General features: G+C 45.5%; 5 protein-coding genes and 1 long non-coding RNA gene across 8 annotated transcripts in view; 3 read left to right on the forward strand and 3 right to left on the reverse strand.

Moving 5' to 3' along the window:
- Positions 1 to 23985: 23985 nt before the first annotated feature.
- LOC120809292 (uncharacterized) lies at positions 23986 to 25023 on the forward strand. The gene is made up of 2 exons (XR_005710077.2): positions 23986 to 24223; positions 24372 to 25023. It is a non-coding gene; the product is annotated as an uncharacterized LOC120809292 (long non-coding RNA).
- An 8933-nt stretch (positions 25024 to 33956) lies between these two features.
- LOC144390816 (NEDD4-binding protein 1-like) lies at positions 33957 to 46172 on the forward strand. Its single transcript, XM_078097288.1, has 12 exons — positions 33957 to 35055; positions 37546 to 37773; positions 37919 to 38092; positions 38323 to 38822; positions 39307 to 39697; positions 39893 to 40246; positions 40685 to 40920; positions 42460 to 42590; positions 42759 to 42855; positions 43282 to 43389; positions 44196 to 44348; positions 44465 to 46172. Exons 1-12 carry the CDS (start codon positions 34711 to 34713, stop codon positions 44832 to 44834), a joined length of 3087 nt encoding a protein of 1028 aa, XP_077953414.1. The 5' UTR covers positions 33957 to 34710; the 3' UTR covers positions 44835 to 46172.
- A 4698-nt stretch (positions 46173 to 50870) lies between these two features.
- On the forward strand, positions 50871 to 63914 carry LOC144382955 (E3 ubiquitin-protein ligase Siah1). 2 transcript variants are annotated; one of them, XM_078097289.1, is made up of 5 exons: positions 50871 to 51086; positions 58116 to 58173; positions 61193 to 61374; positions 61599 to 61895; positions 61990 to 63914. In XM_078097289.1, the coding sequence occupies exons 2-5, from the start codon at positions 58164 to 58166 to the stop codon at positions 62359 to 62361; spliced, it is 861 nt and encodes a 286-aa protein (XP_077953415.1). In that variant the 5' UTR covers positions 50871 to 51086; positions 58116 to 58163; the 3' UTR covers positions 62362 to 63914. The 2 variants fall into 2 exon arrangements, with proteins under 2 accessions (XP_077953415.1, XP_077953416.1); XM_078097290.1 differs by lacking the exon at positions 50871 to 51086 and adding an exon at positions 56267 to 56917.
- Positions 63915 to 68275: 4361 nt separating this feature from the next.
- On the reverse strand, positions 68276 to 87630 carry LOC120809315 (lon protease homolog 2, peroxisomal). 2 transcript variants are annotated; one of them, XM_040163024.2, is made up of 17 exons: positions 87119 to 87630; positions 85126 to 85261; positions 84283 to 84396; positions 82350 to 82481; positions 81890 to 82018; positions 81636 to 81790; positions 80565 to 80659; positions 79493 to 79611; positions 79241 to 79380; positions 76942 to 77083; positions 76702 to 76852; positions 76039 to 76165; positions 74825 to 74964; positions 73959 to 74047; positions 73506 to 73713; positions 69047 to 69237; positions 68276 to 68950 (listed from the first exon to the last, which is right to left on the reverse strand). In XM_040163024.2, the coding sequence occupies exons 1-17, from the start codon at positions 87349 to 87351 to the stop codon at positions 68714 to 68716; spliced, it is 2538 nt and encodes an 845-aa protein (XP_040018958.2). In that variant the 5' UTR covers positions 87352 to 87630; the 3' UTR covers positions 68276 to 68713. The 2 variants fall into 2 exon arrangements, with proteins under 2 accessions (XP_040018958.2, XP_040018959.2); XM_040163025.2 differs by lacking the exons at positions 84283 to 84396; positions 85126 to 85261 and having other exon boundaries at positions 87119 to 87362.
- Positions 87631 to 88067: 437 nt separating this feature from the next.
- On the reverse strand, positions 88068 to 109331 carry LOC120809668 (interleukin-34). Its single transcript, XM_040163656.2, has 8 exons — positions 109142 to 109331; positions 104119 to 104312; positions 98613 to 98716; positions 98058 to 98135; positions 97888 to 97965; positions 96813 to 96920; positions 91701 to 91884; positions 88068 to 90773 (listed from the first exon to the last, which is right to left on the reverse strand). The coding sequence occupies exons 2-8, from the start codon at positions 104162 to 104164 to the stop codon at positions 90742 to 90744; spliced, it is 630 nt and encodes a 209-aa protein (XP_040019590.2). The 5' UTR covers positions 104165 to 104312; positions 109142 to 109331; the 3' UTR covers positions 88068 to 90741.
- Positions 109332 to 130012: 20681 nt separating this feature from the next.
- Positions 130013 to 142960, reverse strand: part of LOC120809178 (splicing factor 3B subunit 3) — an 18955-nt gene continuing 6007 nt past the window's right edge. Inside the window, exons 15-27 of the mRNA XM_040162817.2 lie at positions 142772 to 142927; positions 140536 to 140679; positions 139760 to 139882; positions 139503 to 139657; positions 138921 to 139095; positions 137095 to 137300; positions 136722 to 136878; positions 134379 to 134504; positions 133541 to 133753; positions 133277 to 133375; positions 131358 to 131501; positions 131140 to 131244; positions 130013 to 131006 (exon numbers count right to left, since the gene is read on the reverse strand). Coding sequence (XP_040018751.1) covers positions 130866 to 131006; positions 131140 to 131244; positions 131358 to 131501; positions 133277 to 133375; positions 133541 to 133753; positions 134379 to 134504; positions 136722 to 136878; positions 137095 to 137300; positions 138921 to 139095; positions 139503 to 139657; positions 139760 to 139882; positions 140536 to 140679; positions 142772 to 142927 — 1944 coding nt within the window. The 3' untranslated portion in view covers positions 130013 to 130865. The remainder of the gene's footprint in view (positions 131007 to 131139; positions 131245 to 131357; positions 131502 to 133276; positions 133376 to 133540; positions 133754 to 134378; positions 134505 to 136721; positions 136879 to 137094; positions 137301 to 138920; positions 139096 to 139502; positions 139658 to 139759; positions 139883 to 140535; positions 140680 to 142771; positions 142928 to 142960) is intronic.

Below are 142960 nucleotides of genomic sequence, written 5' to 3' on the forward strand. Positions count from 1 at the left end.
CCTGTGATTTCATGTTCTAGACATGGTTTTCACTCGCTGTGTCTACTGAGGTCTTCATCAGTGTTTAAATGTAGCATTCAAAATCCTTTTCGTTGTCCACCATTACATCTACGGACGTGCTTCTGACTCTCAATCTAACAGTACGGTAGGTGTAAGTAAATACATTTTTCTCAAGGTGCCTCTAGTCTAAAAATGCAGCCATCTACGATTTTCCCTTCCTGCCGGCTGCTGGCCAGTTCCAAGCCACCGGGAGCCACCCCTTCCCCTTCTGTTTCCTGACATGGCATGAAAAGTTTGGACTGTAAATGTGCCCGTTCATTCAACTGCAGTATCTCACCATGGATGGCACTTTCTCCACACAATCATATAAACCAACTGAAGTACCCCAGACGATATGTGTGTTTTCTTTAGGCCATGGTAAAGTCAGGGTATCTCCAAAGTCAACATAGTTCTTCTTCTGGTCCCCTGTATGTGTTATTGAAATAGTTTGGTGCCAAATTGATGGACCGACATACAGACTTGCTGCTAACAATCACAACATCAAGTAGATGAACTTTTTTTTTACAACCAACAACTCTCAACCGGTGTGGTACGGCAACACTAGTGATACCTTAAAATTGACTTTTGATTCTTCGACCGATGCAATGTCAAAGTTGGAATAAAGAGTCCTGAGCAACAACTCATTCGTTTTTTTGTCCGAGCTGACAAGAAAGGAAAAAGAGAAAGAAAAGTGTTGATGTTTATTGCTGCCACATAATTACGAGTAACTCATAATTCGAAGTTGGACCAAATTAAATGTCGGTATTCCAAATTGTTATTGTTTGCTATATTTTTGATATTTTTCACCATAGATATTTTTTATAATCATGTATGGACACACATGAACTTTGCAGGGTCTCTCTTGAGACATTTGAAAGTTTTAAATATCTCAAAACTATATCAAAATTTAGAAACTGTTTTTGCAAAAAGAAAATCAGCAGTTTATGGTAGGATTCTTTTATGTTGCAAGTTTAAAAAAAAAGTCTAAAGTCTAAAACATTTTGCACTTGTGGAATCTAAGAGCTTTGGACAGTTCAAGGTTTTATTGAGCTCTGGAATGCTTAACAACCTCTCCTGATAAATGCTTTCTTGTATGTCACTGCAGGCTGACAAAGTCATTGTGCATCTTGAAAAGGTCATTTTTGCCGGACTGAAATGTAATCTGAGTACAGCATTTAGTCTGTTAGGAATTTGATATTTTCGCTGTGTTCCATTCGTTCGTTCCATCAATGCGCCCCAATAGTTTCTTTGGAATTATTTGACTCTTTCACTTCCGGGTTTTAAAGTCTGTCTGCTTTGTCAAGATGCTTGTGTTTATACAACATCTTCCAGAATCAAATTATTTTCTAACATAAGGAAACAGGAAAACATTTAAGATCCATTTAACTGAATGTGGTTATATTCTTGGCAAGATGCAGGGTGGGAGACTCCTTAAGGGCTTCACCTAAAATCATGACAGAAAACAAGACATTGAGTTGAAATGTCTTAGCTTGTTATTGGGGAAATACAGGTTGCTTAAAAGCAATAAAGGAAATCAAACCTTTGCAGTATCTATCATCCGCCCTTCTGCGGACGTCAACATCTTTCATTGACTACAGCTGCTTGAAGGGTAACACAAGGGTAACCCTAACCCTAACCCTAACCCCTAACCCACAATGAATTTGGATGTTGTTGAGTTTAAATTCAGCTTCCTCACTTGTAAACTATAGCCTCCCACATTTGCACAACACATTGTTTCAGCCCTGAGTTATTTTAGTCTTATTGTAAAGCATTATTCATGCTTTCTGCACCAGCTTCCTTCTGTAGTAATTACACGCTCACACATCGGATCCCTTACTTTTGCTTACTGATGCACGCTCTACAAAGTATGACCACAACGTTGGATGATTAACTTGCAGGGATACAGAGAGGAACATAGGGTTAAGCAGTGTTAATGTTTATAAAATTTTCTCGGCGCTCTTGAAAACAGCACTGCAAGCAGAGACTAGTTTACTCACAGTTCCGTTCAGTTCAGTTTATTTCTCATTAGAATGATTATTTTACACGTTTTCCTTGTAAAGAAGTTGTGCATGGTACTCAATCACCAAGAAGGCTCAGCAGACGATGTACTTCCTGACGAAATTCAACCTGCCAAAGACAATGATGGTGCACTTCTACCAGGCCATCATGGAGTCCATCCTCTGCTCCTCCATCACCGTCTGGTACTCTGCAGCCACAGCCAAGGACAAGGGCAAGCTGCAGCGTGTCCGTCATCCGCTCTGCAGAGAGGGTGATCGGCTGCATTCTGCCGTCCCTGCAGGACTCGTTCGCTTCGAGGGACCTGAAGCGAGCTAGAAAGATTGAGGGCGACCCCTCTCACCCCGGACAAAACCTGTTTGTGCTCCTTTCATCTGGCAGGAGGCTGAGGTCCCTCAGGACTAAGACCTCCCGCCACACAAACAGTTTCCTCCCGTCAGCAGTCAGCCTCCATAATTGAGCCCGGCTGCCCCACTGACTCACTCTGACGTCCCTTTTTCCACTGGTCACTCTCCCTTCACACTCCATATGTACATCCACTTGTCACTTTTACATACACTTTCCTTTTCTTCTTTCTTTTTTCTTTTTTACCCTATATTCCTCTAGTTTATACTGTAGATGTAAATTGCAAATATGTAAATTGAATGAATGTATGAATGACTTTTTGCTACACTGGGTTATTTGTCTTGTTGTCCAATGTCTCATTGTCTTTCTCTTTAATATTATGCAACAACCGCCAGGTCAAATTCCTTTTATGTCCAACATACTTAATAAAAGCTCCTGGATTGAACCATCACATTTGCGGGACCACTTCAATTGAGGTTCCAAAGGAGGTGAGCCGATACTAGAAAGACCGATTATTTCTTTCTTCTTCTATCTTGCAAAAACCCGCCGTTTTTTAAAAAGCCACAAGTGAACTGAACTGAACTGAATCTTTTCTTGACCAGAATTTAAAAGAAAAGTCAGCCCACAAAACTATGCCCAAAATATAATGTTGGCGAAATAGAGACGCTCCTCTGTTCAATGGGTGGTGGTGAAGTGAGTCAGAGAAAAGGACCTTGTATCTGAAGTGAGTCGAGTCAGAGACGCGTTATGCAGTGGGAACAAGGACGTCCGTGAGGCAGTTCTTTGTTCTATGGATGTATAGATTGTATAGATCTATAGAATGAACGACCTCTCTGAATTAGCAAGCTCTTGACCAGTTGAACTATTGAAATTGGTCATCTATGTAATCTATGTGCAACGTCTGCTGCTTTACACAATTTAAGAGTGGTGAATTACTGTGAGGATTTATCAACCACACAAAAGTATACATTTGGAGGTTGCCAGTGTCGGATTGGTGTCAACAGCTTGCTTTAAACTTTTCAAAATGATATGCCAAATGTTCATGTCAACAGGTGTTGCCTCCTGTCAAATACAATACATGACGTTAAACATTATTTTAAAAGTTTAAGCGTAAATATTTGGGCCTTTTCTTGTTTGTGTTTTCGTTATATTTGGAGTGTATTGGTTGAAGCCTCATCTCAACAAAACAACTTAAAAAGAGACAGTATTACGTTGAAATTCGTTTTATGGAAACCGAGTTCTGTCACAACCTTGTCCTGGTTCGGTTTATCAAATGTTTGTCTTTTTGCTCGCACGGCCCACATGATGCGTCCTGGCTCCAGGAACGGTTGCACATCTGACATTGTTAAATGAAATCGATAAATGTAACTGACACCTCCAGATCGCAAAGACGGATGGAAATGCACAAACAAACGCTCACGTGACCGCAGTGATATGCTGTCACTCACTGGGGTGCAATTCTTTAAAGTTAAAGGCCCTTGAAGTCAAACAAAATGAAAACAGATGTACTGTTTTGTGAAAAAAAAAGTTATTTATGCCACCTCAATTACAAAAGTAGCGGAGCAATAAAAGCTTTGTGAAGGGAGTGTATGCATCGGATTGTCACCGGGGGGAGCGCTGTCTGAAATCACAAACAATTTATGGGAATCGGTTCGGTTGCAGTCACGGTTGTATCATCTGGACCACACTGTCTCTTTCGTTCCCAATCTGTCCGTCCTCATGTCACAACCTCACACAGTTGGCAGTAAGTGAAAACAAAGACACTCGTGTCATGAACTGAGAGCTTAAATAAAACCTGACAATCCAATGTTTTGGTCCACTTGTTGCACCTTGAAGAGGCCTCGCAAATAAAGTAGTGGATGCTTTTAAAGAGGCATGCATGCATTTGTGTGCTGAGGTCGCAAGTGCAAAAAAAAAAAGAAGGAAAAGCAGATATTGTGTTGTATGCTTTATCGATCCATAGATTACATTACAGGTCATTTAGCAGACGCTTTTATCCAAAGCGACTTACATTACACTTTAAACCCATGGCTTTTTCACATTTTTGCCCAGGGAGCAATTAGCGTGTCTAGCTCAGGGACACTTCAACAAGGAACATGGGGCAGCCTGGAATCAAACCAACAACCTTGTGCTTCCCAGCAGACCTTCTCTAACCCCTGCGCCACGAATCCCCAAACCTTTTCTGCTCACCATTCGGTGCGAGGTGTCACACGGTGCCCAGACGGTGAAGCCTAGCGTCTGGTGATTTTCATGAATCTATATCGTTCGGGACATGGGCTGTTCGGGAACTTGTTGCTTGGGGGGTGGGGGGGCCCAACAGAGGGGCCCGACCGAACCGCTCATAGCCCTTTGACTCCGGGGAAGGGAAGTTATCGGTGTGTTCACACCAAATGTGACGCAGATCCTTCACCATTCATGTGAATTGACCACAAATGGTCCCCCGCCAGTGCAGCGTGTTTGGGGACCCCCAATGACCCCCAATGAAAACCCCCAATGAACATGCAGATAAATAACTTCGGAATATCGGAACCGAAGCGCATCGGGTTCATGCCGCGCACGTGTGTTCGTGCGACCGGATGGAAGGAACTGGCGTGTGTGTGGAAGAGTGTGTGTGTGCGCTTGAATGAGCGTGGGTGTGTACGTGTCCTCCAAAACACCAATGAAAAGAGTTTTGTCCTTCACGCCAGGCGGCAAGACGCAAAAATGAATCTCTCCCTTTTTGTTGGCGTGGAATGTTTGAAGAGTACCACGCTTTGCACTTTCTTTCTCTCTCCTCCACAGCGCGCCAAACAAAGGCCGGCTTTCAGCCTTTAATTGAAATGCTGGGTCGCGTAAAAAGGTGACACACACACACACACACACACTCACACAAATGTGTTCGAACACACAAACAGCATGCAACAGACACTGCGTGCACACGCATTCGAGACATATTGAATTCTGCATCATGCAGACACACAAACAAATGAGGTCACCAAGATACCTTCCTGAAATGACTCACGCGCATCTTTGCGTCCGCTCTTCTTGACCTGTAAAAAGCACACTTTTCTAGCATTTCCCATACAACGTGCCTCCTGATTTAGATGATTTTTCCTCTTTCTCCTTTCGTTCTTTCCCAGTTCCTCCCTGGTGAAAAACCCTCCCCCCACCTCCCTTCCTCTCCCCCTCATTATCCTCCTCTCGGACACCGAGCAGCAGCGGCGGTGCAGAAACGGAGAGTGGACACATTCACTGACGCTCCTCTCCTCTTCATCCGTCTCTACATACTCCCGTCCCACGTTTGTTCTACCTCCTTCCGGCTGTCTTCTTCTTTTGAGGGGTGGAGGGGCGTTTAAAGGGATCGCTTACAGTGCCCCTTTTGTTGAATGTGGCATTCTACTGCTGCTAACAAGCCATTTTTTGTGGGGGAGGAGAGTGAAATTATTTTCCCTCGGTCTATATGACAAGTGCCTGGTGAAGAAAAATAACCAGACAAATTTCAAAATGCCAAGGTGTAGCCTTAAGACGACAAGGCTAAATTGGCTATTATTTTTCTTTCCTGTCTGCGCTGTCCTGTCCTGTCTGTCCCCCGTCTGTACCCCCCTGTCTTACTCCTGGTCGTTTTCTTTATTAATGAAGGCAGGCAGCCGCACAGACCTCCGGGTACGTGTGTTCACTCAAACAGCTTAATCAGTTTAGAGGCATTAATGCAGGTGAGAGCTGACCTTTAAAACGGTGAAAGGTGGAGTCAAAATAAAGGTAAAATGGGAAAAGGGTCCATTTCTTTTCATCGCACACGATCTTAAAACATTTGGGCAACTGAATCCTAATGTGTTTGAGTGCTGTGTTCCCACGTGTTGGTGCTTCTGACTCAGCTTTTGTTCTAATAGATTAAAGCATCTCGCTGCTGCATGCCGGCCCTGATTGGCCCGAGGATGTTGGTGCAAGCACAAGTGGAACAGGGTAAAATATTTGTTAGTAACTGGCCCGGGAGGAGGAGGAGGGGGGGGGGATTATTTGTTTGCGTAGGCTGATATTTTACGGCAGATTGGTGCTTAATTTTCTCTTTGTCTCCTTCTAGGCTCAGTTGAATGCGGTTGAATAGCTGTAGAAACATGCGGGAAAATGATACAGATTCTGAATGAGAATAAGAGGTTCAAAAGATTACGGATTTCAAACATCACTTTATTTTGTGTGATATTGCTGAATTATAAATTATGGAAAAATCAGAGGGGGAAGGGTCTGAAAAAAACCTGCAGAAAAAGAAATTAAAATAAGTGCATTAGTATAAAGCAAGATGCAACACAGTACAACATCTTAGTAAGTCGTGACATACATGGAACATGCTTCGGCTCGTTCGCAGTAGCAGACAAAAAACGCCCGGGCAGTGTGGCGCGATGACGACACAGTAACATTTCTCTAATGAATAACAACAGCTTCCCAGAGAACGTCGTCCGATGGGTCCTGTTTTTACCAAAGACCAATAATACTGTGTACATTTCATCGGGACGTGTGTTTAAACGCGGCAACTAACGCGGACACTGCACGGAGCCACGGAAATGGTTTAGGACCTGGATTATAAACTGTCTCTCTCTGGACTCTGTTGGGCAGGATGAGCTCGATTCTCCCGAATGAGATTCCCTCATTTTGGCGTTTCGATGACGGTGGAGGGTTGCTATCCAACAACGTTTCCCCAAAACCTTCCATCGGTGCTCAACTAGGCTATAGGATCCGGTGGGAAGCCGAGGCGCGTGACTCGTTTTCCCACTCATCAAACCATTCACGCTTCCTGCATGGAAAAAATATGCGTTCCTGATCATTCCTTTGAGAGTCCATTGACAAGACGTTGAAAAGTGCTGCTATGAGAGAGGAGGAGAAATAAGGAGAGAAGCGACATTTTCAAAGGGACTAGATGGTTAAAATAAAGGGGCTCCATTCGTATCTATACCGGCCAGTTTAAAACCAGCGTTTATTCAACAATATCATTAAAAACACCTATATGTTAACTATCTTACATCCCAATTATCATTACTTCTGAGTTAAAGTATGAGGTGAGTTTCCAGGGAGGAGGAAAGGCTCGGTTCCAACGTCACATATGTGATTCGTTTATCCTGTGGCTTCATAACAGTGAGAAAATGTTGAAATGAGGCGCTTCACCACTTTCCTCCGCACGTGGCGACGGGTGCGAACACTCATTTTTCCCGCCGTGCATTTGCATAAATTCTCTTTTTCAGGTTGCCGCCGACAAAAGTGATAAAGTGCACGCAGCGGCGAGGAGGAGAATCGGGGGAGAGGTGGGAGGGGGGGGGCTCTATTGTAGGTAGCGAGCGGGAAAAGTTGAGAAAGATCTGCGTGGAGCGTCTGCAAAAGGGAACTACAAACGGGAGAGGCGGAGGAAGTGGCTCGAGCAGAGATGGGGAAAGAACATCAGGTCTGATTTTACCGGCGTAATGAAGAGCGAGCGGAGAGTGGAAGGGAGAGAGGCAGAGAGATAATGCGAGTGGGACGGATAACAAACAGAGAATGCTGCGGGCAGGAGGCTGTAATGGACTTTTGAGTGGTGAGAAGGAGAGATAGATTTAGGAGGAGGCCGCGATGAGTGCGAGGAAATGCGGAGACAGGCTGATAGAGCGCTAAGTGGAAGGGGTAAATTGTGGCACTGGTTCTGTTTTTACATGTGGGGCTGGCTGCAGCACACACACACACACACACACACTGAAAAGCTTAAATATACGTTGACTTATGTTGACATGGAACGATATTGACGGTTAATCCCGTCATTCTGTGCATTAAAAGAAAAAAGGCTTTGTTGCTAACATTAGACGTGAATCAGCTCAGTTGTTTTACGTAACAGATGCTTTGCAGCGTGAACGGCAATATGTGACTTAAAATGAAAAAAATAACAGAAGCAAGACACATATTTCAGGTTTAGTCACACTCGCCATCAACGCTGGCCGGCAGCAGAAAGACAAGAGAACCCATCTTTGATGTGAGAATTACAACAACGAAAAAAAGACTATAAATAAACATCTATGTTTCATAAATCAGGTGTCTGCGGCTTTGGTGGAGTCTTAGAAGTACTCAGCGTGAAGGGCGGGCATTTGAAGCTGTGATTCTGAGGGTTAAACAACGTCTCACGCGAACGGACGAAAAAAGAAAAACACACACAAACACCCTCGAGATGAGGAAAATCTCATGATTTATCTGGTAACCCCCCCCAAAAAAAACGCCCAGAGGCAGAAAACACAGCCGTCCCATCCATTCTCATAAAAGTTTGCATGTAGAATGCACGCACGCGCGCTAATAGCGCTTGGCACGCGGGACCGAGAGCTTGGCCTTGTCTGTAGCGGCATGGCTGGCCCGCCGACTAACGGAGATGTATGAGAGAGGCAAGCTGTGTGGAGAACAACATTTGTCTAAAACCCCCTTCCCCTCGTCGCAAGGACACCCACCGACAGAGCCAGTCGTATCTGTCTTCTTTGGTGTGCGCTCGTTCCGATGCGTATTAATATCAGGGAAGCAGCTAATTGGAGCGTGTTGAGATTTTCTTTGATGGGTTTTGTGTGTTGGCAGGGGAAAGTATGTGTAGCGCTTGCAAAGTAAGACGTCGATTGGCTCCTATCGGTGTTGGCCTGCTGGGACCTTTTGTTAAGTATTATGTCCTTAAAACAAACACGGAGAGTACAGCCATGCTAGAGGCGCTGGGAAGCGTTGCTTAGGCCCGGCGGTGCTTGCAGCTGATTGCCAGAATCCCAGCATGCTAACGTGCTATGGCTGTAGCAACGGATAGCGATTCAAGGTAACATGTTAACGTGTCCCACGTGATCACGTAAAGTGTAATTGAGTGTTAATTTTTTGGTCTTATTTTCAGCTCATCACATGCATACAGGGCGAAAATACAGGAAATAATTTTTAAAAATCTACAGATTCTCCGCTGACTTTTGTCAAGCAGCTGGGAAGCAGAGTTTGTGAATGTGCAATTAAACAAATACGTTTACCGCCTCTACACAACTTCCCTGCTAACGGCCCCTGTGCTCCGATCGACGACCGGAGGAGATTCCAGGCAGATCTTGAACTATTTTTTTGGTGTGTCAGTGGTCAACGAAAAAAGAACGTGTGAATCAAGTAGAGATCCTTGATTATTCCTTAACACGCAAAACAAATGCGTCGATTTTACTAGATAAATTGTGCGCACAGAATAAGTATTCAATCATTTTCACGGATGGCGTCGAAGCATTTCAGCTGGATGGGGCCTTTAGTCCTGCAGCGTGTTATTTTGCAGCACCCTGTACGACGGGCTGACATAGAACCATCTCAATGATCAACGCGGTCCGATTGCACTCCGCCATCTGAACCATCGCATCTCAGAGAACACACAATTCACGCAGCGTGATGCCGGCCCTGCTTTTCAAACCGTTATACAACACCTCCTTTGTGTGTGTGTGTGTGTAGGCATGCATTTGAGGGTTTAACAAAAAAAAACACTTCAACTCCCTCACTCGAGTTCCCTACTGTTCCACTGTCACTCACACGCACACACAGACACACACAATCATACGCACACAGAGGTGGGCTCTCAGTGCGCTAGTGACCTAGACATTTGGCACCTTTCGCATCAGGGTGCCATCTCTTTCTTTCCTCTCATCCTCCTCATTAAACCGAGAGGAGAGAAAGACGGAGGGAGGAGAGAAGCGGGAGGCAGAAGGTCAGCGTAATGATGATGATCCCCCACCCAAAAAAAATAAAAAATAACAAAGACAGAGGACAAGCGGTGAGGGTAGCGGAGGAGCAACGATGGGGGAAATGTGGAAGAAGGTGAAGAAAGAGTTGAGGAAAGAGTCAAAGCAGAAGGTAAAGAGGTAGCTGAGGCGTCCTTCACGTCCGTCGGGTCTGGTCAACATTCAGAACTCTACACAGGAGCTTCCTCGTTTCTCATTTTGCATTACTGATAACGGCCATCGCGGAGGACTTTGTGAATAAATATGATCCGGTTGTGGGTTCGTCCTCCTTTATTTTGTAGTTTCCGGCCTCTTGTGTCCCTGGGTTCAACTTCACGTCCTGCCCTGGTGTATTGTCTCCTCTGGGTGATTGGTAGTCTGCGTTACAGTTGCTCCTGAATACAGTATTTTTGTTGGTGAAGTCGAGTGCGATCGGGTCCTGCATCTGCATGCATTCAAGAAACTGTTCAAGGTATTTCTTATACATAAAAGGCAAACAATGCGCACAAGCAACGACATCTGTTGCTGATTTTCTTCTGTTTCTGCAGTCGTATATACGTATGTACGTAAATACAGAAACACTATTCAGAGAATAATCTCATTGAGCTTTTGGGAGCTTGGGGTTAATCCGTAGAAAAGACCTACATTTCTAGGGAAATGTGCTTTTTGTTGAGAAGATTGACACAACTCCCGTATCTGTTAACATGTTTAACTGTTTAGCTTAGCATAAATAAGCCACAGAGTTAGCTCAGCTATATATAACGTGTTAATCAGGACCTCCAGGGGTGCTGATAGGGTGACTTTAAACAAAGCTGGTTCCAATTGATCATTAGTTGATATTATTAGATTGGGAGTTTGGCATTAATGTCATTCTTCTCTATCGGTCCGTGCTAGAGACCCCAAACAGAAGTTTATCCCTTCAAAATATATATATATTTTTTGTTAAATAGTAGTAGATACCGTCTCAGCTCAGAATGTGGGCTGAATGCTTCTGAAGCGCGTTTTATTGCTTTTCAAAGAGAAGAGAGAAGTGAAACTTTTAACGAGAAAACCCGGATTTCCTTCAGAAGCTGGTAAAAAGAGCTGAGGCTTCACACACACACACACACACACACACACGTGAGGAATCGTGATTCAAGAGAAAATGTATTTGTGTGAAAATGTGGACGTTCATTAGAGACGCTTCAAAGACGCTGCAGTCCTCTTTTTTTTTTTTAGAATCCATTACTCTCTCTCCTACATCATAATGGGAGTAAAGCTCCTCGGCCAAGTAAACGGCCAAGTGACCCCCGAAGCCCCCGAGGAGACGAAGAGGCACGAATGACGTGCGCGTGAGGAGACGTCCACGGCCAAGGAGACGGGAGAACTTTGAGCCTCTGCGGTTTGACCGACTCCTCATCTAACGGTTCACCTGTCAACAGCTGTATGAGCAGACAGATGGGTGGATGGCGGACGGACGGACGGACGGACGGGCAGACGGACGGACGGGCAGACCAACAAAACAACACAAACAATGGGGGGGAGGGAGGGGGGAGTCGGAGGTGACGTGCTGACTGGACTGCTCCCTGCTGTTTTCCAGCTACAGATTGTCTGGCTCAGGACATAATCTCTCACACACACACACACACACAGCTGTTTCCTGCCAACTGCTGGCTCCCTTAGGCACACGCACACGCACGCACACACACACACACACACACACACACACACACACACACACAAGAGCACGCACATGCACAGCTTCAGGTGACAGGGATTAATAGCCTTACTGACTGACAGAGCAACTTCCACTTCCTTTGTGTCACTGTCGGCCCCCCCGGCTGCATGCACGTCCCAGTGTGTGTGTCTGTGTGTGTGTGTGTGTGGGTGTGTGTTAGTGCGAAGACATTATTAGAAGTATAATTGTAGGGACATTTAAAGTGTTTCCCCTCAAGGGCTCCGCCGGGTTCCAATAAAGTTTTCTAATCGCAGGAGGGACAGGGAGTGACAGAGAGGACAGAGGGTGGGAGGAGGGAGGAAAGGGGAGGCGCAGGTGAGTGCCGACAAGGAGAGCCAGGCGTGTGTTGTCTCGTGAGTGTTCTCGTTACATGCACAGCGATCAAATATGGAAAAAAAATAATAATAATAATAGAAATAATAGGGTTTTTTGTATATATATATATAATGTAATTAATTCAAACAAAGAAGGAACGACCCTATTTTTTGTAGGTTTTTTTGTAGGAGATATATATTTTTTGTAGGAGATATATATATACATATATGTATGTATATATATATATATATATATGTATATATATATCTCCTACAAAAAAACCTACAAAAAATAGGGTCGTTCCTTCTTTGTTTGATATATATATATATATATCCTACAAAAAAACTACAAAAAATAGGGTCGTTCCTTCTTTGTTTGAATTAATTACATTACAATATATTTATGAAATTTTTACACTTAACATAACTTCTCCTCAACAGTTTTATTAGATTTTTTTATGTGCATATTTCAAGTAAATTTACCTTGAAATTGAAGTTGGGAACAGAAACATTTCCACATTTAACAGGAAGTTTTTCAAACCATTTTTTCGGTGAAGTGGGAGTACGAGAGAGGGGCTATTGGATGGAGGGAGAACCTGTTTACAACCCAAATCGATTAAAAGCGTTGGCAAAAGCGGCTGAGGTGACGTGCACGGCGCGCATGCGTTGCGCATCGTGAGCTCGACCAACTGCAATCGGATCCAATGTCTTCGACGTAAGAAGATGTGACCCCTGCTGCCTTACGTGCAAGACCTTTGAGGTCAGAGGCGATAGGTTGTGCAGATATTTCAAACTCTCACAACAGCATGGGTACTTGTTTTATTCATCAGGTGTCAGTCGAGGGTATTAGAGACGTTATTACAGAGTTGAGAAAGAAGCGTAAGTCAGTGACAGCTTTGTTGATATGCCCTTAAATGTATCTTCAAGCCAACAATCTCCTCGTAAACCGTTCGAATAACCGCAAATTTGATGTGCATACATTATGCGAGCCGTCCCCCGCTGTGCGTCTTCACTGCTCGGAGAACATCGAGGGATGGAGAGACGAGAGTGAAGCGAGGGGCGGTGATTACTGGTGCAGCAAATCTCTGAGGATGAAGGTTTTTTTTATTAAAAACAGATGAGAAGAGTGCATGACAACTACTTTCCCTCTCACTGCGCTTCATACCCGCCTCTCAGTCTGCACCCACCTGGGATTTCCTTGTCATATTGCAACTGGATAGACTGTACCCAGGTCCTACATTGTGGCAAATGTCATGTTAAAGTCTCGTTTTTGGATGTATTACCATTTCCAAAACAAGAATACCAGAGCAAACAGACTGTGAATGGATTAAACAAAGGCTTAAATAAAACCCCAAAACACTTAAATATGTCCCCCCACGTTTACAAGACCTGCAATGCTACATTCATGTATTTAATATTGTAAGTATTACATAGAGAAAAAACAGGTACGTGGGTTATCAACTATTAATGTCTGAGGGTTTATGGTGTATGAATAAAAGTCACCTAATCTATCGTTGATGTGAATCACGTGCACATTTTAATTCTACTTCCCCGCCCAAAAAAAAGATGTTGAAATAAAGTCGGACAACAGCAGAAAAAAGGATGATAACCTGGTCAGTAACTGGACGTCCGAGCCCTTCCCTCCGTACTCACATTAGCTGTCTGTCAGCAGCAGTTTGAGGATCTTCTGCTCCGTGTTTGGACTCCTCTTCGTTCCTTTACCTTGAATTTAGAATTCCGGTCTTACCGTTGCAGCATCTAGTGTTCCCTTTGCTTTAATCATTAAAAGTACTTGAGCTCGGTAGCTACGCAAAGCAAAGTCGTTGAAACGTTGAGAGGTGGGGTCGGAGGTCAACCGACCCATGGAGATAACCGCGGCCCAATTAGCCAGCCAGCCAGCCGGCCGGCCTGCTGGCAAAATCCACCAACAACAGGTGTCGTTGCAGCCGCCAAAATTGTCCGGCGCCCGCTGGAGGCGAGAATCCTGCTTCTGTCCGTCCGACGTCGACAGTTGTACTTTTAAAAACGCTCGGCGAGCGTGAGCGGTCGATCCGGGAGCGCCAACCGAAGTCCGTTGAAGTCTGTTGTTGGGTCTCTTGTGTGATCGCTTCTGGAGTATCGCGTACAAGCGTAAATCTCCTTCTCTCCCTGGTTACCTGGTTACCTGGTAACACATCGGTTGACACCAGACGTTTAGGTTCGACGGTGGAAACATCACAACCAAATAACACGCTGACCTTCAGTGAGTCCCTCCATTGCCCGCCGGACGACGTCCTCAGCTGTTCTCCACTTACAGAGGACAACACACTGAATAGGGGGAAATAAGGACAACGGGAAAGGAGGTAAGAAAGATCTAGAAGAGATTAAAAAGGGGAAAACAGTTACAAAGAGAACAGAATCAGACTTTGGAAAGAACAGGTGCGTGGTTATTGTAATTCCCTCCCTCGCACTCTCTCAGGACTCCACGGCATCATTAAAAGCTAATTTGTTCTTTACCCAAACTCCTCCCTTTTCTGCATTGATTAGACGTCTCATTGATGCTGCGGTGATTAAGACAGTGACTTGTCATTTGTTGGAACGTTGAAACAACAAACTCACTTATCATGATTTTTCTAAGTGTTTGTCTTGTGTCACCGCAAAACCGAGCAACGCTTTTCATCTTTTCTTTACCTAATTCCCGCGGAGTCGGTTCGGTCCGCTGAGGCGGAGAAAAGGCAATTAGTTTTTTTTTCCGGCCACAGGTTTCAGTTGCTTCCTGTGTTCTTTTTATCCATCAACAGAAAGGGAAGCTGACACTACATAATGACTTGTTTTATTCACTACTCTCAAAAAGTGCTCCTTAAGTATCGCAAGCGAGGAAACAGGTTCAACAGATCATTGAAAAATGACGTTTATTAGACCACCACTACTATATTGTACAAGGGTCTCCATGGTAAACGTTGAGGGATTGAAGCTAATTGCTCTGATTTTGGGACAACGCATCCAACACGCCTATTCCCCGTAAATCCCTCCCCAACCAACTCCTCCATCCCGTTGACGCGTTCCAAAACCCCCCACCCGCCCAACCCCGTTTTCACAGGGTGCTGGAGGGGTTCGTGGTGTCCGGGCTCCACAACTCATCCGACTGACTAGACGGAATCCACGGCAAGTGGTCCAACTAATAAACATCGGTGACAACTGTGACATGAAGGTGTCGCTCGCAGCTCTTCTTGATAGTTAGTTTTCACTATCTGGTTGTCTGTGCTCTCTGTCACACCCCTTTGTCTCTCGTTTCAGACGCCTCCCTCTTCCTGTGTGATGGCAAGATCCTCACTGCCTCTTTTTTTTTGCCTGCCGATTTGGATACTGTTGCCTTTGTGGCTGACCACCCGTGTGACAAAGGCAACCGTAAAAATGTGTACGAAAATCTTGAACGTACAAATTTCGTGGTGATACATAGAAGTGAGCCCCTCGAGTGAACAACATGGCGGACCATGTCGGATTCTTGAGGGAACGTCTCTCCGCCATGTTGGATTTTTTGAGGGGGTTAGGGTTAGTATTGTATTCTTACAAGTTAACATTGATTTCTCGTTAAAAATGCAATCATAACACGTTTATTTTACATCGTTAGACTTCACGAAGTGTGTTTACGGGGCGCAGGTCCCCGTTCACTTTGAATAGGGTGACGATGATGTTCAAGATTTTCGTTTACATTTAACAGGTTTTGGAGATCAGGCACGACGAAGGCCATATTTTCCCCTCCGTTTGACGGAGTCTGCTTTTGAGTCCTGCCGCCTGTGGGTCCTAGAAACATGTTTATTTTATCAGGGAGCAGCAAAACAGTCTCTGTTCAGTAGTTGTGAACTGCTTTTAATAAATGTATGTTAGTATATGCTTATTAAGGGATTTATGTGAGGGGAACAACTTGGGGGGAAAATATATTTTTTTGCATTTTAAAAAATGTGATAATGTAATATGAAATAATCGGCTTTAATTAAATAATGTGTTGACACAATAGTATAATATTACTTTTTTTATTTTATTTTTTTTATTTTTATTTATTTATTTATTTTTTTTGTTACTGTGCACGGGAATTAACGGCAATTAACGGGAATATAAGGGAATGAAAGGGAAATTTGGGGGGTAATTTGACTATATTCACCTTGTCACAAGCAGACATTCATGCAAACATTTCTAACGCGACTTTTAAAAATTACATTTTTTATTGTTTTGACATTTCGTGTTTAACGAAAAACAGACGCGATCCGCTAACGCCGTCATTGTAACCAGCAATAACGGGTGATGTGATTTACGAGGCGTCAGTCAGCCAACTTTCTAACATTTAGCACGTTAGCTCACGCTAGTAATCAAGATCACAACAGAACGTTTTACGTTTACATTTCTGGCAGACAATGTTCCCAGCCAGCCGCTGAGTTAGGCGTGTTTGCACATTTGTGTACGTACGCAGTGCAACCGCAGTCAAATTCCATGTATGCGTATGCACACTCATTAAGTGTTTGTTTGTGCTTTATGATTTAAAATCACCATTTCCGAATGTGAGCTTGCACCTTTTTTTAAACCTGTACTTCTCAAAAGGAGTTACTGTTTCTTAATGTGTGCTGATCAAATCATTGCGGGTGCTTTTTCAATACCAAATGATCCCTTCACCCGTGTAAAAAAACGTCAGGTGACATTTCAGATGACTATTTTTCTAGAGGGATTTCACTGTGTGGCATTCGTACAAATCTCTGATAGGAGGATGGGAGGGTGTGGTGATGTAACCGATTGCAATAGGGATTTCATTGAATGGTGCTGAGGAATACATTGTCTCTAGTTGCCACGCGGAACAGGTTTTCTTTTGCACCGCGTTGCTGTATTTGATGTTGTGATTCCTTGACAGTCGGATTGAAACACGACGACAGCTCCGAGCCTGCGATGCTCTGTGTGTGTCTTCTGTAATTGGTAACGCTTCATTTTCCCGCTGAGAGGCAGCACGCTCTCTGTGAACAAGGTAAACAGTCAAACCAAGCTTTATTTTATTTTATTTTTTTTTACATTGCCACTGATAGATCAAACCCAAAATCGATGGAGGCAGCGCCGAGACAGGAAGTCGCTCGCCTCTATTGCTCCCTTTGCACAGACGCTACGAGAACATGGCCTAATTAAAGAAATGGAGAATCAGACAGGCGGGCGTGCCGATGGGACGAAGTAGACCTTAGACTTCATAAGGGAAGCTTGAGCAAATTGACCCCCTGAATGAGGGAAGCGTTTCATTACATGTCCCGTGGGTGTGCAGGGTAATAAGGTTAAAGCCAGGGGGCCGCGCGCTGCAGGATTAGAAGACACGCAGGCGGGATTGGAGTGAAGGTGCAGACGAAGTCATTGCAGGGCTGCAATGAGTGTGTTGTTTAAAATGAATCGCTCACCGCTTCTGGTAAGAAATCAGCTCGCAAAGAGGAGCTGAAATTAAACAAATAGCGGATTTGTCTGATATTGATTTTTTTTTTTTTTAATACAATTCAAATGTTTTTTCGGAGGTGGTGGTTGCTGGGAGCCGCCTTTAGCTTTTAACAATATTTAAATGAAGATTTAGTGTCCTTTCTATTCATTTCTAGCTGCACCAATCCCTGATTGTAGACATGTTTTTTGATGTTTTATTTTGAAATGTTGATAGGTATGTAGTAGCACGGTGGTGTCCCAACTCTTAACCCTGAAAGAAATGTCTCACAGGACATATGACAATGCAGACATAGTAAAAATAAATAACACCATAGTGATCAGAAGACTATGGTGTGAATCTTTTTCACTGTTAAAAAGAAATTCATAAAATGGTGATTAGTATACTATTTTAAAATAATACTTATTATGTTAAAAACACATATTTAATCTTATCTGAATGTCAAAGTTCACTTAAATGACTGGCAATGGAAAGCAAACAGTCCGGTGTGTGGCTCCGGTGTTTTGACCTCCAAAATGACAAGTTGGGTAACTTTTTATTTTGTTTTGATTTGTGAGGCTTCACTTTTATATCAGACCAAAAATGCGCACACACACACACACACACACACACACACACACACACACACGTGTCCCCAGAGATTTTGGGGCTGCACTGGTGGTTCTTCTCCGTACGGACTGCCGCTCTGAAAGATCATTTTTGAAGGGCTTCCTTTGTCAAAGCAAAGGTTAAATGAAAAAATAAATAAATAACTACACAAAGTCAAAGACAAAGTAAGAGCTCCTTAGTTGGCCCGAGGTCATCAGTCAGCCGTGAATCTCTCATGGCGCAGATGAATAACCTATTGCTCTCTCACCTCCATCCTCTCACACACACACACACACACACTTCCGGAAACACACACACACACACACACCTGGCCACACCTACACCGACTGGAGATGGGCCTTCACCTACACAATACGCCTACGCTGCTGTTGCACACACTCGCATGCAGTCCTGGGTTGGCAGTGTGAGTTCATCTCACACACACACACACACACACTCACAGCAGAGTGCCGGTCTGAAGGGCAGAGGTCGTAGGGTCGAGAGGTGACCAGGGTCCAGGTGTGCCTCTCCAATTATCAGCCGCCGCCGGCTCTCAAAAGTATCGGAAGACACACACACACACACACACACCTACACACAAACACACACAAATACAGATGCAAGCTCCCATCTCCAATTCCCCTCTCATCTCTCCCCGCCACACAATTAAAGCACCTCGCCGCTTCGGCACCTGGTCTCCCGCTGTAGGGAGGCAAGTACAGGAGGGGAGAGATCAATTTGATATCCTGTTTGCATTGCCCCCCCCCCCCCCCCCCCCCTCTCTCTCTCTCTCTCTCTGTCTCTCTCTGTCTCTGTCTCTTTGAGATGGCAACCTGTGAGAGGCGACCCGCGTGGTCCTATTCGGCATGCCGGCGACCGCTATTTGACTTTCAAAATATGACACAGGCCGGGAAACCGGGGCGTGGACACGCTGATGGGGTTCGGAGGAAGATGGACGGAAAGAGACGCGGTGGAGGCCCGGAGGGAGAAAGAGAGAGAACGAGACCCGGGGGGGGGGGGGGTGCGAAGTTCGACAGTTCAACAAATAGAGAAAGTAATGACGGGAGGTTGAGAGTGAGAACGCGGTGGGGGATGAAAGGAAGCGTAGGAATGGCAGCAGATGAAAGTGTGGAAGGGCGAGGGCGGGGAGACGAGGAGACGAAGCGGAGAAAAGACGACGGAAAACAAACTGGGCGAGGCAGCGTCAGGGGGGAGAGGACACTTTTCCATCCACTGGGTCAGAGGTTAAGATCGCACACACACACACACACACACCCTGAGGGTTTGGGGTTTGCAAGGTTTCCTTCCGGTTTGACCCTGACGGAGGTTCTCTTGTTATCGAGGTGACTCGTGCTGCTCCGTAGACAACAGGTCAGCTGCAGTAGTCGTATAGTGCTCTTCCGGATCATTATGCGTTTTATTTATGATGAGATATTTATAATTGAGGGCCGGTTGGAGTAAAAGTACACAGTGATGAACAAGTCTCTTTGAGTCATCCATGTTTGGGCTTGACAACTTTGACAACTTTTTTCATTGAATGAAGCTTTTTTTTGACAAATTTGACAAATGCACATTTTAAAAAAAATGTTCTTATTTTACCTAAATGCAGGTTATGATGTAGTTACAGTATTTAATGTGTGCAATCGGACTCTCCTGCATTTAGCTACAGAGCGGAGCAGCTAATAATCACATGTAACAAGACAATCTGCAGCGGCCGGTGGAAATTCCTACTCCTATGGATTGCCATTAATTATGGTCTCGCCCTCCATTTAATAGTAGGGGAGGAAAAAAAATGAACTGAGGCCTTGCAGGTCCCTGCATTACGTGGTTAACGAACATATGTGCCAACGTGTTAACATATAAATGGTGTTGCTGTACACACTTCATATGGACACGCCAATGTCTGCAACTGCCAGATGTCGTGATGCCGTTGAATGTGTGAATATCGTGTAAATAAGGTCTGTTATTGTCAATAACAGACCTTATTCTCGGCGACACTAGTGTGTGCGTACATTTGTCTTTGTTTGTCTGCCAGCTGCGGTGTTGGTGAGCATGTGTCGTGTATCTGTGTGTGTGTGTGTGTGTGTGTGTGTGTGTATAACATCATTATGGATGGAACCATCCTGTCAGGTAAGGGAAGCGGTCCATCTCTGTCAGCTTAGCTTCTTACGTAGACACTGCCCCACCCCAAGCTGCTAGATGCACCACCAACACCACCACCCCCCCACCCCCTCTACCCCCCCCACACACACACACACACACACACAAGCAGATGAACAAACAAGCAGTACAGCAAAGACCCGCTCACACATAAACACTGAGACGCTCGCATGAGAAGGCGGGATTAATCAAATGAGACTATATGATTGGACAGATGCTGCACTGCCTGCATCTCCATTGCCATCGCTCATTTTGGCTGCAGACCTCTAGCTGCTCTTCAGTTGCAGATAGCACGTTGCACACAGGGTTACATTTTGAAACCTCCGCTGAGGTGCACTGTTCATGTGTTTTGATCATAGTTGTGGTGTTTAAAAATAGAGATATTTTAAAATGCTTACGTTGTCTTCTAATTATATCGTCCCGCTCGGTGGTCAGGTTGCAGGACCCAAAACGTCCCTTTTCCCGGGCCAATTCCACCCGCGTTGCCTGGGGGATCCCAAAGTGTCCCCAGGCCAGCGTGGAGATGTAATCTCTCCTGCCCGGTCTGGGGTCGGTTCCCACCCTGGATACGAATATCAGTTACAAAAGTCATAAACCTTCTGGTCACCAAACATTTCATGCATTATTCATGTAATGGTCTAATACACATTTTTTTAAGTACAAAAAGTACCTCGGTGTTCATATGAACTTTCTGGAAGTAGTGCACCCTTTGTAAAGAAAGGTGGGCCTTCAGGGTGTGGAAGTCTGACTGCATTTGCCCTTTTTATTAAACATGAACAGGAACTATAAAACCCACTTGACCACTGATGCCACGTGATGCACCAAATCGAAGAGGCAACTACTGAATGAAGGTTCCATTGTTGATGAAACGATAACCTCCGGAGCCCTTGATAGTGTTATTTAGAGATTTTCGGTTTTCACAGACGGGCGGCACAATGCTGTCGCCTCACAGCAGGAAGGTCCTGGGTTCCATTTCACCCGGTGGTCCCTTCTGTGTGGAGTCAAAGACATGCGCTGGGATCAGGTTGATTGGTGACTCTAAGTTGCCCGTAGTTGAAGATATCCTCTCTATGGAAGATAATCGGGCTTTTGACGACGACTGACTGACTCACAGAACATCTCAGACAATAATCTTTCGGATTAAACCACTCGATTTCTCTTCTTCTTTAACTGTGACAGTTAAACTCCTCCAGAACAGACCTTTTTAGGACCCGGAGGTCTACGTTTTGCGATGTCATACAACCCATCGTTGCATCTGGTTAACTACAATTCCCACAGAGATCAAGGCAGCCGTGGTCAAAGCTGCTGCACAGCTGGACGGGAGGGGCCTGATCGCCCTGATGGAGCCGGTGTGGGAGACCGAGGAGACGAAGCCGGGGACCCGAACAAGAGATTTATGTGACGTTAAAGACAATGTGTGTCAGTAGTGGTGTGAAGATACTTATTTTGTGTTGCGGTTTCCATCCGGATTTAAGTTGACCTGTTGCTGAAAGAGGTTGAACACCGTGTTTCGGGTTATGGTCGTCCTGATTTGTCCCGGCCAGGTCAGAGAGACACGTCATGCAGGATGCCGTTTTCATTTTGAAACGTCTTTCAGATGTTATGTGGTTCAATGTATTCATCCATGGATCTAACACAGGACGTTATATGTGCATTTACATGGAAATCTTCCTGGAATATTCTCACTAGAAAGGATTTTTTAAGTAAAAGTTGAGCAAGGCCGAGACACGTCGCATCCCTAAACCGTTATATTGAACAGGTGTGAAACAGATGTTTTGTAACTAAATGAAGTCTTCCATCTAAGAAACTTAAATACATATTTTTATACATCAATCATCATTTCCTTGTAACATAGTTCGCCTGATATCATCCTGAACATCCTGCAGCAAACACACAATATGAGCCGTTTTTTGTCAGAAATTCTTAATGCGGAAAGAGAAACCAGACAGTCAGACACACACACACACACACACACACACACAACACAGAGGTCTGTAGGTCTTTACTTAATGAGCTTCATGCAGCTCTCTCCTACTGCGCTGAGTAGCGAGAGAAAGATGGACGCATTAGAAGAGAGGAGGGAGGAGGAGAGCAAAGGAGGGAGAGAGGGAGGGAGACGGGGGAGAAGGTGTGGATGAGGAGAGTTGACGGAGAGGAGAGAGGAGGTGTTTTGATGAGTTATCACCACATATTTGTGTTTGCTGCTCTTTATGTTGGGTTCTTCTGAGTGGTTGAAATGTGTTTCTCCTCTGTGGAATTTGAAGTCTTCTACTCGAGTTGCTTTCATTTCTGAAACAAAAGAAAAAAAGGCAATTTACAGGAAAACATCTGGCAGACAGATTGTTTTGCAATCCACTTGTTTTGGATTTTTGAGCTAATTCAAAGGATTGTAGTCATTGATATATGTGCAGAGTACAACACTGCTGTGCCTCTACAATACTTTTTTTTCAAGAAATAAAGTGCGTTGTGTTGCATATTCTTTCCATTAATATTTGTTGTAACATACATATATGCAACTGCAGTAAAGACTTCTTCATGAAAATACCTCATTAGCATAAGAAAACCACTTCTTATACTTAAAATGTCATAATTGTTCAAATAATGTCTTATTATTCATTATTGCTATTATTGTAGAGGCCAAACAGATTCAGTTTAGATGAATAATAATGATGAACAAGACATTAAAATTTCACAAAAATGGGAAAAAAATAGTGACACATTATATAATCCAACCAGTAAAATGTAAAATAATCCAATCAAACTCAGCTCAATATTATGAAATTGGATTTTCTGTTGAAACAACAACCAGAAACATAATTTTATCTTTTTCTTGATATTGATTGACAGAAATTATTTGAGGAGGCGCTATAAAAAAAATAACACCACATGGAAACATACTTCCTATTTTATTTATTATACAAAATACTATAAATACTCAATAAAAGTCAATAAAATTCACATTAAAATTTCTAAATGTCATGCTTTTGATATATATATTTTATCTGTATGCATTATTTCAGAATGTCTTAGTTATCCAGTATTGCAAAAGTCCATTTTAAAACCAACAATAATCCAGATAAGGGATCGGGCTTCCAACTGATAATCAATCTCCAACTTTAATGACATCTCTGTTAAACAATCATCGCAGAAAATGACTGTGTGAGCTTGTGTTTGTCGTGTAGCTTTAATTTGAACTTATTGTTGTCGCGCTTTTTCTCCCCCCGACGCGTCCGCGGCGTCTGTGTGACGCTGTCGGCCTCTTTTCATTTAACTTCCTTCTCCTGAGCGATGCGGTTAGTGTGAAAAGCACGTCGGCACACCGTGGCAGCCTTGATATGCTCAACAACACCTGTGGTTAGTTTGTGTCCCTACCTCCGTCTCACTTCGACACACAGACACACACACACACACACGCACATTTATGGCCCCCCTGTCGCATGTTCTCTCTGCTGGTTCTGGCTCCAGCTTCAATTACCTGGTGGCTTCGGTGGCAGGGCCCTAAATGTGTTGTAGCACCGAACAAGCATGTCTGCAATGGAATCGCCCAGTGGGAGGGAAGAAGGAGAAGGAGGAGGAGGAGGAGGAGGAGGGGGAGGGAAAAGAGAATGCTGGGCTAGAGAGAAAATGAAGAGTGGAAAAACAAAGGGGGGGGTGAAAAAAATCGAGAAGGTTAGAACGAGAAAGACAAGGTGGAGGAGAGAACGCCAAGGCAGGAGAACGGGAGGATGTCCTCGAGACGATTCGGCAGCAGGTCGGAGGAGGAGGAGGAGGAGGAGATGCATGAATGTGCTTCTTTCCGTTGGCCCGGCAGAGAATTCAAGAAGAGCAGAAAGGAAAAAAGCAGACTGGGAGGGGCACAAGATGAAGGAATGGGGCAAATTGGTGTCAGCTCAGCTGATTTTTGTATTCGGTACGACCATTAATGCAGGTTTGAGGGGTGAACACGTTGATTTCGAGTTTCTCCTCCCGCGTTATTAATTTCTGTATTTTCCTGTCACGTCGCTACCATTTCTCCCCTGTCTGTTTGCACTAATGCCTCTTTTCTTGTCTCCTTCCAGCGCGTGAGGAGGTAAAGGAGGAGAGGAGGAGAAGGAAGGCATGCGGCATAAAGGCCGGGAGTGGGTGAGAATGAAAAGGAGCTGTCATTTCTCACCCAGCTTAAGAAAATGATCTTACCGGGGCCCTAATGCAAGAAACAATTTGTGTGATTTGAGGTAGAAGCAAATTTGCTTTATCGGGCTATTTTTGGCAAGCGAAGAACCGAAACGCATCATCAAAGGGAAGCTGCAGCCAAACATGAAGTCAAAATGGCTTTAATCATCAATACTGTGTTTTTGCTGTATGCCTGCTGGTGATTTAGCGTCACAGGATTCCTGTTGCTTCTATCAAGAGTCTGAGGCAATTAGAACTTCGTCAGCTTCAGCGTCACAAAGCCGCTGTATGGTTGTTGCAAGGTTACTTGAAAGGTCAATGATCTTCATTTGTCATTGTTCTATTTAACAAGATGTGCTGGATTTATTTTAACATCACACCAAACTGGTGACACGTTTCATTAGTATTCACATGTTGCGCAGTGAATACATACTTTGTGCCGCACAGTTATGGATATTTGTGTGTTTTGTGTGATATAAATGTTTAGTAATATTTTAGCAATGAATTAATTACTCTCCCTCCATAGGTTTCATAATAAAACATGATTATACCCCAAAATACAGTTTGTCAAGACTTTTATGTCGAGCAGTTAAGTTCGGTTTTACCAAAACTCAAGGACCATTTATTAGATTATTCTTACGGCCTCCATCAGCACACAGAATATTCTATTTGTATCTAATTAGATACGTCATGGTTAATTAATAGCATATGTTCTTTTAACAAAACCTCCAAATCAATTTGAAACAGAAGGACGTATTTCAGGATGACATAATCTCATCATTCATTATTTCTTTGAGACTCTTAAAATAAATATGTTTTAGTTCTTGACAAATAGTAAATATCCTCATATTCTCTTATTGTGGTTGTTTTACAGTCTGCTATTAACAAAATATTGACAGATATGAACGTGAAACAGCCACATGTGACAGTTGGCGTTTGTGTGCAGCGTGTATCGAGACAAACGAATTTGCCCAAGATGAAAACAAAATCATTCTTTCAACCGAGGACGGGTTTTCTTTGTTTTTCGATTTATTTTTTCATCTCCAAAAAACACCATCCTTCCGTAAAAATCAGACCAACGGTGCGTAAAAAAATACTCTGCCAAGTCGTACCAAACGGTTGTTCGACCATTCGCAGGTCGGAGGATCCAGGAAGTCATTATTCACGCTGCAGTGAAACACAAACACGAGCTGATGTTCCATCCGGAGCCTTTGAGAGGACGTTTCACTCTGACAATCGACAGTTTACATTTTACGAGGCTTGTTAAATGGTGCCGCAATTTGTCTTGTGTTTCTTTGTTTTGATCCTTTAAAATTTGGTTTTATTTCAAATCCTTTAAATGGGAAATAGAGCTCGGTGTGTGTGTGTGTGTGTGTGTGTGTGTGTGTCTTTCGCAACACTTGTGATATTAAACAGAGAGCGCCAGCTAAGTACTATGTTGGTGAAGATCAGGGTGTTTTGGAATTAATAGAAAATATAACGTGCATCCAGGTTGTCTTTCTCTCCCTTTCTCTAATAATCTTTAAATCACACAAACATGTATTTACAAGAGATGCACCTGACATACAGCTGCAATACTGACTCTGGATCAGCTGTTGGATACTATTATCTAAATAGATAACAATTGATTTAAGTCAGATGTGTCTGTGAGATTTTGTTTTAAAATCTAGAAAGAAATGCTTAAGTCGAGCTGAAAGTTACGTACGCCTGAAATAACAATCCCAGTAACTTCATCACACCAAGGCAGAGATCTTATGATCCAGACTCATTTAGTCCAGGTAGCTGCATCAGCTACATCATCGATCACCAGTGGTGGAAGAGCTTTTGCATTCTGGCAAGTAGGTAACAATTACGACACCACAATGTAAGTGATTCATTCAAAAATATAGATTTAATAAAGATTAAGCATTATAGACAATACAATATAATGACAGAATAGATCATATTATATAATACATTCATATTTTTTATTGCTTCAATTATTGAAGGAAGGTTATTTAATAACATGAAAACATTTAAACCACACAAAATATAGCCGTATTATTGGAGTACACTGACAAATGTGAATATAATTAGAGTTTATACGAGTTGATACATTTCATTTTTACTCATTTCGATAAATGACATTGATGACATAAATGATTCTTTTTTACAGTTTCAGACCTGGTGGTGTTCAGATGGCTTTGAGACACCATTTAGATCTTCACTCAGGTACAACCTTAAACCTCATTTAGAATGAAATCAAAAATGGAACCACCATCATGTATAACCACTAACAGAACCACCATCACATATAACCACTACTAGAACCACCATCACATATAACCACTAACAGAACCACCATCACATATAACCACTAACAGAACCACCATCACATATAACCACTACTAGAACCACCATCACATATAACCACTAACAGAACCACCATCACATATAACCACTAACAGAACCACCATCACATATAACCACTAACAGAACCACCATCACATACAACCACTAACAGAACCACCATCACATATAACCACTACTAGAACCGCCATCTCATATAACCACTAACAGAACCACCATCACATATAACCACTAACAGAACCACCATCACATGTAACCACTAACAGAACCACATTCACATATAACCACTAACAGAACCACATTCACATATAACCACTAACAGAACCACCATCACATATAACCACTAATAGAACCACCATCATGTATAACCACTAACAGAACCACCATCACATATAACCACTAACAGAACCACCATCACATACAACCACTAACAGAACCACCATCACATATAACCACTACTAGAACCGCCATCTCATATAACCACTAACAGAACCACCATCACATATAACCACTAACAGAACCACCATCACATATAACCACTAACAGAACCACCATCATGTATAACCACTAACAGCACCACCATCACATATAACCACTAATAGAACCACCATCATGTATAACCACTAACAGAACCACCATCACATATATTCACTAACAGAACCACCATCACATATAACCACTAATAGAACCACCATCATGTATAACCACTAACAGAACCACCATCACATATATTCACTAACAGAACCACCATCACATATAACCACTAATAGAACCACCATCATGTATAACCACTAACAGAACCACCATCACATATATTCACTAACAGAACCACTATCACATATAACCACTAACAGAACCACCATCACATATAACCACTAACAGAACCACCATCATGTATAAGCACTAACAGAACCACCATCACAGAAGCCTGTGAGGAGGAAAAGCACTTCAGGAAAGAAGAAAAATCAGTAACGTTGGTGATGGCAGTAATGGTAACATGACTAACAATAATAATAATGATCATAGCACCAGCAGGTGTCCGCAGAGCCGTGGCAGGAGGCACGACCAGGGTCCAGATACAACCAGGGTCCATGGAAACCGGTGAGGTGAGTAAGCACAACGACTCCGGGGGAAGAATCTGAATTAGTGATGTGCATTAATGAGACGAATGAATTCATACAGAGGCAGAGAGAGAGGAGGCCGTAGAGGAGCTCAGTGTGTCCCGGGAAATCCCCCCTGCAGAATCAGTTTACTTTGAAGTGATCAACCGACGATAGAATCATCATCCGGCTGCAGTTTTTTGGCAGCGTTCAGCCGATTGTTCTTTCCCGGTTAGGTAACGGTCACCCGTCAACTGAACCTGCCGAGCACCAAGCGAAGGACCGACCAAGTCGTCGGCAGGGCGGTGAGCACACAGTGGAGCATTTAGCTGGTAAAGAGCCGGATATTTCCCTCAGGGGTTGGCCGAGAGACACCGCTACCAAAAGGAGAGGGAATGTCTGATCTGCATTCATCAGGCCAAGGTCAACGCGACTCCAAACGAATGCGAATGTTCCTTTGCGTCTGCCGGATCGGTAGAGCGCAGACTGCAGTTTGTTTCTGCTGCCCTCATGTGGCCAAAAGGAAACGAACCTGCATCCCGATCCAGATGTTGAGCTGGGGAGCCTTTAGTCGACAACTCGTCTTGCCGTGCGTCTTCCCCTTCCAGTGGGACGGGGACGGGGACAGGGAGCATCTCGACCACAAAGTCACATGACAAGTCAATCATTCCTCGGTCAGTTTTTGGTGGCCACTTGTCCCCCCCCGTGTCAGCGGCGCCCCGGACTATTTGCCCCTGAAGGCGTCATTCCTCCTCCTCCCCGTCACGCCCCCATGCTGTTTTTCGAGTTCTGTTCCCTCTTCCTCCTCTCTGTTATCTCACCCGGCGAGTGTGTGTTTTGCCACGTCTCCATATTTTCAGCATGAATCTCTCGTATTCTTCTTTAGCTCGTGTGGGCGGCCGTCTGTCTGTGTGTGTGTGTGTGTGTGTGTGTGTGTGTGTGTGTGTGTGTGCGTGTGTTTTTGTGTGTCTTCAAATGGGTAAGTGACTATTTGGGTGTGTGTCCAAAACCGGTCGCACATTTTGCATCACCATTCATCTCAATTTAACCGTGCTCAACGTGTGACTTACTGCTGTGCATGTGCATGCGTTTGTGTGTGTGTGTGTGTGTGTGTAGTAACGAGAGCCTGTAGATGTATAAATCATTGGTCGAGATTACGGCTGTTTTATTATTCATGATGCAGGGCTTTTATTGCCGCCGATATTTATCTCTCCACTATCCACCATGACCTGCAAGAGAAAGACGCAGGAGGAGGAAGAGAAAGAGGCAGGAGGGGCAACGTCAGTGTGTTCAGTTTTAGCTGAGCTGTACATAAATAAATTTGTTAAGTGGGCGGGTGTGGTTAAGTATTCCCGTGTGTGTGTGTGTGTGTGTGTGTGTTTTCAGTGTTACATTCAAATCTCCCACCGCGAAGCCGAGAAACCGAGCGCAGCAGTCCTGCGTGACACATTTAGCATTTTTTCCCTCCCTTTTCACCGTTTGTGCTCTTCACAGACATTGTTTTTTGTAACAGTGTTGTTTGTTAAATTAACTATGAGTGCATGTGTGTTTCCCGTGGCGTGAGTGAAAGTGCGCCGCATAATCAGCCCTTAATGTGATAATACCACTTAGCATAATCCTTTGGTAATATTTGGTAAATTCATCTGTTTCCCGCCTTTATTTCTTCATTCAGTTCATTCAAGCATGAACTGTGGCTAGTTTGCTCAATCGTTGAAACTCGGTGGATTCAAATCCCTTTGGTCCTGTTTCAGTCCCTGAAGTCGTATTCGACCTCCGCGCGTTTCCGTGAGTTTAGAGGCGATGACCTTGGACACCCTTGTTTTGCTACTTTGGGTCCCGGCAAACTCAAACGTGTGTTTCGCTGATTCGTCGGGTCAGAATTTTACCCCGAAGATCACAAACAACAACAGCCTTGATTATCGACCCACTAACCGGGGGGGGGGGGGGTCAATTTAACCCCAGAAGGCATCGCCCACCTTGTTGTCTGTACTCGCAGCAGTTAAAGTCTGCTTCGTTTAGTTCGCTGTTAGCGGCGTTGCATTAGCCCTACGGATGTTCGAAGTCACTTTTCCTTTTCTTATTGATGCACAACTATTGTGTCCACGCGTGAACTGTAAAGGAATAAAAGTTGTAATTGCTCCCCGGGACACTTATTAGCGCGGTTGTAGGTAGCCGAAGAGACAATAGTCGTGTAGTTTGTAAGCCAGACCGGAACCACCAACGACAATCTGCGTGTAACACAATTCTGCAAAACGCTGGATTTAGTTCAATGCAGCAATCATTTGCGTTTTAAAGCTATGGTATCATCATGGAAAGATCTTGTGAATGGCAAATAAACAGGTTGGGCAATTTAAAAAAATCTAATTAAGGTGACTTTTAATGCATCCATACACAAAAAAAGGTGTTGGCAAGATATGTGATTCAAAAGTCACATGCCTCTTGTTGCCAAAATGAGTTTTACAACAACAAACACCTGAAACAAATGTCACTTAAACACACATACATACATGTTTTCACTTGATTTCTATCAGTCGCACAAGCACATAAACGAAGGGGCAGCTCACCCTGTGAAACTTTGATATTTAAATGACCCGGAGTGAGGAGACAGATAAAATATTCACATGCAAAATGTAATGTAACTAGGCCTCAACGCTATGTGCAAATTGTCTTTGTCCAGCTTTTTCACGCCCGTGTGTGTGAAGCAAACACAATCTGTCAAAAGTGGCTGCTGAAAAAAACCAACTGCTGGAAGCGGGGCTACATCTGGAACACATGAAGTGGTTTACTGACACGTTGAAATCCTACACAAATAAATAATGTCTGTTTGCTGTGGGCCCTCTTTCATTTTCATCTCTCGGGTTACATTTGCTTTTCTGATTCCTTTTTAAACCAGAATTCGAGTAATTATTCATAAAGATCTGGTCCCCAAGATGTAGTCTGTCTGTCCAGCCGTATCACACACACACACACACACACACACACACACACACACACTAAAGAGGAGCACGTGTCGCAGGTCAGCCTCAGCTTCACCTCACAGGTGGCAGTCACAGCTGTTCTCAGACACAAACACACACACACACACACACGCACACACACTGCAACTGCAACATGACGCCACCTAGTGAAGCGATGAGGCATTGGACGGTTATTCAATCTGTTGCACTGGAAGCAATATTTCTGTTTAAAGCATTTCCACCGCCAACGACTTTACGTGAATGTGACATTTATCATGTGGATTAGAATGTTGAATCACGCCGAATTGATACACTGCACTCAATTTAACAGATATTTTGTATTGGATACAGTGTTGTTGTTTTTTACATTTAGCCACTGGAGTGATTTCAACAACAACTGTAGACCGGGAGCACAACATTGCCAAAAACCACAGGAAATAGAAGCTTTCATCCGCGTCTCTGTTTTTCTCCCCTCTCGACCGCGTTATACATCACAATGAACTCCGGTGGAGACAATATTCCTTTGCCGATGCGTCTGAACCTCAAATAATGAAAAATATTGATTTGAAACACTGTCGATATTACTCCTTGTCATCGGGGTGCACAGGGAGAGAAGGGGGCTGCGTATTGAGAGGCATTCTGAGGGGTGCAGCGCCATCTAGCGGCGGGTAGCGGTACTGACGCGTTCCTGGCAAAAGTGTGACCCAGAGGTGAAAATTCTTCTAATCTGCCAGTGCATTTCTACTGACACGTGAACAAAGCATAAGGACATTTAATCTAAATAGTATTTGATTAATGGAATGATAGCAGCACCAGTAAGAGGGCCGTTTTCTGACCGAGTGCTGTAAATCGGAAAGTTATTGGCCAGCCGGAATGGGACGAACAGCAGTCTAGTCTATTTAACTGTATTGAGAAAAATCTTTTTTTTATCTTATTTCATTTTTATTTGCTTTAAATTTAGCAACGAACCTACCGCAAACCCCCCAATCATTTTTGGACAGTCTCTCAAGGACACTGAATTTCAAATATTCAGACCTTTGCAGCAAATATTGGCACAGCAACAGCAGCAATGTTTGTATTTCAACAGTTTACTCTTTTAATTTTTTCAACTGTACTCCTGAACATTAGACCTGATGAAGGTCTGAAAGCTTGAATCTATTACAGCTTTTACCAGCTGCTTACACACGTTTTCAAAACTAAGTCTCCTTTTTTCAAAACTCTACACACAATTCTCAAAACTGCACACACAAAATGCAAAATGCCTCACATCTCCTTCAAAATGCAACGCTGCACTCAAAATGCCACGAACACATCTTTCATAATAATACATTTTGGGATATACCATGTAAACACTGCTGTTCTAAATCTAAAGCTCTTTGGTCTTTCATAGGCTTACATCTACATTTAAATACAACGTTCTACAGTGAAAGTGACGTGCTGAGAGGGGGTAACAAGTACACCGGAAACGCCAATGCAATGTAGAAACAGAATATAATTATTAGGCCAAACATTACTGTTGTATACATATACATACAAGTATATTCTTTACAGTAGAATACAGTAAATTGTGGGGTCCCGGTCCAGGAATTGGCAGGGGGGTAGAGGGGGTACAGTCCCCAGTGCTGAGCTCCATCTCTTCTCCGAGCTGGGTCTGGCCACAATACTTACGTTTTCTCTTGCCAAACATCGAGGGAGGTATCTCCTAGCATGGCGTATGCAACCTTGGACAGAGGCAACTTCTATGTCCACACATGCGTCCTCCATTGCCTGGAGAAGCGGCATGCGGGCTTAGGGTTGGCGATCATACAGTTCCCAGTGCCAGGCTGAGAAGAATTCCTCTATGGGATTTAGAAAAGGTGAATCTGGGGGTAGGTACAGAACTACACATTGTGGATGGGTGGCAAACCAGTTTTGGACCAGAACAGCCCGGTGAAAACTAACATTGTCCCATATAACCACAAATCTAGCAGGCGCCTGATCTGGATCAGGGACAAGCATTGTGTGAATTTCGTCCAGAAAAGTGAGTATATGGCCGGTGTTGTGTGGACCCAGTGTGGCATTGTGATGGAGGACCCCATTTTGAGTGATGGCAGCACACATGGTTATATTACCCACACGCTGTCCCTATTTATAGGCCCACTAAAGCAGTGATTAGTTGGTGATCAGTTAAGCAATCAGTGTTTGCACATGTTAGCACATGAGGAGTGTGTCTGTGTGACCTGGTGAATAAGTGTAGCATTTTGATGGAAAATGAATGCAAGTCACTTCCGGATGGATCTATGTGTTTCAGGTAGAGAATTGTGCGTAGTGTGTTTTGAAAAGAGTGTTTCATGCAGTTGAAAACTGAGTCAGAGGCTGAGAAATAGCTTATGGTTTTGAAGATTTGGCATGTAGTTTTGCACTTTGAGTCGGAGGTTTCAGAAATCGTGTGACATGAAAATATTTTGTGTGTAAGCAGTTGGTAAAAACTGTATAAAATACTTCACTTCGGACATACACCTGCTGTGCCTTCTATTCTACCTGCTGCACATTTTCAATGTTCTTGTACCTCGGCATTGTTCCACGAGCGGGGTGAACTTCCCAGAAATGCATACTAGATTTCAAGCCAGCAGGGTCAAATGTTCCAACGGTTGTAAGGGCGTCACGAGGTGGGTGAGACTTCTGTGTGTCGGCCTACTGTAAGTGTAGGTGCAGTGGGTGTGATGAACTCTGACGGTGCTTAGCGGAGGATGTGGTTTTTCGAAGCAAATTATTCATTTGTTTTCGCCCTTTTGTGATATTATGTACCTGACTGAATGAAACGTGTGGGATGGCCCTTACCAGCCTGGCAACCGCATGGTTTCACTCCCCCTTCTACCTTTTCTTTAAAGGTAAGTGACTTCAGAGTTCAGTACGCTCATGTATGATGAGCTTAACTTAGTCTGTTATGACCAGCAGTGCAGCGTGGGGTTTGTTCCCACGCTGTTTTACACTTTAACACCTGGTGGCCGGCCTTCTGAAAGTAGAAAAGCGCTTAAAGGTAATGCGATAATTCTCAAAGGGGGACCCTTTACTTTTTTCGCGGCGCATGCTGGCGAGACCAGTAGAGTTTAGTAGAGTAAACATTTAGTGCACGCGCACACTATTACAGATATAATTCTCATTTGCTTTTGAAAATAATCTTATTAAGAATATAGGCAAATCTGCGTGTCGTGTTTTGATTTTTTTGTTTGTAGCCTACAACATATCGGCAGATCAACAGCGATGGAAAGTAACTAAGTAGGCTACATTTATTCAAGTACTATGCTTTGTTTTGAGGTAGTCTACTTTACATAGTTCAATTTTATATATATTTATATATTTTTTATAAATATTATATTCATTTTACACAACTTCATTTTGGTAACTAGTTACATTCCACGTTGAGATTAATGTAGGCTACACTTTAACCGCATCAACAATCATAATCCAATATTATAAACACAGGCAGTACTTTAATTTAGTATATCGTCACGCTAATCTCGTGTGCTCTTACTTTAGTCAAATGTCAAAGGCAAAACTTTCTTGCAGTTTTACGCAAAAGATCCGAGTACTCGGGAGATATGAAACCGGGGAGAACAAACGTCGGGTTTTGATGACGCCATCACTGGGACTTTCCGGATACGTCATTCGGGGCTTCCGAGTTCCTAAGCTAAGCGCTACCCCTGTTGTTCATGTCGCTAGGCGCCGTAAACGTCGCCTGGTTGCTGCGGAGGACGCACCGACGGAGACCATGAACACCCCGACGGCGCCCAAGCGCCCCGACGGGTTCGAGTGTTGAGGCGTCGGTCCCCGGCGCGACGGCGGGGCCGCGGGGCGGAATGTCAACAACGCGGCCTTTGCTCGGAATGAGGCGAGTCGCCGAGCTAACGTGCGCCGAGCAGCCGGCCGGCGGGCTCCCCGCGCCCGCGGCGGCGGCGGCGGCGGGGCGGCGGCAGCGGCAGCAGCGGCAGCAGCGGGAGGCCCTCACCGTGGACGAGTTCACGGTGCCGGAGGCGAAGCAAGACGAGCTGACGTGCGCCACGGCTCGAGTGGAGCAGGTTTTCAAAGTGACGTTCACCATCATCGGCCTGCTGGACCACGCGGGGCCGCCGCACGGCAGCAAAACGCCGCGGCAGATATGGCTGCAGCTGCGGGGAACCGGGGACGACGTGTCGAAGGCAAAGGTGAGGTCGCGTTGAGCCGTTTCCCGCCGCGACAAACGGGGGTCGTTGTCGACCGGATAACCAGTGTTGTTTGGCCCACGCAACGGGTGTGTCTCGATAAAGGGTGTTGTTGTTGTTGTGGTTGTTGTAGCAACTAAGAGATAAAGTTCAACGCCGACTGCCTCTTCCTCTTTAGCCCACATCCGCAGTACTTTATGACGTCACGTCAAATATGTCTGACGTTGGATCGGTTGGCAAAGAAGCCACCAAATGGTGTCACACCCACGGGCAATTGTGTCTTTGTGTTCAGTGGCCGGCGCCGTGTGTTGTGCTTTGCACAACCCTGATTTCCAAAGGAATACTTTCCCGCCGCTGACCACAATCTTACAGGGTTTGGGGTCACGTGGACGCCAATGGGAGAGGTGGTGTACCTCTGGGTGCAATTGTGACGAAGTGACGTGCAACGCAATTCCTTTTGTGTGTCACCGAGGAATGAATGCACTGCATTTATTAATTTCCCCAAGACCATCTCAGATCCCCCGGAAGGGCTCTCCTACTTTTGATATCTGCAGCACGATGTGGCCTCCGTCCTAGTGAAGCCGTGCCCAGTGGGACCGAATCCCATCAACTGACACTAAAAGTCGCCGTCACGCCCAAAGTCCATTTTTTAAAAAGAAGCACCTGGGGCCCGCGACGCATTTTTGAGATTTGTATATGCAAAGTGCCTGTTGGCATCTGTGGCGTTCGCCGATCCCTGTGTGATTTCCCATGCGTCTGTCACACTTCTGCATCTTGTGTCATGGGTCTGTTTAGTTGCTTCCCCTGTAACCAGCTGTTCCGAGCTCTGCTAGTCAACCGGAGACATATGGGGCGGGGGGGGGGGGTCGCCTGTTTAAGTCACGGTCACAATGGCCAATCTTTCTTGTGGTGGAGTACACTTTGTGACTGCTTGTATTTAGGTTGATTGGAAAATGTATCCACGGCGGGCAGCCATGTATTTGCTTTTCATACTTTAATATCCAAATAAAATTTCCCCTAAATAACGGAAGGATTCCCCAAAGCCAACTGCAGGGACTAACGTTGTGAGATTTTATTGACCTAGGTGTCTTCTCCGTCTCCTTTGGTCCTGAATGACGACGTTATCTCGTCTCCCTTGATGTGGAGGTGACCCGTGGGCGTCTCCGCATGCCAGCACAGATGTTTGTACATCGGGCGTGGGGGCGATACAGTAGGGATCGAGAAAATGTGTTCACTGGAAAGGCGTGCAGGGCGGCGTTTCTGGTGAAAGTGGGACGGTCGTGTTTTAGGTGAGATTTTGAGTTCGACGCGTTGCCTCTTTTCGTTGCCACTGTTTTTGAACACCTTTCTATTGGCTCTGTCATTTGTGACAATCCTTTATATATTTAAAATCAATCTAATGTAGCCCGCAAACAAAAAAATAATCGCACTCGTTTTCATATAAATCGATTATCCCGACAGGCCTTTGTTGCGTCAAGGCTACTCAAAGTTTTCCTTGTGCAACTGAGTCATATAATGTGAAAACATCTCTGCAGTGGAATCCGCTCCCGGTGGTCACCGCCACATCCACTTTAAACCACTCATTTTAAAAAGAAAAAGAAAATAACTTAATAACTAAATCTCTAATTGAATTGAACTAAATAAAAAAAAAAACAGATTTCCATTAATAGTTTTATTTCAGCAACAATTCTGGTGCCCTTTTCAGTCTGACGTCCTTTCTATATTTTGTTGAGTCATTTTACATTCATTCTCAGTTTCTTTTCTTTTTTTTTCTTGCACATTAATGCTAAATAAATGTGACAGTATTGTTGTGGAATATTTCAACAAAACTTATTCGGGAGAAGAGAATGAATTCTTTCAATGTTTATCTAATAAAAAACATTGATGAATGATCGAAGTTGCAAAAAGTCCATTTATTGCTTGCAAGCAGGAGGCAAACCAAGTCGAGATAAGAACCAAGGTTAAGATTAAGAGGGCAACACAAAGTGCTCCTTTTGTACGAGCGCCTGTTAACTCCCTTTTTTTTTTCATATGGAAACCTCAAATCCTTTCTGCTTTTGCACATCAGCGTCAAACACAGGCACTTGAGACGCAGGTTTTAGCACAAGGCAACGTTATAACATATGTTTACCATCACAGTATCTGCTAGGAAGTAACCGCACCCGCCTGCAGCTGATTCATCCGAACATTTCCCTTAGTCGCGAGATTCCCTGAATCAATGACGAGTGTTTAGTTTCGCCGTCTGTCAGCGCAACGGCTCTGCAGCGAGTTGCGTGGGAGTTTGTGTGCTCATGAACAAGTACAAGCGACTGTTGCCGCTATTCCTGTAAATAAAAGTATTTAATTTAGACTAACGTGATTAATTCCAAATGTCGCCGACATCTCTGCTATTTCTTTTTCTTTCGTTTAGTAGGGTGTCATTGAGCTGCAAAAAGCAACGCAGTCATGTGTGCGCGTGCGCATTCCTAGCATGTCGCTCTCCTTGTCGTGCAGGAATATGTTCGAGGACTCTGTGACCCAGAGCTACGGAAAGAAGAGCGGTACCCAGCGGACATGCACTGCATTTTTGCTGGAGCCCGCGGCCTCTTCCTGGACAGGCTCATGCGGGACACGAGCGCCGAAGTCGTGGTGCCTGAGCCGGGCCGCCTGCGCCTGCTGGGCCGGGCTGAGCCCGTAGTGATGGCCCAGAGCCGGGTGCAGCAATTTGTAGCGCTGTTCCAGGTAAGTGGGTTTACCGCACGGTGGCTTGTGGGAAGGAGATTTCTTTTAGGTGCACGGAGGGGGGGGTTCGTCTACATTATTAATCCGGCGCTCGCCCGAAGAACTCGCCTCGTCCTCCTGAAACTCTCGTTTGTGACGCATCCAGGAAAAGCAGAGTCTGCCGAGCGAGAGGGAGCCCGCCGTGAAGCGGGCGTTCAAGTCCTTTGTGGAGGAAAGGGATGACAAGTACACGATGGAGCTTCTTCTGCTGCCCAGTGCCCTGAAGGAAGAGCTGCTGGGGCTGGCTCACAGCCCCACGACCACAAACTCATCCTCCCGGGTTAGTGGATTCCATTTAAACACAATTTCTTAACACCGTTTATTGCAGTACATCATTAACCGCTGTGTCGAGCTTGTCCAACTTCAGAAGCCCTTACGGTTGATGTAGTATGATTTACTACATGTACACGTGTCCCAATACGTATATACACTACACTTTTTTTGGCTTCATCGCCAAAGCTTTACATTTTAAGTTTGAAAGGGAAGTCATGATGGTTTCCGCTCGACCAGACGCCGCTCCCGACTGCGGCCGAGATCGACCAGGACCGCTCGCAGAGCAGCACCCCCGTGACGGAGCTCTCCAACCAAATCCTCGGCACCAGCTTCGAGGAGAAAGGGGGCGGCGGCGGCAAAGTGGGAGGAGCGACGGCCTCGGGTCCCGAGGGCGCCCCGCTCAACGGCACCCGGCCCTCGCACAAGCGGCGCTCGTCCGAGAGCGAGCCGCGCGACACAAAGAGACAGTACTCCCTGGAGCGCCGGGACGAGTCGCCGGAGCGGGCGAGAGAGCGACAGCGGGACAGAGAGGGCGGCGGCGGCGGCTGCAGATCCAAAACCCCCTCCACGTCTTCCTCCCTCTCCTCCTCTTCCTCCTCCTCCTCGTCCTCCTCCTCCTCGGGGAAAGCGAACGCCGTGGCCGGCGTGATCATGCTGGACGCGAGCGAAGGAGCCTCGGATGACGGGGAGGCCGTTAGCCCGGAAACCAACCTCCGCTGCTTGGTCAACTTCTTCAGGTAAACGAGCGAATAGGAGTTCTTCATTAATACATCATTAAGCAGTAAAGCTGTACTTTTATCGTCCAATAATGTATCGGTTCAAGGGTGTTGTTGGGGCCGACGCGCAGCAAAATTCTAAAAGCGTAGGTAAGTAGCGGCCTTTCAGCACAAAATGGCGTTCGCCACCAAACGTTGTGCATCGCATTTCAGTAGCCTGGAGGAAAAAAGAGTCCCTGTACGTGTAAACAGCGTTGGGTCTCCTTGCAAGATCTCGCCGCATCTCATTAATTCTCATGGCCGATGACGTCCACCCTAATTGTCCGGTTTGCAGAAGCTCCACATTGCCCGAAACCGATCATTTGTTGGGATTTACGGTCTTTTTTTGTCAACTAACGGTCGCTCAATAAGGCACCGCTGTGACTCACTCTCATCCAATCAGAACGCTGGATTTCATCCACCCGTATTTTAATGCCTTTTAGAACATTTCTTTTGTTTTTTTTAGAACTATGGGTTACGAGCAGGCAGTGGTGGAGCGCGTCGTCAAGGAGACGGGACAGACGGAAGATACCTTCCTCGTTCTGGAGAGAATCGTTGAGGAGACCCAGCGTTGTACGGAGGGCTCAAACGGCGGGGAAAAGGAGAGGCGACTGAACTCTGTGCGCTCTCCTGACACTCCCTCCTCCTCCTCATCGCCGTTGTTGTCTTCGTCGTCCTCCTCTTCCTTGGTCGCTCGGTTCAAAGAGAAGGAGCGCGAGCTGAGCAGAGCATCGGCTGACCAGGGCCGATCTAAGGAGAACATCAAGCCCAACCAGCGCGGAGGCAGCAGCAGCAGCAGCAGCAACGGTCTGGGGCACCGCAGGCAGTGCAGCGGCAGTGAGACCAGCACTCAGCAGGTAACTTTTCAAACAAAACACCTGATCTCCATTTTTAAGTCCTTCAGGTGTCCTTCAAGTGTAACATTTTTTTTTTATTTTTGCTTCTCCGCATGATCCATTTCGGCTGATATCAGATAAAATAACCTAATGTTGTTAGTTACCCTGCGCTCCACTTTGCTCCCTGAACGATCTCGCGCCCCCGTCTCGTTTCAGGCCGTCGCCATCAAGCGGAGCTCCAGCGCTCAGGGAGGAGCAGGACGCTACGAGGTGATCACCATCGACGACGAGGACGACGACGGCGGCGTCGTCCTCGCGAACAGCAGAGCAGCGGACAGTCGGCCGTCGCGGGTGACGACCCTGGCGCCGACCCACCCGGACGGCCAGTCTGGATCCAGGACGGACTACTTTGCGCGGGGAGGGGGCGGCGGCGTCTCCCAGAGGGACTTCCTGTCGAGGGGCGGGACGCAGACTTTGGGGGGAGCGGTGAAAGTCGAGGCGGTGACGGCGCTGCGCAGCACGCCTCAGTGGTTCACGGCCAACGCCAACTCCTTGACTTCGACCCCCAGTGTAGGTATTCTCCTCCCGGCCACCCAATAGTGGGTTTTCGTTCACTTTTTCATCTCTTCAAATGTAAATTTGCGACAATAAAAGTGTAATTTTGTACATCTTTTATACATGTATTTAAATGTGTTGCCTGGGAAAGTCTTTAAAAGAGAGTTTAACAAATCCGTTGTTGGACTTCCCGATGGATCAGCTTACATTCCTGCTGATTAGTCATTTTCTTCTTGTAGAGAAACTTGTATTTACATGATACACACTTGGTGAAAACAGCCAGACTTGTAGGGCAGTGTATATTGTGTATATTGTGTGACACTCCGTCCCACTCATGTTTTGCGTCACAGTGCTGGAAATGAGATCTTAAACTTTGTTGTGATTTCATGTCGTGACTCACCAGTTATTTCACGAGTGAGTTTTTTTTTTTTTTCTCTCTACTCTCCTCCTCAGTCAGCTCAGCCCTCCTCCCGGCCGCCGGCCTCCGCCTATCAGACCATCAGCCACACGGGGTCCCACGGGGTCGGAGCCAGGGCCCCCCCTGCCAACGACCCCCCCGTCGCCCCGGTGACCGGCTTCGCTCGTTTCCATCAGTCGCTGCGGACTCCTTACAGTCTGAAGTTGCCAAATGAGCCGGGACGTCAGGAGCTCCGACACGTCATCATAGACGGCAGCAACGTGGCCATGGCGTAAGTCGGCACCACCTGCTCCTGCGTGTGTGTGTGTGTGTGTGTGTGTGTGCGCGCGTGTGTGTTTACAACAGCTGTCCGCAGCTTGTGTTCTGCTTCAGCAAACTGCGCGATGGAGTTTTTCTTCGGTTTGAGTCACGTCGGTGTGACATGGATATGAAATAGTGCACACGTGTCGTGCTTTCGATGACACATGTAATACCAAACCGGGAGCGCACGCAGCCTCGTTCCTTTTGCACACGAAGCCGCCGCCGCCGCCGCCTTTCCCATCAACGCCGCCACTCTCCTCAGTTGAGGTCACACACACACACACACACGCACACACTTTTAGTCATACCGGGGTGTGGTGCGTGGGTCACAGCTATGACCCCTTTTTGTGTGGGCGCACCAAAACTCCACCCACGGATTCACACAACTTTGTTACTCATCGTGCGTGTGTGTGTGTGTGCTGTTTTTGTGAAGAACGGCCCTTTTCTAGTAAAAACATTTCCACATTGGAGTCTTGAGAATGATGGTTTGTTTTACGCTGCTGATGTCTAATCTGTCTTCAACCCAGGGCCACTTTGTAATGCGTGTGTGGTGACGTCACACAATGCATCGGTTGCAGGTGCTGAGGGGTTCCTGACTTGCGTCACACCGCTGGAGATTTTTTTAGAATATTTTCGTGTCGGAAGCAGAATGTCCGCTGTGCGTCTCTGCTTCACGGCCGCTCACGTGCGGCCGAATCGGTGATCGAGTTAGTAACCGGGAGCGAAAGGGAAGTTGCATAAAGAAGAAGTGACGTAACTGGCAGAAATGCACATGACAACGGAAAAAAAACGACAGAAGCTCCCTTCACGGTGGGCGACATGTTGACCCCTCGGAACAGTTTTTGTAATCATTTCTCTGAGAAAATCCATCAAATCCTCCTCCGGCACGAGTTTTGACTTCTCTCCAGCGTGCACATCGCTCTGCCCCGTTTCCCCTCAAGTTGCACTCGATCACTGTCAGAAAGATGGGAGGGCTTAGAGGCGTCGCAATTGGGCAGACGCCGCCTTTTAACACACAATCGCACACATCGGAGACAATCAGATAAAGTGCATCGCGTCTCTCCGCTTGTAAACAAACCCAAGTGAGGACGTCACTGTTTGAGCTCCGTGGCTTCCTGCTTGGCCCGACCTCGGGGGGCTTTCTCGCCGCAGCTGCTGCTGTTTTTTGTTTTGTTTTGCGGCAACTCATTTTGTTGCGCAGACCGCTTAGTGACGTGCGCCACCCTCCACCTCGCGCCGCCGCGGCTGACCCAGATTGTTGCCGTTGACGTGCAGTGCGTCTGTTTGGCTGCTGCAGGGGAGCCGGCTGAAACCAGCCTTTGCCTCGGTGCTGACCTGCTGTGTTTTGTTTTTTCCCCCCCCCCCGATGTTCTTAATTTTGCATCAATAAGCATCATTTGGTTTGTCTTGCGGCTTCGTCGCATGGTGGAGTTGTGACGACGTAATGCTTTCTCACAGCTCGCCTCATGCTATCTGCCTCTCCTCCTCCTCCTCCTCCTCCTCTCTCCAGCCACGGCCTTCATCGCTTCTTCTCCTGTCGGGGAATCGCGCTGGCAGTGGAAACCTTTTGGAGGCTCGGCCACAGGGAGATCACCGTCTTCGTCCCCCAGTGGCGTCAGAAAAGAGACCGCTCCACAACAGGTACGCCCGTGCGGCTCGCCGCCTCCGACTGTTTGTGCCGTGGCGCGTCATTCTTTGAACCGGCCACACGAGGGCGGCCACGATCCAAGCAAATTGTGTTTGGGTGTTCTTCTTCTGCCATTTTTACCACGGTGTAACATTAATAGAGTTGTTGTTATCCTATTACAGAGCAACATTTTCTAAACCAGCTAGAGGACCTGAGACTGCTCTCCTTCACTCCCTCCAGAGAGGTGTGTGGCCAGAGGATATCCTCACATGACGACAGGTACACACACACACAACACACACTTTTCTTAAAGCTTGGATTGAATCAGACTTCTTAGAGGAGAGGGTCCTTTTAAATCCACGCGGCGTCGAGCCGAGCGGATTCCTCTACACCTGCTCTGCCATCTTTGGGCATTTCCCCTTGTATTTATCTTGCTAGTGTACAACTCTGGGTCCCGTACGTCCACCCATCACTATACTTTCACAGTAGACACGAGTAACCTCGTTAACTAGCGGACGGATTCGACAGATCATCGTCAAGTGCAAAAGCGGTGTCGTATGATTTCATATGAAGTTTTGCAATGACTTTTGAAAGCCGGATCTCCTCAGCGCCTTCGAGTTGATTTGCAAATGTGTCTGTTCTGACATAATATGTAATATGTCACGTGTTTTCTGGACTCTCTCTCTCTCTCTCCCTCTCCGTCAGGTTCCTGCTCCACCTAGCAGAAAAAACGGACGGGATCATCGTAACCAACGACAACCTGAGGGACTTTGTCGACACCTCGGACACCTGGCGCAAGATCATTCAAGAGAGGTGATCGACTGCTGTGTGTCCAGTCCGCCGCTCCCATTTCCCAACAAGCCACTGGAGATCCGCCGACTCGTCTATTTGCTTTTTACTAACATTCTTGTTGCGCCTGAAGGAAGAACAATGAGAATCCAGGAAGCAGATTAACATTGACTTTAGTTGGATTTCGAATCAAAGGCGAAATATTCAATCCGAGCTATAATTTAGTTCATTTTTATTTAACATTTGAGGAAGTAAACGACAGGGAATGTTTGTGGGACAGTTGATTGACACCGACGTCGTGGTTCAGTTTACTTTCTTGGACCCAAAAAAGCTTTTACAGTGAAAAGTACTGTACTCATTTGAATGACTTATCAATTAGATAGATGTTTATGAACTGCACTTGAGTCACCGCAGTGTACTTGCAAAGCACGGAAGGTTTGGTAGGTAAATGTGGGCTTTACACAGCTGTTCTTTGCTTTTTTTGTTGTTTCATTGTTTTTCAAGGGGACAATTATTCCCACGTTAAGCCACTCGGTTGTGTGCATCTTCAACGACGCTGACAAAAAGGGTTATTTTATGTAACATTTAACGATATACTGCAAGGTTATGTGGTGCGACGCTTCTTTTTAAAATTTTCGATGGTTGCGATAAACGACACCGCCGAGCGGGACGTCTTCCTGCAAAACAAATACTGTAGGTGTTAATAGACAGTTCAGATGAATCCCGCTCAGAAATATTTTCCGTTGGGAGACAAAACAATCCCCATTTGCGAAAAACTCGCGTTTACCTGATATGTTTACCTGATATTGCTTGTCCTTTTCCACCGGCAGGTTGCTTCCGTTTACTTTCGTGGAGGACCACTTCATGATCCCCGACGACCCTCTGGGGAAAAACGGACCCCACCTTAACGTCTTCCTGCGTAGGGACGACCGGTGGGCTTCGCCTGCACATGTCTCTGCGTCGGAGCCGAGAGGAAACCCGCGGTACGTCTCCGTCCCGCCGCCGCCATGTCACGTGCTTGATGATGCGATGACCTGAGTTGTTGTTGTTGTTGTTGTTCTGGCCGTGCTCCTCACTTCTATATCTACCCCCCTGTCAGGAGGGCTCCAGTCTCCCCTCCACCTCTGAGGCCCTCAGACTTCCGGCCTCCCCCCCAGCAGCCGGTTCGCGGCCCGGCGCTCCACTCCGCCGCCCGGCCCCCCGCCTCCACCCACCGGCCGCCTCCCTCCCCGACGCCCCGCCCCGCCACGCAGTGGTCCCACTCCGGCGGCCCCGAATGGTTCCCGCCCCGCCGCTCCCCGTCCCCCTCGCCCTCGCCCCCGCCCCAGCGGTCGCCGGCGGAGACGACGGAGCTGAAGGGGAAGCTGTACGACATCTTCCCCGACCAGAAGCAGCGGATCGACCGCATCCTCTGCGACAACCCGTACATGAGAGACCTGAACGCCCTGTCGGGGCTGCTGCTGGGATGAACACACCTGTCGGCATAAAACAATTTGTTTCACCGTTTCTTCCCACCTGACGGTCATGGGGAAGTTTTTGATTTTTTTTTAAATCAGATTTCGCGTCACATCAGCTGCTATCGACAAAAGGTCTTTTTTTTTTTTTCCTCGGCGGATGTTTTTCTCGCCCTCGTTTTTTTTGCTTTTAAAGTTGGATGAACAACACGTCCAGAAACTCAAAATCTTAAAAAAAAAAAAAATGCCATAATCGTCGAGCAACAGAGTGTTTTTGGTTCCTTCAATGTGGGCCGAGCACAGGGAGAAAATGTTGTGGACCAACAGCAGTGGTCAAAGCCTCGTTTCCATCAGACTCCAAAGCTGTGAGCTGTTTATTGGTTCCGCGTATTAGTTCTGCACTCGTTACGTTCCCCCGATGGGCCGGGCCAAACTTTTTCAACTCCATTTGTCAGTGAGCGGTTTCAGCAGTCAGCCAGAGTTACGCTTGTTTTTGAAGCGTGTGTCACGAGCTTTATCGGCTCATGTTGGACAGAAACCCCCCCCCCCCAAAAAGTTCAGTTTGGACCCCAGACACATTTCCCTTCTGGGTACGGCGTCTGAGGACCATCACTGTGACGTCCCGACCCCCGCCGTCGGAGGTCATCTGGCCCCTCCGTGCTGCTGCTGTCTTGAAGATGATCTCTGAGAAGCTGCTGAATCTGGATCTGCTGCCGCGATCCGGAAGTGGATTTGAAGCCGCGCTGGTTCCAGTTGTGGTCGACGTTGACCCTGTGCGTTTTGCTCCCGAGTTTTCCGCCTCATGCTTCAGGTAATACGCCTGCAAGCGCCACACTACAAGAGTTTGGATGTATCCTATCAGTTTGAGTTATGATTCACCAAAATTTGAAATAATTTGTGTATTTAGGCCAGAAGAAAATCGTGCAAAGACGACAACCGGTACTGTCATGATACATATTTTGTGTTAAATGGCTGAACTCAATCCACTTTCATTGATGGACCCGCAGAGATCTTGGTGGGTTTTTTTTTTTTTTTTTACCCTCGTACACCCAGAGAACGCGTGGTGCAGCGTATTTGTTGTGCATCAGAGGTTTGTAATGTAAACCCATTTGTAAGAAAAAGAGTCTCTGCACAAACATTTTACAAGGTGTCTAAAAGTCAAATTTGTTTGTACTTGCTATGTTGTTGTAAGGGTCACTGAAGGATTTTTTTTTTTTTTTTTGTTTGTAATATAATTATTTTGTGTATATCAGTTTTACTTTTTTGTAAATTCAAGGTTTTTTTCTGCTACCGTGCACATATGGTTTTGTGTATGTGGGGAAAAAGGAAATAAAAACCGCAGTTCCAATCAAACTTTTGTGTTTTGTTTCTCTAATTCATTCTTCAGAGGCAGTGTAACCCTTTTAAAATGTTTTGTAGTTTTGGGTGCGCTTCCTTTCCACTCCTGGACAATACATAGTGTTTGACATGCTCCCATAAGGTGCTGGCAGTGTGACGTTGACTTTTTTTACTCATGTTTTTATAATAATAATAATAATTCTAACTCAAAAGTTGAGTTTTTAACTCAACTTAACCCATGGCCATCGTTGTTGAGTTATATCCGCCTGGCCTGAAGGGGTCGACCAGACCGACTGCCAGCTCGCAGATTCATATGGAAGCATTTGGCTGCGGGAGGGAATGAAAGGCGACCCCCCCCCCCCGTGCTGTTTGGGCCGTGATTTGTCTTTGGTTTCACATTTAGGGTTGTCTTGTCTGTATTGACGTGAATAACTGCCTTGAACGTTTATTGCCTCCGCACTCCCGAAATGGATGGCTCTATTTTGAACGGGACGGCGTCCCGGACTCGGGGCGTCGTCATTGCCATTCTCTCGAGGCAAGAGAATGGCAGATAACCACAAACAATTCCACAAGCTTCTCTCCAGCATCTCTCGTGTTTGCTTCCGCTGCCACGTGTGTGCGCCGCCGTTTTGGAAGAATCCTTCCGGTATTGATTATTTTGACAGTGTTTCTAGTAGTTTGTGGTGCATGTTGACTGAGTCAGGGGGGCAGGGGTCAAATGCTTTGTTGGCACGACGGGTCCGAGAGTCACTACTGCAGGTTGTTCACTAGGGGGCAGTGTGCAGTGAGACGTGACCATTGCAGTGGCGTTTTGCTCGTGCACCATCAGTGCCGTTACCATTCATGAGCATTTCATTGGTACTACAACTCTCAAGAAAAAAAAGATGTTAGTATTTGTGAGGAACGTGACTTAATAATTTCATCTTTTAGAGCTCTTTTACGAGCACTGTCACTGAACTAGATGCATGACACGGCCCACCTGTGTAAGCAATGTTTATAGTGCAGAGGACAGAGGATGCCTTTTCTTTACAGTGGCAAAGGCCGTTGAATAACTGCCTTTACAGTTTTGCATTCTCTCGTGTGGTTTGTTTTTACGAGGGTCGTGTTTTCGTGAAGAATTGGAAAGATCCGCTTTTGACTTTAAACGGTGGTTTTCCTCGTTGTAGACGTCGCCTTTAAAAAGCGTTTTGCGGCCTTTAATCTTTGTCCCAAACTTGGGAAGATGTTCCACATCCCGGATACTTCATGCCGCTCTCCCGTAAACCCGATAACAAGTCAGCCGAGACCCCAAGCAATGAAACTTTAAATGCAATGGATTTGTGACGACGGGACGTGTTACGCACCCCTAACCTCTTAAACCCCCACGTTGCTTCTATTTGCAAATCTGGTATTGGAAAAAAAAAACGGAACCTTCCGTGGCTCCCCTGCGTGGTCATTCGCTTTAACGTGGCGGTTGATCAGGAAACGCTCAGCTCCACCCGGCCTCCAACCATCTGCCTAGTGTGCAAAAGCCACACTACAAAAACACTTTGCTTTATATTGCAAGTGAAATATAAAGCTTGCATGGTCAGTTGATTATTTCGATATATAGTATTTTGAAAACATCTCATCAAATGAGTGTTTACGGTTGGGTTCATGTTTACAAGCGTAGTGGTTCACTTCCTGGAGGAGCTTTAGAGTAGAAGCAACGCCGTCCAGACGCTTTGCCTCCATGCAAACGTGCGCGGCGGCCTGTATGCCAGACGGATGCACTGTTTTTCACAATTCTCCATGTTTGAGATTCAAGCTCTCATGCTATTGCTTCATGTGGACGGTTGTCTCTCTCCTAAGGCATAAGAAACCCTCGTCTGCTGACCCGCAGAGCTGGAGCGGAATTACAAAAGCGGCCCAAATGGACACGCAGGTGGGCTCGTGGTTTTCGGGGCAGAGCGACGCCAACATGCATGTGAATCCAGAGGGGGGGGGGGGGAAGACATTCCAGATACAAAGTCGTGCCGGTCTGCTTCAGCCAGAGAGATAGCAATGGGGGTAATTCCGGCCAGGAAGTCTAGTTTGCAACAAGAAGTGATGACTTCTTGTAGCAGCAAGAAGCATTTGTGTGCAGCGCAAACCATACGGATCAGCTGTGACAGCAGCATCGATTAGCCCAGGAGTTATTTGCATCAAAGCCCTCGACTACAGGACTCTTAAACAAGTGCTTTTGTATCAAATCCTTTTAGCTGTTCTGTATTTTGGCAAATATAATTTGAAAATGTTTTTATTTTTATTCCTTTTAATTCATTTTTCAAGTGATTTGAATGTAATTTTGTGCAAAGCCTTAAATGTCTTTTTGTAAAAGCAACCATTACTAGGATGACGACATATACTATTTCCTATTAAGACATTCAAATAAGTCTGACACGTGTTTTCTCAATGCCGTGACGTCCGTCATCTTTTTCTCCGTCAGACATTCCGGCAAAAACAAGAGTCCGCCGGGGCTCGTGGATGTGATCGTGCCTCCTGCCACCACTTCTGAGCATAAAATGAGGAAAAATACTGCGGCCTGATCACAGAGTTGTGGCTTTTGCACACTTGACGAGTCCTGTCTGTGACACTGCTGCCCTGGGGTTTTTGTTTTTTTTCTGAATCGGTTCCTTGTCTTTTATTTTGTTGCTCCGTGATCCCGTGTGTGTGTGTGTGTGTGTGTGTGTGTCATGCACGCGTCTGGACGCAACGGTTGTAAAGCGGCTTGTGCTCCACGTGTCATTGGATCACCGCCCCGCAGGCCATGAATTAATGACTAGCTTTGTTAATCACATAGTTACCCAGAGTGGCAGAGTTTCCTCAACCAAACAAATAACCGCTTCTTGACTCGCTCTTGTTAGGAGCCTTTTTGTGCATTTTGGACTCTGGCATAATTGCAATAGACCAGAGTGTCACTGAGAAAAGGCAAAATATGCCAATCCAGGAAGTTATACGAGGAGATTGGCGTCTATGTGATAAAAGGTTAAACCGTCGTCAGTTTAAGCTCAGCTTAATCCAGAATAAAGACACCAAATTTGATTATTGAGATTTGAACTGGAGTTTAACGGAAGGAGGTTAAAAAAACAGCCCCCGTAAGTGTTTTGCACGAGAATCTCAACAGCACACAAGCCCCCAACGAGAAATCCTGAGAAACCCGCAGCTGGCAATTTGCATTATTTCGGGTGGAAGCTGCTGCCAAACAACTTTAAGTCAGGAATTCGCCGATGAGCCGCCTGCTCCTCCCTCTTCCTGCTCGCTCTCTCCTTCATTTTCTTCCTAACCTCTCCCTTGCATCCATCACGTCTGCATCCTCGCTTCCTTCCCCTCGTTCGCTCCTCCTTGCCTCCCGCTTCAGACTGTCGCCCTCGACCACCCCCCCTTCCACACTTCCCCTTTCCTCAAACCCCTCTCGTCGTTGTCTTCTTCTTATCATCGACAACATGTGTGTTGTAACGTCTGATGGGACATTCCAGGTCCAGCGGCACACCAACCGCGGCTCGGCATGCTCTCCACCTTCCCCTGCCTTCCTTCCCCCGGCCCCTCCTAGCTCCTCTCCCCCCCTGTGGTTTCAGATGTTTTCCTCATCATCTCATCCTCAGCAGGAAGTGGGTTTCCTTCACCCCTAACTGGACGACTCCCGTTCATTCAAAATTAGAGATATAATTCTGCCTTTTTAAAAAAATATGAGCTTCATCAGCACTATTCCATTGTTCCATTCGTCTATCCGTTTTGCTTTTTCATCTCATCAAAATAGTATAATGTCATGGTAACATGATGAATGTCAAGGGATTACCAAAATGATCCGGTCACATCCTGTGGAGGCCGCCAGCGTCAGCACGCGATTGCAGTGAGAAGTACACTCGCAGTCCCGGAGACATTCGCACTTCTTTGCCGTGAGTCTCGCCCGCTCGGCCCGAGGGCTGCTGGGACGATGCACTTACATAACCGATCCCTCTCTCTGTAATCCAGACCGGGTAGCCACTCCCAACCCCCCCCCCCTCCTCTCCTCCAATCCCTCCGATGGGGGCAGTGGTGTTGGTCGTTGGGGGGGGACTCCCTTATGTTCAGATTACTATGGAGGAAGCAGCATGACCTCTTAATCTAATCTCACCCAGTTACATGTTTAAGCGTGGAGACAGAATCGCACGGCCTCATTCTCGAGTGTGTAAAACTCAAAATGAGGATATCTGTGCAAATTCTAAATGCCTTTCTCACAGATATGTGAAGGCGCCTTTGCTTTTCTTAATCTGTTTTTTCTTAACCAATCTTTTTGTCTCCAGATATGTTTCTTAGAATAGGCGTAAACTCATGCATTAGTTGTACATTTGAGAAGCAAAGAAAAAATACAAAATGCAAAAAGGAATTAACCATAAAAATCACCGCTGAGTGGAAACCCTTATTCTCTTGGGGCAATGCAGGTTTAAAGTGGTGCATATACCAGATGTCATGGGCTGATGGCCTCATGTTACTAACCCGTAGCATTATATTGTATTAGATTGTACCAGATTCCTCTTGCACTGTTGTTTTGTCGTACAAATCCCTTGTATGTCTGACATATTATGGTAATAAATGTTTCCTGATTCGGATTATTTATGTATTAATCCATAACCAGTTTAGTCAAAAATCACCCAAACAATAATAAACTAGGGAAGCGGGTGTGCAGTGGACGCGTGTGCATGCATTCACTTGTTTGAAATATTCGGACCCACGATGCGAGATTCGCGCAGCGCGCGCTCCCGCGACAAACTTCAACAACTGTGCGCGCTCCGGAGCGGCTGGTACTTAACGCCTGGCGGTCTCGTCCCTGTTACCGGAGCAGCGTGAATGTGTACACCGAACTCACGAGTGAGAGACCATTAGGAGGGATCCCGCGTCTTATCGCCCACCCCCTTTAATTACAGCGAACTTGAGGATATTCCGTCCGAGGTAAGCGGGTGGGCCGCGCCGAGCCGAGCCGAGCCGAACACCGGGGATTCGAGTGCGGTGTGTGTGTGTGTGTGTGTGTGTGAGTCGGTGGGAAAACAACAGCCCCGGTGTAGCAGGAATTAGCTTCCTTCATTAGCGCCGTGCTAATGGTGGCTGCTAGCTAGCCCCCGCTGCCGTGTCGGCAACTCAGCGGTTTTTTTTTTTTTGTCATGGTCACGTTTTGTAAAATGCACACGTTTCCGGGCCAGCCTGCCGAGCCCAACTTCCCCCTGAGCTGTACGCGGGAAGAAAAAAAAACAACAACAACAAAAAAAAAAACGCCAAGGTGTCGGTTCCACCGTCGCTAAGCTAACAAGTCACCGAGTCGGCTAACGGCAGCTAGCGTGCTACGGGCCGGCCGCTTTACGGCAAGACGAGGCCTCGCGCTGCACGTAACAGTTGACGCTAGCTAAGCTGCCTCGGCGCAGCGGGCCACTGGGCTTTACGGGCCGGCTGGTTCGGGTCAACGGAACGCCAACATGGCAGCCGTTTGTCCGTAGCTGCCCAAACCCGGCTCTGTAATTGCTGTCGGGGAAGTGGTGACGAATGTTTACCCGAAGTAACGACTGAGATCCAACAAGACCGTGTGTGTGTGAGGGAGAGTGTTATTGTGCTGATAGTTTTTTTTGCACATTCGTCTCTGTGCCCTTTCGAGTGCAACAGCTGAGCGCGTCGCATCCATTTTTGCCGACACGGACACTTGTAGACGTGTGCTTGTAGCTCTCCCGTCGGCACCAGAACCAACGGTCCTTCCTGTGCGTTCGTTTGTGTGTAAGGCGCCTGAATCAGGCAAAGGGAGCCCCCGTTGTTGATTCACGCTCACCTGCGTGGTTGGTGGTTCTGCTCAGGTTGAGGTGGGATGGATGGATGGATCCATGCTGGAAACCACGAGGCCACCCAGTTTGTAGAGAGTCGTGTTTTGATGCAGTACGTGATGTGTGCTGACGGAGATACTCTGCAAGCGCATCCACACCACAGTCTTCTTCATCAATGCGAGTTCACAGGAATCTTCATCCAAGTCTACTTGTGGGTACAAGTAAAAGTCACCTGATTAAACTTTGCATATTTCCACACGCATATAACCTGTAGTATTTTTGTCTACAGCTAAGCAGTTTGTCAGAGAAGTGAATGTGAACTCTGCTCCTCAGTCACTCTCCCTCAAACTGTAGATGAAGAACTTTGATGGCGTCCCTATATTTCACTGGTGCCATTGCAACTATCAATGGCACACAAATTGTGCATCTATTAATTAATAACTACTGCGTGAGACAATACTGCAGCTATTGGTTGGCAGTAGGGCCATTAACCATATATATAAATTAAAACCGCTAAGTGGTTTCTTTTCAACCAGCTTAATCGATTCCTAGTTGGTAATCAGCTCTTGAATGTATGCCAATAAATAATCCCCAGTGTGTGTGTGTGTGTGTGTGTGTGTGTTTGTGCGCGCTTCATCTCAAGGAGACGTCTGATGAGCAAACCGAAGACCATTTCGTCTTTTGCAGAGTGTGCGCTGCTGTGTACAGTTGCAGCAGAGAAGAACCTTTCTCGATGTAAACAGTGACTCTTGGGCCACATCCTTTTACCGAATTATCCATCGCAGGGCTGTAACTAACGGTTATAACCACGAATACACATCTATCTGACCCTGTAAAAGCTGCTGATGGTGGCGCCAATGGTCAGAACACCTGCCCCGTCGACCAGTTCTTAACTCTGTTCCTTGTTGTCTTTTGCGATATCCGATTTATTTTGCATGCAAGCTCTTGCGTGCCACTCTGCCGTGTGTGTGTGTGCACGCTCAGTTTCACATGGCTCCACCCGATGCGCTTCTTTGACCAGATGTGTGTGGAGTTTGGCAAAACAATAACATCTATATACAGTATATAGATGTATATTTGAAATAACCTGGTGGTCAAAGATGCTGCTTGTGCACATGAATACATGATGGTATCATGTTGTATTGATTTAAGCTGAAGACTACGTTTTTTTCCGCCGATATCGATCTACCACGCAGAAATCTGACCCTGCTGGATATCTCTTGGTGAAAGTCAACGTATACGGTGTTATTTTCATACGTCAAAGTTTGTACCGTTTTTCACTCGTCATCAGCAAGTGACTTTACTTGAGCAGTATTTTGATGATTTTTTTTCTAGGGGAGTTTGTCTGATTCAAGCTGTTGCAGCGCTCCAACTGTGTCCCGTGTAACTTTGTCTCCATGGAGAAGAAGAAATGGAAAAGCCTTCCAGAAAAGGCATGTCCTTGTCCTTGCACGAGTCTCAGACCGAGCGCATCGGCAGATCTTTTTTTTACTCTTACCGACACAGCGTCAACGGCACGTGTGTCGGGCCGCCGCCGCCGCCTCCTCACAAGAATGACAGCTGTTCTCGCCGGCCTACTTGTGTCAGTGTGTGTTTAAGAGCGAGAGTGACTCATTGGCTCTGTATCAATGAGGTAATTCCACATCGGTTACTAATGCCAAAGGGAGTCCCTGCTCGCTCATCGCTCTCCTTGTGTGTACGTGGAGGCCAAGACGAGGTGTGTGTGTGACATTGAGCTACGGGCCCGTCCCCCATATCCTCGCTCTGCGTGGCTTCTCCATGGTAACCTGCTAAGCCGCGCTGTTGTTTTTCCTGCGGCCAAAGTAGAACAAGGAACTCCAGTTTAAGTTGCCCTCTAATGTAGACGGCTGTGCGTTTTGTCTCCGTGCGTCATTCTGTGACTGTATTCCAGGACTCCGCGAAGAACGTGCCCTTTTTGCGGCGCTCTCGACAAGCGAATGGAGGGTAGAAGTTGTCGGTTGATTATCATTCGTCCAGTTCACAAAGTCTGCACTCGGCAAGCGGGCCGTTTCTTCTGAAGGGTCACCACCAACGGCCAAGGACTAAATTTGGGGCCGAACCGCTTGTGGCTGACTCAAAGGACTTGTTTTATAAGTCTGCTTAACGTGAGCGTGCTCTCTCCTCAACAAACGCCGAGACCTGAACCACAGTCGACTTCACTTAAGACCAAACAAACCTCAATACACAAATTGTGAGTAACAATGACCACTTCCTGACGCACCCCCTTCTGTGTGCGCGCCGTGTGTCTTCCTCTGTCCCATTACACTCTATGATCCAGGCGGGAGAACCTCTCATTAATGATGAATAGACCTCTAGCGGTCATATTAAACACGTCAATCAATTCGGGGACTGTGGCCCCGCGGAGTCTGCTTGTGGTCACTGTGTCTCGAGCTTTTAACCTCGCTTTTATGCGCTGATTTCAGACCCCGTGTGACGCCATTAATCTGCAGGTGAGCGGTCGCCACCCCCTCCCCAACGCTGCAGGGTGACCTGTGCGAGGACGCTATGGCTTGAGACTGGCATTGAATGTCAAATTCACCTGCTCTTTCTAAGCATTGTTACGGTGGCAAACGCAATCAACAAAATGCACTTCTTAACGGCAGAGATGATTTTTTTTCTTCTTCTGCCTCTGTGACGGGCATCAGATCAATACTTGAGCTGTGGGGTTAGGCCCTACGACGCCCCGCCCCACCCCCCTCCCTCCCTCCGCCCAGGCGTGCTTTTGCATCTTTAACTCGCTTGTCTTGTTGTCGCTCCCTTTTAGTTTCATCCCGGTTGCAATTTGCATGACAGAAGTGCGTTTAATATGTAAATAATCTTTTCCTCTCGCTTGTGAAGCCCTCGCTGTAGGTGATGAAGTGTGAGGCTCTCTGGAGAGGAACTGCTGCCTGGTCCAGATGGCTCATTGTTGTGTCCGCTGCACCGCCCCTTTTAATAACACACTTTGGGCATTGGCTAGTGTCACCGCTGTTGTGTATGTGTGTGTGTGTGTGTGTCACAGCGGGTTCTCTTTGTGCACAGATTTCTTTTCCCCCGCTGCTGGATATCTGACTGCATTCTGTTTTATATTGTGTGGTGATAATGTGAACAGATGCGGTGTGGCGACGGTGAGGAGGGCGGCAGCGCGCCTCTTCTCCTTAAGCTGATGTTTAAGGGTTCGTGCCGATTCTACCCAAACCAGCCATTTCTATCAGTACTGTTAGCCCGGCGATCCGCTTCCTTATCGATACTCGGCGCATCTTTTTGATTCTTTTTTTAATCTTTTTAAACAAATTGTTTTATTCTTTGAATGTAAACAAATTAAATTTGAGCAGCAACTGCAGGAATGTTTAAATAACGTGTTGTTGTAGACAGCAAATACGTAAAATAAACAATCTTTGCTTCCTGACAGCTACATTTATTACATAATAATAGATTTATTGGCCCGTACTCGTAAACCTTGCATTGTTCTGTTGGTTAAACGCTGTGATAAATTACTGGTAATAAACGTCGCGGCAACTTTTTTTGGCGACAATCAAAGAATATTAACAATCCATAAACCCAATGATCCCTCAATAGTCGGCCCATTGTCAACACACAACACGCCGCTCGGCGACTTTGAAAAGCGGCACACGAAACGGCGCCGTTTTCTTTTCCCGACTCCCCATAAATTCCTCTAACCATCTTTCCTTTGACCCCATGACGTTTTCCCACAGAGGTCGCCGTGACTTGTTTGAAAAAGTATTTTGTGGGCCGTAAAAGTGTGACCACCCCTGGAATAGATGTTAGGAGGTAAATCCTATTGGTGTTGCTCCACGTGATTCATTTAGCGTTCAAACGTACCAATATCTCATCTGGGGGAAGCAAGTTAAAAAAAAAATATGTCTAATTTTGGCCTCAGGAAAAGGGTGTGATGCTAGCGTATATGCGCCAAGCTAGCTATCATTTTGTGTGTGTGAGAGAGAGTCAGTCAGTCAGTGGGTGGGCAAAAGAATAGCGGAAAGGTGGGTTGAGCATTTTTGCACAGAATTATTCTACAAGTTAAATAGATCAGTGTTTTTCAATTGCAAATGTCGGAAACACACAGCTTTTTTTTAATGCATTAATTAATCAGTGTGATGTGATTTATAATGTAACCAAACCGGTTATTACATAGTGACGGCAATAGAAGGGCAGAATGAAGAGAAAGTGAGGTGTGGGGCAGCTGGCGCTGCAGCCTCCAGCCACACGAGGCCTGAAATACGACACTTGCTGTGTGTGTGTGTGTCTGTCTCTCTGTGGTGAGAAGGCAAGAAAACTGCTGGTTCGGGGCCGAGCGTGAACGCAGAAAAGTGTGGGGCAGAAATAAGAAGACATGCAAGATGAAATGTGACGTCTCGCGTCGCGGTCCGTGTGCAGGAAACCGGGTGTGGGGACGTCGGGTTGTGCGTCTCTGGTCCGAGCTCCCCGGGCTGTGATTGGGCTGCAGGCTGCGTCCAAGCAGCAGCGACGCCCAGCGCACTCCAGAGGACAGAAACACACGGCATAAATGAAAGGGGGGGGGGGGGGGGGTTACTTTGTGTTTGGGACTTTCCCTCCATTTTTTCCTTTTTTCCTCTCCCGCGTGCTGCAGCTCTTCTTCCACAAGGAAAGCAAGAGAGCGCGGCTTTGTTTTCCGAAGCAGCAGATTGTTCCTCCAGCAACCCTTTTCACACCATTCAAGACTTGTGTTTGTGTTTTCCCAAGAAACTATCCCTCCTTTTTCTGTGGGAATTGTGCTCGTGTGCCTCAAACCATCAGGTTTGGAGAATGATTTTGGAGGAGGACGTACCTTTTCTTCTCAAGGCGGCATTGTTGCGGCGACAAAAACGGACTCTGGGGATCTCTCAGCGGTGAACGCGAACGCCTAGTTACCTACGATCAGACGACCTGCAGTGACTCAGCGAAAAAGCATCCGGACGTGGTCCCGAGCTCCCCGCGGCTGATCGGGAGGGGCAGGTTGAATACTCGCACACGGGGCAGATCAGGGATCAGCTGCTGGTGTTCATTCTTCTTCTGGCCCTGTGGTGTCCCCCTCTTTGTCCTTATTCCTTTTTGGGCTGTTTCTTTTTAAGTGCATGTCTTTTTAAAAGACATTTGCAGATGAGCGATGGCAACAGGGGGGAAAAAAAAAAAAGTACACGTTGTTCTGCATCGATGGGCCGGTCGCAGTTTTACGTCCCGTCACGTGTGTGTGTGTGTGGCCAGAAAACAACTGATGTTGCAGAAGCTATTTTTTACACCTGGGGGGGGAAGCGTGACGCGGTCGGCGTTCCTTGTCTTGCCTATATTGAGTCACGGTTACGTCATCGTACAACAATGAGTAACTCGCAACAAACCCTTTTTATAGCGCGCAGGACGTTTGTTTTAGTCTTAAGCATCAGTTGATGAGAGGCGGATAGAGCGGCCGTCCCTGCAGTGAATGGTTTGCAGCGGCGTTTGATGGAGCGATGATGCGCCCCGTCTCCCGTCCCCCCCCCCTCTCCTGATGAGCAACACGCGTGCTCATTAAGTGTGCAATGTTTACATGGGCTCCACGCTACTTGTATTACTAGCCCGGCTACGTCTCCCATTTCCCTCCCCCGGAGGCGTGCAGGTACACACTGTTTAGAAAATACGCTTTGTGTAGGAAACTATCCGTCTGTGTGCGGTGTACACATCGTTGGCATGATCTAGTTTTCATGCCTCTTCACGTGTTCGTTTGGTTCGTGGTGACCGGCTTCCCTGCAGCAGGTTCACCATTCAGTGGCTGCAAAGTGGACACGCGTTTGTGGGGGGAAAAGCGTAATCGACCAACCGCGTCGGGAGTTTGGCCGCTCCTGGAAAGTGATGCATCAGCACAATGTGATCCCAACGTAACGACCAGGAGCCGCTAAGTGTAACCTGCCGATGTAGCTTCGTCTGCTATTTGTGAATTATGGATGAACAATGCCGGGCAACCAGCGTGGCGCCAACGGCCTTTTAGAAGTCGCGTCTGATGTACTTTGCGTTAGCGGCGCATTAAGTGGTCGAACATTGCTTTTGAACCAGCGGCGCTCGGCGTAACGCAGGCGCGTGCCCTTATGAGTTTACTGTACTTTTATTTGTTGTGGTTTTCAGTATTTTGTCACTTGGTCATGTTTGTTTACCCTCAATTCTCTCTGCTCTCTGTTTCCAGAGGTCCCCCACGTTTCAAGAGAAGACGAAAGCCTTATTTAGAAATCTTATGGACGAAGGTTGGTATCCATTTGTTTTTTTTTCTCCCTTTTCTTCCCCCTCAGTCTCCCCCATCCGTCCCTCTGTTGGTGTAACAGCTGCGGTTTAAGAACAACACTTCCAGCAGCTCATTTTTTGTGTTGACAAACTCCCCAGTTTGCTGCGAGCGGCGTTCCGCGGGGGGGACGTCTCTCCGCTGCTTTCTTTTTGGTCCCGTTTGCGTTGCTGCTCCAAAACAAAGAGGACTGTTTGTGTGCGTGTGTGTGTGTGTGTGTGTGTCTCCTCTCCGTCATCGTCCCTCGCCTCCCTGACACGGAGCGGCATCACGCCCGCTGGTCTGGGTACCCGGAGGGACGCTCCTTTCCCACGAGCCGCTGGTTCTGCCTAAATGGCCACTTTGGGGCGGAATGTAAATAAAGCCGCCCCGAAGAAGGTTGCTGAGCCATGCGGGTCCCTTATTCCGGCCCTTTTTATCTTGGCTGTGTCTCTTCTTACCCCCCCCCGCTCTCCCAATGTGCAACTGAACAAGCGATACTCTGTTACCCCCCCCCCCCCCCCACTGGCTCGCTGCTACGCGTTGTTTTGATATGCTGCCCACTCGCTTCTGCAGCCAACGTTAACCAGCAGACGTTTGTGTCAACACTCTGCCTTAAAGTGAGTGAACCTTGTCTTTTATCATGTTCTCACCGTATTTCTACAATCCCCTTGTATTTGTACTGTGTGTGTGTGTGTGTGTGTGTGTTGCTCAGCCAATCAGAGGCAGCGTGTCATTCGCTCCTTCAAGCCCTCCTGTGCTCCGGCGACACGTGATCTCTTTTAGAATTACAACCTCAGGTCCATATTTCGACATCGCATGGCTGCGTTGAAGCTCTACAGAATTCTCTCCAGATCTGGTGCGGCAGCTCGGGAGTTCCTCCACTGTAGGACCGCCCCCCCCCCCCCCCCCCCCTCTCCGGGCCTCCGCTGCTGCAGTGTTGTTCTATTTCAGTGAAGTATGTTCAGCCGTACAGTTGTTCTGCTGACTGAGCTGCAGTCCGTGTTCTTCCTGTTCACTCGAACCCGTTCGCCTCTTCACGGCTGCTCTCACCCGCTTTAAGTTGCTGAACTTGCTGTGAAATGTTCCAACAAAACCACAGTGCGAGTTTCCTGATTTGTGTAACCAAAGAAAACCTTCTTACCCAGTGTTTTTATAAATGTCTTTAATTTGGAAACGTATGTCTAAAACTGCAAATTACCGCTCGCAGCATTTTCTTAAACGCTGTTGGAAGTCCGGGAGCCAAATCTGGTCCCGCCGCTCTTGCTGTTGGCACGCTGGCCCGGTTAAGGCGGCCTGTTCGTGGCCACCGAGGCGTCCCCCGCCTCACCTCGGCAGACGTGTCTGCAAGCCAAGGTCCGGGTGCCGCTAGCGTGCTCGCTGACGTGCGGGTCCAGTTGGTGCCTCGGTTTTGGGAGGGGCCTCACGCCCCCCCCCCCCCCCCCCCCCCCCTCCTTGACGGTTGTGACCGCCGCCTTCTAGCGGCACCGCCCACTAACCAGCTGGACCCGTGCAAGTAGTGATCGCGAGGACAAAAGCGCCGCGGGCGCCTTTTTCGGATTGACGAGCTTTGAGCCGCCACTATAAAGCTTTGGCGGCACTTTAGCCCGATTCTCTTCTTTTGTCTCTACCGCCCACTTATGCTGTCGTCTCCCTCATTTCCTCCCCCTCCCCTCCCCCCGTTCCTTGTCTCCCCCGTGCTGCACCCGTCTGCGGGTAGAGCTATGAAAAAGGATGAACTCTGCCAGGTAGCAGAGTGGGTGGGGGGGACACAGACATGCACAGTCATCCCACCCAAAGACCCAACAGGTGAAACGTCCCCAGTCCCTCCCTCCCTTTTTTCTTTTCCACACCCACACATCAGAGTCCCTCCTCCCTTTTTCTCTCCCCACCTTCTGATCCCCATATTTGTGTATGACTTGTTAACTTATCCTCCAGTAGCTCTCCTTGGGCCCTGTTTCCTTAACACTCACCTAATCTCCCGCCCGTCACGTGTTCTTATTCTCTGTGCTCCACAGGCCACCCCGCACTTAAACACTAACCCGTTACCAAGGCAACTGCTCAGCACGATAGGAAACTGCAGCTACGCCCCCCCCACACACACACACACACACACACACACACCACATCGGAGTTCACTTTACTGTCTGGTGGTTCTTTTTTACATTTACCGACCGAGACAGTCTGTGCAGCTCCGACTCGTTGCCGTGGCGATAATGGACAAGTTGCACACACACACACACACAAGGCTCCGTCTGTGTTTTTGTGCTCGTTCCTCGTATAGTGTCACGGAAAGACCGTTCGCCCCGTCCCCCTAAAGGGTGCAGATGCTTCAAATGAACTCCACACGTGTGCAGTTAACAGCGTCGCGTTGGTTCGAGGCACTGTGGTTACAGATGTGACGTAGCCTCCAGCAGGAAAGTGTGGTCCACAGAAGTGGTTAACCTCACCGGTCGCTTCTGTAAAGCAAGTTATTTGTGTTATAAGATTTATTCTGCATTTCTGCACGCACTGAATCTATGAAGGGAAAATGCCCCATTTAATCAAAGCTTTTCAAAGTTTATTGTTGATGGCTGAACATGCAGTATGTGGCGCACACACACACACATGACACACACACATGACTCTATTCATGACTCTATAGCTTCTATTGCTACTAAGCATGGTGAGTGTCAGACCAGATTCATAAAGAATAAAACGTCTGATCACGTAAACTGATCAACTAGTATTGCAAGGAATTTACTTCCTGTAGCCCGGATGCGTTTGTGTAACTCAACAAAGATAAAGAATGGTGTACCCAAAAAAATTCAATTGAACAGGAAATGAAACCCTAATTAAAATGTCATCTTATGAAGGCCCTCTGCTGCCCATCGGCTTTGATGCAGAGGCGTCCTGGTTGTACAGGTCGTAGAGGACATGTGTGTGGCCTACTCGTCTCAAATGACGTGTGCATCTGATCACGTGCTAAGCAACCCTCCTTTTTTTTTTTTTTTTTTTTTTTACAGAAATGAGTCGCCAGACTGCCACCGCGCTGCCCACCGGAACCTCCAAGTGCCCCCCCTCCCAGCGCGTGCCCACCCTGTCAGGCACCACGGCCTCCAACAGCGACCTGGCGAGCCTGTTCGAGTGCCCGGTCTGCTTCGACTATGTCCTCCCCCCCATCCTGCAGTGCCAGTCCGGACATCTGGTACGCCGCGTCCAGCCCGGGAGCTGCTTGTTGTGTGCATTAGGTCTTACACCTCAAACCGTGTGTCTCCATTTTATTTATTTATCTTGTTCCTACAAACTGTTTTATTTGCGGCGACATTTTAAGAGAACGAATTTGTTGAGAGATTCATTTCAGGTTTGGCGTTGAGCAGAACACCCTGTGCACGGAAAGCCCGCTAACTCGTTGTCCGTGTCCCGTCCCAGGTATGCTCCAACTGCCGGCCCAAGCTCACCTGCTGCCCCACCTGCCGGGGCCCCCTGGGCTCCATCAGGAACCTCGCCATGGAAAAGGTGGCCAACTCTGTCCTCTTCCCCTGCAAGTACGCCTCGTCGGGCTGCGAGGTCACCCTGCCCCACACCGACAAGACGGAGCACGAGGAGCTGTGCGAGTTCCGGCCGTACTCCTGCCCGTGCCCCGGCGCCTCCTGCAAGTGGCAGGGCTCCCTGGACGCCGTCATGCCTCACCTGATGCACCAGCACAAGTCCATCACCACGCTGCAGGTCAGACGCGGACACGCGTTTTTCTATTTGTTTCAAGAGCCGCCGTCCGACACGACGAACTAACCCGCCGTGACGTGTGCTTGTCTCCAACCAGGGCGAGGACATAGTCTTTCTGGCCACGGACATCAACCTGCCGGGCGCCGTGGACTGGGTGATGATGCAGTCCTGCTTCGGCTTCCACTTCATGCTGGTGCTGGAGAAGCAGGAGAAGTACGACGGCCACCAGCAGTTCTTTGCCATCGTGCAGCTCATCGGGACGCGCAAGCAGGCCGAGAACTTTGCCTACCGGCTGGAGCTCAACGGGCACCGGCGGCGCCTGACCTGGGAGGCCACGCCGCGCTCCATCCACGAGGGCATCGCCACCGCCATCATGAACAGCGACTGCCTGGTGTTCGACACGTCCATCGCGCAGCTGTTCGCGGAGAACGGCAACCTGGGCATCAACGTCACCATCTCCATGTGCTGAGAGCTTTCAAGAGGAGAAGGATCCAAAAGTTACAGATTGTCGGGGGGGGCATATATATATATTTTTTTTTAAAAATGGGTCAAATCGGTCGTGACCTCGCAGTGCCCCACCAACCCCCTTCCCCCACCCCTCCTCCCCCTTCCTCTTCTCTGCTTCACCCCTCGAGACGCGGAACTGGGCTGTGGTTGGGCAGCCGTGGACGCCCCTTTGGGTGCGATGGAGGGACGAATATTCACATGGACGATGCCTACAGACACACACGAACACGCACACGCACAGATGAACGTATCACATGTGAGACTCTGGTTCATGCAAACTGAAAGGCAGTTCAGTCAAACTGCTGCAGGTGATTTTCCTCATCACTTCCCTCAGTCCTCCGGAGACATTTCAGGCCCTGCTGATGTGCTCTGACGGCACCACACGACCAAGACGGACTCCTGGTCAGTGCTCTTCAGCTACTCCCCCGACCGCCCCCCCCCCTACACACCCCCTCCCTCCCCCAGCCCTGATTCCTTAAGGTTCGTAGTCTGCCTCCGACGTCCTGCCCCTCGATCGACCGGTTGACAACGTGGCCGCCGGCGTGGCCTCAGAACCCGAGGGGTTTTGCCTGTGGCTGCTGGTGGCCTAAGGGGGCCGCTTCCGCCCGACACGGGGCGCCCGGAGCCCGGTCCGGGATGGCGGTGCGTCTCCAGGGCTGCGGACGGCGTCCCTCCGGTCCCGAAGGCTGAAGATTGAGCATCAAATGCTCTTTAAGTAGTTGCCCGTCGTCGTCGATAGTTCTTAGAACGGACGCTGCTCTCATCCTGTACGGACGCGGTTGCCCTGTTTGTTTGTTTTGTTTGTTTGTCTCGCACACAAAACCCACACCTTTCATTACAGACTGTGTGCCGGTGTAAGTAATAGTGGATCAATTGAGTCGGTGCGCTCTATAGGAGACTTTTTTTTTTTTTTCTCCCCCCACTGCATTTCAATTGAGTGCGTTTTTCTTCTGAGGAATAATTTTTTTTTTATGTCCCGTTTCTTTTTAATTCTTTTAGTTGTCTTTTTCTATGAGGTCCGTGTGTGAAGTGCACGTGTGGCAAACAGCCGCTCGTCTTTTTATTTGTCCTTCGACCACTGATCAACTGACCGCGCAACCAGGAATGAGGGACAGTTTCTACCGTTACAATGTGGCTGTTGTTGTTGTTATTAAATGGAGATTATCATAATTATCTTATTTTGTAATGACTTTTAAAATGAAAAGGCAGTTGTAAAACTTGTGGCTAAAACTTCAGTGTTTTGTAGTTGAAAAGCAAGTTGTGTCGTTCTTCTGGAGGTTTGTGTTTCCCCCCCCCGAGTTGGATTGGTTTACCTCATCTGTTTGTCTCTGTCCTCTTGTTTGTGTGTCCCTTTTATTGTCTACGAGGAGGGAGGGAGGGAGGGAGGGAGGGAGATCAAGGCATTCATCTCTCCTTTTGCTCTCCGTGTGGAGTCTCCGTATGTTGCTGCTCCTCCTCAACTCCTTTTACTTTGTTTGTTTTAATTTGTCATTAAATAAATCTATCTTTTTCATACCTGCTTCTTCTTCTTCTGTTTCCTTTTGCCGTCGGACCTCAGATCCCGGCGCGACATTTCTTTCTCACAGAACATTTTATATTCTCAAAGTGTGTGTTTATGTACGTACACCCCTTGGTTGGGCACAGCGACAGAACAGAAGCCACATCCTTTTTCTTTTTTCTCAATGCTCTTGTGTTTACAGGTCGGGTTGTCTTGAGTTGAGCTCATGCCGTCATAGTTAAAAAAAAAAATGCAACATGGTGTTGTGACTGAAATATTTTTATATTTTCTGTAGAAAATGATTTGCGACCTAGAATTCCCTGCTTCTGGTCCCAGTGGGAAGGAACCTAAAGCGGTAGATTTCCCGCTGTGCGGCTCTCCGGTGTGAATCCTTTTTATTCCCTCAACAAAAGCCGACCGCTGGTTCCTTCTTGCGATTGTTTCCAGAGATGCGGTGGCTCCTTGCAGGCTGCGCATTGGTCTCCTACGACCGTTATCTGAGCTGATGGGAGGTCAGGAAAGGGAGACGGTATTTTCTGAAGGGCTTTTAAAAGATGACTATATAGAAATGGCTACAATCCTTAAACTGAGAAGACATGGACCTTACATGACGAAGGTTGGAGAACATTAAAAATACACCTCCAGTGTTTTTATGCTTCAAGATCAAATCTTCAACCTTCTGATTCCATCTACTATCCCAGTTAGGGATATAATGTAAAAAAACGCCAATAATCTGTAAAATCTGGACTTTTGAGTGGAATTGCTGATATTTGGAACGTCGGCGAGATTAACAGGATGTTCTGTTTTGATTTGAATAAACAGGATAAATTCATAGTTATCAATGGTTTACGTAGTTGCACCACTTGGAGTTGGTTGCATTAATTACAGGGTTTTGTATTTCACTGTAAAATATTGGTTCACATATACGAAATATCCGAATACCAAGAACTGGACAGAATCATCTGCAAAACGAATTGGTTGGTTCAAACCTTTTCTCCGGTCCCCTTTCTGGCCCTCATGTGGTCTCGGGTGGGGGGGGGGTGGGTTTCGCGGTCTTGCAGGGGGGGCTCTGCCATGGGACTTCGGTATGTGGCCGGTATTCTAAGCGAACCCTCAGGGGCCTCCGGGTTCTGGACACTTAATGTCCTTGATTCACTGCTGGGGGGGGAAACGCAGTATTGCGACTGCGTAACTAGATCGTGTGGACGTGGTAAAAGAGACAAAAAACATTTGAATACTCCGCTGTGCCTAATGTTCATGTTGTGACCCGGGAGGAGGAGTGTGAAAGCCCATGATGCGCAGGGGAGGACATGACCTGCATGTTATGGGCTTTGACCCCCAACGCGTCCGGTGCCCGTCAAGTATTCAAGGTGTTCTGTGTGCGAGCGGATTGGGGAGCAGATTCACACAGTGGATTCACTGGTTCAATGTTCCTACGCACAGTGTTTGAGGTGTCGTCCTTTTACCAAGAACTCCGTTTACATCCGGAACCAGAGTTTTCAACTAAAAGATGTTTTCAGAAATATCATTTTAGTGAAATATAACTCACCTTGGCCGCTTGGACCAGAGGCCAAAACGGCAAAAATGTCAGAAAAGGGGAAAAAAAAGAAAATTTAATAGAAATGGTTGTCTAACAATATTTACACATTAACTCAAGATGCCCGGAACAAAGATTATTATTATTATTCAATGTCTTTATTGATCGTATCTCTTGGTGTCGGCGTGTTTCTGACTGGACTGGCATCTGATGTTTGTTTCAGAACTACACCCGACCTCCTTCGGGCGGATGGGGCACCGAACGTAAAGTGCGGGCGGCTGCAGGCTCCAGCTGGGACTTGGCCCGGGAGGTCCGGAGCGGGACCTGTGTGGCCCCTGGCTCGCCGCCTCTTTTGCTCAAGGCCTCCCTCCTCAAATCCGCCGTTTCTCACTCGGGTGCTTCTTTTCGGTGGGCCGACCCCTCGTGGACCAGCCGCTCGCTCGCCCGCTTTCGACTTCCAACGCGGCGACCTCGCTGCTCTGCTCTCTTGGAGATCAGATCAAGAGGCGGAGGCTTTGAAAGTTGCTCCTTCGGCCCCTCGTTCTGCCTCCCCTGTGCGTTGGCTACGTGATCGTTCCTCTCGGCTTTTTTTTTGTTTTCTTCTCCTGAAGTTGGTTTGACTCGTTCTGGAGTTTCTCAACCTCCTGCTGAAGGACGCGGATTTGATCCATGAGGCGTTTCTCCTGCCTGCTCATGCTCATTCTTCCTTTGCTGGCAGCTGCCCAATCGGGTATCGTTTTTCTTTCGTTACCTGGTTCAGTCGTTCCTCCCGTTGAAGGAAAAAGGTACGTTCGTCCTTCGCGGCTCTGCGCAGATCTTTTATCTGCAGCTGCTTTCTTAGGTCAGTGAGCTCTTTCTTGGTGGCCTTCTCGTAAGTAAGATGCTCCGCTTCCTTTAACCTGTAAACATTATTTTCCTCGGTGAGAATAAGATTTTCCACGTGAATTCTTCTCCTTTCCCTCAGTTTAAATGAGAGATCTTCAACCATTTGTTCTCAGCTGGTTTTCACTCGCGTCAGACGAGTCATCCGGTTCCACGTCACAGAACTCCATCTTTAGTACGAGAAGTCAGCGCTCGGTTGCTCCGGTCTGATCCGTGTTGCAAATGGAAACCCGGTGGTTTGTGTTTCTGTGCTCCAGAACCTGAACGCGCTCCGTTGTATCCTCACGTTCTGTGTTCTGCATCTCAACTCACAGGAAAAGGCCTCTTATTGGGCCTCGCCCACCAAACCCAAGAAGGGTCTCTTTTCACAATCATTATATGAATCAAAATGACACGTTTAAATGTAATTATTCCTATATTATATTAAGGAAAATTAATAATAATAATCCTAACTTTCGTTTTTTTTTACCTTTTTGGTCCTGAGTAGCACCTGTAAAAATTCCCTACCCCATCATTCATCACGATTTTAATGAAACAACCTGCGTTGCCGTCTTTCGATTCTCATTTGGTTGGAAAGGAAACTATAAAACACTTCATCGTCCTCCACGGCAGCTCATGTAAACACACTTAAGAATGAAACGTAAGCCAAACTTTACGTAGAGTACATCAGTCCCTCGCGTCGCCCGGAGAGACTTTATGTGAATACAGCTCCTCACTGCTGCCCCCAAGTGGCCAAACCCAAGTTGCTGCAAGCTCGGACGCTACTCGTCCACATGAATGAGACACACATACTGTGGGCCGCTGCATGCGTTACACTTTCTTTCATTTGTTTTCATCATTTGAAAGTAATTGAAAAACGCAGCAGATCCCACAAGGACTCGCGTTGTCTGTGGAAGTGTCTGCGTGGTGTCGCAGACTCCACATATGTGGCGGGTGCGAAACCTGAACGGAGGCCTTTGATGGCGTTGCGTGTCTGTAGAAATGCTGCACACCTGCATTAATCATTTCATGGCTGTCTGAATGAGAGAGACAGAGAGAGAGAGACATTGCACGCTGGTGTTTCAGATTACGTCGCTACGGGGTGGAGAAGGAAAAAAGAAAATCACATCCGTGGGACAGAGTTGGAATTGCTTTTTTTTTTTTTTCTGCTTCAGATTGGAATCAGCTGGGATACAGATTTCTCTTTTTTACATTTTAAAAGTCATTTTGAAGAACAAAGGTGCATCTTTAGAAACTAATTAACGCTACAGTGTTTTACACCACTCGTCTTTTATATGACAAAAATAAAAAAGTTAAACCTATGCATGAATCAGCACTTCAGTAGGAAACCCAATTGCTGTTGCGTAAGCGTGCTGGGCACCAGCGTGTTATCTGCAGGGTGTGCAGTATGTACACTACGTCACGTGTCATTTAGCTGACGCTTTTATGCAAAGCGACGTACAAAAAGTGCATTCAACCATAGGGACACAAACTCAGGAGAGCAAGAAACAAGAAAGTGCAATTTCCTCAAATAAGCCAATTTACAAGCTCCACAAACGTAGCAGAGGCCCCGGGATTCTCCCGGTGTACTTTACAGTTGGTTGCATTGTCCGTGCCTCCCCCGCTGTGTGTGTGTGTGTGTATGCAAACTGGTGTGGATCCAGCTGTGGGACCTACACAGCTTGCATCTGGATGCAAACGGCAGAGATGGCGTCTGGACCCGTGGCCTCGTTGACATTGATCCGCTTAAAGACCATAAATCCACATTTATTTGTGGGTTTCATGTTGGTGGCTGTTTTCATGGAGTTCCACAAGTGTTTTGGGTTCACGGCCTGGAGGGTTTCCCTCTGTAGCAATTAGCAACTATGAATATTACATAGCAACTATGTGTGACACCCCTGATGTATGTAGTTGCAATTAGTCGAAACCGTTGTTTTAATCCGGGCAGCTCGGCCGACATGATGCAAGAAAAACGATGTGTTTTGGCTTGAGATCTTTTTATTATTTTAAAATGAGTCCAGGAAAAAGATTCCATAGCGCAGGTTCGTATCCGATAACTTCTGAATTGATCAAAATGATTGCAGTCATTTGTCACATGCCACCGAACGGGAAAGCTGCTCTGAATGATCAGTTTTATATTAAAAAAACCCAACTTGATTTCAAATGAATTGTGTACATGTTTTTTAAATCTCTTTCTTACATTCAAACGCCACGGTAATTAGTTGTTAGGGACATTTCCACAATGTAAACACCCTCATTACATCAAATTTATAATCAGGTTTATAAGATCTGACTCTGAACCCCGAGGGGGTTAAATAGGAAAATAATCCTCAGATCTCAAAAGCAAAGAGCCAACAGAAAGTTACGGTCACACAACAAAAGTCCAAGCTGATGACCCACTCTGCCCTTTTAAGTCTATTACAGTTTGCTGCTCAGCTGAGGGTGGGGGTGGGTGTGGGTGTGGCCCGTCCCCGGAAACCCTCCGTCAAAGGCGGCGTTCAGCACCTCGTCCAGGTCGGCGGCCGTGACGAAGTCGAGGTCGGCTCGAACGTTGGCCGGAAGCTCCTCCAGGTCCTTGCCGTTGCGTTTCGGGAGGATGACGCGCTTCACTCCGGCCCTGTGGGCCGCGAGGACCTTGTCCTTGATGCCGCCCACCTGGGGGGGGGGCGAAAGCAACGCACCCAGTCGGGTTAAAACCAAGTGAAGCCTCCACACTCCTCGCCATTTGCGCTGAAACGTGAAATCGCTCACCGGCAGCACCAGCCCCCTCAGCGTGATCTCTCCCGTCATGGCGACGTCCGATCTGACCAGTCGGCCGCTGAACAGCGAGGCCAGGCATGTTACTATGGTAACGCCCGCAGAGGGGCCGTCCTTGGTGACGGCTCCTGCTGGGAAGTGGAGATGGATGTCGGTCCCTTCCAGCGGGTCCGGGCCGCCGCCCACTGTTAGAGACCCGAACGTTTGTTAAAGGAGCGTGTGTGTGTGTGTCAGAGATGCTCACAAGTCTCTGATCTAGAGTCCAAGTCTCAAGTCTCTGAGCTAGAGGTCAAGTCTCTGAGCTAGAGGTCAAGTCTCAAGTCTCTGAGCTAGAGTCTAAGTCACAAGTCTCTGAGCTAGAGGTCAAGTCTCTGAGCTAGAGGTCAAGTCTCAAGTCTCTGAGCTAGAGTCCAAGTCACAAGTCTCTGAGCTAGAGGTCAAGTCTCAAGTCTCTGAGCTAGAGGTCAAGTCTCAAGTCTCTGAGCTAGAGTCCAAGTCTCAAGTCTCTGAGCTAGAGTCCAAGTCACAAGTCTCTGAGCTAGAGTCCAAGTCACAAGTCTCTGAGCTAGAGGTCAAGTCTCTGAGCTAGAGTCCAAGTCAAAAGTCTCTGAGCTAGAGTCCAAGTTTCTGAGCTAGAGTCCAAGTCGCAAGTCTCTGAGCTAGAGTCCAAGTCACAAGTCTCTGAGCTAGAGGTCAAGTCTCTGAGCTAGAGTCCAAGTCACAAGTCTCTGAGCTAGAGGTCAAGTCTCTGAGCTAGAGGTCAAGTCTCAAGTCTCTGAGCTAGAGTCCAAGTCACAAGTCTCTGAGCTAGAGGTCAAGTCTCAAGTCTCTGAGCTAGAGTCCAAGTCTCAAGTCTCTGAGCTAGAGTCCAAGTCACAAGTCTCTGAGCTAGAGTCCAAGTCACAAGTCTCTGAGCTAGAGGTCAAGTCTCTGAGCTAGAGTCCAAGTCACAAGTCTCTGAGCTAGAGTCCAAGTTTCTGAGCTAGAGTCCAAGTCGCAAGTCTCTGAGCTAGAGTCCAAGTCACAAGTCTCTGAGCTAGAGGTCAAGTCTCTGAGCTAGAGTCCAAGTCACAAGTCTCTGAGCTAGAGTCCAAGTTTCTGAGCTAGAGTCCAAGTCGCAAGTCTCTGAGCTAGAGTCCAAGTTTCTGAGCTAGAGTCCAAGTTTCAAGTCTCTGAGCTAGAGGTCAAGTCTCTGAGCTAGAGGTCCAAGTCACAAGTCTCTGAGCTAGAGTCCAAGTCACAAGTCTCTGAGCTAGAGTCCAAGTCACAAGTCTCTGAGCTAGAGGTCAAGTCTCTGAGCTAGAGGTCAAGTCTCTGAGCTAGAGGTCAAGTCTCAAGTCTCTGAGCTAGAGTCCAAGTCTCAAGTCTCTGAGCTAGAGTCCAAGTCTCTGAGCTAGAGTCCAAGTCACAAGTCTCTGAGCTAGAGTCAAAGTCTCTGAGCTAGAGGTCAAGTCTCAAGTCTCTGAGCTAGAGTCCAAGTCTCAAGTCTCTGAGCTAGAGTCCAAGTCGCAAGTCTCTGAGCTAGAGTCCAAGTCGCAAGTCTCTGAGCTAGAGTCCAAGTTTCTGAGCTAGAGTCCAAGTTTCAAGTCTCTGAGCTAGAGGTCAAGTCTCTGAGCTAGAGGTCCAAGTCACAAGTCTCTGAGCTAGAGTCCAAGTCACAAGTCTCTGAGCTAGAGTCCAAGTCACAAGTCTCTGAGCTAGAGGTCAAGTCTCTGAGCTAGAGGTCAAGTCTCTGAGCTAGAGGTCAAGTCTCAAGTCTCTGAGCTAGAGTCCAAGTCTCAAGTCTCTGAGCTAGAGTCCAAGTCTCTGAGCTAGAGTCCAAGTCACAAGTCTCTGAGCTAGAGTCAAAGTCTCTGAGCTAGAGGTCAAGTCTCAAGTCTCTGAGCTAGAGTCCAAGTCTCAAGTCTCTGAGCTAGAGTCCAAGTCTCAAGTCTCTGAGCTAGAGTCCAAGTCACAAGTCTCTGAGCTAGAGGTCAAGTCACTGAGCTAGAGTCAAAGTATCTGAGCTAGAGTCAAAGTATCTGAGCTAGAGTCAAAGTCTCTGAGCTAGAGTCCAAGTCACAAGTCTCTGAGCTAGAGGTCAAGTCTCTGATCTAGAGTCCAAGTCTCAAGTCTCTGATCTAGAGTCCAAGTCTCAAGTCTCTGAGCTAAAGTCCAAGTCACAAGTCTCTGAGCTAGAGGTCAAGTCTCTGAGCTAGAGTCAAAGTCTCTGAGCTAGAGTCCAAGTCTCTGAGCTAGAGTCCAAGTCTCTGAGCTAGAGGTCAAGTCTCAAGTCTCTGAGCTAGAGGTCAAGTCTCAAGTCTCTGAGCTAGAGTCCAAGTCTCAAGTCTCTGAGCTAGAGTCCAAGTCACAAGTCTCTGAGCTAGAGTCCAAGTCACAAGTCTCTGAGCTAGAGGTCAAGTCTCTGAGCTAGAGTCCAAGTCAAAAGTCTCTGAGCTAGAGTCCAAGTTTCTGAGCTAGAGTCCAAGTCGCAAGTCTCTGAGCTAGAGTCCAAGTCACAAGTCTCTGAGCTAGAGGTCAAGTCTCTGAGCTAGAGTCCAAGTCACAAGTCTCTGAGCTAGAGGTCAAGTCTCTGAGCTAGAGGTCAAGTCTCAAGTCTCTGAGCTAGAGTCCAAGTCACAAGTCTCTGAGCTAGAGGTCAAGTCTCAAGTCTCTGAGCTAGAGTCCAAGTCTCAAGTCTCTGAGCTAGAGTCCAAGTCACAAGTCTCTGAGCTAGAGTCCAAGTCACAAGTCTCTGAGCTAGAGGTCAAGTCTCTGAGCTAGAGTCCAAGTCACAAGTCTCTGAGCTAGAGTCCAAGTTTCTGAGCTAGAGTCCAAGTCGCAAGTCTCTGAGCTAGAGTCCAAGTCACAAGTCTCTGAGCTAGAGGTCAAGTCTCTGAGCTAGAGTCCAAGTCACAAGTCTCTGAGCTAGAGTCCAAGTTTCTGAGCTAGAGTCCAAGTCGCAAGTCTCTGAGCTAGAGTCCAAGTTTCTGAGCTAGAGTCCAAGTTTCAAGTCTCTGAGCTAGAGGTCAAGTCTCTGAGCTAGAGGTCCAAGTCACAAGTCTCTGAGCTAGAGTCCAAGTCACAAGTCTCTGAGCTAGAGTCCAAGTCACAAGTCTCTGAGCTAGAGGTCAAGTCTCTGAGCTAGAGGTCAAGTCTCTGAGCTAGAGGTCAAGTCTCAAGTCTCTGAGCTAGAGTCCAAGTCTCAAGTCTCTGAGCTAGAGTCCAAGTCTCTGAGCTAGAGTCCAAGTCACAAGTCTCTGAGCTAGAGTCAAAGTCTCTGAGCTAGAGGTCAAGTCTCAAGTCTCTGAGCTAGAGTCCAAGTCTCAAGTCTCTGAGCTAGAGTCCAAGTCACAAGTCTCTGAGCTAGAGTCCAAGTCGCAAGTCTCTGAGCTAGAGTCCAAGTTTCTGAGCTAGAGTCCAAGTTTCAAGTCTCTGAGCTAGAGGTCAAGTCTCTGAGCTAGAGGTCCAAGTCACAAGTCTCTGAGCTAGAGTCCAAGTCACAAGTCTCTGAGCTAGAGTCCAAGTCACAAGTCTCTGAGCTAGAGGTCAAGTCTCTGAGCTAGAGGTCAAGTCTCTGAGCTAGAGGTCAAGTCTCTGAGCTAGAGGTCAAGTCTCAAGTCTCTGAGCTAGAGTCCAAGTCTCAAGTCTCTGAGCTAGAGTCCAAGTCTCTGAGCTAGAGTCCAAGTCACAAGTCTCTGAGCTAGAGTCAAAGTCTCTGAGCTAGAGGTCAAGTCTCAAGTCTCTGAGCTAGAGTCCAAGTCTCAAGTCTCTGAGCTAGAGTCCAAGTCTCAAGTCTCTGAGCTAGAGTCCAAGTCACAAGTCTCTGAGCTAGAGGTCAAGTCTCTGATCTAGAGTCCAAGTCTCAAGTCTCTGATCTAGAGTCCAAGTCTCAAGTCTCTGAGCTAAAGTCCAAGTCACAAGTCTCTGAGCTAGAGGTCAAGTCTCTGAGCTAGAGTCAAAGTCTCTGAGCTAGAGTCCAAGTCTCTGAGCTAGAGGTCAAGTCTCAAGTCTCTGAGCTAGAGGTCAAGTCTCTGAGCTAGAGGTCAAGTCTCAAGTCTCTTGTGGTTATAATAAGTGTTGCCACACGTATATTAGCTTACAATTATATGTCCAACAAAGCCCATCTGATACCACGAGGTTATGAACTGATTAAATGGTACTCTGGGTAAGAAAATATTGCAAAATGTATAAGCGACGACTATTTGTTTTTCACTTGCAGAGCGTAAACATTCGTTCCCGTAACGTCGGGTCGTAGCTAAAGCAAGACGCAAGCTAACGGTGGATGGTCACTGCTCGCTTAGCTAAACATGTTTACTCACCTATCAGGGTGAGTTTTCAGAGGCCGGATAAAATTGGACGTGGTTGAGGCCGAATCTTTTATGGTAATACCGCATAAATTGCGTTTCGCGGTTCTTTTTTGTAGGAAAGTCCGAGTCTGTGTGTGTGTGTGTGTGTGTGTGCGCGCACTCACTGTTGGTGAGCTGGTAGGTTTTAGCATTTGCTCTGAGCCAGCTGATCGCCAGATGGGCGGATTCTTTCATAACGTCTCCAAGCTGACCGGTCAGGGTGAGCTGACCTTCTCCCTCCATTCGACTGGCCTCCACAAACAGAATCTCCCCCCCCAGGGGGGTCCAGGCCAGACCCACAGCCACACCTGGCAGGGTGAGCCTCTCAGACACCTGCACACACACACGCACACACACACGCACACGCACACGCACAGAGTTGGTGGAATATTCCGAATTCAAGTGGCCTTGTAATCTTCTTTCAATCAAAAGGCCGACATGATGAGACATGAGGACAAGTGCCTGCAGCGTGATCCTGACTTTATGAGACATCTTCACATTAATGAGGTGCGAGAACATTCCAGAAACTCAAGACAGCCGAAGGGGGAGGGGGGGGAGGGGAGGGGGGGGCTTCTCACCTCCATTTCAAACAGAGGAGGACCCAGGATGTCCCTCAGGGCCACGTGGTCGATCACTATGGGCATCTCGGGGGGCGCCGCCGCCTTGTCTGAGCGCATGCAACAAATTGGAACGGTTTTCAGAATAAATTCATGACGCAGCCAAACGATCGCGTGGTCACGTAACTGAAACATGCTATGAAGTTCATACAAACGCACAGTAGGTGGTGCAACGCTCCACACGGCCCACATGTGATACAGAACGATGGAGCTCAGGGTTACACACACACACACACACGTTATGCATTATGCAAAATGCAGATATACATTAAACCCTGATTAAAAATTAAAAAAGCTGGAAACCGTCAACGGGGACAAACTCCACCCATGTCAGCGCTGGATGCCCCCTGCACCCCGTTACCTGGCAACACGAGAGGTCTTTCCACCGAGCCGCACGAGACGACTCGCTGAGCCCCCCAGCTCTGATCCACGTCTCCGCTCTCCATCATAAAGGTCTTTTTTTTTTTTTATAACGGGAGATGTTTCGACTTGTCATATCCAGAAAAGCCCATGTGCTACTAGTATGATGGTGTAAAGGCTCATAATAGCATCATATTTTTACTTTATCTACTAGTTCTTTACTAATAAAAGGGGAACCTTTGATTCCTGATTACTTCATCTAGGATTTTTCTGCCCTTTTTTTATACAGAAGCAGTCTGTGGTGAGTTGAATAAGTTGAACTGTGTTCACATTGATCCGCTTCCTTTTTTTGGAACTAAGTACACACAGTAGATCACACGTCCGCTCTGCCAACCAGGAATTTGACCCCCTCGTCCGTCCCGCCGAGACACAAACAGAGCAGAGAAACCCCCCCCCCGGGCTCTTACCCCCCTGCTGTGGCGGACGCTCGGCGGCGGAAACGTCCGTCGCGGCGCCTCGGCGGCCTTCGGCGACTTTCACCGCCACCGCGCGGCAGATGGCCCCAAACTTCCTCTCCAGGGAACGCACGCCGGCCTCGCGGGTGTAGCTACAACGACGCACACAAAGACACACAAAGCAGATGGATACAGTTATGTGGGGGGGAGGGGGGGGGGGGTCAAGTGAGGAACGACAGTCGCCGTTTCTGGTTGCTCGTATTTGGGTGACTTATGAAACAAAGTCTTATCCGCTCAAAATCAACTAAAGTAATCGGTTCTGACAAAAAAATGACATCTCACATTATGTGTTTTGGTCACTTTGACACAAAAAAAAACCCAAGTCACATGTAACTTATTTTCAAAATAATGCAAAAAAGTGAAGTCAGGAGTATCCCTCTAAGGACGAGCACCGGGCTGTCTGCTGTTAGCCGTTTCCATGGTTACCAGTGAGGTAACCAGTGTTCTTTTTTTTAAAATTTGACCGGGCTGTTACTAATATTAATGAAGCCATTTATTCCACCACTCGAATGTTTAGAACCTGAGTCTTTGGTTGTGGATTCTTTGTGAGAGCTGCTCTCAATCGAAGACGCCGGCTCCTCCGTCTCGTCTTTCGCTCCCATCTCTTACGCCACCTCTGCTCCCATCGGATCCCGCCGACCGAGGCGCACAGATGCAACTGATCCGCTCTCCCCCCGTGAGTTATGGCCCTTTTCTTTTCTCCCCTCGGCTGGCTTCAATCTTGGCAGGTCAGAGGATTCTTGTACGTGCTTCTCAGCGACGCGCCGGCTTCATCTTTGGCACGCGGCGGCGGCGGTGGTGGTGGTCGTGCAGGCGCTGTTTGATTTAACAGTGACGTTGTCTCGTAATCTCTGCTCAGATCGACCCTTCGTGCCGGAGCCCCCCCCCCTCACCCCCTCAATCCCACACCGGCCGGGTGATTATCGTGGCCACATGAAACCGTGAGACAAACCAGATTGTCGACCCCTGACGTAGCGCGTATATTTCAACTTAACCCTCCCTCTAAAGGCCCCCACCCTGACCCCGCATAACCTTTACCAGATGGACGGAAACGCGCCGTGGAGGAATCTGGTGCTCACGCCACCACCAGGACCGGCCCTGAACCAATGGAAGCCCCCCCGCTCGTTTCACCGCGTATGTGTTTTTTGCAGAAACCCCCTGCGCACCTGCTGATGACGTCCTGGGTGGTGTCCTGCGGGACGTGCAGCTGCTGAGGCGTCAGTCCATGCTGCTCCAGCTGGTTTGGGATCAGGTGGCGGTGAGCGATCTCCACCTTCTCCTCCCGGGTGTAGCCTGAAACGCGACAGGCGCACACACACACACTTTGATAAAACAGCGACCTCGGCTTGAGCGCCGCACTCTTATAACATCGCCGGCGATCCGCTGGGGAATTCGACGCAGCAGCGCTTTCCCTTTTTCGACGCGCCGGCGAAGTCCCCCCCCCCCCCCCCCCCCCGCCTGTGATATGCTAACCCTGAACCTGTTGTCATAACTCTCGCCAGTCACAGCAGGGTGTGTTATTTCGCAGCCTTTAGACGGAGCAACGGGAAGGGAAAAAATGACAACTACTACTTTCCTCAAAACAGGCGGGATTCTATCAGGTTCACCTTCTCCCGTCCGGCGGCATTTCTGTCCTCCCCCGCCGTGTCTCATGTCAAGTCTTCATGGACCTCAGGTTGTGAAACAAGCTACCGATCGATTCTTTCCGGCAATAAATCGAGTACCTGCGGGTCGTCGCTGGACACGCAGCCGGACGGCCTCGACACACGTGCACTCAACTTGGGAACTGCTCCGTCACCACGACGGGGACCGCTGCGACCTGAACTCACCCGCTACCTGCAGCACCTCCATCCTGTCCAGCAGGGCGGGGGGGATGGTCGCCGTGGTGTTCGCGGTGGCGATAAAGAGCACTTGGGAGAGGTCAAAGGCCACGTTGAGGTAATGGTCAGTGAAGCTGTGGTTCTGCTCCGGGTCCAGGACCTGAGAGAGATGCAAGACATCCGATACCGATGGAAGAGGATTCCTCCCAACCCTCGTCGTCAAAAAACAACGTCACGTCTTCTCCTCACCTCCAGCAGTGCGGCCGCCGGGTCTCCCTGCAGGCCCCTCCCCAGCTTGTCCACCTCGTCCAAGAGGAACACGGGATTATTCACGCCGACCGTCTTCAGGCCGTTGATAATGCGCCCGGGCATGCTCCCCACGTACGTGCGCCTGGGGAAACCATTTGAAATCATTTGCTTTACGCACAGGCACGTGAATTGATTGAGTGCGGGAGGGGCGGGAATCTCTTGGCACCTCACGATTCCGATTCCAAACCGATTATCGATGCATCTCGATTTTCTAAATGTTCTCAAATCTGAGTTTGCTACTCAGAGGTTGCTAATCACTTCCTACTTTATTTGATAATTAAAGAAAATCAACAGATGAATTACCTTCTCTAATTTTTTATAAGAGAAAAAAAAAGATCTTTGTCAAAAATATGATTTTCTATCAACAATCGTTTTTCTTTTAAATGAAGAAAAAGCTGCTCTTAGTCTCAGACTGGTTCGTTTTTGTAAAATACTGGAAAAAAGTCCAAATCTGTGAATATCTCGCCAACTTTCAATACGGATCGACTTTTTGGAAAATGGAAATAATGAGGTAAGATGTGCGCAGGCTCCTCCATAGTTCAGTAAAGTTATTAGATATTCAGATTCAGACTGACGGACCGGTCTGCGAGCTGGACGCATTGCTCTTAATGTGCCGGTAATGATGGTAAATGATGCTTGTAGCTGGTTGTCATCTACGCTCCACTACGGTTACCGAAGGGGGACGTTTGTTTTTTGACAACGTTTTATCTCATACTTTCTCAGACTTTCTATCCCCTTACATTAGTGCGGAAATGGGCTTCTATAGTTGTGTGAATGCATCACTCCGGCCAATCAAAAGACGGGTTTGTAACCAATCAGGTGTAGAGACCATGGTGACTGGCTCCGCCCCCTCACTGTCAGAAAGGAAAACAGCGAGCGCGTAGAAAACACCTTGGAGCGCCAACAAATATCTTGCGCGAGACAGACTTTTTTTTTTTTTATTCCGATTATTAACCTTTCTGAATCGAGACCGAATCGATCAAGAGAGAATCGAGAGAAATCGAAAAATCGCGTGAGGAGTCGTCACATGTTTGCGTTCCCGTTTGTCACGTCGCAGCGGGACGGTAACAAGAGAGCAAGCGAGAGCGCGCAGGCGGTGGCGTCCCTCTGGCCTCCGCTCGGGCCTTTCAGAGGGTTCATTTCTCCCACAGACTCATCTGGCTTTCATCGCGGCGTTTCAACTTCTCTTTAGAAAATAAGTGGATCGCCTCTGCAAGCGGAGATGTGTGTGTGTTTTGACAGAGATAAGACGCGGGAAGCAGATCGGGCCGATCAAAGACGAGCTGCGTGAACCCACGGCCCGAAACTCCCGTGACCTTTGGGCCGACTCGCGTTACGGAGGCTCCGTGGGAGTCAAACCATCCACTTGCTTGGGTTGTTGCCTGTTCGCGGGTCCACCATTCGTTACTCCCGATGTGGCGGTGATCTCTTATTTCTACTTTTCCTGTTTTTGAAAAGTGTGGATTATGGAATGAAAATTCATTCGATTCCCCAAAGATTGTCCACCGGAGACAATCTTTGACCTGACACACCCGGGCTGGATAAGTCGGGCCTGGCCAGACGCCGTTGATGGGGTGGACTAAAAATTGGCTGGGGATTCTATGTAATGATAACATGTGGATTGTTGTGTTTTTTTCCTCTGGGGCGATCCTGAATCATTACGTTTGTCACACATTTTGGACAAAAGGCAGCGTTTCTTTGATTTTTTTTTTTTTTTGGCAGCAATAACCTTTCTTTAGTTTTTCTACAGTACATTGTATTCAATAAAAGTGACTAAACTTACTTTTTGGATGGTATGAAGCCAGAAATGCAGACATATGGCAAAATGTAGAGTGGTTTATACGAAAAGGAAACTGGATAAAAACCACGACTGTAGTTCGAACTGCTTCATCCAAAGAGCAAATAATTCACTCAATGACAAGCTGCCGAAGAACAAAGACCCAACCTCAGTAAATGAAGTCTGCGGAACACATGTGTAATTGAGGACGATATATATATTATATATATATATACATTATATATATATATTATATATATATATACATTATATATATATATAATATATATATATATATATATATTATATATATATATAATATATTTTTTATATATATATATATAAAATATATTAATAAATGATATATATATATATATATATATATATATATATATATAATGTGTTTTCACAGGTAATTCACATGTTTGTATGCAGTTTGCAGGCCTCGCCACTGTCCGGTACCTGTGTCCACGGATGTCCGACTGGTCACAGATGCCTCCTAAAGCGATGCGGTGAAACTCTCGGCCCAGGGTCCTGGCGATGGAGCGTCCTACACTGGTCTTACCAACTCCTGGGGGCCCCACAAAGCAAATGATCGGCCCCTGAAGACAAAAGCAACGGTATCAAATTTCAAAAAGTGACGAAAGTAAGGCACATAGAGAAACCCCCTCTTTTTGTCTTTCTATCTTTTGCGGCCTGATCTGTAGGACACACCTTCAGAGAAGTCTTCAGCTGTCTAACCGCGAGGTACTCCAGCACGCGTCTCTTCAGCTTGTCCATGGCATAGTGGTCGTTGTCCAACAGGGTGCGAGCCGCTTGGATGTCCAGGCAGTCTGAGGAGGGGGTGTTGAATGTGGACGGATCCCAGAGCGCGAGAGAGAGAGAGAGAGGGGGAAACGTTTGGGTTAGTGAAGGAAACAACAATTAGGAGGCAGGAGAGAAGGAGGGATGACTGGCTGAAGAAGTGAGGAGCAAGAAGAGGAAAGCGGTTTCAAAGACTGGACATTATTTTGTGGAGTCCTTTAACGTGGCGCACTGACATTTTATGTTGTGGCCAGCCGGCACAAATACATTGTATCGTTTTAGGGCTTTGTGGGGGCAAATTTTATCGCCTTGGACTTTCGATGGGAACATTTTGGTTTCACCTTTGCACTTTATCTGAAGCTCCTAACCACAGTTGTAATGCTTCACATGTTAGCAAACAGTTAAACACCCAGAATTTATGGAGCAAAATTAGCTTTGTGTGTTTGATAAACCTGATGAATATCGCCATCTCTCCACTAGATAAATGCACCACGTTGTCTCTTTGACCCAGTAAGTGGTCACAGCATTTCTCACTGAACGAAGCTGCAGGTGGAGCAGCAATGAGAGTGAAGAAATGAGCAGAGAGATGCTACAACACACCAAATCGGGGAAAAAGACACCAGCCTCCCTTTCACTTGCAAGACGCCAGTGACGTTGAGGCCGCGGCGGTTGAAATAACGAAGCCCTGAAGAAATAGAAATGGAAGCCCATTATGTAACCGGCCGTTAATCTGGTGCACGGCTCCGTTCGTGCACCAGATTGAAACCTACAATTGTCACAACCTCAGTAATGAACGCGTGACGTTTTAAACCCTTTTCTTTCAGCTGACCACACGAACGCAAGACCGATTACGTTGCAATATTCCGCACAGCGGCGACGACACTGTTACAGCCCCCACATAAAACATTAGGCTGGGTGGATTTCAGCATCATCTCCAGAGGATCTGAGGCATGTGACACGTGTGGCTTCCAGCTCCGTGTACCTTTGGTGCTTTTGCTCCATGGCAACTCTACCATCAAATCCAAGTAGTTTCTGGCCAGGGAGAATTCGGGCATTGACTGGGGCATCTTCTTCAACCTGAAAACAGAGGAACGAGAGGAGTCGTTGAAGTAGGGGGGGATCGTTTTCAAAGGGATCCGAGAGAATGGAAATGATTCAAAAGGTTTGACAGCGTGCAAATGGGAAGACGGGAAAATGTGCGTCGGAAAGTTTGACAAAACTTTGCCTTACGCGATGCCTTCTTTTCACATTTAAATGCAACATTTTAAATACAAAACCAAATTTTGTTGTTTCTTTCCCCCCCCCCCCCCACTGATCACTTGTAGCACATTCCACTTTCCATCTAAAGGCCGGTCGCTATCTTGGTCTCGCCAGCTCCCAACCAGGCCGTGCTTTTTCTATGGAAATGTCTATGTTGTCGACCATGTAACAGTAGGGGGGAGAAGCCCTTCTTGTTCACCTACTTCTCTCCTGTTTTACAGTTAGGGAGTTAGGTAAGATTCTTGTACTTTTCTTTTGTTGGGGGAGGGGACGGTTAGGGAGGTAACATTTTGGTTAAGATTGTTTGTTGTTTCTTGTTTTGGGCAACGCTGACCCTGACGCCTATTTGTAAGCAGCACTGCTGCTTATTTGGGAGTGGCAGGGCAGGAGAGCGCCACCCATAGGTACACATGCAACACCCTCTGTCCCGGAACCCCCCCATCTGCACAGGGAACACTTTGCCCCAAAGAAAAACCTTAACAGGGAGACAAAAAAGAAAGAAAACTAAAAGTAGAACCCTCCTCCAGGTTGCAGTGCAATTTCCTCCGACCATATAAATCCCTTAATTCACACAAATATATTCTTAGTAAAACAAAATAATCCTTGTTTTAATTGAATTATTGGTCCATGGTTATGGAATCCCAGTGAGCCAACATTTAACCAAACATACACATTTATTTTCAATCAAAGACTACAGCAAATAGGGGCATACTATAGGTATAACAGCAGATGTTAAACGTTGACATTTTACGGTTAATTGCAGTATTATTCAAACAGAGGAGAAACATTTCACCTGTTGAGCTCTTTGAGGCAAACTCGGAGTGCGGCGTCCGACATCTTGGCCCTGTGAACCTTCTTTTCCAAGGCGGCGATGTCATCGCCGTCCTCATCTTCAGGCTCCTCACCCAGGTTGAACGGCCGACCCGAGACCACTCCCCCTTTACGCACCTGAACAGATGAGACGGGTAAGCGAGGCTTATGCACGCACACACACACACACACACACACTTTGTTGAGAGCAAAAGCGCGAATGCAAATGTTTCTTACCCGCTTCTCATTTTCGGGACCTGAAGACATCTTCCTGTTTTTCTGCAGCAGTTTTAGTCCTTCTATTTGTCTGGTCAACATGGGCAGAGCTCTCTTAAATCGCTCCTCCAAGGTCAACGCATCCAGGACCTTTACAGCACACAGAAGCATCATTTCAAGAATACATTCCGCTCAGGGAAAAGCACACTTTAATCCATGCGGTAATGACCAGATACAAATGTCCCCTGGAGAAAGACGAAGACGGACACGCTACCAAAACGGCACAAACCCTTTTTTTAAAATGTGTCCCTGAATGTGCGACGAGCGGCGCGTTTGCTCTTTAACTGGCTCTTTAGATTGAAACTGTAAAAAAAAAATACAGCGAGATGCTGTAATGAAACTTTCACCTCCCGTTTCGTCTCCGTTTAAGTCGTTTTTAGGTTTAAAACTTGGACCACACCCACCCGGCCGTTCGCCTCACCTGGAGTTTCTCCTTGTTTGAGGTGCGGATCATGGAGGCCACCACATCGGGCAGAGCCGCCCTGGGCAGACTGTCCAGAAGACGCCGGAACTTGGCCACCACTGGAACCGACATGTCCAACATACCCAGCAACTGTGCACACACACACACACACACGTGGAAAGTTTTATATGATGCACGATGAAATGCTGAGTTGTTGAAAGGGGCGAGACAAATGGATTTGACCTGCTTTGCCTAAAACAGACACAATGAATGTGTTGGAAGAACTGCAGGTTGGTGGAGCTAAATTATTATGGAATATATTAAGTAGTTAAGAAACAATCTGTGATTCAAGGAAAAGCCATCGTCGTAATTCTTATAATAATAAATTATCCCTGAGGGATCCCAGAGTTTTTGGAGAGCTGGAATGTTAAACTTTCTCCAGGATTTCTGGTATAGCTCAGAAATAAATTATTAAGCAAAGATGGACGATGAATCATTTTCCAAAAATTATATATAATCTCGTAAATTATAAGTGCTTGACGGCAGCAGCCTTGTACTTCTTCTCACGTAGTTCCAAGGTAACGCTGCAATGCAGCAGGAGAGACATCACCACTACTATGAATGAACCAACCAAACAAACAACATTGGAAACAGATGTGTTTGACGAGAATCACCGAAGGAAACCTTTAAAAAGAGCCATGTTTAGGTGATTGACAAGTTATAGTGGCGTCGTAAAGGGCCTCAGCTTTGTTATGACGAGAGTCCCCAGTAAGCGTCGTCAGTGAGGAGCAGACGCGTTCAATGGCGCAATGAAACAGGCAATAAAAAGGGGTTATAAGAAAGTGTGAAGAGGTCCTCAAAGCGTTCAGCCACAAGCTGGCCGCCCAGAATATCCTGCAGTTTGCTGCAGCAGAATGAGAGACCGGCCACTGACGCGCCCATGCATGCACACTCACGCACACACTCACGCATGCATGCAAACACTCATGCATGCACACACTCATGCATGCAAACACTCATGCATGCACACACTCATGCATGCACACACTGATTCACACACTCGTGCAGACGTGCAGCGACCAATCTCAGCATCATCCTGGCGGCGACGATAAGCAATCCTTTTTTTTTTTTTTCTGGTTAAGTAAGCCCGGAGGTAAGAGGCTCAGTTATTCTAAATCAGACGCGGATGTGCATCATGAACAATGACAACTTTACGCCCGTTAGACGAACACCAGTGAAGCTTTGACGCGAAATATTAACAGCTGGTTGAATGAACGAAGCGAGACGTTTGATTTGCAGATGCAAAAATGGAAGCAGCCGTACTTGAAATGCGCCGTGGTTTACTAAAGCAGCCCCCCCTCCCCTTACCCTCCCCGGATGGACAAAAATGAGCCCTTGAATACATTTTTAACCATTTGCTATGCTATGCAAGGTGAACTCTGAGCTAAAAGGGGAGTGGGGTGGGGGGGGGGGGGGCAGCTTTGCCATTGGTTTGGCCTGTAACAGTTTAGTGCAGTCGTATTTAACGAACCCCCGTAGAAGGCCTGTGATTGACGCCTGGCCGATTGGGAGCGATAACTCGCTCGGGGTAAAGGGAGGAGGGGGGGCAGCTTTGCCATTGGTTCGGCCTGTAACAGATTAGTGCAGTCGTAGTCGGGGGAGGGTGTACGACTTCCGTGGACTAACGCCACGCTTCGTTTTCCTAATGAATGTCATACTGCTGTGAGTTCTCCCAAAGACAAGCACCTCAGTGTTCCGTTGGATGTAGGACCCTTAACTAAACCCACATGGAACCTGAAAAGAGTTTTATAACGTCCGGGTAGAAGAATCTCATCTGGTTTAAAAAGCAGAATGTCCTTTAGCTGTAATACGATCCATTTCATTTCCATTCTTACATGTTAACATAGGCTGGCACGTTTCCACACACACACTGACACACACACACACACACCTGTACGGCAGCCTGGTAGAACTTGATTGACAGCTCCCCTAGCTCGCCCTCGCTGGATGAGGCCCCCTCTGTTATCGGAGTCGTGTAATGCTCCAGTTTATCCAGCTGCTCCACCTGCAGTTCATTTTGCAATTAAAGAGCCACACGTTGATATCACCCACATTTGCATGGGTTAATTACTGAGTGACAGTTGTTTTAGTCCTTTAGTGAGGGGAGGGGCGGGGCATGATAAAGGAAACCCCCATAAATGCATCTTTGTCACGGCTTCATTGGGAATTAGCAGATGGGAGGTACCTTTTGGAGTTTTGGAGGTTTGTTTGTACTGAAGGGCTGCTCGCTGTCGACACGACAGATTATGGCGCGTTTCCACCGAGCGGTGCGGTGCGGTGCGGTGCTGTACGGGTCGGGTCGGTACCCTTTTATTTGTGTCACCACTGCCAAAAGTTGAGAATGGTACCAAAAATCCGAACCGTACCGAACCACTTTTTGGGTACCCTTCCGTTGGGGCACCTGGCACAGTTGTTTGGTACTAAAGGGGCGGAGCTAGACTCACTGCAGAGCGTCGATTGGTTGAAAGAGTGTCGTCATTCGCCGTCAATCTACTTTCCGTCACGTACCACGCCTATCAAGTGACGTCATCGCTACTTTCTGGAATACACCACGCCTATCAAGTAAGGGTACTGTTGGCGGTGGAAACGCTCCGCAAATCATGGTTAACAGACCCGAGCCGTACCGCTCGGTGGAAACGCGCCATTAGATATTGGAGACCTCCACATGTATGGTTGACATACAGGACACTCCCCCCCCGGGGCCACTTTAGGAACAACTGTTAATGCGGTTCACCTCGGCCAGGACAAAGGGTCGCTCCTTCAGCAGGCCGGACACACTGAAGCGGCACAACCCGGTGATGAGGAGGGTGTAGTGGGGCTTCGGCCAGTTGCTGCCCACCACCTGCACCGCTATCCCCGCCGTGCCAATCCTACCGAGGCGGAGACAGACGAGGCAGTGGAAATCATTGAACAGGACATTTGTGAAACGCCCGCAGGCACGGAGCGGAGTTGATTTTGGGCGACTCAAAAAGGATTCGGCCTTTGGCTTCGACTTATGCGGCCTCAGGTGTCGCAATCTGTGCAACCCCTCCGTCCGAGGACGGGTTGCTGAATCAGCTTCCAATGGTCACACAAGGGAGAGAACATTGTTGTCCATTATGGAAGGTGATGGAAAAGACCGCCTACCTTGACCTCTACATTGCGTTGATAGCGTTGCCATTCAAGGATTAGAAAGACGGGAGAGAACACTTTGTTTACACCTAAACGAAATACGCTTCGTAAAACGACGGGGCTACTGTCCTCATCCGGGCTGGATTTCAACCACGTCCCAGTTCCAAGAGGCCACAGACCTTCCGTCGACTCACTCTGAACCTTATTCATGAAGAAATGTATGTTTAGAAGTTCGTCCAGGAAAACAAGCTAGAATGGGGTTCATTATATTATATACATATATATATATATATATATATAAAACAATATACACGCACAAAACACACACACACTGGATGTCCTCAGTGGCTCCGAGTAGACGTGAGATCCCCCCAATTCACTGACACTAAATTGGGAAATATTTTAGTGTGGACAGTTTATTGACCTGTTTACCTTTAATCTTGTTGTACAAAATATAACATTCTAATTCCTCACACTTAGCGAGGACATTAAAGCTTTGTTCTACAGCTTGGCTGCTTTGAATATGGCTGAGCGACTCCCCCGTCCACACACATGCAAAAGGTATGTTTCTGATTGTGAGCTTGCGGCGGGTAAGAAATAAATTCCTGGATTTAATGTGTGTGAAGTTGCAGCCCCCCGAAGAGTGGAAGCCTTTAGAAGACAGTGTTTAAAAGGGAAAAGACGCTTAGAACGAGCATTATATCCCTCTAACATATATGAGACATTGCTTTGATTTAACACAGCAGCCAAAGGCTCATCAGATTGTCTCAATTCCTTTTGTTGATAGATTCTGCATGCAGAAATGCAAAGTACTTTGCTCAAGGGCACCAAGCGTTTCCAGTATCTGTGGTTGGGGGAAAAGACAAAACTGTGACACAATCGCTTGTTCTTAGTAACCAGACTGACCTGGTAGGAAGCTGGCGAAAGGTTAAAGGTCAAAGTCCACCTAGCTGTGCCTCACTGCAGAGCACCGCTAAACTAGGCTTTAGTCCCTCATGTTCCCTCATATATATATATATATCCCTCATATATATATATATATATATATGTATATATATATATTATATAATATATAAATTATATAATATATATATTATATAATATAATATATAAATTATATAATATATATATATATATATATTTATATATTATATAATATAATATATAAATTATATAGAATATATATATACTGTATATAAAAAAAACAAAATAATAATAATAATTGGTTATTATTAACATAATATTTTTTGGGGGGGAAAGAATGAATATTACATGTAGGCCTCGAGGGGAAAGCCAGAGGTTAAACTTTACTGGAACAAATCACAAAATATCACATGCAATGACAATCGTCATGGAAACGTAACAAAGGAAACAAAAAGTCCTCCGATGAGCAGCATAAACTCTGTCACGCGACCGGAGAGGTCAGCTGAAAGGCACGACCTCTCCCAACTGGGACATGTTGTTACACAACATGTGTCAACAGACACAGTATTTCTCATTTGCCCAAAAAGCTGCTCATAGTGTCTCCAAAACAAGAACGGAAGACGCGGACTTTGTTGTCTCGCAGGACTCTGGTTTGTCCCCCCCCCCCCGTGTTATCTCTGAGTGTGTATTACTTGTGCAGGGCGGGCAGGCCGTCCGTGTCCCGCTCCGGGTCCCTGGTGTTGGGAATCACCCCTATGATGGTGCTCTTCAGCGACGTGCCCCGCAGCAGCCGCTGGCTGACCAGGTGCATGTTCCGCGGGGAGTCCACGGTGAACCGGGCCGTGGAGCCCGGCAGGAGCACCGCCTCGTGGCTCAGCAGCAGCGGCAGCCGGCTCGGCACCTGGATTCCGTCGCCGGACGCCATCGTCCGTCGTCGTCTTCTCGGTTAGTTCCGGAAGACAAACGCCCGCTGCCGTCGGATGGGCCGAGCGGCAGGGAGACTTCCGAGTCGGGCTTTCAAAATAAAGCTCTCACCGAAGAGTCGGATACACGATTCGGCCTACGATGAGATTGAATTCACGTTTCTGAAATCAAATCGCTGGGTTTTTGTATTCACAGTTATTCTCGCACGGTTGTTGACCCCCTCAAAGGGATTATTTGGTATTTGTGTCCGTCTTTACCTATGCGTGTTTACTTCTGGTACGCGCTGGACGGGCTACGGGTAGTCCTCGTGGACAAAATGTGCGTAATCGCGAATTCTTTGTTGCTCTTTTTCAATTGACGAGATATTTCCCCCCCCCCCCCCGTTAATATCGTCGTTTCTTTTTACTTGACTACTCGGTGTGACATCTAAACCTACTTGCTACTTTACAAATACACAAAAAAAGACTAGTTTTTTCTAATTTGATTCAATGCTACAGCAATAATGATCTACCAAACAGTATATACATTGGCCAAAATAGCTCCAAGCAGCCAGGTGCACCACTAAAATGTTACATACATCAGGATTAATTATACAATATCCTCTGCATAATGGCTACTTTAACCATAAGTACATTTGAAAACTGATGCTTGTCTTACTTAAGTAGTGGGTCAACATACATATGTACGCTTTAGAGAAATAATATGACCAAGACAAGGTTTAAATACCTGCATTTTATTATGCGAAAGAGTTGGAACACATTTAATTATTGATTGCGACGTGTTTCGGGACTAACTTTAATAAACACTAAACATAGGGTTAGTTGATAAAAATATCTATTTAATATTTCTTTCTTTCATTAAAGTCTTGTCACATGGTATTATACATTTAAAAAAAATAAATACATTCATATCTTTGTATAAAAACAGCCTCTAAAGACCACAGATAACAACCATCCTCGTGTTTGCATGTATCGTCTCAGTTGTTGCAGTCACCTTCGGGAAATCACTTTTTTTTTGTCCACGATAAGATATCTTTGAATACACCTCTTATGTTTAAAGACAACCTTACAGTTATACATGATTAAGAACAATAGAAACTGCATCAGGGCAATGCACCAACAATCCTCCATCTTTGGTTAAGCATAGCAGTTACTATGTCATTTAATTTCAAAAGAGGAAATAATGAGCTATATGTTGAAAAACGATTGTTCTCACAGGATGTGAAGTTTATTTTTGAAAACAAGGAGGTAACAACTGAATGTCAAATGTGATACCTTTAGAAACACAGTTGGTCAAAAGTAATAAAGTGATGTGACGTTTTCACCAAAAACTGACTAAACCAGCAAGTCAGATATCTTCAGTTATTTAACCAGGAGATTATCATGGAAATGAAACATGACGCGAGCAAAACACGAGCCCGGAGTGCATGGAGTGAACGATATTGGGCCCAGACTGTTCAGAAGGCTCCCAGAAGGCCGATGGCGTGCTTCGTATGCCCAACGCATAATGCAAATTATTATTATCTTTTATACGTTGAGCCTCTTGAAGTTCAGTATGTCCGATATGATATGTGAGATTATTGTATTCCTCAAAAACGTAATACATTTCATTTAACAGCAATGAGATGGCCTTCAGTTGAATTCCTCGAGTGGGAAGAAATTAAAGTGGGTAGAGCCAACACAACCGGAGAGGACATCTCATACAGGGAACAATGCCGAAAAACTTTTTCTTTGAAGCAAAATATTTTCGTTGAAAGTCTAAAAGGTTTTAATGTTGAGTTTGGGGGTTGTACTTTTCCAGTTTTCATTTACAGCATGTTTCGAAGCCGAGATTCTAAAATCCCCTCTAATCAACCTTCACGCCTATATGGTTTGCTGAGATGAAAAAAAATCTAACTGCACTTATTAGATTATTTAACTAGAGAATAGAGAATAACTGTATAAAGATAATTAATATATGTAGTGCCTGAGTATAAAACTACAAACCAATGGGACTATGATGACACTGATATTGATATTGTAAATGTAGAGGATGAACAACATCGACATATGAACACCCAATCGAGTCATCGAAAAGAATCACTTGAAAAAAAAATGCATGACTTGGACGGAGAGAGAGAGAGAAACAACTTTTTTTTGGCAGGTTGTGGATGTGCAACAGATCTAGATAATGACGCTTGTAAGAGCCGTTATGATGGGTGTCAGGATCTGATTGATAGGGGGGGGAGGGGTCAAGGCAGGTGTTTTTGACAGCATGCTCGGTAGTGTCATGTGACGCACGCTCGGTGGATGTACAGTGCCTTGCGAAAGTATTCGGCCCCCTTTGAAGGGCTTCAAAGTATTAACTTAAGGGGGCTGAATAATTTTGCACGCCCAATTTTTCAGTTTTTTATTTGTTAAAAAAGTTTGAAATATCCAATAAATTTCGTTCCACTTCATGATTGTGTCCCACTTGTTGTTGATTATTCACAAAAAATTACAGTTTTATATCTTTATGTTTGAAGCCTGAAATGTGGCAAAAGGTCGAAAAGTTCAAGGGGGCCGAATACTTTCGCAAGGCACTTTATGTTAAACGTATGACAAGAATAAGTTGTCAAATAAATGGACGTGGTACAACAGCGGCGCGTCAATTACGTTTCCGAACAAAATGCCTCAGTGGCTTAAAGCGTTGGCTCAGCCTCTGCAGCGCTTTAAACCGATGAACGCAAGCTGCAGGTAAGAAACTCTAAGAAACGCTAAAGGCTTTTCCACAATGTAAGATAATGCAAATTTAAAACAGACTGCCCAGGGACCTTCTCCGACACACACACCCACCCTACATCCAGAACCTTTGCGTTTACCTTTTTTTCATGTAGCCAATGCATGGTTTAATTCTGCCATGTCATCCCATGTACCAAGTTATATTTGCTCTCGCATGCCTGGTCTTGCAAAAGCTGAATTAGAAAGAAAAAAACAAACATACAAAGACAACAGCAGTAATCAGCGTGCCTGTTGGTTTAAGTGCAAAAGTGAGGGCTTTATGTACAGAGCCCTCACTTTTGCGCTTTGCTGTCTTAAAGAGCCATCTGGCTGTGGTTCAAGTCAGCAGAATTTTTCAATATAATATCTCTGCAAAGTGTCTCTGACGGCTTCTTCTGGGGTCCAATGAAGGCTTTTGGGTCAGACATCAATTTGGTGATCAGCTCAGTCCATAAATATATGTATGTGGAGGTGGGCAAATGTCTTCCAAAACTGGAAACCCAACTTTTAATGTCAAGACCATCTTGATACATTTGGGAAAGACAATTTGATGTCCACAAATTACACCTGAACTTAATTATTAATGCTCAGGGGACATGATTACACCAAGCCCCCATCATAAATATTCACTGTGACGTCTCCTCAGCTTCCGTCTATCTGCCTTTCCTCCATTGGGAAACACAGTCTGAAAAAGAAGAAGAGAGAAATTTGAGTAACTTGAACAAATATTTCATCCTTAACACAAACCAAATGGATCCATTGACATCAGTGTTGGGACATCAGTGGGTTCAGGCACTTTTTTATTTTTTGTATATGCGGTGTACGGTTGGGTAATAACGAGTTGGACAGAAGTTCTCGTAGGCACTGTAAAACTCTGTAAAAAAACTGTAAAAAAATTCTTATTATTACTTTGAAGATGGTGAGACACATGTTAACACACTTTCAATATATTTTGTGCGAGAAAACGTTTTTTCTTCATTGACAACATTACTCTCCCTGTCATGAACAATACACCTTTTTTTCTATTTTAGTTTCTATTACAAACTGGTATTATTAGTATTTTAAATATTTTGTTGTTGTAATTAATTTTACTATATTTAACTTACATTTATAGTTATTATATTTTATACTGGTGTCAGTTGTGTTTATTTATAATACTTATTACTACTACTATTAAGAGTTTAATACTTATTACGTTATTTTGCATATATAATGACTTTAAAATACTATTACGGAATTTTACTATTAGTGTGTGTGAGATTGTTTATTAAGGTTAAGCGTCAACTTCCAGTTCCCTTGAACGATCATTTCAGGCTGGTTTTAAAAAAGGCGAGAATATTCCCAGCGAATCCCGTGTTGCAATGTCCAAAGAGCGTGTTTGCATTGTGGTGCAAAAAATCCGAAAACATTTGCATAATGAATATGTATTACATGCTATTGTATTCGTAACAAAAGCTGCTAAATGCTGCAGAGTAAAAAGCCTGATATTTTTCACTGAGATGTAAGAAGTAGATAGAAAATAGAAAAGTCAGATCATTTAGACAAATAAAGTTCGACCACGTGCGAGTCCTTGTCATCACGGAACAGTCACGTCTTCCTCTGTCGTACTCACGGTGCTGCGGCGCCTCTGCGCCGGCGAAACACTCGCCGAAGAGGCACTGCATGGTGTGACACAGGTTGTCCAGGAGAGCCTTCGGCGAGGCAAACCTCCAGTTGGACTCGGGCACTCGCTCGGGCTCCTCGGTCAAATGATCCCACGTGTCCTGGATGGTCTCCGGGAGGTCCTTCTGGAAGACCTGGACGAACGAGAGAAACACCACGTCGACCTCGGTGTTGCGCGAAAACCATTCAGCGTGAGTCGCACCAAAGGGGATAATTGTGGTTGTTCATTGATGGGAAATAGAAGAAAGAGCCCCAAAACTTAACAGAGCAGACAATCCATTTTTTTTTCAATCATTTACAAATCTAGAATGCGTAACTTTTGACTCCTTCTCTCCCTCCAGCCAGCTGGTGCCAACGGCTCAGTAATATGACATGTGAGTTCACAACTCTTGTTACTTATGTTTTTATCTGGTGGCAAAGTCCCCCGATTGTCTCTATGAGGACAATGTCGAGCTGTTCCCGGACGGTCCACGTCAGACGATCGGAGCGAGTACGTTCAGTGATTGAAGCGCTTCGCTGTCAGCCAGATGCTGGACGCTCTGACTGGAGAAGGTCAGAGGAGGATCCCCGATGGAGCGACTACAATGGATCACATGTGCACAGCTTCTATTTGAGAAAAGGAAGTAGGGTTTGCAGACTACCTCTATCCTAACAACTGTCCTGTGAATTTATTTTACAGAAATGTTTACTTCAAAAACTGTTTTATATAATTCACTAAATGAGACCTTATCAATTAAGGCTGCAACGAATTAAACAATTACCTAAGATTACCTTTGGCAGACCAATTAAGATATAAATGTGTGCAAACTCTTTCTAATTCAGCACAAACCAGTGTCCTCTTTAAGAGACGCCAAGGACAAGAGGAGGAGACGTCTCCCCTCGTTTGGGACAAACTGTGCTTTGTTCTGCCTGCATGAACCAATCAACATCCAGTTCAAATGGCAGGAAACTCAAATAATTTAAAACCGACACGGTGATTAAGGATGCACATATTTAGGTAGAGTTTATAAATGAATATATATATATATGAAGACACAATATTTAATCAGTCAGTAGAGAGGAATTTTGAATACTACAGAATCCAAATGACAGGTTACTTTATAACCTAAATAAAGTAAATGTGTCGCACAGAGGCAGATTAAAAACATATAAAATACAAGCGCTAACTAAGACAAAGCACTAGCGTGCATGCAATTAAAATCTCTGGGAAGATCACAAGGACGCATGTTTGAAAATACTTGATTTATGTAAAAGGAAAAGCCTCTTCATTAGCAATGCCACTCAAGTCCCATGAATTGAAATTGCACAAAATTAAAAGGAATATTGTCACATATGTGGATTATATCGGGAGGTGCGGAATTGAAGAAATCACCCAACATATATATCGTTTTGTCTGCATTCAATTCCACTGAGACTGACGTGAACGTAACAGCGAGAACAGAGCAGATGAATATCGACTTCGGGGCATGTGATGTGTCTGTGATCGGCCCAGACTTACTGTCTACTGACTGAGAGTCACAGCCTTTTTAATAGTAGCCACGGGGCACTGCGGCGAGGATGCCTGATAGTGCAACGCGTCGACGCCATTCACCCTGTTCGGACAGTTCAAGCGGTTCTATTAATGACTCCACTGTTTTGATGGCTGGAAATCCCTCCCAAAGGCCTCTGAGGGTCCATTTGTCCCATTGGGCCGGCATGTTTTAACACAGCTTGATAAAAACACGCGTTACAAATGAATGCACTGCATTCATCACACAAAACTGGTTGTCAAATTACATGACATTACATGACATTACATGTCATTACATGTCATTTAGCGGACGCTTTTATCCAACGCGACGTACAATAAGTGCATTCAACCATAGGGTACAAACTCAGGAGAACAAGAAACAAGAAAGTGCAATTTCCTCAAATAAGCCAATTTACAATTTGCTATAGATGAGTGACGTTACAAGTACAATTTAAGTGCAATTTGTTAGTCTTTAGTCGAGGTAGAGTCTGAAGAGGTGTGTCTTTAGTCTGAAGATGTGAAGGCTCTCTGCGGTCCTGGTGTCTTCAGAGAGCTCGTTCCACCATTTCGGCACAAGGACAGCGAAGAGTCGAGACCTAGTCGAGTGTTTTGCTCTCAGTGAGGGAGGGACGAGTAGTTTTGCAGATGCAGAGTGGAGAGTGCGGGTTGGGATGTAGGGTTTGACCATGTCCTGGATGTAAGCTGGACCCGATCCATTCACAGCATGGTAGGTGAGCCCCAGTGGTTAGAACTGGATGCGGGCGGCCACCGGTAGCCAGTGAAGAGAGCGGAGGAGTGGAGTAGTGTGGGAGAATTTCGGAAGGTTGAAGACCAGTCGAGCTGCTGCATTCTGAATGAGCTGCAGAGGTCGAATGGCGGCAGCAGGGAGACCTGCCAGGAGGGAGTTGCAGTAGTCCAGGCGGGAGATGACAAGAGCCTGAATCAGTACCTGCGCTGCCTTCTGAGTGAGAAGGGGACGTGTTCTCCTGATGTTGTAGAGCGTGTATCTACATGATCGCGTTGTCGCGGCGATGTTGGGAGTCAGGGAGAGTCGGCTGTTCGAGTGTGACGCCGAGGTTCTTAGCGGTCAAAGTGGGCGTTCCAGCACGGATGTACTAAACGTAATCAAACTGAACACGACGGAAGCCCATTTCCGCCCACAAAAAAAACAAAGAGTTCGGAAAGTCAAAAGTATGACTTAAGATATCCTCCGGGTTTTTTTTCCTCGGTACATTGACTTTCCAAACCCTCTTGGCAACTTGGTCTGACGTGACGTGTTGTGTTGCAGCTACTGTGAGTCTCACGGAGGAGACACGCGTCCCGTCCAGTGCTGAAATCGCCGCTGATCTTTCCTCATTGAGAAATTGGCAACACCGGTTCAACAAAGGACTTTTCAATCGTCACCAATCGCGATGACCACGGGATCGAATACCACCCGGATCGTGTTTTATCTCCCTAGGAGTTTGATTCATTTTCGAATACCGAAGATAATTTGGCGTCGGCTAAAAGTCAGACGTCCCTGTCCTCCCTGTTTCCTATGAGGGTGGAGTGACTGGGTGCAAGTGTCCGTAGAGCGTTTACAGTTCGGTAAAGTTGGCGAGATAAATATTGTATATCTATAATAATATCTTTGCAGGTCTAATTCCAACATAGTCAGTGTCCTTTTTTTTCCATTACTGACTTGAGAAATTCCTCCGAAACGTGGAGGAATTTACGCGAATTGCGAAAGAAACATTTGCATTTGAACAAGGCTTTTTCGAATGCCGTTGCTGGACCAATCATTTGACGGTCTCTCTTTTACTCTCCTTGAAACCAGCAACATAAAGGACAAAGACACCACCAAGGTGGCTCTTGATGAACCGATGAGCACGTTACTATAATCGAGGGTGAGAGGATCCGGTCACATCCCATCTCTTTTTCCTCCGAGCAGCGCCTCCTCCTCTCGCTCTGCGGCGGCCAGTTCACTTTGACACGGAGCTGCAAAGGAGTGCAATCCTGCAGTAATGTGCAACATTCACGGACGAATTAGCAGAGGGCAAGCTCAGAGGAAGCCCTGGTTACGAGGCACCCACGGGGAAGGCGAACAAAACTCCAGCAAGAAACTTGAAAAGTGCAAAGAAATGTCAGGTCAACCACTTTCCAGCTCTTAGGGTGAAACCGCTGAAACCCTTAAACAAGGAGAGACTTATCCCCGAGTCGAGATGATGTCACGCTCAGGAAACCTGAGCTTGACGTCCTGCCCTGTTTGAGCTTTCCCTGGACTCTTCAACCATTTTTAAAACCAAGACACAATTCACGCGTTAGACGGGCCGGAGCGATTTTATTTCCCTGCGTCTCGAAATTATTTCCCTTTGTGTATCTCGTGATGTTTCTCCACCGCTCTGTTGGTCTTTCTCAAACTGAGGATCGCAGTGGGAGGTTGGAGAAACACACAGAGGAGCGGTTGAGCTTGGCCGTGTGTTTAGCGCTTAGTTTTGTGTGGTAGCGATCAGATGTCTGCACTTGGCAATTTGCAGGACAACAACCGTGAGTCTAAAAGAGAAGCTGTGGTCGTAAATCAGGGTCCGCCAGGTAAAGAGAATCTACCTCTGCAGCTTGGATTTGAAGTCCCGCCCGTGTGAAACACCGTGGTAGGTCTTTAAAATAGTTTCATTCGTTGAATTAGTTTATTTATTAAAATTAGCTAATACCTGCAGATATCCCATATATGACACATTTCACAGATTGACACTACGTTTGTCCTCAAACGTCTTTGTGGTCATCAAAGCCGCGCAGGAAGATCTTGACCAGCAAGCAGGTGGAGCCAGTGACGGAGCAACGGTGCTTTTTCCGTATTTTGGATGGTTGCACCTTCTTGTGCCTGACTGACGGACCTCATGTATGCCTTTCACTAAGCTACCCCAAGAAACTCAAATATACCTTTGAGGTATTTTCAGATGTTCTTTTTCTCATTTTTTTTTAATTAAATATATATTATAACTGTTTGATATTGTTTGAAAATGCTTTAGCCGAGCTGTTTGGTTAGTTTGGGTGTTTTTCTGCATACGTAACCCTAACCTTGCAATATATCAAAATCCTTGTGACCATCGTGGAATTGACGCCAACCATATTTTCCAGTCCTGTAACACAATCTTTGCTCCACAGCAGCATATATTGCATAATATTTGGATTGTCATGACTGCGGAGAATAAACTTGGATGAACACCTTGGACCTCGGTCACCAGCCAGCCGCAGGGCTGTCGCACAGACAGAACAACCATCCACATTCACACACCCGGAGAGAAGCCACGCAGACACGTGGAGAACATGCGTAGACTCCACGCAGACAAGGACCAGGACCTTCTCGCTGTGAGGCGACAGCGCTGACCACCACCTTGTGTGCTAAACTCCCCTTCGATTAACTCTGTTGGCGCATGACTGTGTGTGTGTGCCGTATCTGATCCCCTAAAGATAAGGGCACTCATTTCCACAATCACTTCAATTCAATCAATTGCTTCATTTACAGAAGATCTAAATACAGCTGTGATTCAGGTGCGTGGACTGAAAGCTTACCTCAGCGGGATGCGACTGCACAAAGACGCCCTCCACGTCCTTAAAGCGTCTTTCCAGCTCGGTGGTGTATGGTCGCGAAGGGTGCCTCTCCGGCATAACCCGGATGATCTGAAATGTGAACGCGCCGTTAGCCAAAGACAAAAGATGCTCCGCAAACTTAAACCTCCTCCGCTCTGAATCTTTGCGGATAAACTATTCGCGCGTGGATGAAATGAATCTGCATCCGAGGAAGGATTGGGATTGGCAACGTATTTAATTGAATATCCGAGCGAAGTGGTCGGCGAATCCTCCGAAATCCTCCTCGATGCACACCGCGTGCTAAGCACACGGTCGGCACTGATGCGAAACACCTAAGAGGACGCGGTTGCTTATCACATTCGTTTGGAATGCTTGGCAAATGGAATCTGTGATGTGTCCACTTTCTCCCAAACGGAGGAAAGACAAAACCGAGCTCCTCTACCTGCAGCGGCCATCGGCCCACCTGCCTCGTGGTGCCTGATTTAACTTCCTAATCTAATCCTAATGTCAAATCTGCATCTCGCAGGCCCAGGAGGCAACGTGTGTGTGTGTGTGTGTGTGTGTGGGCTTGAAGCTCCCATCCCCAGAACACACATACAGTACAGTATGTGCCTATTCCCTTAATCAGCCAATTACTGGCATGTGATTCCAAAATTCTGTCCTTCATTGACGGCTCGACGAAGGTTTAGTCTTATGATTCAACTCAAAACTGCGTTTGATCTCGGCGTGTAGAAAGTCAGTGGCTGACGGGACCACTGAAAACCTCTTTCTATGTGACCGGCGTTTGATTTGCGGCCCGCGGTGAACCGCTTATGCGTTATGGTCATGCTTAAGCTTTCAACATTTTATGACCGCGAACCAATTTAAATAATCTTTTTAGAGCAAAACATTTACGAAAGAAGCAGCATCTTCCAGTGACAACGAACACTTTGTGTTACAAAGGTCACGGACCACAGTTCCTCATGAGCTGTGCGTTTTTTTTTTTTTAGCAAATTACACAAACCGCTTGACACGGGGGGCACAAGAACCGTGTGTCTGTCGGTCACGAGATTTTTACCTTTTTTAACACGCCCTGGTTGACCTGGAACCACAACCTCTGCAGAACCAGCTCGTCCAACTCCTTCACCTGCGACCTCTGACGCGTCGCGCGGAGGAGAGAGATTTGAGCGACAACAGGTTGCATAAAGTCAGAGTGTCGATGTGTGTCGAGACACGGCGGACGTTTACCATTCTGTTGACGTCGGACAGTTTTAAGATTTCCTTGTGGTGGACTTTGATAGTGTAGTTGACGGGGAAGTTGTGCTTCTGCAGCAAAAGGAGAAAGGCAGAACATTATTTATATTTCGATTTAAACTTCCTTTGACTAATTGACAACGACACCTAGCTAATTTAAAAGATAGAATGAGACAAATGAAAAACGTTGAATCGGAGTAACAATTTATGTGTTACGTTCTATTGGTGACAAAGTCATTAATCACGTAACACATCGGGGCCAATCTCTGATGGGTTCCACATGGATTATCTCACGAGTGCCCAGACTGTACAGAATTTTACTGAGTTGGTTTTACTGGAAACAGTAACAGTCAGTTTCCTTTCGTTCTATTGTTGTCCCCTCTATCGTTGGCTGGAGGGAGTCAAAAGTCTCATTGGGAAAAGCCAGGAAATCCCAAACTACAGCGGAGGTGGACCAAGCTTCTAAAAATGACCCAAGGAATACACTTCACACTGACAACAGTTGGCTTGTGACACACTCGCGAGCGCACGCCACGCTGGTCCTCTCACCATGTACCGCCGCCTGTGGCTCAGGCTGTCGTTGAGCGTCCTCAGGGGCGTGCACATGCTGGCTGGAGTCGGGGCCATCAGAACAGGTGATAGCAGAAACAGGCCTGCAGCAAAAACCCGGAAAAAAAAAAACACACACACACAGGAGATTGCAATGACTTTTTATTCCCACTCGTCACGTCAAATCAAGCGGTGGAAGCGAGCACACGGGTATAAAGGCCCGGCGGGAAGTGAGGGAAGGAAGCGCACGGCCGGTGGCCTGTCTCGTTTTTCCCTCTGCGCTTTAAAAACAGAATTATAATCTGGCTAATTCCCTGAAACCGAAGACGTTCTGACTTCTGGCCCCTCTTCAGTGCTAAGAATTAAAATGCACCGTCATTATTCTGTTCGATTACGTGTCATTTTGACCGACGTCTGACAAAACGCCCCAGACAGAAGATACACTGGTGTCAAGGGGTTAGGGGTTAGGGGGTTAGGGGTCATTCCCTCAACCAGCAACACCCATGAGGGATATTAAAGGTGGGTGATTTCTTGTTTCGTATATCCAGTGTTTGTCGAGCAGCGGTTTTAATCAGCGTCGGGGGCCATAGATACGCTGTTGCACGCTCACACGTCATGTGAGATGCACACGGATGCATTTAAAACCAGTTAAGAACATCGATTGAAACATAAAAGTAAAACAGGTCATTAAAAAGATTCAATCAATTTCACACAGAAATTAGTTTAGCTCTGTCTCAACCTGGCAGAACAACTCCGTCCCTTTTAACAGCTCCTCGTATACTATTTTGGCTCAATTTAAAGTTTAAATATAGCACTAAGAATGCACACAGTTAAGTGGACTACAAAACCACACAATTGTCAGGGCTGAAGAAACCATTGTTATCGCCCTTTGCTGCAGGTTTTGGTCAATTAAAACCAAAACACAGCGGTGTGGCGTAAAAATAAGACTGAAAACGGTTACTACTGCGAAGTGTGTTTATTTGTTGAAGTTTAATCATTTTAGCAAGAGCGCCGATTATCGAATTCAACTGTGACCAGACAATTGAATTACGCGTAACTTGGCTCGGCTGCTTTGTTTTTCCCTCCGGGTGCGGCCAGCTGTTTGCGTTACGGCGCTCCGGGTGGACTGCTTCCACTTGTGCACAATTCGTTTCTACTCCATGAATGGAATCACGTAGGCTGTCCTCCTGTCGGCAGCCTTCTCCCCATCTGTTCAGCAGCGAATGCACCTTTTCACGCACCGAAACTCGAATCCTGCCACCCCCCGAACTGTGAGGCATAGCGCATGCATTTGGTGGGCCTGGGTGTGGGTGATAAAACAGCGAGAGATGCAGACACTGATGTCGTGGTATTGAGTTACCTGGCGTGCGTCCTGCAGACAGGAGTTACAACTAAGTGATTCTCTCTCCTTAAACAAAGTGGGGTCCTAAATCAACTCAGCGCTCATTACATTATCCACATCGGCCTTTTACGATCCGCCAGACGGGGCAGTGGCTGCTCTCAGCGTTTACCGGGCTGCTTGTCACTCGACTTTAAGTAGAAGGCCACATTTTTTTTTTTTTTTTAGAGAAACCCATAAACCAATCATATGGGGTCAAAATTACAGGTTACTACAATTGCACAAACCCCCCTTTCACAGCGCAAATCTCATCTTACACGCGAGCGTAAACATGTTATATATGACGGAAAAAAAAGACATGCATGCTATTCACGGCTGCTGCAGCTATATGTGTTTTACCACTTCGTCATAACAAAAAACGTTGCCTACACGAACCCTACGACACCAGACGGGACCCAGAACCGAGGGTTGCTCTGTTTAGAAAATGCTAAATGTGTGTGACGTGTGACGATGAATTGTTTGAAATTGTAAATCATCGGCAAAAACAGGTTTGGGAAGCATATGGAAAACCGTTTAACTTTTAACTTTAAGAATTCAAAATCACATTACGTGTCTTACAACAAAAACAACAGCTACATTTTCATCTGTCCTTTCCTGCTCGACTTGTCCAGCTGGGTCACATCACAGCGAGATAAGAGGAGCAGCTTCACACTGAATCCATTGTTGAAAAACGAAAATATAGAGAGTGCAAAACCGCGATTATGCAAGTGACATTGCATTTCACCAGTGAGAAAGATAAAATCAGATCAGGCTCCACCTTAAATGAAAAACAAAAACAAAAACGTTGTGTCCATGAGTGTACGTGTGCATTTTTGAGGGGAGGAAAAAAACACAATAGCTCAACTCTGACACCGAAAATCCCATTTTGTGATGTGCACCACAGAGCATTCCTGAGTTACGAGTCCGCCAAGATACACCGACTTCAACACACAGTCGATGACATGTGTGCTTATACGTGTTCTGGCTAAACTGCAGATACATCTGCAACGCATTTTCGGTCGATGTCCAGCTGCGTTCGTGGAAAACGAGGAAAACGAGCACGCCCGTTGTCATGACGTTTGAAATCAATCGACGAAAGACTGAAATATGACTTCTCCGCAGGCTCGACTGCTTCGATCGTGGGATGCGGGAGAGATATATCTTTGGAGGTGTTACAGCTAAATCTTTCCTATCACATTCCCAATGGTCCTATCACATTCCCAAACATGACAGTTATTACAGTGTTTACCTGGACATAGAATATACTAGTACAAGTATATTTAAAGCCTGTCGCATTTGTCAATGAGTGTCAAAATGTGTATTCCTGTATTAAACAAACACATCTTACAATAATATTTTCATATAGAGTAACATTTTAGAGCGTAGCAGCAAAATTGAGCCATTGGAAGTGATGATGACGAGTAAACTGTGTGCACACGCCGATGTGCTGGCATGTAAAAAGGTGTAGAGACGAGGTGAAGGCGGCTCTCTTTAGAGTTATAATTTATAAAAAGAAAGTCGCTAAGTTGGCACCACCAGTTAGGATTGAGTTTGATGAGTGGGAATATGAATGTTAGCTGAATAGGAAACATAATTGGTTACCTTTTTGACAGTTAAAATTCCCAATTTCACCAAGACGTTGATGTGGTTTAAGACCAGCGCGGAAGAATTACAGCCCACGTAGACTGGGATTGTGATGTGAAGGAACCAGCTTGACCCCACCCTGACCGAAGGGTGGATGGCTCACTTGCCAGAAGGACATAACACGGGAAGTACTTTAAAGACGCCTCCTTCCTACGCCTCCTTCCTACGCCTCCTTCCTAGGCCTCCTTCCTAGGCCTCTGTCCTACGCCTCCTTCCTACGTCTCTGTCCTACGCCTCCTTCCTACGCCTCCTTCCTACGCCTCCTTCCTACGCCTATGTCCTACGCCTCTGTCCTACGCCTCCTTCCTACGCCTCCTTCCTACGCCTCTGTCCTACGCCTCCTTCCTACGCCTCCTTCCTAGGCCTCCTTCCTACGTCTCCTTCCTACGCCTCTGTCCTACGCCTCCTTCCTAGGCCTCCTTCCTAGGCCTCCTTCCTACGCCTCCGTCCTACGCCTCCTTCCTACGCCTCCTTCCTACGCCTCTGTCCTACGCCTCCTTCTTACGCCTCTGTCCTACGCCTCCTTCCTACGCCTCTGTCTTACGCCTCCTTCCTACGCCTCCTTCCTACGCCTCCTTCCTACGCCTCTGTCTTACGCCTCCTTCCTACGCCTCCTTCCTACGCCTCTGTCTTACACCTCCTTCCTACGCCTCCTTCCTAGGCCTCCGTCCTGCGCCATTGTCCTACGCCCCTGACCTAGGCCTCCTTCCTACGCCTCCTTCCTATGCCTCTGACCTAGGCCTCTGTCCTACGCCTTCTTCCTACGCCTCCTTCCTACGCCTCTGTCCTACGCCTCCTTCCTACGCCTCTGTCCTACGCCTCCTTCCTACGCCTTCTTCCTACGCCTCCTTCCTACGCCTCTGTCCTACGCCTCCTTCCTACGCCTCTGTCCTACGCCTCCTTCCTACGCCTTCTTCCTACGCCTCCTTCCTACGCCTCTGTCCTACGCCTCCTTCCTACGCCTGTCCTAGTGAAGCCCCGCAAATAATGACGCTTGGTTATGCACCTCTGGATTTTTGTAACTTGCAATAGGGCTGTCAAAGAATATTCTATATTCTAATATATATTTGAATAATTGTTGAAAACAACTATTCGAATGTGAAAATTAATATTCGATTGTAAAAAAAAAAATTTAAATTAAAAAAACGGTGGCGCGACTGACTGGTACCTGCCTACTGACTGTATACTGCATGAATAAAATAGACTAGATCGGCTACAACAACAACTTCATGCACTGGTTTGATTATTTGCCGTTTCATGCAAAAGTCTTGATCAGCACTCAGCATTTGTTTATTTTTATGAACAAATTATTATTATTATTCTTTGTTTATTTTTGTTGTCGTTCATTTAAACCGCTTTGCGCAGAGACCGCATACATTCGGATATATTTAAATATCTGTCTTTTGTTAAAGCGAATATTCAAACGTCCTTTTTGAGTCATTTTGACAGCCCTAGCGTGCAGCCACATGGCTGTCGCAAATAGTTCACCGTCCGCAGTTGTTCTCATCATCAAAGCTTCGGACCCCCACTGTCTCTGACTACATCCAAAGGACAAATACAGACATCTACACATCAGCTCTCCACTTTAGATTTACACGTGGCACTTTAATAACATTTATTTGAAGTGACTCTTGATTAGTATGTTTATCATATTCACACAGTTTATGTTATTGTTAAACAATGTATTTCACTGTAGAATTGCTGTTGTGCGCCGATAGGGAAGCCCAAAAAAAAGGCCCTGAGGTGGGAGTAGAGGAAACCGGGACCTTTTGAAGACCAAGTTGTAGCCACCACTGTTTGCTACTTATACTAAATATACTACACTACAAATCCCAATAAATGTATAAAATAATAAACTGGACATTGCAGGGATGAATGTCCATATTCCTGATTTCAAACCGCACTAATTATTCACATCCTCCATCATTTTTCGATAATACTGTAGCTGATGAATGAATTTTACATAGAAAAAATGGTGATCCAGAGTTGATCGATACAGAAACAATCGTGAGTTGTAACCGTAATCTGATTTTAGTAATATATCCACAAGGTATTGAGCTTTAACTAAAAGCAATTCTATACATATATAATATTCCTGTGTGTAGGTCATCTAAGTGTACAAGAGTGGAACAAATGGGGGCCGTGCTAACGGTGGAAACCACACATTGTCTGTTGGATGGGAGTACAAATAGATCCTTTTAAGTGAGGAACAAAATATATGGTCCTCATTCTGTGTAAAAAAAATAATAATTCTAAAAAGCAACGGAATTTTTAGGGAATTTTTAACATTCCCACCGGGTTTGACTCTCTGCGACGGCTCGATCCCAATCAGTATCAATACAACAACGAAGGCTTCACCCATACACGTCATTTAGAGTACTTATTAAACTAAATGACATAAGGGAGGAAAACAGAAATCTGCTCAGCAGCAAGGGCCACATACACACACACACACACACACATATACATGCAGATGTTTCTTACCCAAAAGGCCTCCCAGCAGGTAGACTGATGTGGACAGTTGGACCATACTCCTGAGCTTATATGCTTGACACCACAGTGCTATATCGCAGCACACAACACCGATGTCTGCAACTCTTCAGTGCGTGTGTTCGGTGAGGCACACATGAGTTATTGGGTTATCAGGTCTTCATCGCACTGTTGAGCATCACTGTAACCTGAAAACAAGACGCAAACAGCAGCCAAGTCAAGGGCCAGACAAGGAAAATAAGCCGTCATTTATTCATGGTGCAAAGCTGTGGCCGCCTAGAATGGAATACGGACGGTTTCATCATCAGTTTCATTTGTAAAAAAAAACCCCACTCAATTGAACTTGATGAATTGTAGATATTGCCTGCGATTGACTCCAAAATCTTTGTTCTATTTCAACATTATAACATGTTGAGGTTCTCTTAGAGCTGCTGAGCAACGTGTGAAACTACTTTTTAAATTTGACTGATCAGAAAGACTTTTAAGGCACTTTGAAAAACTTTGAGTAAGGAGGGAGACGATCTTAAGGAGCCACTTAAGAGGATTTAGAAGCCATCGGACACATCTGCAGGCAGACAGTAATATTTACTGCAGTTTCTAATGCGTGTTCCTTGAAGTGAATATGTTTGAATATTAAAACAGGTGACGGCCCTTTGGGAAAGTTTGGGAAAGTTTGGGAAAGCCTTAAAATGTCTCCCTCCAGCCGAACTTCTCTCTCTTATTTTGACTTTGTTACACGCAGAGTTACTAATAGCGGCTCAGCTCTGTATACCTGCAGCTCTAGACAACACATTGTGCCTGTTACATGAGCTAATGGGGATTCTCCAATCAAAATCTCCTCCCCGATACGGTTTCCATTGGCTAAATAGAGGGTTTTGGAAAATGCAGTGTTCTAAATCCATGCAATGTAATATAATACTTGTCCACAAATCCCCAAATAACTAATACATAATTGGGAATTATTACATTTTGCTTTTCTAGGATTTACAGAACTCGTTCCAGGGAACAGACTAACCAATTGCATGCGTTGCACATTGTGCTATTTTGAGACGCTGCAATCAAATTGCGGGTTGAAAGGCAGAACAGTTTATGTCACATGGCGTTTGCCAAAAAGATTCGCGTGGTCAGCGGGACCAGAGGCTCTAGCCAAGAATGGAAAGAATCCTCAACGTTTTGTGCTACCGCGACCGTTCAAATGGTGGCGATTATTAGAGGGGGCAGTGTGATGCGCAAACTGTTGGACAAAGCAAAAATATTCGGAGAAAAAGTACCCAACCGAATCCGAGATGAAGGCACCGAAAAGCAAAAGGAAACCGAGAGGAATCGAGCGGAAACAAGTGGTTTCCATAACAACAGATGCATTCCCTGCACGTACATCTATTGTATTAGAAGACGATAACAATATAACGTTGTGGCTTTTTCACAGTTGAATTCCCTTTTCTTACTATTTTTTAAGATTAACATTTTTCTACGTTACCGTTTTTTTTTTTTCTCTAACCCTCGTTGCACTTGAACTGAGAGAAGAACTCAACGTGACATGAAACGCATGGATTACATTTCGCCAAAAATGGTCCAAATTGAATGCTTTTTTTTTTTTTTTTTAAAGCGCCACATTTGATACACCGCTCCACTTCTGCGTCGAACCCCCCCCCAGGGATTTATAAAGGATACTTCCTTCGTCTTCTTCTAATTAGTGCCCTCTCAACTTAAGTCTACTTAAGGTTGTTAGCAAAACCTCAATTTGAATCTACTGTACATCTTTAAAACACAAATCTCAGCATTTATGCAGATTATTATTCACTGAATGCCAGATAAGCTCAACTTTGAAATTGGTTATTAAACCCTGAGGTTTTACTGCTACATCTAATGCGATTCATTAAAACTTAATTCATAGAAGGCAACTTAGGATGAAGAGTTTGCCGGATTTGAAATGTGAAGATGAAAATGCGTCATACAGTATTCAGTAAATACCCCCCCCCCGAAAAAAACTCCTCATGTATAAGTTTAAAATTAATACTGGATCACATTTTAAATGGGAATTTAATGGTTTGGTGAAACAGAATTAAGAACTAAGACAGCTCTCTGATGTTTTACAACTTGTGGCTCTCGCGCGCGGTTGTGCGCAATATTAGAAACAGGGCAGTGAAGCAAGACATTTTCGAATGACTCAGGCTTTCACCGCCCGCACACCCACGGCGCGCGTCGTCAATAAGATGTTCCCACATCCAGTCGACTCGCGGCTCAGGAATGTTGCTGATATTTTGGTGGAAAACACACAGCGTCAGCTGCATGATCACTGGGGGAAAAAATAAACCTTTTGTCACACTCACCAAAACACCAAAACTGTCTATTTTTGGGACTGAACGTTGACGTTACAGCGAGAAGCAATGTCTGCTGACGTGGCAATGATATATTTTTTATAGCTAAATTACATGGTTAGCTTTTAAACCTGTCTCACTCTTTACTTAATATTGGTGTGCTCTGTTTATACCGACAGTTAACAATCTCTATGATATGTTCCTATCTCCCTTTCTTTTACCTCCCTCTAAATATTCACTTCCCTCCTCTCATCTTCATCTAGCTTTTTCCACCTTATTTCAGCGCTTCACTGCCGCCAGAAATGGACCACTGTACAAGTCCTAATTACAGGAAGTGCGGTCAAGTTATGAAAAGTAATAGGAAGCCAAGGATAGAGCTCATTAAAGGGGAGAAGGGTGTAGGAGTTGGTGGCGTCCATTGGTGAGATTATAGATTTCAGCAAACTGAACAACCCCGTCTGCTCACTGACACGTTTCTAAGCGTATTGAGAACTCCGCTGGCCTCCATGTAAAAACTAGTGCTGTGCAATTATCAAAAAAATAATATAAAAAAACTACAATAATGATGCGTTAACGTGCCTGGCCCTAATAAAAACCTGAAAAAAAGGCTCCTCCCCCGGAGCCAGTGTTCATTTTTTCCGTTACTGTAGAAACGCGGCCAACTCAGTGGGGAGGAACCGCGCCATATGTGGATATACACTACGACTCGAAGGTTCGCAGGCCTTCTCATTCAATTGAACTAGAGAGTGTGTCCTGTAATAGTATAATTCTAAGGTAACAAAAATGCTCCACGTTTCAGACAGGTACTTCACATTAGCCATCAGCATGTCTGAACTCTACCCTTATTCTAAACGTGGCCATGAAACCATGCATTCATGCCGTAGCTCTCATGCGTGTGCATGTGTCAGTGTGTCTGTGTGTGTGTGTGTGTGTGTTCAACTTCAAAGAGGACACTAACTTCCATGGGATTTGTGTAGAAAAGCTGAGGAAATGCTGAGAAAACCACTTCTCAAAACCGGAGCTCCTTTGCTTAGCTCCCCCTCGACGAGTGGAGAGATCATGTGCTCTGAGCTGCACGATAAACACCAATTCTAACATCTAAAAAGGGTCTGAAAGAGAGTTGGGAGTCCAAGAAGAAGAAATATAAAGTTAAGTAAAGATTGAAGAAACTACAGTTGGATCTGCATGGCAACAAATAGAAATGCATTGGAATGCTGACAGATGGAGTCGATTGCAAAGCATTGCCTGTAATGAAAAAATGTCGTATCCCTTTCATGAGAGAAAGTTTATAACCCCAAAATGCAAAGCTGAAAAACATGGTTCTTGAAATGTGAAACGGGCAGAGGTGGAAGCCAAACTGCATTATTGAAGAAAGCTTAGAGCTGAAATACATTGCTGGAAAATGAGGCTGAACTGCTAAACTGTAGAACTCGCAGTAGTAGTAGTAGTAGTAGTAGTAGTCGAAGTAGAAGTAAGAAGAGGGGTATAGCAGCTGGAGTTATAGTAGCTGGAGTTTGTGGTTCTACGGTGTGAGAATTGGATAGCCAAATACAGACCAGTTAAGTCAAAAACTTTGTTTTGCACATTTTATGAAATCCTAATCCTAAAACTACTGTATTTTTCTGTTTTTTTTGAAGAGAGCTTGTAAGTTACAATTTCAGCAATTTGTTATATTTTGTATTTATTATAACACTGTTTTACTGGTGAGCTAAAATGCACCACATGTCTGTTGTCAAGTGTAAGTTCATGTGAATTTAGTGTAAAGTTAAAGGAAAATCTACAGAATCTGATGAAATTGAATTGATTTGATCAATCAACAATTTCCTCAATGTTAAACATTTTTTAAGAGGTTATAGTAATCTTTAACTGGATTATTATTCAGAAAAATCCTGACTATGGCTTTGTCAATTTCATCTAACATTAATCTACAGTTTTTTTTAGAAGGCAAAGTCAGTCAAATTGAAACTATGAAATTCATAGTTTCCATCTTTAGTAAAACAAAGAGAGAACAGGATTTTTTCAAAGGACTCTTTGTCAAGATGAGACGTACCATGTCCAATTCAAATTTCATGCCATCTAACTGAAGGGCTTCTGCGATGGGAAAGCCAGCTAAAAATACATTATGACAATAATAATTTCCTCATATTGGAAAAATACTTTAGCTTCATGCTGAGCAAGAACCCATATAAAGGACCTTATAACACCGTACGATTTGTTTTTTTTAACAGTTCAAATACGGGGAAGTGATTGATATCATAATGTAACTTGAACTGACATTTCCTCTCATTTTCTCAAACACAGAAGGCTACAGTAAAATTACATGAAATTCGACGTAGTTACAGTTGACACTTTTGCTAACTCGTAAAGTAAATCATTGAACGAAGCAGCACGCTTTTTACTTCTAAAACAGTACTTTAGGTTATATTATATCATATTAAGTGGACCGAAGCTCCGCCGATGAAGGTGCCGATTTGCACATCTGAGTCAAACTTTTGTCTGACCGGTGGCACGACCTGTGAGAGCCGACGTGAAAGTAATACAGAAATCACTCACGCACGGGTTCGACCGAAATCGACGCCGGGCGACTCGCCCGTCCACGGCCACGTGCCTCACACACACACACGCGCGCAATAAGAGCACTGCGAGGAAAGCGAGAGGAATCCCATTGTGCGCACTCGCGCAGATGGACACGCACGCACCTGGAGGGTCCCTTGGGCCCCGCGTCCCGGGAAGCACGTTGAAATGAGCCGTCGGGTCAGAAGAGGAAAAACGATCCGGTAGCCATCCAACTATAAAAAGTTGACGAAAATGAGTGAGGGGAGTCCTCTAGAGGCTCCGTCCATCAACGCCGCTTTGCGCAACACAGGCTGGCTCCCTCCAGTCACCGTCAACCCTTACAGGCAGACCTTCAAAATAAAAGCGCAAGCAGCGCGCTCTCTCTCTCCCCCACTCTCTCTCTCTCTCTCTCTCTCTCTCTCTCTCTCTCTCTGTCACTCTTGGTTGTGCACTTTGATGTGCTCTCAACTCTCCATGACTGTGTCTGAAGTGCCAACAATCTCCCCACATTTAGCCAGGTCGTTTGCCAAAACCACCGTCTTTTTAGGGACACAGTGGTGGTCCTCTGCAGATGTTGAGATGGAAGTGGCCTAGCAGATACCAACATGTTATGGCCAATATCAGCCCTGCAGTGGTCTGTTTGCCACGTGTCCCCCTTCAGTTTTGACACATGGAGGAATTCCTGTGAACAGTTCTCCGCATTACGTTGCACCGGAAGTGATTAAGTTATGTTAACTGCTTTAGAAGATTCTATCGCGTTAATATCTGCCAGAATAATATCACGGATTAACGTGTTGACTTTGATATGGGAAGCATCTAAATGTCCGCCATGACAATAGCTGTCTGATGAGTCTTAATGCTGAGGAAAGCTGCTTAAGTGCTTCATTTATTACACTGTAACAAATTGCTGTAAATTTACGGTGCATTTCTAACGGTATCTTACAGTATAGCATAATAACAGTAACATACAGTTAAATTTCCATTCCTTGCTTGTAAATTAACGGCCAATGTCATGAATAAACAGTTAAAGCTGTCAATTTACAATAATAACAATAATAAGACTACCATAATTCAACTGCATGTTACATATATTTTATGAAGTGGTGGAAATACACATACAAGTGCAGTGAATCACAATCCATCTACATCTTTTGTAGGTTAATGTATGGAGCCCACGTCAGCCACTGAATTACAGGTCCTGTAATTCATCATAATGAGATAGTATCTCATGAGATACGATGATGACTTTGACTTACAGGACATTACTATACATGCAGCTGTCACTGTTATCCAAACGGCCATGGTTTGACATAATTTTATGTGGAGTAATTGGAGGTTAGGTGTCTTGCTCAGTGACACTTCAACTTGGCACAGGGAGCAGCCAGGATTTGAACCGCCAAACCTTGTGCTGCACAGCACACCCTCCCTTTCCCATGCGCCGCCTTGGTTGTCATTTCAGTGGCTGGAATGTAAAGATTATAAATATTTGTATTATTCAAAGTGTTCATTGCCTAAAAGAGATTTGATTAACATTCTCCTTCCTTACATCTTGTTGTCTTACTCAAATTTGTAAATTTAATATTTTACCAATGACAGTGTTTCTAAATATTTTAATTTGGTTTGTTTTACAGAGGCACTGGATTAAGGACGCCAGCCGTTTGCTGCGGTCAATTGAAAGTGTTCCATAGCGTATTGTTGCAGTTAGTTTACCTTGTTGCTAATGATTTTATGATTCATGCGGCATATTTTATGTTTTGTTCTTGGTTACAAATGCCTAACATTTTTGTCTGAAAGGCATCTAACAAACTCCAACCACTATGACCCAAATGAGTTTGGTTGTCTTTCCTAAATTTATAGGGAATTAAATGCAAAAGTATACGGTTATAAGTAAACGGTAACATTCTGGTATTTATAACACAAAAACAGTAATCGTATTGTAACAAACTGTAATCCAATATACAACAACATACCGTAAATTACGGTGGGGCACTGTAAATAAAACAGTAAGTTACTAGCGTCGACTGCCAGTAAATTGCAGTTAATTCAAAGTAAAATTCAAGTTTACGGTAACATACAGTAATCCATTTTACAGTAACATAGTGTAAAGACCATTCACGGTATTATACCGTAAAATAACGGTAAATTAATGGCGTCCTTGCTGCCAGTAAAATACTGTTAATTTACGGTGACATTTTTTAGAGTGTAACTATGTCACCGTTCAGGGCTGGTTTAGGACTCAAGAGTCCGACAAGATTCAAATCGAAAAAGATGGGGGTTTTTACCGTCCACCAAGAGTAATAAACAAAAAGAACTCAAGGCGAGCAAAAAAAGAAAATCCCAAAAGGCAAAGTCATTACAGAGACACATGGTATTGGCCCGACAGACACGACGCGCACAAGGTAAAGAACAATGACAATTCAACAACTGGACTGGGGAGTATATACGAGTGGGGGGGGGGGGGGGGGGGGTGAGGCAATTGGAGGCAGCTGGGCGGACATGAGACTAACGAGACGACAATCTCCTTTCACGTGGGAAACCCTGGACCCTCCTGTACAATTATGTAATATTTGGCATAGGGCGTAGGCCTTATTGCTGTGATCAATCAGTTTGACGCCTTTTAGCAACACATTTCACACATAGTCTACAGATGTGAGTTAGCTTACTGCGGGAAACAACACGTTCAAAGCTCCGTGTTTTATAACCGCAGCTGCCGGCAGGGATCCGGTTTGGATTGACAGTAGTGTCAAGTGTTAGTGTTACGGGTTTGCTTGCCTTCCTCATCTGACAGATATCAGATTACACCTCAACCGTCATTTGGTCTGCAGCGCACATGTTATAGCTTGTCAGTGCGCATCCATTCAGGATTGTGTGTCACACACTGACACATTATTTATTTTCTGAGACAATAACTAGAATTTCTAGCATAGGTGTAATGTTTTGACCGATAATACCTTTTTCAGACTTGCAACAGATATGTGATGTTCCAGGAGAGTTGGGACAATTACACTTTGGAGAGTACTTATAGGCGGACTGTGAGGGTTTCTGGCTGAATGCGTACAGTACAGTTTAAAAGTTTGGACACACTCACACCTCATTAAATGAAAGAAGGTGTGTCCAAACGTTGGTACTGGTACTGTACATAATAGAGGGATATTATTGCATCATTACAGACAGAGCCAAACCTCCACCACAACCGCATGTTCCACCAGACATGGCAGCTGAGCTCAGAGGGGAAAGCCCGCAGGAGGGCAGAGGCATGGACGCAGTCATGTCAAGGCACTTTTTTATTATTTTCATTTTCCATTCAGTTACAAGATATTCCTAGATATTGACGTTGGTCAGATTTTGAAGTGACCTCGCATCAACTGTTTAAGGAATTGGTGCGAGAATGGTGCAAAGTAAAGCAAATAGATGTTGCATTATCACACAATGAGTGAATTGCTTATTTGGTCTAATGTATTGCCTGGAGTCTGAAAAGTTTTTACTCTTGTTAAACATACAAGAGCAAATGGGACGTTAGTCAATCGAGTATTTGTCCTAAGTGTACCCAGGTGCTGGTGTGTAATCCCTGAGCAATTCAACGCTAGGACACCTAATCAAACGCTGCAGATCGATATATACAGGGGACTTTTGGAATGAGAAACAAATGTGAGCTCCACACCCTGCTTTGTAAAAGTGATCAAAATTTTCCCTTTACGTCAAGCTCTTCATAACACTTATCTCACTGCACGCAGTGCTATGTGATGGATGGGTCACACAGAGAGAGGGCCTCTGGAGCAGGTTGCAATGTAAACTAGAAAATGCATTTTCTGCAGAAAATGTGTTGGAATGCTGAAAGCTAAAAGCTAAATGTTGAAATTTGAAATTCATTTACAGAAATGAGATTAGCAAAAATGAAATTTTAAAAATTGCTGAAAAAAGATTGTTAGTGACAATAGCAGTAGAAATAGTAGTAATAATATAATTTGTAGTATAACTAATAGTATCAGTATTATTCTCTTTTGCAGTAATATTAGTAAAAGTAGGTGTAGAATTAATAGGAGTATAAATACTAGTCGTAGTTTTTGTTCTAGTCGTAGGATTAGTAACAGTTGTATTATTACTAATTCTACTAGTATTACTTCTAGTATGTACTATTACTGTTGTAATAGTAGTAGTATTCTTAGTACTAGTAGCAGGAGTAATTTTAGTATTAATAGCAGTACAAATATTAATAGTAGTAGTGTTAGCATCAGTAGCACTAGTATCAGTTGTAGTAGTACTACCGGTAGTGTTATTAATAGTAATATTAGTCTTAAAGTAGTTGCAGTAAAATGTTGAAAGAGCAATAAGTATTTCAACATAACAGCATCATTCTGAGCTTCATGTTTAGTTACGGATAATCATTGAGGCTTTGAGCAAAAGTTCGTCTCGCGCGAGATATTTTCTCGCTCGCCGAACGGGAACTTCCTCGCTCGTGAGGCGAATCTCTGCTCGCGTTCGAAGGTGTTTTCTACGCGCTCGCTGTTGTTCTTTCTGACAGTAAGGGGGCGGGGCCAGTGACCATGGTCTCTACACCTGATTGGTTACAAATCCCGTCTTTGGATTGGCTGGAGTGATGCATTCACACAACTATAGAAGCCCATTTCCGCACTAATGTAAGGGGATAAAAAGTCGAAATTATGAGATAAAACGTTGTCAAAAAACAAACGCCCCCCTTCGGTGATCGTAGTGGACCGTAGATGACAACCAGCTACAACCATCATTTACCATCATTACCGGCACATTAAGAGCAATGCGTCCAGCTCGCAGACCGGTCCGTCAGTCTGAATCTGAATATCTAATAACTTTACTGAACTATGGAGGAGCCTGCGCACATCTTAGTCGATCCGTATTGAAAGTTGGCGAGATATTCACAGATTTGGACTTTTTTTTTCTCGGTATTTTACAAATACGGACCGGTCTGAGAGGTGGACATTAGTGCGGAAATTGGCTTCTATAGTTGTGTGAATGCATCACTCCAGCCAATCCAAAGACGGGGTTTGTAACCAATCAGGTGTAGAGGCCATGGTGTCTGGCTCCGCCCCCTTACTGTCAAAAAGAAAAACAGCGAGCGGGTAGAAAACACCTTGGAGCGCGAGCAGAGACTAACCTCGCGAGCGAGGAAGTTCACGCTCCGCGAGCGAGCAAATATCTCGCGCGAGACGGACTTTTGTCCCGCGGATGTTTGATTTACGCGCGCGCATCAACCTGATTTGCGCTCTCGAATCTTGACAGTGATTTGCCGCCATAGTGATGGCACAGCTACAATTCTAGAATCCACATCTCAAACAAGGTCCTTTATGAGCAAAATAATGAAATCCAATCCAAAAAATAAGGTAATTGCGAGAGAGCCAAGACTGCAGATACGACCTTACTGTCAGTTTTAAAAACTTGTACTTCCTGCTTTCTCTAACAAATTTGTAACCAGATTTGGATTGGTCTCTATGGTGCAACAGTCCCAAATGTGCAGCAGTGCCGGCAAAATAGATTTAAATGGTGATTTAGATTTAATTTAAATGGTGGCTGCAACTGAATATTATATACTGATTTATATAAATTCAAGCACAAAAGATTGAACGCTCAAAGCTCGTAGCACCCCTCTCCTAATGGAGCTGAATGTTTTAATAGCTGAACATTTGAAGGAGCCGAAAACATGTAGAAGCATTCCAACAATAACACAAGCATATTGTTTACACAGACACACCCCCCCCCCCTCCGTCATCTATCAAAAAACGTTTAAATTCGTTTGACATTATGGAAGTCTTCTGGATATCTGTGGTTAGCGTGTAAACAATGTTACCATGCTAATGTAAAGCTGTTATGTTTACCATGTTAACATGCTAACATTTTTTATTTAGCACCAAACAGTTAGATTTGTGGCTTGTTGAAATGCCATTCTGCGGGTATTATTTAGTTAACAAAACAATGTAGTGTAAACATTTTAACTTATAATTGAGGAATGGACAACATATACATTTACTGCCTGTGCTAAAATGTCGTAGCTTCCGATCATCCTATGTTAAAGTGGTTCACTAAAAAACGGCAAAGATAGACTCTGGGGACCTCAAAGTCATTTGGCTTCATGCCCCTGAACCAGTTGGGCAACAAAATGTTGGGGGATAATCCATTGATCTCATGCATACTCTGTGACCTCTCTCATTAACTTAGTGACCTCTATTCCTGACCGAAACTAATCCACAAGGCACTGTGTGTTATTGTCTATCTTTCTGTCTGTCAGACAATAATTGTCTACGGTCACAGTGAGGGGGGGTGGGGGGGGTGGAAGTGTGCATTCCTCCACACTTGTTCCCCGCTGAAGTTCCTTTGTGCAGTGGTGTCCATCTGATTGGACAACACGAACCTCTTTGATGTGCATGAAAGCTGCCATTTACATGAAGAAGCCTGGTCAGAGCATCTTACTCCCCACAGGAGCAGGAAACTCTGTCCCTTTTCAGCTGAACTCCTGTCTCTACTTGCGTTCAAAGATTTGTGTATTCTTTGATTTTTCTATATCTTAGTTTTGTAATAAATACCCAAAGACGAATGACCTTAAGATACTTCTGATTGCTCTCAAGGACATTGTCCACTATTTTTCCCCCATGAACTTGGAAACGAGGCTGGGACGGACGTGTGCCGGATCTGGACTTTGTCGGACGGAGAGAAGACCATACGCTCTAGATAGTTCCTTGACAAACCCGAATTGCCGATCCATCCAGTTCCAGAGAAGAAACAAAGAACACCTGGTGAGAGATTATTTGAAGGCGGTGAGTTATTGGTGCACCTCCAGTTAAATGCAGTAGACTGCATAGCTAGAGAAAGCGAGTCACTGACTCGCTTTCGTTACACATGGGATATTTCATAAGTGAATCCTAGAAATTCATTGACACACACGCTTTAGACAGATAATCCTTGTTTTTCCGAGATCCTGAGGAAATGGGCAGACACGGATCTGGACTCGCCGCCCTCCCCTCACTCCTCCTCCAGCCGCCGTGAGCCAACAGTCTCCTCGGCAGGCTGCAGCACAAGACTGCGGTCATGTGGGCCGCATTTCAAAATGGAATGTGCCTCTATTTAAAGTGTTACGGTTAAAGGGCTTACAGCCTTAAAGGCATTAATCGCCTTCTTGTGAAGTGTCATATTCCAATCTCTGAACTGTCTTTAAACCAGATCCAAAACCGGCAACACTCTGCTTTCACTTGATCCTAGTTCATGTTGACCTCCTCTTATGCTCGTGTACGTTCCCATGAAATATTACTGTATGGATTTTGAGAAAATTGAAGGAAAAGTTAGTGAAAATGACATGTATAGAATATTCTATTCACACACAGATACGGCGCGTAGGCATATAAAAAGAGACCAAGAACCCATCTTACATGTTAATAGCTCAGGTTGTAATAAATGTCCACAAATAACATTGAGGATGTCTAGAAAATAAAATATAAAAATATTTATAAATTATATATATTTTATAAAATATCCCCCGAAACGGCTGATTTTTTCATTAGAAATACTGAAATACTAGAAATACTGAAATACTAGAAATACTGAATGTGGATTTAAAATAAGTAAAACAACACCTTACCCATTGAGCGATAGCAGGTCCTGGAATGGGTGGCTTTTGCGCAACACACATTGCAGTTGTTTTCGATGTCAAAAACGAATTCGTAAAAAAATATAGACTATAACACATTTTAATGTCAACATGAACTAGGATCAAGTGAAAGCAGAGTGATACTGTTTTTGGATCTGGTTTAAAGACAGTTCAAAGATTGAGAAAAGACGAATATAATGTCATTATTACTGATTTCATCTTTACTTTTCTCAAAATCTATACAGTAATATTTCATGGAAATGTACACGAGCATAGAGGAGGTCAACATGAACTAGGATCAAGTGAAAGCAGAGTGTTAACAATTTTTGGATCTGGTTCAAAGACAGTTCAAAGATTGGAATATGACACTTCACAAGTAGGCGATTAATGCCCTTAAGGCTGTACGCCGTTTTACCGTATCACCTTAAATAGAGGCACATTTCATTCTGAAATGCGGTCCACATGACCGCAGTAGCACAAGCAAACCTTCCTCAGCTTGACGACAGTCCTCAAGGAGGGCGGCCAGATTTAACCTCCGACACCAGTCAGACGACCTTACGACCTACTGGGACCCACCCGCGGCCTCAACAGAGTTCAAAGTGTGTTCATGACTGCGGCAATAACGTCTCGCCTGAATGATCCAGATTATGGCACAGCACGAACGTAGACTTGCTGTGGATGCTCTCATTGCGACAGTAAAAGAACAATTTCCTCGGCCTCAGCCGACACTAACCCAATGGCGGCACATCCCTTAAGGCCGCGTGAAGTCCATCTGAAAGAATCAGAATCAGAAACATTTATTTGTTGGACATATGAGGAAATTGTTATGGCGGGTGGTGCTGACATAGAATCATTTACAAGTGAATTAACAATAGACTGTAAAATACAAATAAATCGCACAGCCAAACAGGTAAAAGTGCTATAACGTGTATTTTAGAGCGACCAAATGTGTTTTAAATGGAGTCAGTCAGTGGGGGGATCGGGGCTCTGTTAATGAGCCCAACTGCCGACGGGAAGGAACTGTTTGTGTGGCGTGATGTCTGCCGGTTTGCCAACTCAAACTCATACAAATGGCGAAACCCTCGTGCGTAACCTGAAAGAACTTGTGCTCCTGCAGATAGATATCCCACAGCACGCTGAACATGCTGAAGATGATCAAACGAAAGGGCAGACAAAAAAGATTGGAAAAGGCTCAGTTAGTGATGATGAACACGCTTGCAGAGCCAAACCCCCAAAATCTGCCCCAGGCCAACTTGGAATGGGAAGAGCTCGTGGAAGAGGCAGATCAGGCGGGACGTACAGAAGGTACGGTCCAAATGTGTGTCACGCTGGTGGAATAAAAAAGGACATCGACAAGTGTGCGGATCATAAAAGGATGAGACCTCCACGCCACCCGTCTGACTGAGGGAGGCAGCGGGGGGGGCCGGACCCCAGAGATGGACCACCCAACCACGGAGAAGAGAGTAACGCACCCTACACGCTCACATACAAAACAAAATAGTTATTAAACACACACCCATCTTACATGTTAATAGCTCAGGTTGTAAGAAATGTCCACAAATAACATTGAGGATGTCTAGAAAATAAAATATAATGGAAAATATTAATAAATTATATATATATTTTATAAAAATATCCCCCAAAACGGCTGATTTTTTCAAATATTATGGTAATAGTATTACTCATCTTCTAATAGGACAGGCATCAACTAACATCATTGAGGCTGTGCCTTTCAACCATGTGACCATCAAGCATTGATTGCCAAGGAGCAGAAAGCGGTTATATTGCGCTGTTTGTTCATGCGTGAACAATAAAGTGGTGGAAACAACAATTTGTCTGTTCGCAGTACGCTTCATTTTACCGGCCCCAGCACTTTGTTTTCTACCCCACAGCAGTTCCACCGGAGCTCCTCGCTTTGTTGCCTCGATGAGTTTCGAACGAAACAGCCGTTTTTTTACAGCTTAAAAATAAATATGAAGGGGTGGAAGCAAAAGGAGGCTCAGTCATAAACTAATTAAACAAACGAGGCAATTTGGTTGTAAATCATTTGTGTGTTTGGAATTGAGAAAATCCTTTTTTGTCACCTTTCTAAGATGTTAATGGATTCTCCATGTGAGGGGAAGATAAATGAACCTACCTTCCAAAATGTGCTTATTTTGCTTGCTGTTATGTCTCTAAGCAACACCCAGTAAACTGCAGTTTACTGTTGTGAAAGAGAATAAGCAGGACTAAAATGGTTAATTGTTACATTACATGTCATTTAGTTGACGCTTTCATCCAAAGCGACTTACAATAAGTGAATTTCAACCATAAGAATACAAACTCAGAGCAAGAAACAAGAAAGTGCGATTTCCTCAAATAAGCCAATTTACAATTTGCTGTAGATAAGTGGCGTTACAAGTACAATTTAAGTGCTGCAATTTGTTATTCATCAATGAATAACCGTGAACAGTTTGGCCAACAAACAAGTCAATTGTTTAATGTGAAAAAGGGACTGTTTGCAGTTGTTGAGTCCCAGTGACGCCATTCACCATTGGCGGGTTTGTTCGCACTTATTTTCTCACCAAACTCCCACGCGCTGCACGCCTGCTTGGAGCGTTAATATTTAAAGCTTCATTCACAGGAGGAAGAGGAGGAAAAAGTTTTAGGGTCTTAAACGTTTTTAAAAATAAATCACCAAATGGAATTTGTGAAAAAAACTTGGCTTGAATAAAATTAATTAACTTTTAGCCGCCCATTTAGTCTAAAGTGTGTGATTACCATCCTGAGTTCAAAGGTGGGTTGAGTTTTTATGTGTGAGATGTTACTTTATTGGGTTACAAAGCTTTACCCTGTTGATTTATATGAGGGGGGAGATTTGAGTCACAACTAAAATGGGGAGGTCACTTCAAAGCAGCTAAAGATATTTGAAAGGGTGAGTTTCCCTTTTCCTTCTCTCGCCCCCCACGCCGTCCTCTGTCAAGTTGAGGCAAATATTCCCAAACATGCATGAGGTAAAACGGGGTTGTTTCAAATCAAGGTTGACACAATCCAAAACAGTATTGATCTATGTTAATGTAAGGATACGATTGTATCCTATGCAAAATATTAATCTTTGGTCAAAATGTAGCTTCTCAACATGAAAAACGTGTTTTCTCTATTATGGTTGATGAGGCTCCTCCTCTGGGCATAATGACAATTGTGTTGAATTTTCCATGTTTATAAAATATATTCTATATTTATCGAAGAGCGGCACGGAGAAGGCCGCCGTTAAAAGCAAACCATAGGAAATCCCGTTTGGCCAAGGTTATCCCGAAGGCTATTTTCACATCTGTAGTTGCAAGTGGCAGATGTTAGGGTGTCAGGCAGAATGTACGACTCAATTTAACTATTTTTAATTCATTAAATAAAACAGAAACGCGGAGGCAAAACAATGCTACGCTTCGGTTGCTTGAAAAAGAAGGAAAAAAACGAAAACACGTGAGAGGCATGTTGAAAATACACAGCCGAGCAACAAAATGGACATGTGTGTGCGGGGTAGACGAGGGTCAACCAGCAAGACAGACAGATGAAGTGAAGCTCAACACAAACAGGCAGAGGTGCATTTACACGCTACGTCTGACACGGCTGGCCACCAACTAACCACTTTTTTAAATGAACTATATGTTTGTATTTATTAACTGCACATATTCAGGTGAGCGAAGAACTCCTTCCTTTATAAGGGGCAAGAATCTGATTCTTCTGCCAATTTTTTTTTCTTATCTGCGAGTTGTGTCTGAATCACTGCCACGGGCAGCCCCCCTGCAGTGTTTGCTTTCCCCGTCCTGGGATGATTTGGATTCACAACCGGCGGGATCCCATAACAGGAAGGTTATATTACAACGATTATATAAAACACAAAGTTCCACTGAAGTTAGACTCGCCTAAGTGTCTGTGATAGTGTGACGAAAGAGAAACAGCGCCCGGCAGGAGGCTGGAGCCGGGACTCTCTCAGAAAGGCGGCTCCTCTCAGCTGGGATCATGGGAGCTTACCTCGATGACATTGGACCAGATAGCACAACGGATCCTGTGGAGCTTTGTCTGACTGGCTTCCCTTATAATTTTTTTCAGGTATAACTAATTGTTTTACACACACATCTATCAGCAGAATGAACATAAAGTCCCAGTGGGGCAGAAGTTTGAGTGCCCTCAGCGTCTTTACTGCAAGTGCTCCCCAGTGAACTGAAATACTTGAGGTGTGCGCAGTTACAAGAGGGATTTAAATCAAATCCTTTACTCTTGATAATGGCCCGGGGGGGGCGGGGGGCTTCGGGTCTGACCCTTGACCAAAAGTATTCATGCCCAAACATCTCTCCCCTGAGACATTTGTGATATTTTAAGGCTCTTCAGTTCTCAAATGTTTAAAAAAAAAACATTATTCCTGAAAACCACACGATCACAAGACTGAGAAAAATCAAAGAGGAAATCTTTGCCCGAGGGAAGTTTCCATACGGAAAATCTGGCAACTCGTCAATACAAGGGAGGTTTTTACATAAACGTCACACATTCCTCTTTTCAATTTTCAAACCTTGTGATGCGTTGTCATAAATCCTCCTCGGTGATAAGATCAAGGCACTCTCAAAGGGGGTGATTGTAATTTGCTCTTAGAGTCTGAGGTGCAATAGAACAGGAAAAAAACCGCTTGATGGGATGCTGAAAAGCTGCAGCCTTCCTCGAACCTTAAGTAGCGCACTGTAAAAAAACAACCAATAGAATCTACTCAATAAATGTAGGGTAACAATTTGCACCCGGTCTGTTTGGGTAGATTTTACTACATGTTAGTAAAGGATACCTAAGTTTCACTAAAAGAAAGAAACACTTTATACAACTGATTACTTACAAAAATTAGTTCATATTGACTCTAGGCAAGGCAAGGCAATTTTATTTGTATAGCGCTTTTCATACACAAGGCAGACTCAAAGTGCTTCACATCATAACATTTCATACAATAAAGTGAAATAAAATGCAGGAATTAAAAGACAATTAAAAACAGCAAATAAAATTATAAATTAAAATCTTATTTAAATTGTTTAATTAAAAGCAGAGGTTAAAAGTGCAATGTAGGTAAAGTTTAGCAGAAGGCGAAGCTGAACATAAAAGTTTTCATTCTTGTTTTAAACGTGGTCAGAGTTTAAGTCTTAAATCTTCAGGAAGTTTATTCCAGCTGTTTGTTGCGTAGTAACTAAATGATGCTTTCCCATGATTTGTATTTACTCTGGGAATCACTAACAGATTGGTGTCAGAAGATCTTAGTGATCTTGAAGGCTTATGTAGTGGAAGCATATCAGTGATATACTTTGGCCCTAAACCATGTAGTGATTTATATGTGAGGAGTAGGATTTTGAAATTAATTCTCCGACATACTGGGAGCCAATGTAAGGATTTAAGAATTGGTGTAATGTGCTGACATTTTTTGGTCTTTGTTAGAACTCTAGCAGCAGCGTTCTGAACAAGCTGGAGCTGCCTGACAGTTTTTTTTGGAAGACCTGCAAGGAGACCATTACAATAGTCTAGTCTACTGGTTATAAAGGCATGTACAAGTGTTTCTAAGTCTTGAGCTGACATGAGCCCTCTAAGTCGTGCTACATTATAATGTGAAGCACTTTGAGTCTGCCTTGTGTATGAAAAGTGCTGTACAAATAAAATTGCCTTGCCTTGCCTTGCCTACATTTTTGAGGTGGTAGTAGGCCGATTTTGTTACTGATTTTGGTTGTTATCTAGATTGTAAGCACTTAAAACTCATAATTGTTATTAAGAATTGGTCAATATGACTTATTAACCATCACTTAATCAGGGAAGGTAAGCTTTACTTAAACATTTCATTAGGCTGTAGTTGTTACTGTGGAAAAATAGGTAGTGTAGGTGGACGTTACCCATAATCATACCTTTGTTTGCTGACTAATACACTTCCAGTAAACTTAAACGATTTACACAGGTAATATTTACTACCCGCCAAAATTACAGTACAGTTGTATTGGGGCCAAAGCTAAAGTCAAACTATTATTGTGGAATCTACTGAAATGCTTCCTCTGCATGTCTGTTCCAAAGACAATGAAAAAACTTGATAATCTTTTTTGGACTTTTGTAGAACAGCAAATACTGGTGCTCAGCGCATTATTCCTTCCAACCAAAAGGAGTGGATTCGGTTGTCAAAGGACGATCTGTTTTGGATACCTGCTAAGTGGTTACTGCTGAAGTGCATTGAATTATTTGAAAAAATCAGATTCTTTTGCAGCCATTTTGGGTCACTCCTTGCAGAATCACGTTAAAAATAAATTTTATTAGCTGATCCCCTTGCACTCAAAGTATGCTTCCGGACTTCTCAGTGCTCGCACACACCGTTCATCCCCTAATTTGTTTGCCAGTACATGTACTCGTGACCCTGAGCACAAAGATCCACGCTCAAAATATTAACCCGGTCCAAAAGCCAATTTGTAGGGTGCGGCCATCTGTGCAAATATGATGTTTTGAACATTCATGGTTACAACTTGTTCCCTCCGGGAGAAAAATTTACTTGATGCTGATCAGTAATGGTGGGAAACTGTATTGACAAAAATGGAAATCGGCCCCCACAAGCGTATTCACTTCAACACTTATTGCACTGCAGTCTTTCACTTCCAATTTTACCGGCTTTTTAAAGGACTTACACCAAGTCTGAATTATATTACAGTCAATTTGGGGTTTTAGCCCTCCATCAATGCAGAACCACTGATACTGCGGTGGCTCAGAAGTGGAGAGCAGAAAACCAAACGATGATTCATCAAGCATTTACAAGAACATGTTACATATAGAGATGTGTAACAAAAAACATTAAGAAAAGAGATTTACGTGTAAAATATAATGCAAAAAAGTATATTAAAGACAAGAGTGTTATATTTTGGACCTGTGTTGGTTTACACCATATTGTGCATTCTGAATAAGTCTGCTAATGTTTGTATTCCTGGTGCATGAGCTCCCAGATTTAACTAGGTGATATTTGTTTTAATATCTCTGTGAAAGTATGAGGAAAACTTAATTTAACTTATATTTGCTAAAACCTTATTGAAACAGTTTGTTATGCGACTGGCTGGACTGTTTGGCTATTGTCTGAAAGCTGATGTCAATCAAGCCTTGACCAGAGGCTCCTGGATAAGACTATATTTTTCTTGATAATGTTGCCTTATTGACTTTTTTTTATTTTTTTTATGTTGTTTTAAATTAGCATCCCCGTGGACCACTGCTACAAACTTCTAGAGAAGGTTGCAGTGCTGGAAAGGTAAACGGACTATGTGGCCACAACTCCACTTTACCAGTAACGCAAAATCACTAATAAGAATTAGCAAAAAAGGTGCCAGCATAGCAGATAATAAAAGGCTCGTCCTCGCTTGAACTCTTTTGGTGCGGAGCTTTGAGGTAAATCATTTCCCTGGGAAACGGGAGGACGAGTAACATGAAGAAACCAACATCCCAGAAATATGTGAGCCTACCACGTTGTCTGCATTATCATCCTGGCAGGGGGATTCTTCAACCCTGTGTACTGGGAACGCAGCCATCAACCACAGAGAACGTGAGACCTAGCTACAAACCTGATTATCAGTGGCCTCCTACCAGTAGTCAGAAGAGGAGAGGAGAGACGTAGAGTCCGGTCATTGACCATTTCATATTTTTCTGGGACCACAGAAAACCTTTTTAATGCAATTAATCTTTGTCTGTCTAAGTCAAGAGTGATATTGTTCACCTCTAACCTTTTGCAACTTCCTGCGTTAATCACCCGTTCCCTTTGCCAAAGGGAGTCGACAAAAGGGGAAGACATGTATGGAAGGAGAACAACCTCATCCCGAGCACGGGGACAGCTTTAGTCATGAGAGCTATCAGAGCCAAGAGGAAGAGTCTCCATCCAAATGGATATGGAGATCCACCTCCTTCAGAAATCCGAAACATTAATTTGCTAAATATAGTATATAGATAGACGTACCGGGGATTGGTCATCGGTGGGTGGTGCATACATGGCATTAAGCAAAAGAGGATAATTTAAAGAATATAAATTACAAATAAAAGAGATACTAGAACAAAACTATACTATACACAAGTGTGTGTTAAGGTGTCAACTGTATTTGAAAGCGTTCAAGATTGTTTAAATAGTCAGTCAGTGGGGGACCGGGCTCTGTTGATGAGCCCGACTGCCGACGGGAAGAAACTGTTCGTGTGGCGGGAGGTCTTAGTCCTGATGGACCTCAGGCTCCTGCCAGATGGAAGGGGCACAAACAGGTTTTGTCCGGGGTGAGAGGGGTCGGCCGCCATCTTTTTAGCTCGCTTCAGAGACCTGGAAGCGAACAAGTCCTGCAGGGACGGCAAATTGCAGCCGATCACCCTCTCTGCAGAGCGGAGGACACGCTGCAGCCTGCCCTTGTCCTTGGCTGTGGCTGCAGCGTACCAGACGGTGATGGAGGAGCAGAGGATGGACTCCGTGATGGCCGTGTAGAAGTGGACCATCATCGTCTTTGGCAGGTTGAATTTCTTCAGCTGCCTCAGGAAGAACAACCTCTGCTGAGCCTTCTTGGTGATGGAGCTGATGTTCAGCTCCCACTTGAGGTCCTGGGTGATGATGGAGCCCAGGAAACGTAAGGAATCCACACCGTCGACAGGGGTAGTCACACAAGGTGGTGAGGGCTCCATATTGTTTTAACTGCACCACGTGACTAGATGGTCAGATTCCCATCTGTAGTCGTAGTGTGGGGACTCATCAGAACCCCACCAGACATGAGCCGAATGAAGGTGGTGTCAGGAGCTTGACGGACTGGGAAAATGCGAGGTGATGGAATGTCGAAAGCAGAGCTTAAGTCCACAAACCGGATCCTGGCGTAGGTTACCGGGGAGTCCAGATGCTGGGGGATGAAGTGGAGGGCCATGTTGACAGCATCGTCCACAGACCCGTTGGCTCTAAAGGCAAACTGCGGGGGGGTCCACGAGGGGGTCGGTGAGGGTTTTTAGGTGGGACAGGACTAGCCGCTCAAAAGACTTCACGTATCAAGTCGTGAAGTGGACAGGCCTGTAGTCATTTAGTCCTGTGATCCTGGTCTTTTTGGGGACGGTTGAAGCGGGCTGGAGCGTGGCTTGTCTCTGGGGAGGTGTTGAAGATGGCTGTGAGGGTTATGGCTGGTCAGCTTAACGCTTCAGGGTGGAGGGGGAGACCCGGCTGGCCGCTTTGCTGTTGTTCTAATAATTTCTCCAAACACAGTCCAGGTTCATCATTCTCTCCAGCCACATTTTCTCCCTCCTCCCCCCCCCATCTGTGAGTTCACTGACCACATAGGGGAACTTCTCTCTGCTGTCACCACCCCCACCCTAATCCTATTTTCTCTACCCAAAGTCCCCCTCGCAATCCATCTCCACCCATTCACCACAGCTACAACGCCCTCACCCCTCCTCCACGACACCATCATCCACTGTTTCCCAAGTCTGATAATACTGTTTGTTTACAAAACACAGCAAACTGTAACTGATATGTGTTCAAGAGATAAGAAGCAAAGAGGAAGCTTTTGTTTAAACGTTTTATTAAATGTTCTTCGGGAGGAAAAACTTTTTTTATCAGTAAATTTAATATCGAGCGCAATGTTAATTGTATTTTTTTAACTGGAACTTGGTTAGATCCTGATTACAGTGCAACGCTTCTCACTGAGTCGACTCCCATGACTTTAGTTTTATGAGTGAGGCCCTGGAGAGCATAAAAAGAAGAAGCTGCGGTTGCCATTTTGTTTTAGGATTCCCGCAGATGCAAGAAGATATAGTAATTTCCTTCTCGACGGTCATGTTCCTAAATGTGGCCCAGGTGATTGTGCTCACACAAGGAGGCACACCCTTTAATTCCTTTAAATTATCTCCCACTGGCTAAAATATCTACAGTTTTTCTACTGACGTTTTATTTCATTTTTTGTTTTCTCAGCCAGAGAGGGACAGTTTCAATTCTGAAATCACAAATGTTATTGATGCTATGGCAACCCCTCAGTCAAAGACTGTCTATGTTGAGAAAATATCTCCAAGGGAAATCCTAAGAATTTTTAAATAGTGCCAAAAAGCTGAAAATTCTTCTAGGTTCATTGTGAAATCGACCAAGAAAGACTCCACTGTTGTAATTTTGAACTAAGAAATGGAAAGGCGGTTCTTCTTCTCTGACATCGTCCAAAACATTAATAACAACAGACCCGCCTGTGTCTGTGGATTCTGAACATTCCCAGCAATGAAGTGGCCTCCTTCACAGACAAAATCCAGAAAATTAGACATTAGCCCTTAAAAACTGCATTCATCAAGCCACTCTTAAATATATACATATATATATATATGTGTACTATATATATAGCACACATCAAAGCGGAAAAATATGACATGCTCTGACAACCAAAGTTCGATGCTGGTGCTTCTTCTGTCTAACAACTGCCTGCTTCCACTGGTTCTGGTTATAGAGCAGTTTGAGCCCAAATGTATTTGTGATCTTCAGCTGCCGTTTGGACCATCCAGACCTTCAGTATCATCCAGACCTTTAGTATCATCTGCGACGGGTTCAGTTAAAACTTAATATAAGTAGCGCTTCTCCAGAATCTCCTAAAACCCCAGGACGTTCAAAGATGGACCGCAGCAAAAACAAACACAATAAACGTTAATCCGGGTAGGAATTTCAGGGAGCCTGTCACAGCCCTTGAATGGTAGCTGTCTTTTACCACATTGTCCCAGGTGACACCTTTAATGTCATCTGGGACGGGTCTAGTCAAAACTTAATGCGGAGGAGTACCACTTTGCCATAATCTTCCAAAACAAACTCAAATCTGGGGTCAATCGGCCAACCCCAGGACGTTGAAAGATAGACCACAGTGAAAATAAACAAAATAAACATTGATCCGGGGCAACCGGTGGTCCACAGGAGAGAACGTGGCAAAAGGCTTATCTGGTAGGAATTTCAGGAAGCACGTCACAGCCCCTGAACAGTAGTCTTATACCAGGTTTAGCTCACACAGCTCGTCTCACCCGCACAGCAAAGGCTTACGAAGGGCCTGTTTTACTTGGACTAATGAGCAACTCTCAGCATCTCTGTCTCGCTCTTTTGTGTTATAGCCAAGATCTATGGTCTGAACAAATGCCTTCAAATTGATTGCATTATATAAAACACACAACGTACACGCAGCTACATGTTTGGCATGCTAAAACAGGCTTTGTAGGTCCTTTATTGCGTTAGAACTAGTAAAAACATTATCTTACATGAAAGAATAAAAGCAATAATCAAGGACAGAGTAGTTCTAGGAAGCGATTTCCATGCTTTTTACGACATCACACGCACAGTCAACTGGGCGACTTCCATTTTAGGAAATGCTAAATTGCCCCCGGAGGGCTCTGTCCATGGTGCTGAGAGGATTACAGTGTGGTCGTATGCGAAGACAAATCAGCTACAGTATCCTGTACACAACAGACTATAAGTAGATACGTGCAATAGGCCTTTTAATAACAGCTTTTGTAACATACAGGAGTAATCAGTAATGAAGCATGTGATGATTTACCGAGAATGAACTTTCAATGGAAAGATTTCTTCTGACTTGATCTGAGCATCAGAGGTTTTGCTCTGATAAAAGTTTTGGTTGTGGTAACGTTATTCTGTATGTGGTAATGAAGATTTCCTCTGTTAACCATTTCTGTTGTTACGTCTGTCGTCAGATAAACGTGTTGCACTGCGAAATATGAAAAGATGTGACTGGAACTTCTGCCTTTGCTCATCCGTATTAACACACAAGCCATTGAGCCGCCAGTAATGCTGAAACCAGACAGTAGTAGTTGGGATAACTTTCATGAGTTTTGTCTTCTGAGTAGCTGGGTGGCCCAGTTGGCGTCCACTCATAGTATGAATCCTTGATGGCCTCAATTTGAATGGATTCTTGGTTCGTTGTGGCACATTGAACGTCCCTTAAGTCACACCGAGCCCCGAGGCCGAATCAGGACGGGGTTTCATCTCTTGGGGAGAATTATTTTGTTTTTTTTGTATAAACTGGAACTTCTGCCTTTGCACATCTGCCCTGACAGACAGGCCATTGAGTGAGCAACATTCTTAGAAGCAGACCACCCTAAGGCCAGATTGGTACTCCTTCACACTAAATATTCTTCATGTTCCTTCAAGTCGAATGGGAGCGGTTAAACGGACCACAGCCATAGAGATAACATCAAGTACTCATAAACCACCCATGCATCCGGCAGAATATCAGATGTCATTCACACGTGTCTCGACAAACTATTGCCACAGTCTCTCTTAACCGTCAGGATCTCCCGATCAAGCTACTAAGCCATAACCCTCAAACTCTCTCAACGTGTCAAACTGTGATTGCTCCCGGCCCCCGTGGACACGCAGGACTGCATGACAGGTTAATTGAGCGTAACAACCCCGTGAGGCATTGGGACTCATTTTCACAGCTGCGATGAGCAGCCTTCAGGGGCCCCCCCCCCCCCCACCCCCTTCCGGCTCCTGGCACTCTGAACGCATGTCCCACAGTCTGCACGGCCCAAAGCCGGGAAGCTAGAATGCGGAAAGAAATGTGCAGCACACTCAGCAAAACACTTGGCAGATTGAGGTTGCATCGGTTCCATCTTTGTCATCCCGTTTGCTTCTGAAAAAGTCCACTTTGTTTTTGTTTTTTTTGCCAATCCAGCATGCATGTGACAGCGAGTCGGGCAACTTCCTGGTCAGTTTGCTGGTCCGTACCAGGACGGCTTGCTTTGATATGAACTTCTGAGCGTCTATGGTTCACCCGGCTGAATTTCCATTGGGCCATTTGAGGAAGACCTGCCAGGCAAACCAGACCAAGGACAATTCCAAACTGAGTCGGGGTCCCTCTGTGTGGCAGCGCATAACGCTGTCATCTTTGAAGCGGCTCGAATTGTTCATCATTAGATACATTTCAAAGACATTATGAAATAGTCATATCATACAGAACTTGTAAAGACATCACCGAGATGCTGACCAACAGGCGCCTGCCGAGATGATGCCAGTGACGTCGGCAGCAAGTTGTCTGATCAAGTTGGAGCACCACAGGAGTTCCCTTCTGCCATGCAACCAAGTGTCCTGTATGAGCCTGACACGTTGTTCAAATTGCACCTCAAACTAAAAAGTCATCCCAGCAACATGCTTATATTTGTATTGGCATGCACAGTATTTGTTGGCAAAAATGTTGCACTGCAATAAAAAAAAAAAGCAAGTATGCAATATATAAACTGAGAAAAATATTTTATTTTTTGCTATCAAAAACAAATTTTCTGTATATGCTATAAATCAGGAGTTCTCAGACAGTCATTGGACTTCCAATCGGTTTATTTGATTGAGACGGTCGTAAAAACCCCACACAGCGGCAGGAAATGACACAAACACATGGTATCATAACGCACAAAGAAACAACTTTATTTACAAAAACAGACCACTGGTCCCAATCCCACAAACCCCTGACTAAATTCAGTGACTACTGAGGAATGCGATGCCTGTGGTTGGGAATTTACAGGACCAAGACAAACACCCACTTATTTAGTCTGAGCTCAGCAGTCGTCTAGTGACACAGTACGGCAACACTTGTTGAACTGTGGCCCCGTTTCACAGCTGCGATCAAACACAATGTGAAACTCCACCGGGCTAAATAACAAACACTAAAAAAATTCTCGGCATTTAAAAGGTATTCTGTCAAAGTAACGCGGCATGAAATCGATCGTGTTCATAACTAGCGGTGCTTGGGATTCGCTAAAAAAAAGTATTCACAGATTGTAGGTGTCTACTGTCGGGGGTCCAAAAGAGAGAGAGAGACACACTCATTTCACATCGGCAGCGCGTGAACGCCGACCACGTGAGCCGCGTGGTTTGGCGACAGCTGTACTTGTGAAGAACGTTAAGAGCTGTCCGACACCCACTGCGATGTTTCAAATAAATGGTGTCGACGTGTGTGTGTGTGTGAGACAAAAAGGAAAAAAAAACTCAAAGGAAAGTTCATTGTAACCGGGTCTGCAAGTGTGCACGCGGAGGGATGGCAACGCGGCCACGTGGGCATTTGTCTGGCCCTTTTTAGTCTTAAATGCATGTATTTGCAAAGCAGCAGAGGTGCCTGCGACTTGCATTCAAGCATGTGACATCGTGTGCTGTTAAACCTTCCATAAATGCCCATCAATCAAGGTCCCGAGCCGAGGCCCAGTGTGGCAGAGAAGGATTGGTGTGTAATGGGCCTAGTGAGTGCGCTATTAGCTATTTAGAAGGCGTAGCGAGTGCGAATGTCCTCCAGTTTCTTAGAGACCTCGGGCGGCGTCCTGTCCAGCTCTTCAGCCACACTCTTCTGCTTGTGAGGGTCCATGCTGTTGAACTGCTCACACAGATCTCCATCTATCACGTTCTGGAAGGAAACACGGGGAGCACCAAATGAGACTGAAGGCATTCTGGTCCATATTGCACATTTGTGACATTAAATCTCCTCAACAAAAAAAAAAAAAAAAAAGGAAGCGCGGCCGTGAAAAGGCAACACAAACCTTGACTGGGAAGTAGTAGGATCTGAAGCTGAGATGGTCTCTGCCGCACAGAGGAGGAAACTCAGAGCGCATATGCATCTCTAAATGCTGGAAGAAGTCATGGTCCTGTAGAACACAGAGTAGAAAAGGCTCATTTATAGTGAATGTCATATATATATATATGTGTGTGTGTGTGTGTGTGTGTGTGTGTGTGTGTGTGTGTGTGTGTGCAGACATACCTCGTGTGAAGTGAATGGGACCAGTATGCCGATGCCTCCAGACAAAGTGGTGTACACCATGGACTCCGAGCCGCCAGGGATCAGAGTGGTTTTCTGGAGGGACAACACGGTCTCGCCGACGTGGTAGTTCACGATCACCTCAGCCTGGAGGAAAAATGGTGGTGGTTGGAAGGGGGGGGGGGGGGGGGGGGATAATTCAGCCACATTTGCTTTCTGCTGACTGGCAGAACTCGACGATATCAGATTTTCAAAAACTGTTCTATCAGCACTAAAACGATGGTTCCTGCTCATGTCAAAAGCACTGAATTGCCGCAGTGTATGAAATACGTTGCTGAAATGCAATTGATATAACTATCATTTAAATGCAAATTAGTTCAGCAATTATTTTCTCCCATTCTGCTTTTGTGTCCAACGGCCTCTTAAGAGGCAGCGGGGGATACGGAGTTGGGCTCGGTTTGATTTGTGGACTTTTTGCTCATCAAATCATCGGCCTCGTGCTCGTTTCCAATTGCCTGCTGCTCAGATGATTCTTTGCAACAGACCACGTGGAAGGTGAGATTTGAATAAGCCTAGAAAAATATTTCACTCCACTATCTGCTAAATCTACGTCTCAAAATAATCCATCCCGACAAACTATTTGCAATTAAAGGACATGAACTATTCACGGTCAAGGACACATCAGCTCTAATCAAATAACCATCAACAACCCTCTTTGTCGATGATCAGAGACGAGAATCAGCAGGGTGGGAGTCACCTGAGGTCCCACGATGCAATGTTATCAAGATACTTGGTCACAATACTTGTGATATTGTCACAATAATGCCATATGCTTAGTATTGCAACATTTCACCTTCTTTAAACAGCAAATTGTCCCCAAGAAAAACAGTTAACATATTTTATCTAACAAGAGTTTCCAGTATAAATCAACATTTTAGTCGATCGCGCTGTCCTCATGTCTCGACAGACAAGGAGGATAATCAAGTCCAAATGGACTTGGGGGGGGCGGCGGCGAGTAGCAGGACTCAAAAGAAGTTCTCGTTTCTTCACCACGAAAGGCGCGAGGAAGGACTCCCCCAAGAGACCGCTTGGACTCCACGATAGAAAACAGCCCCACACACGCTCTGACATTTGGGGTTAAGACAGTTAAGTCCTTTCATCTGGCTCAACGGGCCGCTATGTTCGTGACCTTGATCCCTTGATCCATTAATCAAATACAAGCAGAACGCATATAACCTAATAGAAAAAAAGACGGCGGTTTGCAAAGCCGTGTATAGATAATTAAGTTCCTTGGGGGGGGATCACCCATAACCAAACGCAGACGCGGGTCATTTCCCTCAAACCAAATTCTCAATCATTGTGCACAGGAGGTAAAAATAGCCTCCGACATTGTGTCAAAGGACAACTCATATTGTGTAACTTTGAGGGACTTTCCCAGTGCAGCTACCTAAACAGTTTTTAACCAGCATTTAAATATGGAATGAGTCCTGTGTGTGTGTGTGTGTGTTTACACGTGTAGTTGTGAGCAGGCTAAACTTGTGGCCCACGGTGTTATGCAGTCGGTATGGTGTGCATGTGTGTCGCTGCGTTGGCGGTCAGAAGAGTGGACGCGGACCACATTTTGGCGGCAGCAGCAGCCCGAATCATTAAAACGTGTGTGTGGCTTTGGGCTCAACCAAGTGACTCTTAATCAAAGACAACTCCGAGCCTGAGGTTCCAACATTAAAACTCTCTGTTGCTCTCCCTTCGTTCCGGTGCCACAACGCTGGGGAATAGTCTGGTCACGCGCTGAAAGGACAACGCAGTATCTGCTCGCGCGATAACGGCCCGGCCTAGCCTCTTTATTAGCTTTCTCGTTATATATATATATATTTTTATCTGAGCCTGCACCCGGCGAAGCCCGTTGAGTACATGTTACGTACCTTCTGTGACGCCCCATTAAGGAGGCCTCTGTCCCACAAAGCTTTGTTCCCCGTGGGGTCCTCGTCCACATCGTCGCTGGTGTTCGGGGGTAGACGCACCTGAGAAAATGGAGACGTTCCTCTGGTCAGTAGTCCTACCGGGCTGCCGACAGTTTACTACTTGTTACTATTTCTGTATCCGACACAACAAATTAGGCAACGGTGCCTTACGGGTCATCTCCCATTTTAGCGTATTCCGGGGGGGGGGGGGTTGTTTTCTCTTACGATGCTGATGTTGCCAAACTTGTCGGCACAGGCCATGGTGTCGTAGTCGAGCAGGCAGGCCGTGGTCACCCAGCGGGGGTACGTGTCATCGGCGAAGATGATGAGCTGGTTCTCGTTGCGTCTGTAGCGCACCCAGAAGAGGCTCTCCTGGACGTCGGTGATGATCACGCGCTGGCCGATGGTGTGGATGCCCGTCACCAGGTTGGGGACGTGCTAAACGCAGAGGGGCAACACGGCCCTCGTTTGGTTATTTATTAGCACTTCGTTGATCAGCAGAAAAGCAAACAACTCTCAGAAAGATCCCGATCTAAGACGTATGCTTTCCAGTGATTTTTTAAACCAAAAGGAAGATTTATTATTGAATTAAATAATAAATGAGATTGAAAATGTGTGCCGTCCTTTAAAATTAACATTTTTCGTCACAGGACGGAAGCTTTAAATTCTATATATTCAAGGTTTTTTTTAGTCAAATTGAGTTAGATGCAAGTCTTTGACAGGGTTGGTTGGAGCTGACACAATACTGGATTTGGTTTCACAGGAATAAAGGATATCGCCATAAAAAATATCCCAATATTATTTTATTTTGGGTCCACAACATAACTACGGGTGGACTTTTAAGCGACGTTCACTTAGTAGATTTGTGATTGAGAAACTTCTTTCCCTCTTCACCAGGATCTCTTTAATAATCCAAAAGGCGGGTGGTGCAAGGCGAATAATGTACAATTAAATGAAATAGTTATGTAGTTAAATGTGACTGCCGCACTGACTCACATTTAACAGCCAACAAATAGCGACACGAGGTGCATTGCTTAGTGCTGGATTTGCGGCCGTGTCTCACCTTGTTCTCACACTTGCGCAGCAGCTTCTTTTTGCCGAGGTCGTAGATCCTCAGCAGTTTGCCGACTCCGACCAGGACTCGGCCCTGGAACGGCGCGATGGCCAGGGGCACGTCCTCCACGGGGGTCTGCCAATCACAACGCTCATACAATTATTCAAGGCGTTCGGTTGAAGCTGCAGCTGGTTTGTTTAAAAACAGAAAGGGGGTAGAACACCATCTTTTTGAAGAGGGATCCAATGTCTCACTAAACACAGCGTGAGACGAATCCTGCTTCGGTCATAAGTGAGATGCAATGTCTGAGGAGTGCCAAGGCCGGGGCTGTTAAAGTCATCGTCGGAAGAACAAACGGGAGAATGTGCGAATGGGAATAACAGACAAACGGAGGCGGGCGCACCGCCACGTATTGTTGGGAACAGACTGACTGAATAAGTACCCAACGAAACCCACACATTAAAGATTAGGAATCGTATGTTAAGGCACAACCCACTATTACAGCAGTCAAGTGAAGCGTAATATTCAAACAACGTTAAAAGTGGTCACGAGTTTGAATTTATCTGGTAAAAACAAAAGATTTTTGTTACGGTCGTTAAGCCAGAAAAAGGCGGCGAGTCTGCAGGGACTTCATTTCGCCGCAGGACTCGCTCACTCCAGGCCGGACGTTTATGGGCGGCTGGCGTTAACACCCTCGCAGCGGCTCGGACTCCGCTGTGAGGGGGCACATTCCGTTCGCTCCGCGCAAACCGTTAGGGTCGTCTTTGAAGAGCGGTTTGGGCTGCTCGCCCATCACGCCACAATTTTACAAACGGGGGGGAAAACGGCCAGTATTGCGTTGTTGTGCTGCACAGACCGCTCCGTGGCAGAGATGTTAACTGCGCTCCATTTGAGATGCAACATTTACTGCCCGTAACAAAAAACGGGAGCTACAGCGTTTGTTGTGAAACCCCAAAATATAAACCAGTCGACGAATTCAGCTTTCAAACTGCTCGTTTAAAACATCCATGTTATATTTTCTCAGAAATTGAAATTGTGTTTAAATTAAATGAACGGCATGAAACGAGCACATGCTTCTGACTGCAGTCGGCAACGCTGCCCGGGAGTGAAAGGACAAACGGTTGGAGGGGAACATGACGCTGTAGAGATCTCACAGCTGATAATAAAAGATCAAGATATTAGTCTGTCGTCACAAATATGTGTGTGTATTTACGTGGGTATGAAGAGCATTCTGCCTTCTATCTGGTCCCGTATGTGCCTCACTTGACAAAGAAAAAAAAAAAAAAAAAAAAAAAAGCGCACTTCGACCACATGGACTCATTTCAAATATCTGATCTGGTCAAGTGGTTGGGAAATTCCTCCAACGTGAAAAAAATGGCCGACATCACTGTTACCACACTCATGACCCACTTCCCCCTTCAGTCCACACCAGGTAACAAAGACGAGTGGGCCGATTGCCCCCCGCTGCCCTCCATCCTCCTCATGTTTCCTGGGAGTAACCCGACAGGAACATCTGTGAATAAATCTTCCCTTGAGGCTCTTCTTCCTATGGCAGTGTTGTTTTTTTTCCTCCCCTCTCAACAGGCATCGCACGGAGCACCTCTGTATCAGACCAGTGCGATGTGATAGGATGGAACCCTCCCAAAGAAGAATGTCTGTGAAGGCGTCCGACCCCAAGAACCTCACAGCCAAATTGGCTACATTTCATTTTCACTCCCTTGTGCGTTTCTTTTTTTTACCATTACAACTGAACTTTAACATTAACACCAGACTTCAGTGTCCTTTACAAACAAGCCGTCCTGCTGCCGTCAGGCTGCACAACCGGCAGACACACGCAACCCTCGAAGAACCGAAATGCTGTGCAATAACAGCTACACAGCCGCGGTCTGTATTTTTCCATTTCATTTCAGTTATTGGGGATCGTTTTCATCTTTACGGATGCATATTTATAATACTTATTTCTTTAGATATTAATCTTTATTTTGCCGTTTCTGGTTTGCACTTAAACTATGCTGCGTGAATCCTCTGAATCCTAATAAAAGGATTCACTTATTTTAGACTTTGCAATCACTCCCCGGTAGATTTATAGTTCCGGGATTTGCAGTTCCAGTGCAAACCGCACCATCCATTATCAAGATAAGGGATTGTTAATGGGATTGTAGACCGGCACAGGGTGTAGCATGCTTGATTTGTCACCAACATCTGGCAGGTAGTGTTTGACTCTGAACGTTTTGATATAAAATCTAGTTCCTCGAGGTGCTTTTGCAGGGACGAAATAAATAAATAAATAAAAACCTGCAAACAAAGCACTTAGCACTTTCATTTATAGCTGAATTCAGGCGTTAAACCTACTTTGTGCACAAACTCCAGTTTCTCGCCTCCGCTGACGAGGCGATAGGTGTAGATGAAGCCACCGCTCACTGATCTGGGGTTGAGGATCATGTCTCTGGCCACGCCCACCAGAACATACCAGTCATCGCCAGTATTGGGGAACCGACACACAGCGACGCTGAAAGATACCAAAACAAAAAGGGAAAAGACGGATTTGGGACAAATTCAAAAGTTGTAAAATCCAGAACAAGTTAGAAAAGCTTTTCTACACAGATATTAAACACCGCTGAAAGTCAACACTGCGTAACATGTTACATATGCGGCCGCTACAAGGAATGAAACGTGAACACTTACCAGGATATTCACGCAAATCCCTGAAATTGAACCCGCTCACCTGAAAGCGGCTTCGTTCTGTTCCAGCTGCATCTGGTCCAGCGTGGTGCCCTGTATGGGGTTGATGAGACGCACCAGCGAGGCCCACTGTCCAGCTCCGGCTTTGGGCGCACCAAAGATGGCTTCGGGCAGATTCTCGTTGAGGAAGGCGGCGGCCATCTCGGCAGCCAGTTCCCTCTCGTCCTCCCCAGCAGCTTCCACCATCTCCTGCGGAGGCAACGGAGAACGGCTTTGCATTTGTGCGTGTGGACACACTCGAGAGAGGACTGTGTGTCAGTGTTGACATTCAAACCGTTCAGGCGAACGTGATTTAGAACCCGGTCTTGACGTTAACCTCCTCATTCCCGAGGAACAGAGATACTCATCTAATTGATGAGAAACTAACTTGATATGAGGGTCTGAGTAAGGTCTCGAATTAGTACATTTGTGGGGGTTTTATAAATATATATTTATAGAATTTAAATTCAATGAGTTCATAAAAGTTAAAAATAGTTAAGTTTGCGATGACTTTCCAGTCAACATGGAAAGAAAAAGTTCTTTTAGTGGGCAAACCTTTTGGCTCAGGGGCCACATTGACTTTTAACTAACGGGCCGGCCGGCATCAGATGGATGGAGAGTGTTCATGTCAACCAATATAAATTATAAGTAAAAGCCAATAACTAAAAAGTAAAGTGAACGTTTTTACATTACATTGCATTTCAGTGGTAACGGTGTTGCTGGGCCCCCTTTTTGTGCCAGTGCATGATAGTTTGGTGTCAGATTCGTTGTGGCAATTCTCAGGACACATCTGAGGTGTTCATCCGTTAACTGGGATCTGTGGCGTGATTTGTTGGTTTTCATCACGCCGAACGTCTGCTCAACCACCGAAGTAGAGCCAAACAACACCAGCGTTCCTCTGTTTGCAAACTTGGCTTCGCTTAGTGAAGCATAGAATTCAGCCAGGTTAAGGTTGAACTTCTCCTTTAAGACGGCGTCACGTTGAAGATCAGTGAGTTCCAATTCCAAGTCAACTTGGCTTTGAAGGCTCTCACTCTCTCGTTTGTGTACATTTTCATGCACAAACTGATCTTTCCCTTGTAGCTTCATGTGCAGCTCATTCGTGTGTGTCAGTGTGTCTGCAGCAAAAGCTAAATCACAAAGCCAACCTGCGTCGCTCAGCTTTGGAAAACCATCAGCTTCCCCGATTGTTATACTGAGCGCGCAGGGCGGCGCGTTCCCGCGGGCCTGTTATGCCGCTGAGTTGAGAAAGATCGATGCTGGTCTTTTGCCGTCATCGAGCTTTGGGAAACTCAAGTCGGGAAGTGTTACAGCGGTCGTTACTATAATTTATAATTCATAATACTCGCCGGGCCGGATCCAAACACCCAATGGGCCGGGTCTGGCCCGCGGGCCGTAGTTTGCCCACCCCGGTTTTAGTGACTACCAGACTATCATCCTTATGCTTTGGTCGGGACAAAGAGTAAACAACATTTTTCCTTAACAAATTGGGTATTTTCATTTTTGCCAAAACACAGAATCCAGAGACCTTAAGCTATCTATTGATAATCAATTTGGAGTCAAAGCGGGGCATCGTAATGCTCAGCCTGCATGTCCTCTGCAACCACCCTGACCCCCAGCCTGCCAAACCTGCTGTGAGACACACTGCGAGCGCGTTTGTGCATTTGTCAAAGACGAGAGTGGCTTCATTATAAAGGGATTGGAACATTTGCAAGCTCACTTAAAATTGAACGCTGAACATTGGAAAAAAAAAAACTAAATGTGACAGTCAGGGACCAAAGCAGAGTTGCATCATTACAGCGTGATTTCCTCGACGTTGCACTTCCGTACCTCAGCCATTTGCTGCTTCCTCTGGGCTTTGGTAGCCTCGGTGTAGGCATTGTGGTCCGTCTCAATCACGACGAGGTTGTTGGTCTCCGGGTGGATTACGAATTTCCTGGGAGTGTACTGCAGAGGAAAGGCCACCTGGTTGAAGACGGCTCCTAATTTCTCCAAAGCCAAGATTCTGCCGGACGCGAGATAGACGTAAACAGGAGAAGTGAGCGAGCGGTTGCAAATGATTGGCGGCATTCAGGGGCGCAGAAGTCAGATTGACGGCTCTCTGAATAGAGCCTTTATTATAGCGAGGCCAAACAAAGAGGTTCGAGCCCAGAGGTTATAAAAAGCTCCAGTAGTCTCACTGTGAGAGAAAACGGAGGCATTCTGTACCACATTAATTGAAATTTACAGGGTAATCGAGGGTTTCTGCTGACTGTTAGATCACTAGAAGACTTTATGGAGCTACAGTAAATTACCAGTAAATGTGGTGTGATCAGTAAACACTGTAACTTCTTACTATTCACTTTGGTGGAAGAAGGAAGGCGTTATTCTGACCCACCCAACAAATAAGTCAGCCTTGTTGCGTGTGCATACCTCAGCGTGTTGGTGGAAATGGCCACAATGCCTTCGGGGCACTGCTCCGAGGCGAAGCCAGAGGCGTACTCCAGGGTCTCATACGACAGGGGGGTCAGGTGGAACCGAGACTGGTACGAGTAGCTCAGCCAGGAGCGACTGGACATCGCCAAGACCTGCCAGCGAGAGGAGGCGACCATTTCTCAAATCAATACGTGACCATTTGACCTCCAAGATGACGTAAATGATTAAAAAATAAATGTTAAAGAGCCACATACAGCTTCCTGTCCCTGCATCCGGACTCTGAAGAGTTTGACGGGCCGTGAGCCCAGGTAGCGCGTTCTGGTGTCCGACAGGTCACCCGTCACCGGATCCAGCACAGTCCTCAGCAGCACGCCGTTCTTACAGAGGGAATCACACACACATTTCACTAGGTGCCACGATCTGGAATATACAAGACAATAACCTTCTGGAATGATAAATGTAACATTTCTATATATATATATATATATATATATATATTTTTTTTTTTTTACAGTGCTAAGAGTTTGAGATTAATCTGAAAACTCTAAGATTTTGGTAAAAGTTTGTTTATTATTGTACGTTTATATGGGATTTGCATTATAGATTAGCAGCATTTTGTGTCAAGTGTCTTCCTATTTTCAGCCTTTTCAAACATTATATTTAGCTACATTCACTTTTTTTAACCCATTTTGCTGCAGCATTTTCACAAATGTACACATGGCGCTCGGGTATTACAGCTCAACGTGTCGGAGCATGTCTTTGTATACGTTTTCATGTATATTTCAAATTAGCTTCCACATTGATCAGCACACCTGTGTTATGTATGTTTTACTATTTATTCATGAAATTGAGTTTTTCACTTCCATCAAAGCAGCTTACTTGGCGCAGCTACAATACATCTTGTCTGTACTTTTCAAAAGGGGTGTGATTAATGCGTCGTAACCTCCACCAAACCTGGTTTCATCTAAAATAGTGTGAGCTAGAAGTAATTGTCTACTGCAATTTTGAGAATCAGAATGTGAAGGAATACCTGCAGCCCTATGTTGAGGTAAAGGAAGCCAATGGTTCCCTTTTCTCCGAGTTCGTCCTGCTTCTCGACGCCTCCCATCTCAACAATACACAGACTCTCTGGCTGGGCCGGCAGCGCCTGCATGCTCAACGGCTGGAGGCAGTCCTGAACGGGATGAAGAGGGTTTACACGTTTAGACACAAAGGATAAGACCTCAAAAAAACACTCACGCTAAAGAGTGCACACAGAAACATGTGTCTACATGTACATGAAACATGCATTTACACGTTTCTGTGGGTTTCTGGTCTCTTAGAATACATTGAGTGGTATAGACATTGGAATGTAGTCATTTATTAATCGAGTTCACTATTCTGGGAACAGAATGAGCCGATTGAAATCAAGCTTATTGGGAGCACGCTGCCACCAGCAGACACAGAGTGCGCGTCTGCAACAACTATACTTGTATTAACAGTGTCCTTTACCGTTAATATATTTCATTTGAAGAAGAAAAAATGCAATAGCAATTAAAAAAAAAATAACTTGTCAATTGTTTTGTATCGGTGAACGATACTCATCCCTAGTCAGCATCGATTTCCCCCGATTAATTACTAAAGTTGCACCGCAAGCAGTGGCAACTTCTGCTCAACATCGGCATGCACCACTTTTACATTTAATATAAGACTACTAGGGCTGCAACGAATAACAAATCGATAAAATTCGATTATTAAAACCGTTGGCAACGAATTTCTTTATCGCTCCGTTGTGTCGCGCGATCGCTACGTCACTCAGGTTGCGGCGATGCGCGTGGAGCAAAAGTAAAAAACGCCGAGCCGACGTAGCGGAAAAGAGGAGCCAGCGGCGCCGGCAGTTTACTAAAAGACCGAAATGACTGACTGTCACGCTCGACGCGCGACACGTTGGGGCCCTGAAAGTGTGTCAATGGCCAAAAATATGCAAGGTCGACGTAACGTCGCGCGGAAGCACCACGTTTGACGCGAGGAACGTAACGAGCCTCCTGTTTACTCGTCATCCGGCTGATCAAGCTAGCGTTAGCTCGCTAACAACAGCAGCAAAAGCAGGACTAAGACACGTTTTTATTTACCCGCCTCTTTTGGACCATTCGTTTTTCGATCTGTTGTCTCGTATAGATTTTGTGCTTTGTTAAACAAATATATTTGTGTGTGTTTAATGCTGTCATTTACGGTAGTCTAGTGCGCTTGTGCATGTACTGTGTGTTTTACGGTAGTTGATGTAATGCCTGTAAAGGGAGACACACGGTGATCCATTAAACCAGCGCGCAGCTAACTAAGAAGCCTCTAATGCAGAGGTCTTCAACAGGGGGTCCACGAAGGTACTGCAGGGAGGGGGGGGGGTCGCAAAAGTTTTGGTTGATAAGACAATTTTTTTCCCCACAAATATAAATGTCTTCAGAATCAGAATTTTATTTATGGTCTTTAAATACACGTTAACATGAATCCAACATATTGAAGCGAAGGGATAAATTGATGGAGAAGACGTTATCTGTCAGTGCGCAACACACACACTCAGCTTCTACTAATGCATTTATTTACAAATGCCATTTTAAATTCACCTCATAGCACTTTGTTGTTGTTTTTTAGCTGTATACACTTAACTTGCACTACAATGATGGTAGTCATTTAATGAATAAGCTTCAAGTGAACATGGGGGTGTGTTTGCGAGTGTGGTGTAGAGAACAAGTTCTGACGTTAAAACAAATCCTGTTACATTTTCTGATTTGTATTTTTCAATTATGTTCAAGGAGCAACCTGTACTTTCTGAAGTATTTTTGCAACGTGAATTTGCAGTTCTGTTTTAGAATAAAGGGTTGGAAATTAAAGCTTTTTAATGTGTTTCAGATTCATCGATTATCAAAATAATCGTTAGTTGCAGCCCTACACAATCTCACATGGCGTCACTTCATCCTCACCAGTTTGCTCATATTTTATAATTGAAATAAGCAAGAGAACTTATCAAAGTCAGACTGCACTCTGGTACCGTGGATGGGACTTTGCTCACCTGTTCTGGTTGACAGAACTGTGAGGCAAAGTACGAAATCTAAAATAAATATTTTAAAAAACAGCAAAGGATTCTTCTCTGGGGACCGTAGGGAGTCAAAAGGTCATGTTTGACAAAGCGCCGCCCTGGGGGAATGGGGCACCGGTTAACGCGAGCAGGATTTTGGCTCTGATGACCAAACACCTACAGGGCAATGTGTCAGAGTGCTTGCATGTCATACCAAAGGGTCCAAGGAGATGATTCGGACAGTGTTGTCAACCAGTCCCACGGCCAGAAACCGAGAGCGCTGCTCGCCGGGGGGAACGTTAGCGAGGCTCATACAGACGACGTCGGCAGACATCTCCTTGCGCTCCGTGTATTCGTTCAGTTGGCCGGACTAGAGGAAGGAAACAAAAGGGAGAAACGGTTT

Source organism: Gasterosteus aculeatus, chromosome Y (genome assembly GCF_964276395.1).
Source record: "Gasterosteus aculeatus chromosome Y, fGasAcu3.hap1.1, whole genome shotgun sequence".
Lineage (NCBI taxonomy): Eukaryota > Metazoa > Chordata > Actinopteri > Perciformes > Gasterosteidae > Gasterosteus > Gasterosteus aculeatus.

What these genes read in the sequence shown, in the direction of transcription:
- LOC120809668 (XM_040163656.2), bottom strand. Translation starts at nt 104,164, where the DNA reads ATGGTCCAACTGTCCACATCAGTCTACCTGCTGGGAGGCCTTTTGG. An exon ending in GCCACAGGCGGCGGTACATG is followed by an intron (nt 98,136 to 98,612) that starts GTGAGAGGACCA and finishes CTTTTGCTGCAG; the next exon opens with AAGCACAACTTCCCCGTCAA. An exon ending in CGCAGAGGCGCCGCAGCACC is followed by an intron (nt 90,774 to 91,700) that starts GTGAGTACGACA and finishes CTTCTTTTTCAG; the next exon opens with ACTGTGTTTCCCAATGGAGG.
- LOC120809315 (XM_040163024.2), bottom strand. Translation starts at nt 87,351, where the DNA reads ATGGCGTCCGGCGACGGAATCCAGGTGCCGAGCCGGCTGCCGCTGCTG. An exon ending in ATGGAGCAAAAGCACCAAAG is followed by an intron (nt 79,612 to 80,564) that starts GTACACGGAGCT and finishes CCCCCTCCTCAG; the next exon opens with ACTGCCTGGACATCCAAGCG. An exon ending in GGAGGTGCTGCAGGTAGCGG is followed by an intron (nt 76,166 to 76,701) that starts GTGAGTTCAGGT and finishes GTCGCGTTTCAG; the next exon opens with GCTACACCCGGGAGGAGAAG.
- LOC144382955 (XM_078097289.1), top strand. An exon ending in AGTGCCAGTCCGGACATCTG is followed by an intron (nt 61,375 to 61,598) that starts GTACGCCGCGTC and finishes GTCCCGTCCCAG; the next exon opens with GTATGCTCCAACTGCCGGCC. An exon ending in AGTCCATCACCACGCTGCAG is followed by an intron (nt 61,896 to 61,989) that starts GTCAGACGCGGA and finishes GTCTCCAACCAG; the next exon opens with GGCGAGGACATAGTCTTTCT.
- LOC144390816 (XM_078097288.1), top strand. Translation starts at nt 34,711, where the DNA reads ATGTCAACAACGCGGCCTTTGCTCGGAATGAGGCGAGTCGCCGAGCTA. An exon ending in ACGACGTGTCGAAGGCAAAG is followed by an intron (nt 35,056 to 37,545) that starts GTGAGGTCGCGT and finishes CTTGTCGTGCAG; the next exon opens with GAATATGTTCGAGGACTCTG. An exon ending in AATTTGTAGCGCTGTTCCAG is followed by an intron (nt 37,774 to 37,918) that starts GTAAGTGGGTTT and finishes TGACGCATCCAG; the next exon opens with GAAAAGCAGAGTCTGCCGAG.